At 40.7% G+C, this 144179-nt stretch overlaps 1 protein-coding gene and 1 long non-coding RNA gene across 2 annotated transcripts; both read right to left on the bottom strand.

The window, feature by feature from the left end:
• Window positions 1-79112: 79112 nt before the first annotated feature.
• RAB18 (RAB18, member RAS oncogene family) lies at window positions 79113-115748 on the bottom strand. The gene is made up of 7 exons (XM_032847119.1): window positions 115525-115748; window positions 109671-109726; window positions 90480-90541; window positions 87041-87113; window positions 85309-85427; window positions 85170-85236; window positions 79113-81082 (listed from the first exon to the last, which is right to left on the bottom strand). The coding sequence occupies exons 1-7, from the start codon at window positions 115590-115592 to the stop codon at window positions 80907-80909; spliced, it is 621 nt and encodes a 206-aa protein (XP_032703010.1). The 5' UTR covers window positions 115593-115748; the 3' UTR covers window positions 79113-80906.
• Window positions 115749-116813: 1065 nt separating this feature from the next.
• LOC116860857 lies at window positions 116814-136362 on the bottom strand. The gene is made up of 3 exons (XR_004381355.1): window positions 136347-136362; window positions 131750-131757; window positions 116814-116968 (listed from the first exon to the last, which is right to left on the bottom strand). It is a non-coding gene; the product is annotated as an uncharacterized LOC116860857 (long non-coding RNA).
• Between the last annotated feature and the right edge of the window lie 7817 nt (window positions 136363-144179).

Here is a 144179-nt window from a genome sequence, read left to right as displayed (position 1 = left end):
TGAAAACCTGCTAGACTTCTGCCCCTCCTGCGGAGGCATCAGGGGTGGGTCATTCGAGCCTCACAACGGAGCACATCAAAATGAACCAGCTTGCTAATTGCCTAGGTGCAAGTTCACTTTTGCTAAGTTATGCTTTCATTTTTGCTAATTGTGCATGTGTTTCCAATGAACATTCCAAGTGTGTGTTTGAGCTCCCCGCCCTTGAGGGGATGCTCACAGACATGCCCCAGTGTGCCCTGTGTCCGTCCGTTAACATTCAATTTGCACTCCACACTGGCCAGACATGCATATTTATGGCTGCGCCCCCTCTCCAGGCTGCCTGGGCCCCCCTCTCCACAGCCCCATGCCCCCTATTTCCATTCTTGTTTTCCTGGCAGCCAACACCCGTCTAGGGCCGCCTGGGATTTTCACGGACCCATCCCCGTGGTCATAAAATGACACCGGCTGCTGACATCCAGTGGCTGCTTGGCTTCATTACAGATGTATATTCCATCTGGTTATGCTGGTCCCCGTCCCTTCTGGAAGGAGTCCTGCCCAGAGCTGCAGAAATGACCCTACCGCAGACAGAAGAGTAGGATAGCGAGCGGCCTCTTTGTCCTGAGCTGAGGTTGGGCCATGCCTCGATGATTCCATGCTGTCAGACTCCGAGGAACCCGTGAAGGGCCTGCCGCCCCGGTCCAGCCCAAGCCAGCCCGACTCGGGGCGGAGGACCGAACAGACCCTTTCCATCCTGCCTTCTCCGCCTGCCCTCCCCCTTCCTCCACCTTAAAAGCCTTAATGGCTAATCATTTCCCGACAGAAAACTCAACTTGAATTGTGAAACAGAAGCCATTTTAAAAGCAACCGGCTCCACGTTTTATTATTTTTCCAGGGAAAACAGGTTTGGCCCTGGTAGGATATGAGTTGTGACAGCACTGAACACGTTCAGAACAGTGAACGTGAGCACCGGCTGCGGCGCCCTAATTTAAACCGGGCAGCCCGGGCGGGCGGGGTTGACCACGGCCCCGTGAGCACCAGTGGCTTTCTTTCCGAGGAAATCATTCCTTCTGAGTCTGGGGCTGAGAGAGAAGGAACTAAGAAGGAAAAAAGTTTGGTTTCAATATGTGAAATGGGGTCTCCCCGGGGGAAGCTTTAATTCTTGTCAAATGTTTAGGGAGAAGGCAACAGGGAAATTTTCCACGTTTGCAGAGGCGGTCCGGCGCGCTCCAGCTCCAAGTTGCTGTGCAAAGCCTCCGCAAAGCCTCTGACTCCCGTTCAAGGGGCTTCTGGAGGGAAGGAGCCCTGGCATGGCCTGGGACGGGGGAATGAAGGGACACCCCGCAGGAAGACAGAGGGGCTGTGCCAGCAATGCACCTTGTGCAGGGAGAGGAAGGGTTGGAGGCAGGGGCAGGACAGGGCTGAGGCTGGTCCTCAGGAGTGCAGCCCCCCTGCCCAAGACAGACAAGGCTGAGAACACGCTGCTCATTGTACTGCTTTTCACCTTCCTTTCTTCTGGCTGTGCAGGCTCTGCAGGTCCCAGAGGCCCATGTGCCAGGAGGCCAGCCAGACCCAGACCCCTCGCCACCCGCAGAAAACAGGGTTGGAAGGCGGTCCTGCTGGGCATTGGGAATGGAGCTTTGCTTATAGAGGTCAGAAGCACATTTTCCGGCCCTAGTTTCTCAAATCCAAAGCCCCTGGGATAGAACAACCAGGAATTCTAATTCCAACAGGCATCTTTGGGGGCACTTGTAGGCATAGCTGGTGTTTTGAAGAGGAAGGGGAGACTTGGGGGCGGGAAGGGGGGAACCTGGCAATTGCAGCAATGAGAGAAACGCTTTCCACACAGTCCCATACAGAGAAAACCACCCCACAGGGAGGTGAATATTCTGTAGATAAACAGAGGCCGTGACAGCCCCGGGGCTTAAAATGAGATGGGGATGCAAGGAGATCCGATTAGATTCCTTTCCCAAAATACAGACAGGACCCCCAACTTTGGAGAAATTTGGAAGTGTTTTGAGGGACATAACTCTGGGCAGGTTCCCAAGGGACGGCTGTCTTCTCTTGGGCTTTGAAATGCACACAGGTCATCACCATCCTGTTCTGGCCCACATCACTGCCCTGACCTCTAGACTGAGAGGTGGCCCTCGCCTTCCCATAACCCATCTCACACGGTTCCTTCCTGGTAGGACTGGTGACTCCCCATGGGCAGGGTTCACTGTGCACAGCCCCCTCTGAATCCCCAGTGCCTACCTCAGACTGGCGCATAGTAGGGGCTTAACAACTCTGATTGATTGAATGAATGAATGAATGAATGAACAACCCCTCTGCTTGCCGCTAAGAAAGAAGAGTGTTGGAAAAGATAAGGAAAAAAAGAGGGGGAGATTTTTAAAACCCTGCTGGCCTAACTTGGCTTAGCATGATTTAGAAAAGAACTGAGAGGAGAGGAAATAATCCCTTGAGGCCATTTTCAGTACTGGCTAAAAGAAACCTGTCTTGAGCCTCATGGAAGATTCCCATTGTGTGGCCAGCGTGCCTGTTGGCCATGTTGAGATGCGAGGTTTGGTTGTACAGGGAGAGTTGCCAGAGGCACAAAGAGATTGTGATGTGAAGGCCAGCTTTACAGAGTCAGCAGACTCCAGGTATGATCACACCAGTCCTGGGTGTCACCATAAAATTTCCTTTTCCTCTCTTGGGTTGAGGCACAGAGGGCTGCCCTTGAAATGCAGATGTTTTCCTGGAAGGCAACCCCACTGTGGATTTAGGGTATGGGTTAGGTGAATCCTTTTGATGGTCCATAAAAGGCATCTTGGTGCTCTCAATGCAGAAGAAAGGGGTCCCCAAAAGGAATTCAAGGAGGAGAGCAGCAGCAAAGGTAGCTAAGCAGACAGTCTCACAAGAAGGGCGTGTAGAAGGGAAAGCTTCTACGGCATTGATGGGACAGGTTCCTGGGCTAGATTTAGTTCCATTTTTGACAGTGTCTCTGGGCTGATAGAGGAGGAAACTGCAGTGGACATGCTGTGTGGTTTCAGTAAAACATGTGACAAAACACCCAGCAAGATTTGTATAGAAAATATGGTGAAGGGGTGCCTGGGTGGCGCAGTCAATCAAACGTCTGACTCTTGGTTTCAGCTCAGGTCAGGATCTCAAGGTCCTGAGATCGAGCCCCTTGACATGCTCCCCACTCACTGAGGGATCTGCTTGAGTTTCTCTCTCTCCCTCTCCCTTGGCCCCTCCAACTTCTGTGTTTTCTTTCAAATAAATAAATAAAACCTTTAAAAAAATGAAAGAAGAAAAGACAAGACAGTGAGATGGAGGCCGGATGAGGACCTGAAACTGGTGAACAATTGAATCTGAAGAGTGAGTCACAGCCGGACAGCATCTAGAGAGTTCACTCTTCATCAGCGACTTTATGAAGAAAGACAGTTTCAGCGTTGCTCGTGGAAACCAATCAGGAGAGACAGCCAGCGCCGTAGACAACGGACGCAGGGTTCAACACGCCATCAAACATCTTGAATATTGGCCTGAAACTGGTGGCATGAACCTTACTTAACACAGGGGAGGTAAAGAAGGTAAAGCCGTAGATTTGGTCTCCAAAGATAAACCACAGAAGAACAGAATGCAGGAGATTTGTGCTGGCGTGATTTCCTATGGAAAGAGATGAGAGAATTAAGAATGACTAGAAGGTAAGCAGAGATGGAAGACTGAGCAGAGTTCTGAAGAAAATGAGGAATGGCTGCAAAAGTAGGACATATTGCTTGGAAGATAAAGCCGGAGAACTGTGATGCTCTCTTCAAATGCTGAAGGGGCCATTTGTCAAAAAGGAGGAGGACGTGCTGCAGAAGGAAGTCCAAGGGACAGGGAGACAGCCTTGTTCAACAGAGAACGAAGCACTTCTCTTCATTGCCTGTCATTCTCTTCTGCCTTCGTTCTCTGTCATTGCCCTTTAGCAATGACACCGGCTGTCTTGTGGGGTAGCGAGCTCCCTGTGGGGACGAGACCCTGTCACAGTCATCTGCAGACAGATACTTTGCGGAAAGAAACCCTGCAGTGTGTGGTAAATGAGCTAGTTGATTCCTCGAGTGTCCTCCATCTGGTCCATGCCCTTCGATTCTAGGATCGAGAGGACCCTTAATTTCTAGCCCTCAAGAGCTCAACAGACCATCTTGATGAGAGCACACACGGCTAGGAAATGGTGAGCAAACCACACAAACAAGGCCCAAGTGGACCGGAGGTCTTGTGCATGGAATTCGGGGGCAGGTGTGTCATACCGCGGACGAGGATCCCTCTAGAACGGGTGTGAAATGACAAGCAGCCAGTGGGGCGGCTGCACAGCCCACAGTGGGAATCTCAGTGGAAAGGTGGCCTCGTATCCTCAGTGACTTCCAAAATACCTCTCAGCCTTTTGATTCTGAGCCACTTTTTTTTTTTAATTTTTTTTTTTTATCCCCTTCCCTGTCTGGGTCTTGGCGAGGACACACATCATTAGGTCGCTGAGTTTTCTTTGTGAATCACTCATAGAACAAGCAGCTGTTCTGCCATGTCATAAAATATTTTTCCACTTAAGGACACAAAAGAATTTGTGGTGAACACAGAGAACCCTGACATGCTGTCCTCTTGCCAGCCATTCCAGAAATTATCTGAAAGAGAGAGTCCGAGGACGGAGGAAAGAGGAGAGAAAGGGGTGTTTCCATAGCCTTCACGCACAGGGCTCCTCTGGGCAGGTTTCATTCGAACTGTCTGGCCAGTCTCATGAAACATTCTATTTTGTACCTTCTGGGGCCGTCGAAGAGGCAGAGTGGAGATTTATAACAACAGTTTTTCATTCCAGCCCAACTGGTTTGGCACAGGGAGGAGCTGTGTTTTTCAGAACAGCTTCTCGACATTCCTACATGAGTTGAAATGCATAAAAATTTCAGTTTGGAAACAACCAGATGTTTTTGTCGGGGAATAAATAGATGACCTAAAGGAGACTGGGAGGGTAAGCTCGGGGCTGGGCGGAAAATGGTACTGCTGGGAGCTCATGTCTTTCTCCCAGCTCCTACCGGCCACTCGCCGTGATTAGCCTACTTGTACCAAGGCCAGACCCCACTCAGAATTTTCCTTCCTTGGGATCCCACTTGACCTGCAATGCCGCTAAGAGTCTGGGAGTTGAGGAAGAAGCTCACTGTCTTCGCATCACAGACAGAAATGGGAGAGGATGGACGGCCGGGAGCAGAACCCCTCCAGTCAGATTGGGCCCCATAAAGCGCATATACAATGGGCAGCAGAAGGTGGTTGAGATAACACCAAGCTTAGAAATGGGGGGCCCTGAGTTTCTCAGCCCCCGATGTTGTCATCTCCAGTCTCGCCCATCTGCAAAACGAGGGGCTTGGAACAGATGACCCCCAATCATCTTTTTCAGCCCCTGATTCAATAAACCTCCATTTCCTCTCTCCCTTAAAAACACTGAAACTGATCACGAGGAACTAACTTTGCCATTCCTGGTTACTGGATTAAAAAATAGGACAGGCCTTTTTTCAAATTAAAACTTCCCGATTTGATAGGCATAATGACTTCAGTAGATTCATTGAATGGGATCTGTATTACAGTAACCATAGTCACAGTTTTTCTTCAAAATTGTCTCGATTTCAGATGTTCCCACCTGCTGCCTTACTACGAGTTCTGATTTTCGGTGAGGAAGCTGTGGTCAGGTACTTACAAATGCTGGTGGGGGAATGGAGAGGGGTAGGAAGGCGCAGAATTCTTCCTGTGACTTTTTATCTAGAGCATAAAAATTTTTTGTCAGTTCTTCATGTCTTTCTGATAAGTCCTTTTGGGGTTCTTGAGCAGGAGAAGCCCAAGAGTCATATGCCTCCTCCTCCCCATCTCCAGGAGTTCAGAGTTCTCAGCAATGTGTCTAAGAACTGAGTTACACCATGGATCTAGCTGCTGCTACAGCCAAGGACCGAGAGTTCCGGGCATCCTAACTGATACTCCTTGGTGGTCTGGCACCTGCTACCATTTTCCACTCTTTCTACCACTTTCGTCTGTTTTACAAAATCTTGCTTGGGTATAAGAGGAAAACGGACTTTGGGAGGTGGAAGCACCTGAGAACAAATTGGACAGAGTGCTCTGAAGGTGCCTGTCTTCATTTGTACCTGCCATATGCCACACCAGTTTGACTGCTAGAACCACCCGTCAGACTCCAGCGCTGTTCTCCGCCGGATGAGCCCCGCTTCCCAGGCAGCTCCCTGTGCTTTCCAAGTGCTACTAGCACCTGGGTGATTTGTTTAACATAACTCTTGTAAAGTTGCTGCCTCTCCGACAGCCGCGTCAGCATGCCTCCCTCTTCTTTGGAGAGAGCCAAGAGAAACTATTAAAAATGTGTTTGAAATTACACATTCCCTGCTCTCCTTGACAGAGGAGCTTTGCAAAGCTCGTTAAGAGAGCTGGAGAAAATTCCACAGCACATTTCTGGGTTTATGGTTATTATTTTGCATGTGCTGCTGAGCTAATAGAATGTGACTTTGGACATCCATGATCCAAGGGAAAATGGCCGCCTAAGTCCAGAGGCTTTGCTACCAGAAGAGCAGAGATGGCTACCATTTTGGCTACTCACCCCCCTTTGCTCTACTTACAGACTTCATGGTGAAAGAGATGAGAGCCAAGGAGACAACGACGAAGAGGGAAGGAATAAATTAAGCGGATTTTGGAAGAGTCCTCTTTCTTCCCTCCCCCTTTGTTCCTTCTCCCTTCCCCCGTCCCTTGCCCTTTCAAATGTTGGATGGGCTGATTTAAGCTTATTTTACAGCTTTTCTCTAACTCTGTGAAACTGAGCTCTACCAGAGCTGGACTCTGAGGCTTGTAAATAATCTCCTAGAGGAGGCTCACTAAGTGGAAGCAGCCTGTTCAGTTCAATTTTCTCCTCTGGTTACCACCGATGACCTCCAGACATCTCAATTTCTTACATAATTCTCGAGCGAGCAAAGCCACCGCTCCATTGCCTCTGTTGGAAAGAATGTTGCATTTGACCTTCTCCTTGCTGGTGTGTGAGCCTGACAACGTGCGAACCAGCCCCACACGGATCAAGAACCACCACACTGAAACTCCGGATCCAGACCTCATTGTTTTATATCTTCTCCAGAAGATTCGAATGCCTGGGGAAGGTACCGCTAAACAGACACGTTCAAAGTGAAGTTCTCCACCACCTCATTGAAACTGATCTTTCCCTGTAAAGACAACAGAGTCCCGTGCCATTTCCGCCAAGCAAAATGTGAAACAACACCGTTTGACCTTAGGCCGTGTAAATAACTTTCACAAGCAAAAGCTGAAACATACTGAGTCCATCTAACAAGAAACACAGAGTGAAGGACCTAGTAGTGTGAGGGAGGAGTTCAACAGAATTTTTAAAATCCATTGAAAATGGCCACTGCACTGCTCAGAGATACCGGACTGCTGGGCTGATTAATTTCTGAAGCAAAGAATGGAGGACTGATTCCTAGGGCAAGGAATGTAACTTCATCCTGAACCTAGAGTTTAAAGAACGTTTGTCATCCCTTTCTTCCTACTTACCTGTGTGCTCAATTCTTAATTTGAGGTGCAGGCTTCCCCCCACCATGTGAAGGCCACGTGTTCCTAGGAATGGCATAAAGCAAAGAAACAATTACCATTCATTTACACAGAAAAGTTGTTGAGCGTTCTCAGACCCCCAAGATAACCTCTTTTGGACTTAACTGGTACCTTAGGAGAAATCTTGCTAGCAGATGCACAAAATAAATCAAGGTAAAAGCACAGATGCTCATGAACACAGGTCAGAGCAGTGGCCACTTGGGCCTGAGGTGTGGAGTGGGGTTCCTGGGGAAGGAGATCAGTGGGACCCAAGTGGCTGCTATTTTCATTTTTTCTCTTTTTTTTCTAAAAGCAAAAATCCTCTTTAGATTTCTGTGGTTTCTCAGAAACAGATACTATTGTAGGTCCTCCCTAAGAGCAAAGTGGCCTAACGCACACTTTCCAAAATCGGGAGAAACCACTAGCATCGTTAAATAAGGCTGCTCTCCCCGCAAGGGTGAACACCACAGTTTTCTTTCATTTCAACTGAATCCAGCTTCTCCCAGTGTGAAGAAACTGTAAGAAAAGGAAATATTCTTATCTTCTTAGATCAAATAGATCTCTTGACAAAATAAAGACTGAATTCTTCTCAGGACACGATACAACTGACACCCAAAGGATTCAGCCCTCTGCAGAATTTCAAGCAGAATTTCAGGTCAGTGAGTTAAAAAACAATTTTCAAAACACAATTCCAAAACTACATCCATCTGTCTAAAAAGACCTCACTTCCAAAACCCTGTTGTAAGCTTTTTTGTTCCCCTGGATAGGTTTTTCTTTCCATCTGAACTTTTACCTAAAGCAAGGACCAATTTTTACTCACAAGACCATCTCAGGAAAAAATTTGAGCCCAGAATGTTTCCTCTTCTCGATTTCCAAACACCCTTACCCACAAAGCGGGATCTTTTTGTTTGTAATAATCACTGCCTGCAGACATCTAACCATTTTACCTGGAAATGTGTGTTTCTCAGATTAACATCAACTTTATATTCAATTAATTGTTCAAAGTTCACAGGCTTTTAAACAGTCATCATCCTTTCCTGGGGCCGTGGAGGGGTTTGCGATCAGCATGCTTCCCCATAAGCTCCTAGAAGGGACTTTTGCTCTTTGTATTTAAGAGGCACATGGGGACCTAGGTGTCCTGAGAGCACGGGACCATCTGGTATGTGGCTCTCGGCACCTTCGTCAGACGCGGGCAGAGCTCCAGGGCTCTGTCCTCCATGCACCTGGAGGGCGGCCGTGGGCTCTAACTGGCCATAAGGGAAAACTCTCTGATGGAGGACAGGAAGTCCCTTCCTTGACTTGTGCGGGGACTGGGTCATCTCCCTGCTTCCTTCACTTTGAGGTGGAAACGTCTGAAAGGAAGACTCAACCCCAGGAGCAGCGCCCTGAGCGGGAAGTAAAGAACAGCTCGGTTCCCCCGCCCCAGGTGGGAGCATCTGAAACCTCATGCGGCTCCGAAGTCTCTAGACTCCACTGGGGAAGGTGAAAGGGGCAGAGACTTGCTGAGCTTGCAGTGGCTCTAAGAACCACCACTTTCAGGAGCTGATTCAAATAAAGGGGGAAGCAGCAGAAGAAATTTCCTTCGGAGCGCGCACAGAATTTCAGGAGAAACGAGAAGGTGCCCAGCAGAGCCTGGTTACGTTCTGATTTATTATACTTTTTAAAAGCCTGTGGCCCTCTTGCTCCAGCCTGCTCCTGAGTGACAAGGGACATTGGGACACTCGGTGCTGGGACCAGCTTTGGAAGAAGGAGGAGCAGCTCCAGGCCAATCACACACGCAGGAAATCATTGCTGTCTGACAGAAAAGATCAAAATGCGTAAGAAAAGACATTTGCAAGGCCACTGAGTTGGAATCATAAACAACTAAGGGGTGGGGGTCGAGGGGAAGCAACTGTAGGTGGAAAAAAATCAGTGTATTTTGTGAAGAGACTTTAACACTTCTCAAAAAACGAAAGGGAGAGAGAGAGGAAAAGGAAAGGGAGAGCGTCAGCGGATTCAGGTGTAAAAAGATGTGAACTGAATCCCCTGGCCTTGCAGAGGCCCTGATGCTTATCTCTTACTCTGATGTCTTCTGGGAGCCAGGCTAATTACCAAATTAACACCAAATTATCAAGTGGAAAACTCTTCTCGTGCTTCAGCTCCTATCACCTCCCTGGGGAGGCCCCCTGATCTCTCCCACCCAAGTCTGTCCTTGGCACTGAGACTTACCCTCGCGGCACTTCCCGTGGGACAGCCCGGGGGTCACTTTCCATTTCTCGTCTCCTCCACTGGCCTGCAAGCCCCATGGAGGTGGGGGGGGTCAGCTCTCATTCACTGTTTCCCCTCCACCACCAGCGGCGTGCCTGACACATTGATTCATTCATTCACTTCATTCACTCAACAAACATTCACCAGGTTCCTCTCATGGGACAGGATCCATGCCAGCACTGGGGATCCCATGTCACACGGAGCAGAAAAAGGCTTCTTTGTTCCTGCGGTGTTTAAACTCCCTGCTGCGGTTAGTAGAGGGTCTTCAAAATAGCTCTTCATGGCGACTGCTTCATGTGGAGGGATCTTTGGGGCCAGGTGGGCAGAAATCCCGCTGGGCGGGGCAAGCCTTCAGGAACCGGGGGTCCGGACTGAATGACTGTGGCCCAGGCAGTTGGGAGAACCCCCACTGTGGCCCCACAGCAACTCAGGACAGAAAATGTGAGGAGAGGAGGAAGAAGAAGAAAGTGGTTTCTTTAGTTGGGGTTGTTGAATATGTTCCCTTCCTACAAGGCTAAATTTACCAACAAAATTTAGTTATTTTTGTCAACTCTGGGAGGAAGGAGATTTATTTCAACTCTCTTCATGCCACAGGGTTGGGAGAACAGCCATAGACCATGCCTCCTCCACGTTACCCGCAAAAGGCTCTAACTCAGGGGTGAGTGGGGGCCCCGGGGAAAGGAGCCTCTTCTCGGGAGGCTAAGACCGTATCAAGGGTTATGTCAATTTAACTTCCCATTCAGTAATATACCTGGGTTTGTTCTCAGATTTAGAGATTATGATGTTTTAAAACAGCTTATCAGTTAATTTCTTTGGCTTCTCCCTCGCCATTTTCCGGAAGATAAAGAAAAAATTCCCAACCCCTCAGGATGTCTCGGGCAACCCCACACATTGCTGCCATCCCCCTGGAGAGCCTGCTGTCCAGCAGGAGAGGAGAGGTTCCCGGCCCATCACCACCCCAGCTGCCGCCCCACACCCTAAGCATCAGGTCCACACACGAGAAGAGTAGTTGATGGGGTCTGGGCTGAAGGAAGGGAGCCAGGAAAGGAAGAGCTAAGAATCCTGCCCAGGTTCCAGAAGGTGCCTGGATTTTCAGATGCTGTTGAAACCCTTCGTTACACACCTGCCGCCGGGGTGAACCCCTGTACCTCCCTCAGGCCACTTGGGGCCTGGGCTGATTCCAGGTCTCATAACTACTGCTCCGCCCATCAGATCGACCTCTTTTCTTGCCTGCTTCTGAGGAAATGCCCAGAGCTGCGCATTAGCTGAAGAGACCAAAGGCTCCTCCCCATCCTCCGAGGGCCCTTGGGATGAATTGTCTGTAAAGTTCGAGTCAATTTTTCTGTTTTGCATAATCAATGCAGTTTTTCACTTGCTGGGCCAACAAGACAGTCCCAGCCAAATCGACCATCAACTATAACCTTTTCAGAATAAACTTCAAATAATGAAGTACTCATGCTTTTCTGAAATGGCTTGAAAAGCTTACTTCCAGGGGGAGACTGGGTGGCTCAGTCGTTAAACGTGTCTGCCTTCGGCTCAGGTTGTGATCTCAGGGTCCTGGGATCGAGCCCCACATCGGGCTCCCTGCTCGGCAGGAAGCCTGCTTCTCCCTGTCCCACTCCCCCTGCTCGTGTTCCTTCTCTCACTGCGTCTCTCCCTGTCAAATAAATAAATGAAATCACAGAAAGGAAGAAAAGAGGGAAGAAAAAAGGTTCTTTCTAGGCCAACACTCTGCTTGCTGGCTTTTATTTAGAAACACATTTTTTATACATTCACTTCAATTCTCCAGAAGAGACAGGGGCCAAGAAAGAGTAAATAAAGCAGCGGCCGAGGTTACTGCCCATCCATCAATCCCGGAGCCCTGATGAAACCCCAGCCACGCAAACACAGCCTTTGTAGGCAGTGGCACTGGCCAGACCCTCTTTCAAAAGGGACCCTTGTTGCCCCTGAGGGTTGAGAGTTGAAAAGGAAGGCTTTTGAAAGCCATCAGAAAGTGAAAAGCAGCGTAAGTGCATCCATGTAGCGCAAGAGTGTCAGAATTCATAATTAGGGGTCATAAATCTTTTTGCAATGGAGCAAAAATAAATAAGCTCTCGCGAGCGCAAATCTAAAGGCAGCAAGCGTACACACGCTCCAAGTGTCAGCTTTAATTTATTTCTCCACTTGGAAAGGGGAGACTCTGGAAGCTGGCTTCCAATCTGAAGGGAGCCTCCTCGGCTCTTCTTCTGGCCCAGACAAAGGCTTGAATGTTATAGGGAGAGATCCAAAGAATAACACAGGAAGCTTTGGACTTCTTACGTTAAAAGGAGTTCTTTGCGGTGGCAGATTTGGGGGAGAGAAGAGGAGGAGAACAGACCTCTTCTAGAGTCATCTCTTTTGTATAATACGAAATGCTTGGCACGTTCAAACCATACCAACCAACAAACAGAAGAGAAGTCTGACTTTACTGTATGCTGCTTGACACATCTGGAGGGGGGTTAGGAAAGATATTCACAAACCATTTGACTGCATTGAGATCTTTATAGAGCAGCAAAGATATGTAGATAAATACATCGAATGCATTCGCACAACTCAGAGTGTCCATAATCATTTCCCTTGTGAATGGAAACAGCGTCATTAGAGCATGACAATTGGAGGGGATCAATAGTAATGGGATTTCCTGAGAGCACCTTGTGGAAAAAGGTCAATGAAAAAGGTGCCTGTGGAACTGATTCCTTGTCTTAGACTCAGCAGCATGAAAATACACTTTCCCCCTCTTTCTGCAGTCACTCACTTTAAGGCCTTGGCACAGAAAGCTTCCAATTAGCAAAATTAGCAAAGTAAAAGAGCTGCTCCAGGAAGGTTCTGGTGCTCTGGGAAGATGTCAGCCGCTGCCATCTCCTGACAGCAGGGCCAAGAAATTTAGGATCTGAGTCCGTGTAGCACGGACAAGATGTCTGTCAGTCGGTCATGCAGGAATCCGGCTGGGTGTTAGTCACCAGACTCCTGCGGTCACCCCTGAGCTCTTGTGTTTCCCCAGTCTATAAAGGAGGAAAAGACCTTTGTTTCCCTAGTGAATCATCTCAACATTTAAGATAAAACAAGTTAAGAAATGAAGGCACGAAGAGTAGTTTAGGGCAAGAAGTGCCTTAAGCATATAAGAAATGTCTTGTTCCCAGACTATGAGAGGCAGCCCAAGGCGGAGGGTGGGCGGGAGTGTGGAGGGCGCAGGAGAGCAGGCTTCTCCAAGTTTCTCTTGAAGGCCAGTATGGGACGGAAGGCCACACATGAAGAGAGGGGCTGATGTGCATTTGCGCGTAGCTAGCTGCTCTGGCGGGTCGGGAACTTGGGGTGGGGGGGTACAGGGGCGTCAGGGGTCTTCCCCTGTAGCAGCCTGCCTCTTCCACAGACGACACTCCGAAAAAGCCTAACTTGCTAGAATGGCAGCCAGACCCATGAATCTTCCGTTGTCAAGAAAAGCTAGAGAAGTTGACTCGCCTTTGGAATAATTCTTTGGGGAAGAAAACACCCGATCTCTTGCCACTGTCCATCATTTCTGGAGCCAGATCCCATCACCATATTGGAGACAGGTGCCCATAAAGAAGGAGGCACTCGTGGCCTCCCATGACCGTGCTAAGGTGTGGCGCCCCCGTGAAGAGTCTCCCAGGTGCCAAGAGTCAGTCGAAAGAACCCTCTCGGCCTCTCATGACACACCTGTTGGAGATGGGAGAGGGAATCTGCAGCGGGGCTTAGGTGTGAGCCAAAGCTCCCCTCCCCACCACATCACCACCCTTCCCACCTGCGGCCTGTCGGGAAACCAGCACATTGGCTCCCACCTGCTTGAGTTTTCTTTCATCTGAGAATGCCAACACCACAATATTTGTCCAACACCTTGGAATAAATAGTCCCCTGTTCCGGCAGTGTATTGTTCTTAGCCAGCTGGAGGGGCATGATCAAACGGACGAATTCACTTCCTCTCCACTGCCGTCCTCCTTTGCAGGCTAGTCCCCAATGTCACCCAATCCCCCCAGGGAGTGGAGATGACTCCCTGGGTTCAGCAGGCTCGTGTCTTCCTGAGCTCCCCCACCCCTGCCATATCCCTTCATCATTACACGAAACCACAACGGCAGAACAGCGGGCGCCTTGCTGCTGAGTTCTGTGGGTTCCCCCCGGGCAGTTTTGCTGACCCGGGCAGGCTCGGCTGATTTTAGCCAGATCTCGTGGTCGGCCAGCAAGGCAGCTGGGGGCCAGCTGGGAGGAGCCACCTCTGCCCCGCCCACTAACCCCCAGCAGGTGCACCAGGTTTGGTAACGTGGCCGCCAGCGGGGTTTAAAATGAGGGCCGAAGCCCGAGAAGCCTCGTTTGGCTTAGATTCACGCACGGTGCGGTATTCTTCTAGGGCATGCTGTTGGCCGAAACAAATCACATGGTTGGCCCAGCTTTGAGAGGTAGAGAAACGGGCTCCACCCCTTGGTGGGAGGAAATTCTAAATTGCACTATAAAGGGTGTGGGTCCAGGGGGGAGGTGGTGAGTCCCGATCATTTTTGCTTTCAACCTAAGTTTTCCCCTAAAGGCACAGGACGAACAAGCCTCATGTTCCGTGTTAGAAGAGAACGCCCTTTCTACACTTTGAGCCCAGAGGCTCGTCCTGTCCTTACTCAAAGGTAAGAATTTATCAGGTGAGGAATCCTGGAACAGCAAGGCACCTAAGGAAAATCACCTTTTTTTTTTTTTTTTTTTCCCTTTTTGAGGAGGGTTTTCTGAGGGGGGTTAGCTTAGCTTCCTGGTGACTAAAAATCTTTTCATTAACTGGGAAAGATTGTAGAACCAAAAAAATTATAAATATACCTTTCACTTTAATTTCAGGTTTAAAGTTTGGGGCCTTTTCCAAATCTGGCTTTACAGGAAAACCACGTTACCAGAGGAGAGTGGTTTTCTCTCACAATGTCCCTTAACAGAGGGTAAGTTTTCAAGTTTCTTGGTACGTGGAAGCTGGTTTGTCCCAACTTCATGAGTTCCTGACAGACCTGGTGGGGTTTCACCTATATCAGTGTAAATATGAATAATAAAAATAAAAATATAAATATAAAAAAAATAATAAATATAACGTCCTACTAATATGTCTGTTTATCCCTTAGATGTCTGGATCCAATTTGACAGCCTTTGGGATTTCACGTAGTAGAACCGTCTCATCCCTGACGTAATAATTTTAGGAGATTGGAGAGCCAGGGCTGGAAATAGTCCCACCCAAACTGGGCGAAATCTGGACTGGGGATGTTACCGATCGCGGCCTGGATCCCGGCCAAAAAAACCAAGCGGCGTCAGAGACCTTGGAGGATGGGAGGTGGACTTCACGCCAGCGGACCCAGGAGAGCGTAATCTCTCCCGGGCTGAGACCCAGCACAGACGAAGGGGTCGTTTGTACACTTGTACTTCGTCTCTGCGCCCCTCTTGCGGCTGCGGCCGGCGGGGCAGGGGAAAGCGGGAACGGCCCTGGGCCCGGGACTGGGATTCCCCTGCGGGATTGTCAGCCACCTCACAGCACAGGTTTTCCTTATCATCCTCCCCCTTGCTGCCTCCTTAAACACCTGGTTGAGAGCCTCGTGTTTATTATAGCGAGGGAGGAGCGACCCGACTCTGGCCTTGGCACTTCGTGCAGTGATGCAGCTGGTGAGGACGTTAAAATACAAGGACCAAATGCTACTGTGAGGAGGAGCTTAAGGAGGGGGCCGGTGAGGGGGCGAGCCAAGGGAGCTGTCGTGGGAGGGAATCTCGCAGAGGGGCCCGCTGGAGGGCCTCCCCGCGGGCGTTTACTTGCCCCTGCAATTGGGTGAGGGTTTCTTGGATGCCCCCAACTTACTAGTACAGAAACAACAGTCCGTGAGAAGAGGCAGAGACCCCCTTGTGTGGCTGGGAGTCCGTGGAGTCCGCGCTTGTTCTGGGGGACCCCGAGGCCAGCCAGCTGGACTGGCGCTGTGGGTCGGGGGCTGAGCAAGGGCAGGAAAATGCGCCGTGAGCTGCTGAGCTGCCCCTGGTGCTGAACCTGTGACCTCCCCACGCCCGTGGTGCCCAGGGCAGCTCCCGCCGCAGCCAGCAGGTTCACGAGGAGGGGAGTGGCCGTGGGGGAGCGTCGGGGTGGCTGGCTTTTCATGTAAGTGGAGCGTCACTCCCGGGGAGGACTAAATGATCCAGTAAGGGACTGACAGGCGGTGTGATCATGTGGGGTGTCTGCCCCCCCCCCCCGCTGTCCGGTCGGGCAAGCTGGAGGCAGGGAGGAGGGTAGCAGAAGACCAGGACTGACTGGGGTCGGGAAAACCGTAGGCAAAGGCCCTTAGGAGTAGACGGCAGAGGGCTGCCAAAAGTGGGGTCCACAACTGTAGTTAGAGGGCGCCATCGTGGCTAGGCCGACAGCAGATAAAGCCTGTGGACAAGTAAGGGCAGGAAAACACCCTAGGGTCACCCGATGAACAACAGCAATGGCAAGTCTCTGGGGGAAAGCCCAATCAGAAGGGGCAATGTGTCCCACCTCCAGGATGAGGGCTATCGTGCCAGTGAGAACCAGGGACCACGGGGACAGGTGTCCATCCGTGGGTGGGGTCTCGGCAGAGGCGAAGCCAGAGCGGGTCTGCGGGTTTGGCTGGGCTTTCCAGTGGCCTGGCTTCTTGTCCAGGTCTGGGCTTTTTTGCTCTGGAGTGGTGGGCCCATGGGGTGACACCAGAGACCTTAAGGGCAGGAGAGGTGGTTGGGACAACAGAGGGAGGACCTGTCTACTGTGGTTTGAAAAGTGGTTTCAAAACCACTTTTCCCAATTTTTGAGCCAGACTGGGTTTCCTGCCTGGAAGGAGTGCACCTGGGAGCCTAAGGAGATTGGGGTCCTCTTAATGGTGTGCCTTTGTCATTTATGTAGGGTGGCCCCCAGGGTCTGAAGTCCTCTTTCTATCTCTCTATCCCCCGTCTGATATAAGTTTCCTGGAAGGCTCCCCAGGCACGGGGGAGGTTGTCCTTACACTAATTTGGAGTAACCAAGAGTCCCGGGGGTGCAGCGGGCCCGCAGGAGGCCAGGGCAACGGATCTGACCGTGGGATCTGACCGTGGGATCTGACCGTGGGATCTGACCGTGGGATCTGACCGTGGGATCTGACCGTGGGATCTGACCGTGGGAGGCGAGTCTCCTGACACACTGTGCTGAGGCTCCCTTGAGGGTGCGGTTCCTTCACTTTACTTTCCCTGAGTGTCGGGGCCTGGGGGGGGAGGCAGTGTGGAGCCTCCAGGTGATGCTGGGAGACTTGGTCAAGACAGCACAGGGTCCGCTACAAATGCAGGCTCATCGTCACTCTGGAGCGTTGATGGCGGGCCGAACCGAGGCACGGGATCCCACAAGAGGACTTTGGCTGCTTCCCAGCTTCACTCTGTCATGGTGGGGAAGGCCTGGACCCATCCAGAGAATGGGTGGATCCGCGCTGGGAGCCATCTGAACCCCTGCCTGACTGCGCATCTGCGAAGTCTATTTCTAGATCACCGAGGGGGCTACTCCCTTCTTTTTAGTGTCACTGGGCAGAGGGACTTCTTCTGGGGGTGTCAGGGCCATGGTGAGGGAACGGGCTCTGTCCGTGTCCTCACTGACTGCGGTCTTGGCAGCCTCCTCTGCGCTATGGGTTCGTCTCCTTTCTGGTGTCCCTTCTCTGCAGGATTGCTATGACCTCTGGAAGTCAGACCTTCTGATAGGCTTTTCTGCAGCGGTGAGGAGGCCTCTCTCTTTGTAGATGGCCCCCTGGATAGACACAGGAGCAAAGGCGTCCTGGGCGTCAGTGTGGAAGCTGACCCACTTGGCCTTCACTGAGGGTGAGGGCTCGGACTAAGGCGTATAGTTCAGCCCGTTTTGCTCACCATCCTCCTGGTGATGCCTTAGCTTCTAGGACTTTAGTGGTCGTGGTCACTGCGTAACCTGCTTTTCAAACACCTTCTTGTAGGTAACTGCTGCAATCACTGAGCAGTGTGAGTTCTGAATTTCTTATGGCTAGATCCGTAAGTCTGGGCGGCCCGCATAGACTATCCGTTACTTTGGAGCAGTCATGGTCTAGTTTCCCCCTCTTCCGTGGGGAGGAAGGTTGTTGGGTTTAATGTCCTGTTTCAAGGGTGACCCATGGATTCTGGCAGAAAAGCCCTTGGTACTGTGCTAGCTGAGAGCTGGACAGGAAGCGGTGTCCCTGTGTGTTCATGAGGGACGTTGACGTTAAGTTCTTGTCCCAGGGTGAGCTTGTCTCCCTCCCTGCCAGCGCCCTGAGGCACAGGGGCCATCCTGCTGCCACGGAGTCCAGTCCCTCTTACAGATCTGTAACTGGCCGTTGTATGGGCCCAGCAGTCGCGGTGAGTACCCCGGGCACTATTTTTTCACATGCAAAGAGATTGGAAGATTTTTCTGTGTTTGGTAGGCCCAGGGCTAGAGCCCACCTCAGGGCAGCCTTTATCTCTGTGAAGGTGGCTTCTGCTTTTTCAGTCCAGGCAGGGGGTTCCCGGTTTGGTTCCCCCCCAAGGGATTATAGAGGGGTCTTGCTGTTGCCGAAAACCCAGGAATCCGGATGCAACAGAATCCTGTAGCCCCCAGGAATGCTTGTAGGCCCCTTTTTGTCTGGGGCTGTGGCAAGGGGATAATTGCTTTTTTCCCCCCTCTGGTCCTAGTTCTCTTCTCCCTTGGGTAAGGAGGAAACGGAGATAACAGACCCGTTGTTGGTAGATACATGCCTTTTTCCATGAGACTTGGTATCCCGAATCTAACAGGAGCTGTCGGAGGGCCTTTGTGCCTTTTGTGCAGTCGTCTTGTGTGTCCCTGGCGAGGAGGAGGTCATCCACATCCTGGAGGAGGGTGCATGGATTTAGGACCACTGGGTGGAGGGAGACGGCTACCTTGTTGATGGCCCACAGGTCTTGGACTGGTCGATATCCTCCTCCTGTCTTCTTAACTGGAGGAGTGGGGATATTTCAAGTGGACTAGCACTCAATTAGGATACCTGCTTTTTTAAGTCTGGCCGGATGTTCTTGAATGTAATCTTAGCTTCTTGGGGGAGGGGGGATTGCTTTGCCTCTGGGCTTGGGCTCCCGGGATCAGTTTAATGATGATTGGGGCCCAAGTCTGGGCTAGTGCAGGTGGGTTATCTTTAGCCCATACTGAACATGAGCCTGAACTCTGGTGGCCGGTTCAGCTGGGCCTGGGTGCAGAATGGCTTCCATTTCTTTCTTGGTGTGGTAATTGCTAAAGACCCTGTCTCCTTTTGCCTTGGGTTTAATCGGAGGCTGGTGTGCCGGGTAGGCTCAAATGTTATCTGAGCGCCAAGCTTAGAGAGTATATCTCAGCCCGAGGGGGATGGAGCTATCAGGTAGATAAAGGAATTCCTGTCGGACCCTGTAATCCCCGAGTTTACACTGATGGGCCTGGCAAAAGGGTTGTTGTATTTGCCCATGTCCTGGTAGCCCCAAGGGTAGTCACAGTCCTTTTGCTGAAAGGGGCCACTGGGGAGGTGACAACAGAGTGCTCGGCCCCAGTATGAACCATGAAATCACTGGTCCCCTATTTTTATTTTGACCACAGGCTCCTGGGGGCCAAAAAGAAGAGAGCCCGGTTCCCTTCAGTCTGAGTCTGTTTCCAAAAGGCCTATAGGGTCCCCTTTCCAGGGTTTTTCCTTGTAGAAGCTGGGGTTTTGAGCCTTTCTCCAGCTGGGACATACCTTTTTTTTTTTTTTTTTTTTTTTTTTTTTTTTTTTTTTTTTTAAATGCCCCTTTTCTTTGCAGTAGGCACATTGATCACTGACCAAGGGGGTTCTGGGTCCACCCCCTTTCCATGCTTGGGGGCTCTCTGTCTTATAGACCGCCCACAGGGCCACTTTGAAAACTTCCCCAGCATGAACACGTGGGTGGGCTCCTGTGTCCAGTCGAGGGGGTCGGCAGTGGAGGAATGTTGATAATACAGCATGGGACGGCCAGGCCAGACTACTGTCTTTACTGTGCCTCTCGGTTCTCGCTGCTCTTGTACCAGCATTTGGAGGGCGCTTGGCCTGGCCTGGGGCACAGCCTGGCTGCTGGTCCTGGAGAAAGTGGATCCTCTGGGCTTGGGTTCTGGGGAGACAAATGGCGGTGGAGCGTCTGGAACTGGAGGGGGTGAGGTGAGGACGGGCCTTGGGGGTGCAGACTGAGGGAGCAGGATCGGTTTAGCCTCGGGGTCTCCGGCTAGGATCTGTGGAGGCGGGGGCTTCTGTGGTGTTTTGGGGCCACGCGGATGAGGCAGTTAAGACCCTGGCCTGTCCCTGCCTATTGCAAGTGAATTGCACTCAAGGTTGGGAGGGGGGTTGGTCTGGGCAATTCCAAGCCAGGAGTCCATGTATGGAAACTAGTTGGGGTGTTCTGGCTCCCCTGTTACAACAACTTGTCACACTTGATGAACGGCTGAGACAGCGTCCCTTCTGAAGGAACACATTAAACATTAAACGTGGGCCACTGTAACTCACACAGGGTTCTCAGTTTGTCGGGATGCTTCTTAACTCCATAGTCTTCTGAAAACCCCTTCCTAAAACTGCTCAGACCATCTAGGACCCTAGGTTTGCTCTGCCTTGTGTGGTGGCGCAGAGACCGACAAGGTGGGCGCCCCTCCTGAGGAAAGACCAGGCAGATGCCCGCTGTCCACCTTCCCAGAGGAGACTTGGGGACCTCTTAGCCATAGGGAGTCCGTATAAACCCTGGACTGGCGTGCCAAGGGCTCATATTAGACCCTACAAGGTCACGATGGAAACGGGTTGGAGCCCACTCAGACTCCATGGTCTCAAGACCGGGAACCCACAGAATCAGTCCACCTGACAAGCCAGGTCCAAGTGCACGTTCACTCAAGTAGTCACACCGAAGTTATTACAGCCCACCCCCAAGAGGCCCTGAGCTGTGGAATTCCTTTAGGAAGTTCCTTTCTGATCCCCTTTTCGCGGGGGTTTCTTACCTGAGTGATCTCCCTCTGGGAAGTCCTACCTGTGAGACCTTGCAGGTCTCCTGCTTCCACCCTGACACGTGGGTCTGACTGGTCCTGGGGCCCCAGGCCGCACCGGAATCCGACGTCGGAACCAGATCCACACCTGCCAAGTCTCCTTTGAGTCGGGTGGGAACAGTGGACGGAGGCCGGTCCCAGGCAACCGGGTGGGAAACTGCCAAAGATTAGGCAGGACACACCTTCTCCCTCTGACCCCTCATTTGGTCACCGCCCCGCCGTTGACCCCAAACCGGTGAGCGCAATGGGCCAGCGTGGTTAGGTTTCCTGGTCAGATAACCAGATGTTACAGATCTCGGACTGGATCCTGGCCAAAAAGTGCAAGCGGCCTCAGAGACCTTGGTGGATCGGAGGATTATTTCATGCCAGGGGGCCCGGGAGAGCGTAATCTCTCTGGGTCTGAGCCCTGAGCACAGACTAAGGGGTAGTTTGTACACTTGTACTTTGTCTTTGCGCCCCTCTTGCGGCTGCGGCTGACGGGGCAGGGGAAAGCGCAATGGCCCTGAGGCCAGGACTGGGATTCCCCTGCGGGATTGGTCAGCCACCTCACAACACAGACTTATTTTCCTCATCAGGGAGACCATTTCCCATAGGCCCCTCCGCGGGGAGACCAGCCTGGGTGACAGAGGCCTGGCTCACTTTAGATACCCAGGGGAAATGACCGTTCTCTTTACTGGAGGTGGAAAATCCAGTGGACTAGCCGGATGGGGAAGAGATTACTGACCATCCCCTCTCCTGCCACTGTGACAGGGGACTGGGGACTTTGTAACTCTTCCCTCTGCTGCTGTGTTGTTCTCCTCCCCTTGACTTTGTGTTTTACTAGGTGTCTTACTTTGTCTGACAGGGTATTAGCCACATAATGCAAGGAGGGCCTTGCCCTTTTCAGCCTCTCTGGAGGAGCGTGCCTTGGGGAGATGAACAAGCCCAGGAAAATGAGGAGCACTTAGCACATGCTGGAACATGCGGGAGTCATCAGAGCTGCCCCGGTCAGCCTCTCGCTCAGAGCCAGTCTGCCCCAGCTGACCAGCAGAAATGTGAGATGTGAGCCCAGATAATTTTTTTTTTTTTTTAATGCTACCACGTTTGGGGATGGTGTGTTATGCAGCAATTTGTGGCAAGAGCTGACTGATAGGAGTCCCCACGGAAAATAGAACAGATGATAAATTACAAGGGAAAGCCTGGCATTTGGTGTATAATAGGGAATTTTTTTTATAGCTGCAAAATTTGGGGAATGTTTTTGTTGTTTTTAAAGATTTTATTTACGTGACAGAGATCACAAGTAGGCAGAGAGGCAGGCAGAGAGAGATGGAGAAGCAGGTTCCCTGCTGAGCAGAGAGCCTGATGTGGGGCTCGATCCCAGGACCCTGGGATCATGACCTGATTCAAAGGCAGAGACTTTAACCCACTGAGCCACCCAGGCACCCCTGGGGAATGTTTTTCATCAGTGTGACTTCATTGGTCCCCACCGATATTCCACTGGCATCCCAGATTCCCTCGGTAACAGAGACAACCAGATGTAAATGAATAGAAGAGAACTTGATATTTCAATCTGTTTCCATTTTCTGTTACAGAGTTTCATACCCTGAAGAAAGCATATTAATGCACCCTGCTACAACTCTCACCCAACTTTATTCTCAGCCCCTTGCAAAATTTGCTGTTCTCCACTTTTCTTGAAAAATTAGACACTTTATATTCCAGATCCCCCAGAATATACCTCTGGGGAGTTCTTGGAGTCAATTAAAGTAGAATAGATGTTCTCTGTCTCTAGCGGGGGTTTTTTAGTTCAGAGAGTCCATGTGTTTTCAGAAATTTCTGCGCAAGTTTGTGTAAGTGTTTCTGTGGAGGAGGGGCACAGGGTCCCCTAGATTCAGAAAAGACCTACAGTCCCACGGAAAGAACGTCAGCCCTTCTGGCCTGTTCTTTCCTAGCTTTGCCAGATGTCAGCATCTCGTACCTTCCACAAGCCAAAGGAAGCACTTTAGGAAGTAGGAAGGATTGAATCCCCTGCACCCAAGGAACACCACTAACTCTCCAGATGGCCACAGTCACTGACTGGCTTTTGCCAGCACAGAAACAAGACAAAGTGTCAGCTTTAATTAGCAGTATTAGAAGTTACAATATTAGGGGCATCTGGGTGGCTCAGTCGGTCGAGCATCTGCCTTTGGCTCAGGTCATGATTCCAGGGTCCTGGGATTGAGCCCCAGATCAGGCTCCCTGCTGAGCAGGGAGCCTGCTTCTCCCTCTTCCTCTGCTTGCTTCTCCCCCTGCTTGTGTTCTCCATCAAATAAATAAAATCTTAAAAAAACAAAACCCACACACGAAGTTACGGTACTGTAACATCCTATATTAGCAGTATTAGAAATCCTCATCCTTTCAGTGATCCGGAAGGACAAGCTCTGTCTTTCAGTGAGATTGTCTTGGGGGCTTACAGGCTCGATTTTTAAATCGGGGCTGTCTTACCATTTCGGGTGCACCTGGCCGCCTGCCTTCTCAGCAGAAACGGCCTGCCCCAGGTAGGTAGACTGAGTGTAGTGCACTGGTTCTTATGTCCTAGAGAATGCACAAATTTGCTGGGAAGACTTTAAAATCCAGATTTCTAGGTCCCCTTCTAGAACTATTGAATTGGAATCTCAGTGAATTCTGCATTTTTTAGAAGAGTATTTTTTATTTATTTGCAGAAAGAGAGCGCCCATACGAGCAGGGGAGAGGGCCAGAGAGAGAGGGAGAAGCTGGCTCCCCACTGAGCAGGGAGCCCGATGCCGGACTCGATCCCAGACCCTGGGATGGGATCATGACCTGAGCTGAAGGCAGACCCTTAACCGACTTAGCCACCCGGGCGCCCGAAATCTCCATTTTTAATGAGCTCCCAGGTGATTTGGAGCAACTTGTCCACAGACCACACTCCGAGAAGAACTAGTTGAGGGACACCCAGGTCCAGAGCAACTCTCTGAAGCTTTTGAAGTCTTCCTTTCTTGAAATTCTATTTCCTTTCAGTCTGTAAATGGGGGCGGATTTAAACACACACACTTCTAAAGTTTCTACCAGCCTAGAAATAATGTAATTTCTAAGATTCCCCATTTCCTTCAGGCCCTGTGCCCCTCTGCTAATTGTAGGACTGCTGTTCTCCTGGGCAGACTTTAAAGGTTTAGGCGCCAAGGGGGTGCTCATCAAAAACTGAGGAGAGCAGGCCAGGGCCCACCGCCCCAGAGTTATTCAGGCTATGCAGCTGGCAGTGTCAGGCATGGGACATAGAGTCAAGCATTGCTTGAATTTCTAAACCAGTTCTTCCCAGGAGAAATGTCGCAGAGGCCATGGGCACCCCAGAAGTTATCTTCAAGAATAAAAAGGAATAAGGCTGTAATGAGGAGTACAGAGCCAGAGGACAGGGAATGCCATGGCCCGCCCCCGCCGTGTGCAACATCAAGGCCACTGGTGCAATGTGGGTCTCATTAATGGCTCAAAGACAATATTTCACAGAGTTATAAGTTCAAGATGTTACTGAAAAACCCATATTGTGTTTTTTATCCCCACCTACCCCATCCCCAGGGTTTTCTGAAATCATTTTTTTTTAAACTTTTTTTAATGTGGTTCCACCCAAAGGGTCATATTTCTAACGGTCTGGGACAGATCGCACCGGGCCAGTGAAACCCGAATCGGTTTGGTAGAAGGATGATGCGATTTCCTCTGCGTCTTGCGGGGAGAGGGGAGAAAGCTGTGAACCTGTTAAGTACAAAAGCAGGATCATGTGGGTGGCCCCAGAGAGGGACACCTGTTTTGCTGCTCAATGCAAGATCACAAACACAAATTTTTCTGTAACACTATCTTACCTGAAGCTCGGCCAGCGCTGTGAAGCCTAGAGAATGTCTAGAGAAATTTAGAGCAAGATCTCACACGGTCGTAAAGACATTGTCTTGGGGGGAAAAAAGCCACCACACGAACAGGAAAACTCTATAACCTCCATTTTCACAGATGCGGACTATTCCATGATCTGGCTACACTTGTTGATGGTCGACACTCAGAATGTTTCCTTTTTTTTTTTTTTTTTCTTCTGTTACAAACAATGCTGCAGTCAATGAATATATGTGAATAAGTGTTAAAATGGTGCTTTGATTTCTGGAGGATAGTTTCCTACACATACTGTCGATGGGTTGAGTATTTACAGGCATGGACATTTAAGTATATTGGCATATTTTCAAAAATTATGCTAATGAGTCTTATGCTAATGAGTCTTGTATCTAGAAGTAGATACAAATGTTGGTTTTCCCACACTTTTGTGAGCACAGGTTGCTTTCCCTCCTTCTCCCCAAACTCTATCAGCATCAGAGGATTTTATTATTATTTCTGTTTGCATGTCCATGTTTCATGCTGAGTTTTACCTGAGTGTGTTTATTGGGGCCTCTTCTCTCCTGAGAATGCCTGATCACAGCCTTTGTCACATAGGGTCTGTTTCTTAGGAATCTGTAGAAGCTGAATTACATTAACACTTGGTCTTTCACATGTGTTAATAAGTTTTTTCCCCAGACTTGTTTGTCTTTTAGCTTTGTTCTTAATCTTGTCCTTTGACACACAGAGATTCTTAATTGTTAGGTAGTCAACTCTTCATGGATTCTAGGCTTCCTAAAGGCTGATGCCACCCAAGGTGATAAAACCTGCGTTTTAAATTTTCTTTAAAATTCCTACAGTTAAAAAGGTCAAGAACGTTCACTCACCCATTTTTGAAAGGCATTTTTGTGTATATCCTGTGAGGTTCGGGTCTCGGTGTTCTCTTCCAACACTTAAATACAGGCATACACCCTATCCTCTGCTGAACTGAAACAATGTGTGGTCATAGAAGACATTCTTTCATAGTAAATTTTATATTCTCTATTTTTTCTAAAAATATTTGGGCAACTCTTACATAGCTATTTTTTACACAAAAACTTTAAAATGATTTGTCTTAAAAAAAAAAAAAATTGATGCCTGGGTGGCTCATTTGGTTAAGCGACTAACTCTTGGTATCAGCTCAGGTCATGATCTCAGGGTCATGAGATTGAAGTCTGCGTTAGGCTCTGCACTTGGGATGGAGTCTGCTTAAGATTCTCTTTTCCCCTCTCCCTCTGCTCCTTTACCCCCCAATTCATGCACCCTCTTTCTCTCAAAAAAAAAAAAATTATGTATAAAACTATCCACTGTAATTTTGACTACATCTTATATGATTGAGTCTTCCCATCCAGAAACAGTGGGTCTTTCCATCTACTCAGGTCTTATCTAATGCCCTTTAATGCTATTTTACCATTGCCGTCGTTTGGGTTCATAGTCCACAGTTAGAACCGTGTTGCTGCTGTGAATGCAATTTTGCCAGGCAGGCAATGCTCATCATTCACAGATTCTATATTTGCAAATTCGCCTTGTGGTGGAAACACATTTGTAACCCCAAATCCATACCTTCCGTGCTTTCACTGTCATTCACGCGCCTGGGCAGAGAGGGAGACACATCTGAGTCAGCTCATGTGCGTGTCACCAGCTGAGACAATTCTTTGCCTTTTCGTTTCAATTTTCATATTGTAAGCAAGTGTCCAGCTCATGGTATATTTAGGGCTATGTTTTTTCCATTTTTGTGCTTTGTGTTAGCGATTACAATGGGTGAAATGGCCCATAGCCACAGTGCTGACGTATTGTCCAGTGTGCCTATGTGTAAAAAGACTGTGATGTGCCTTTGGGAGAAAATATGTGTCTTAGGAAAGCTTCATTGAAGCATGGCTTATAGGCATGGCTTGGCCATGTGCTCAATGTTCCTGAAGAGCTATATACAACAAACAAGTGTCTTTAAACAGAAACACACATGAAACAAAGGTTATGCAGTAGTTGGTTGATGAGAATACTATGACCAAAAGCTTGCGGGAACCTGTGTATTTCCCCTAGGAGCGATGCATCAGTATTCACAAATTCAGGGTCAGTGGCAGTTGTATGGAACAGAACTCCCACGAGTAACATGAACTGGCTGTACAATAGTCCCCCTTATTCATGGTTTCACTGTCCCCAGTTTCAGTGACCCATGGTCAGCCATGGTCCAGAAGCAGATGGCCCTCATTCTGAGCACTGAGCTTGCTTGGCTGGGAGCCTGGTTCTCCCTCTGCCTGCTGCTGCTCCCCTCTGCTTGTGCTCTCTTTCTGACAAATAAATAAAATCTTAAAAAAAAAAAAAAAAAAGATTGACAGCAGCCTAACACTACATCACACGCCAACATCGCTTACCTCACCTCCTCTTAACACCCAGACATTTCATCATCTCACATCATCACAATTAGAAGGATGAATGAGTACAGTAGAATTAAGGTATCTTGAGAGAGACCACATTCACATAAGTTGGATTGCAGTACATTGTTATAATTGCTCTATTTTATTGTTGTTAATCTCTGTGCCTAATTTATAAATTAAACTTTATCATAGGTATGTATGTATAGGAAAAAACATAATATATTTAGGGTTAAGCACTATGCAGTTTCAGGTGTCCACTGGGGGTCTCAGTGTATCCCCCTGGATAAAGGAGGACCGCTGTATGTTTTTATCTGTTATCTTTATATCAGATTTTGATATTAAGATAATGCTATCTTCATAAAATTAATTAGCAAGTTTTGCATCCTTTAATATGGTCTGGAATCATGCAAACACATTAATTTCTTTCCTTGAGCCAATCTGTTATCAAGGCTAAACCCTCCCTATTCTATTTTCCAACCTGATTACATCCGGCCATATTGTCAGAGTTTCTTCATGGTAATGAGCTAATCCAATAACTGTTTATATCAAATCTTTGTGTTATTTAAGTTAATAAAATTCCAACAACATGAAGTTACTTCACATTTGAATGAAAACCCCTTCCCATTATGAATTTCTTCCTGAGAAATTAAAATTTGAAGATTAACTTTTAAAGAGATCAAAATCCAATTCCTCAAAAAGTTAAAAATAGAACTACTCTACAATCCAACAATTGCACTACTAGGTATTTACACAAAAGATGCAAAAATATAGATTCGAAGGGGTATGTGCATCCTCATATTTATAGTAGCGTTATCAACAATAGCCAAAGGATGGAAGAGCCCAAATGTCCATTCACTGAGGAATGGATAAAGATAATGTGGTGTATATATACAATGGAATATTACTCAACCATCAAAAAAATGAAGTCCTGCCATTTGCAACAATGTGGGTGGAGCTAGAGTGTATCATGCTAAATGAGAGACAGAGAAAGACAGAGAAAGACAGAGAAAGACAAATACCATATATGATTTCACTCATGTGGAATTTAAGAAAGAAAACAGATGAATATATGGGAAGGGCGAAGAGAGAGGGAAACAAAGCATAAGAGACTCTTAATTATAGAGAACACACTGAGGGTTGATGGAGGGAAGAAGATAGAGGATGACTAGATGGGTGATGGGCATTAAAGAGGGCATTTGTGATGAGCACTGGAGATTACTGGAATTCTACTCAAGAAACCAGTATCACACCAATATGTTAACTAAAATTTAAATTAAAAAATAAGTACTTAAAAATTTAAAGATACAGAACTATTCCAATAACACAGCAAATCAATCAGTCAAAATCCAGAATTCTTTTTTTATTAACATATAATGTATTATTTGTTTCACATGTACAGGTCTGTGATTCATCAGCCTTACATAATTCACAACACTCACCATAGCACATACCCTCCCCAATGTCCATCACCCAACCACCCTCTCCCTATCCTCCCACCGACCTTCCATTCCAGCAACCCTCAGTTTGTTTCCTGAGATTGAGTTTCTCATGGTTTGTCTCCCTCTCTGGTTTCATCTTGCCCCTCCCTTCCCCTATGATCTTCTGTCTTGTTTCTCAAATTTCTCTTATCAGTTAGATCATATGACAATTGTCTTTCTCTGATTGACTTATTTTGCTTATAATAATACCCTCTAGTTCCATCCATGTTGTTGGAAATGGCAGGATTTCAATTTTTGATGGCTGTATAATATTCCATTGTGTATATATACCACATCTTCTTTATCCATTCATCTGTTGATGGACATCTAGGTTCATTCCATCATTTGGCTATTGTGGACATTGCTGCTATAAACATTCAGGTGCACATGTCCCTTTGGATCACTACATTTTTATCTTTGGGGTAAATACCCAATAGAGCAATTGCTGGGCCCTAGGTTAATTCTATTTTCAACTTTTTGAGGAACCTCCATACTGTTTTCCAGAGTGGCTGCACCAGCTTGCATTCTCACCAACAGTATAAGAAGATTCCCCTTTCTCTGCATCCTCACCAACATTTGGTTCCTGTGTTGTTAATTTTAGCCATTCTGACTGGTGTGAGGTGGTATCTCACTGTGGTTTTGATTTGTATTTCCCTGATGCCAGGTGATGTGGAACACTTTGTCATGTGTCTGTTGGCCATTTGGATGTGTTTGCAGAAATGTCTGTTCATGTCTTCTGCCCATTTCTTGATTGGATTATTTGTCCTGTGGGTGTTGAGTTTGATAAGTTCTTTATAGATTTTGGATACGAGCCCTTTATCTGATATGTCATTTGCAAATATCTTCTCCTATTCTGTCATTTGTCTTTGGTGTTGTTGACTGTTTCCTTTGCTGTGCAAAAGCTTTTAATCTTGATGAAGTTCTAATAGTTCATTTTTGCCCTTGCTTCTCTTGCCTTTGGCGATGTTTCTAGGAAGAAGTTGCTGCAGCTAAGGTTAAAGAGGTTGCTGCCTGTGTTTTCCTCAAGGATTTGGATGGATTCCTTTCTCACATTGAGGTCCTTCATCCATTTTGAGTCTATTTTCGTGTGTGGTGTAAGGAAATGGTCCAATTTCATTCTTCTGCATGTAGCTGTCCAATTTTCCCAACACCGTTTGTTGAAGAGACTCTCTTTTTTCCATTGGACATTCTTTCTTGCTTTGTTGCAGATTAGTTGGCCATAGAGTTAAGGGTCTGTTTCTGGGCTCTCTATTCTGTTCTATTGATTATGTGTCTGTTTTTTTGCCACTACCATACTGTCTTGATGATGACAGCTTTGTCATAGAGCTTGAAGTCTGGTATTCTGATGCCACCAGCTTTGGCTTTCTTTTTCACCATTCCTCTGGCTATTTGGGGTCTTTTCTGTTTCCATACAAATTTTAAGATTACAAAATCCAAAATTCTTTTTTTTTAATTTTAATGCTTTTATTCCTTATTTTTATTTTTTTCAGGGTTCCAAGATTCATTGTTTGTGTATTACACCCAGTGCTCCATGTAATATATGCCCTCCTTAATACCTACCCCAGGCTTACCCATCCTGCCACCCCCTTCCTCCAAAAACCTCAGTTTGTTTGTCAGAGTCCACAGTCTCTCATGCTTCATCTCCCCCTCCAATTTCAAAATCCAAAATTCTTAAACTACAATCTAAAAGATATAACATCCAAAAGCTTCTGCCCTGGTGAGTTAAAAACCCAAAGAAATTGAGGTTTAATATTCCTCCTCCTCTGTCATGTTTGATTTTGCTCTGATTTTGCTCATGATCTCTAGACCTCCCTCGATGCTTGGGTGGAGAGAGCATTACTCATCAGCAGTAGATGGGTTGCTCTCTGGAAAGGTGTAATTCCTTCTGGACCAGAGAAGTTGAACTTCCAGCCTCCCATACACCTTGGCTTTAACAAGTCCAATGTGTTCAAAGAAAGGTAAGAATATCCTAACATCGGCTTTATGGCTACCAAATTTAGGAAGCAAGCCAATTTGCAGACCCTATATGCAATTATCCCAGATAAAATTATGTTTTCAGATAGTTTAAGACAGTTGTGAAGTACAAGGCAAGAAGTCATGGGTGTCTGAAGGAAAGAATGGAGAAGATCTTGATTCAAGATCTTGGATCTTGATCCAAGATACTGGTTAATCTCCATCAGTTGTCCAGAGTCCACAATTTAGGAATTTAAACTCCATTTGAAGAGATCTTCCACCAAGAAGTTAAACTGGGCACTATGCATTAATACACAGGGGAGAAAGTTTCCTGTACGTACTGGATCCCCCTTCAAAAGTGGCATTCTTAAACATGCTCTGTTCTTGCTAATTACCTCTACAGTGATACAGTTCCAGGCACTAAGCCTTCATTTTCCATTCGCCATATTCAGTCAGCTGAATTACTGTTTTTCTTTGGGTCTCACGTTTCTGGCAACTCGATGCTGTGGTGAGTGTGGTTCTACCCTGGGAAATACGGAACTCTCTTGTGTGAACTGGCATTTTTGATGCTGGATACCCCGTGGCTTCTCTGCGGAAGCCTGTGAAACTTACCAGGAGAATGCCAGGTATGCGCTCTCTTTCATCCCCCAAGTCTGCTTCTGCTGGAAGATCAAAGCTGCTCTTGCTAATTGTGAAGTTTGGGCTCCTAGAGCCCTTCTACCGTGGGGCCGGTCCTTAATACAATACGCTGTACAATTTGGATCCTGGGCACCCGGAGCTATCTTCAAGGTAACTCATCAATCTAGAAAAGGGTATCCAGCTACAACACCGCATACTCCGTGAAATATCAGTTACACATAAAAAACAAATACTTTTTTAAAAAAGATTTTATTTGACAGAGACAGCAAGAGCGAGAACATAAGCAGGGGGAGTGGGAGAGGGAGAAGCAGGCTCCTGCCGAGCAGGGAGCCTGACATGGGGCTTGATCCCAGGACCCTGAGATCATGACCTGAGCTGAAGGCAGAGGCTTAACAATTGAGCAACCCAGGCGCCCCACCACAAATGCTTTTTAGTATATCCCAAATATTGCATAAAATATACTTCAGTACTGAAATTTGTTTTGTGGGGGCGCCTGGGTGACTCAGTTGAGAGTGTGCCTTCAGCTCAGGTCATGATCCCAAAGTGCCCAGATGGAGCCCGCATCAGGCTCCCTGCTCAGTGGGGAGTCTCTCCCTCCCTCTACTCTTCCCCTTGCGCATGCTCTCTCTCTCTCAAATAAAATCTTTCAAAAAATTTGTTTATCTAAAATTCAAACTTAACTGGACATCCGATTTATTTATTTGCCAGTCTGGAAGCCCTTCTCTGGAGCTAACTGGAAGCCACATGGTGGGTATGACTCTTGAGCCTGAGGGCAGCCACTTAAATTCAAGATTGGCCCCTGCCCCCATGCTTTCTTCCTTGCCCTGAACGGAAAATGACATTTGGGGCTGACTGATCTGGGCTGCCTATCCAGGCCTGGCGGCCACCTTAGCCAAGACCCTTAGTAGGGCTCTCTTGAGCAGTCTGAACTCAGCTTACTTGAGTTCAAGAGCAGTAAACACTATTCCCACCACCAATGGCCGAAGAGGTCTAATCCCACCCCAGTCTTGAGGACTGTGAAAATCAAGGTCATGCGGCAACAACCTTAGTCTTAAACCCTTCCCCGCACTGCAGCCTGCCCACCTGCTGTCTGGGTCAAGCCCACGGCCCACACACCAGCTGCACTAAGTAATCTCAGCCCCGAGGAACACTGTGCAACTGCTTATCTATAGAAAAGGTGTCCCTTGTCAGTGGATAGCTCCACACTAAGTACAGTTACCTGCCCCCGGGGTAATGCCACGACAAGCTCTTGAAAAACTTGATATTTAACATCCCGTGCAGTAGGTATTAACATGGACCTAATGGGCATCCAGAGTCAAAACTAAAGAATATAAAGTATTAATTCGCTATAGAAGAAATTAAATAAGTTAAAAGGTGAATATACATAGGTAAAGATGTTCAACTTCATTTGTAATCTATTTTTTCAAACTGAAGGGAGGGGATAAGAAGTTTGGAGCCTCTACATTTGACAAAAATGAAGATTTATAGCATCTGTCCTTCTCAGGGGTGGATGGGTATTGTCGCGCAGTCCCAGTGAGTGCTTGTATGACCTTTCTGGACAGTAACATTACATAAAAGTATGTTTATAATAAAAATTAGAATAATCTAGGGGCGCCTGGGTGGCTCAGTGGGTTAAGCCTCTGCCTTCGGCTCAGGTCATGATCCCAGAGTCCTGGGATCGAGCCCCGCATCGGGCTCTCTGCTCAGCTGGGAGCCCGCTTCCTCCTCTCTCTCTGCCTGCCTTTCTGCCTACTTGTGATCTCTGTCTGTCAAATAAGTAAATAAAATCTTTAAAAAAAATTAGAATAATCTAAATGTCAGTAGGGATTAAAAATTATCATGCACTCTGATGGTAAGCGGAATGAGATAGATTTATACAGAGAGAGAGACAAGGAAATGCCTGTAATGTGTTAAATAAGAAAATTGAAGAATTACATGTATGCTCTCACTTCATTTTTTAAAGTGTCTGTGTTGATAGACTAGATAGATCAACAGATATGTGTTCCACTGACCCTGGAGTCACCTCGAATAATGAGGGCAAAACACGCTTCCCCAGATTTTAACTTAATGTATGGCCCAATCAAATGGAGCCCTGAAAGCCAGTTTCTAACCAAACTGGCAGGTCGGGCGGGCTGCCTGTCCCATTTTATTCTCCCACCCTTGATGTCCCTTGAATTGTCAGGGAGGACAATCACTTAGTCTGAGCAATTTCCCTCAGGAGGTGGAGTAACCAGGTTTTGTGAGACTTCGGTATATGCAATTGGAAGGCTCCCTTTAAAAAAAAAAATTTATTACCTGTGCAAATGCTGAAACTCAGATGATCCGGTAAAACCACGGCACAGGTGCCTCCCCAGGCCTGGATGGAGAACGGGTTGGTGCTTAGTCAAAGGGGAAGGGTGGGGGGTGCACCCTCGGGGGGTGCAGAATTGGGACACACCCTCCCCGTGCAGCCCTGCAGCTGGGGAAGGTGGGCAGTAATGTCGCCAAAGCAGGTGAAGGCGGCTCCATGGAGAAACACTCAAAGAGATGGGGGCGCCGGCTTCCCAGCTGGAAGATCCTGAAGCCACCCACAGGGTCCTGGAGGCCAAAGGCTGCAGGGTGCAGGCGTCCAGCCGGCTGTACTTGCCCCATTTGAGGAGGAGCGGGCACGGAAGCACGAGTTGCATGGGCTAAGGGTTCTGTGGCAGGTGACTGAGCATGAGCGAGCTTCCACAGGCCCCCACCCCGGCCACCAAGGGGGCTCCCAGTCAGGATGAAGAGACTTTGAAGAAAGCCGGTGGGGGTGGGCAGTTGAGACAGGCAAGCAGGAAACGAAGTAAGGTGAAGGTGGGAGGGGTCGGGAGATTGCAGGGCAGAGCTCCCCATTGGGCTTCTCTGAGGATCTGCTAATATGCCTCCCACGAGCCAGCACTGGGGGGTCCAACTCACAGAGGGCGATGTGGCGCTGCCCGGAGAAGGAGGAACATTGTCCCTTTTCTGTCTCCCCTTCTTCCCATTCCTTGTCCCACCCCACCTAGGAAAACAGTAGTTAATGGAGAAGTGTGAGATCAGAGTGGAGCATTCAGGAAAGTGCTGCACTGTGGGAGGAGGTCATCGAGAAGCTGTGACCATGTCCATCCTGGGCATACTGTCTGGAACACTGTGTTCACTTTGTAAGGTGACAGACACTGCAGTGACCGTCTGGTAATGTACACAAATGTCAAATCATGTTGTAGAACACCTGAAACTAATATAATGCTGTATGTCAATTATATCTCAAGTTAACAACAACAAAAAGAAGAAAACATTCTATAATATACCTGTCCCCGCCAGGTGACCCTTGAGCAGGACCCAGGCAATTGGGGACTCCCCAGCCTCTCCCCCGTCCGCTCGGAATGTTCCCAGAGCTGCTCCAAGGATACAGCATTGCGACAGAAATGTGGTGTTGAGACAGAACCCTCGACTGGACACCTGACTGGACCCAGTCATAGACGCCACATAAACTTAAGATTCTGCCAGGCAGGTGCAGAGATCTGCTCCTCTTGTTGCCGCCGAGACAAGCCTCCTAAGTAAGTTTCCTTGCTTATGAATATGGGGTGACTTGCCTCTTTCTTCCGTCTCTGTCTGCCTTCCCTGCCTCCCGTGTCCAGCGGCCAGTTTCAGGTTACACTGGGGATGGTCGCAGAGAGTGCGAACTCACCTGACCCACCGCAGATTCCTGAACCACAGCTTCCAGGCAGGAGGGGAAGGAGACGAGTGGCTGGTATTGGAGCCAAGGGGCAGTTTTGGGTTACACTGGACTGGACGTCCGACTCCTGACAGCTCCCCGCTGAAAGTGCATACGCCAGCTGCCAGTGGGGACCAGGGAAAGGGACGCCAGGAAGAGCTTGTCTAAAGGCAGCGCGAGAGAAAAATAGTGCGTTTCCTGATCGCACCCTGACTCTGTTCAGCCCACTCGATAAGTCAGGATATATTTCTCACCTGATTTTTTTTTTTCCAAAACTTTGTGAGACTGCTCCCAGGAGAGGACTGCCTGTTTTATCATAGCAACGCACTGCGGTGAGACATGGTGATTTGCCATGGAATGCGCAGGTCACAGGCGTGACGCACAAGCCTCTCGGCTCACATCCACGGTGCCCACAGCCTGCGGCAATGCTTTCTCTACAACTGAGATTTGTAGTCATGACCGACACTGTTCTCTTTGCAGTTTGCTTTCAGCTGAATGACATGGTCAACACGGACGATCTCCGGGGCAATAGAACCATATGATTGGAGATTCCAGCCCTGGCCAAAGCTGCGGGGTAAGAGTCCCATTTTTCTTTATCAACGTACATGATTTCCAAATATCTACAAGTGATATTTAAAATTCATGGATCGATTATCCCTGCTTTTTAGAAGAATTTATATAAACTTCCCTTTGAGTAATAATATGCTTTGACTCCTAAAAATTCTCTTCCCTTTTATTTTTTGCAACAACCAGACAAGTTTCACCACTCACCCAAGGAGACACTGGTTTCTTGAGCTGACATATGTGTCCCCTTCAGTACCACCCGAGAATACATAAATGCATCAGGCTTCCCCCAAGGAGATACTTTCACTCAGCAAATATCATCTGTATGATTTTTAAGGGCCCATCTGGCCACCAGGGTTATAAAATCAAATGAAACAAAGCCCTTGCCTTTATGGAACTTTCATAATAGTGGGGAGTTTGTCAATAATAAATTGAGAAATATAGTTGGCAGGATTCTCCAGAAAAATCAAACCAGTGGGACAGATAGATGACAGACTGATAAATCTGATGAGAGAGAGAGAAAGGAGAGAAAGAGAAAGAGATGATAGATTTGTTATAAGGAACTGATTCACATAATTAAGTCCAAAATCTGCAGGACCCATGTCCCACTTTGAGTCTGAAGACTGGTAGGCTACCAGAGAACCAAGGAGAGCCAGTGGTACAGTTGAAGGGTATCAGACAGGAGAAGGTTGGGGAAGGTTCAGGCCTTCAACTGATTAGATGGGGCCCACCCACAGTATAGAGCGCAATCTTCTTTACTCAATGTACCAATTCAAATGTAAATCTCATTCAAAAATATCCTCACAGAGATATCCACAGTCATGTCTGACCAAATATCTGGGCATGTCATGGCTCAACCTGACATAAAACTAACCACTAACAAGAGATTTTTTAAAAGCTGAAGAATAAATATTTTAGGACTGTTAGGCTATAGAAAAAATAAGCCTGATGGTCTTATGACAAGGTGATATGAGAAAAAGTGACCAGGGGAGGGAAGAGGTTGAGACAAATATCTGTTTAAGTCACAATACTGTCCCAAACTTTAAATTCATCAGTATTCAAATGCCATCTTGTGGCTGATTATTTACATTTGGTTTCATTTATCCGGTGCCATTCATCGCACATCTGTTAAAATCTGCTAAATTATTTTTTAGAGCTGATAGCATTGCCTTCTTAAGGCTCCGGGTTTTATGCACCTATTTCCTTGTATTATTTATCGCAATTTCATGCCTCCTGGGTTCAGGATATGGCAGCCATGCCAGCTTCACTCCAGGTTCAAATGCCTTTGATTGTAATGGATTTAATTCAAGCACACCACAAAATAAAATATTCATGGTCAGTGTACATTCGGATACCATAACAGAAATATTTACACATTTAGACCAACATACAGAATCACTTTACAACCCCTATGTTTAGTTCAACAATAACATCATTACATAGAATAAATAGGCCTGAATCGTTTCCCAAATTCTAGGCCTCCATAAATAGTAGTCAGCATTCTTGGCCCAGCGTTGTAATCTTTGCTTGGTAACTCTATGCAGTCTACTAAAAGACTTATCATAAAAAAAGGGCCCATGACCCCATGATTTGTCTGGAAGCCATATTGTCATTATCGCAAGGGTCAGATTTTTACATTCTTTTTACAGATGCCTCCCTCCCCCCTCCCCCGTCACATCTACATTGTTGAAGGCACACTGAAGTCAATAGAATTCATTGCTGATTTTCTCTTTAACCTACAAATGTATCCAGTCAACACACTGTACACTTCCAACTTACACAATGTTATTCGTCAATTACATCTCATTAAAAATAAATTTCGAAAAATATTCCGCAAACAACAAAAAGGCTTATTAAATGAGGAAATCACACCAAAGAATATTGATAGCATATGTAAAAGGTACAGCTACAACAATATAAATACCCATGTGTATCCATTTCCATTGTTTCTGTAACACATCGCTGCTTAAGACGACACCCATTCACAGCTCAGGGCTCTGTGTGTAGGAAGTCCAGCAGGGTGGGATGGGGTAAAGTCCAAGTCGAAATGATGAAGTCGAAATGATGGCCAGCTTGGGGCGTCTGGGTGGCTCAGTTGGCTAAGCGTCTGCCTTCAGCTCAGGTCATAATCCCAGAGTCCTGGCATCAAGTCCCAAACGGGGAAATCCCTGCTCAGCAGGGAGCCTGCTTTTCCCTCTCCCTCTGCCCTGCCCCGCCCCCCCCCCCCCCCCCGCCCCGCTCATGCTCTCTGTCTCTCTCTCAAATAAAATCTTTAAAAAAAGAAGAAAAAGCTGATGGCCAGCTTGAATTCTCATTGGAAGTTCTAGGGAAGAAAGAGCATCCAGTTAGTCTTACTGGCAGAACTCAGTTCCTTGCAGTTGAAGAATTTAAGTCCTGAGGTTTTGACCTATGGCACCCCTATCTTCAAGCCAACAATGGCATGCCAGTCACATCCTTCTCCCACTTTGAATCTCTGGCTTCCTATTCTGCAACTAGCTGGAAGAAAGTCTGCTTTTGAAGCATTTCTCTGATCAAGTTAAACCCACCCAATCTCCCTTTGGATTAACTGAAAATCAACTGATAAATTACCTTGATTGTATCTGTAAAATCCCTTTTGCTATATTAAGTGACATCATTGCAGGTGTAAGAGTAGGGAACAGGGATCACTGAGTCCATCGTAGAATTCTACTGTACCCTATAGCCAGCCTGCCCCGAGGTAAAAAGATGGAAACAGAGATGCCTGGGTGGCTCAGTCAGTAAAGCATCTGTTTTCAGCTCAGGTCCTGATCCCAGGGTCCTGGGTTCAAGCCCCTCTTCAGGCTCCCTGCTTAGTGGGGAGCCTGCTTCTCCCTCTCCCTCTGCTGCTCCCCCTGCTTGTGCTCGCTCTGTCAAATAAATAGATAAAATCTTAAGAATAAAAAAAAAGATGGAAACATGATTACTCCTCTGACCTCATCCCCTTCCTACAACCCCGAATTCTGGGGCTAGCCCACCCGGCTTTTCTTGACCCCTTCCCACACTGAAATGCGAAGCAGTATATTATTCCATAGTACATAATTTCAGACTAGTCTAGATGAAATAACATCAAAATTAACCTTTTGGGATTTTCATCTATATTGATGCCTATAAGTATAGATTATAAATACTTCTTGCTGGTTATAAGAACAGCTCACAATTGTTTTTAACCTAATTTTTGTAGGCAGACTTCTGTTTCCAGACAAACTGTTTCCAACCATTTTTTAATAGACGTCGTTTCTTTGACTTTCTTGTACATATTCCCCCGTTCACACATGCCAGGTTTTTTCCGAGGATAGAAATCCAAAAGTGTAATTGCAAAGTTATGGGAGAGTCACAACTTTAGCTTTACTGAAGGATGAAAAAATTAAAAAAAAAATTTAGCTTTGATTTCTAACTTCATGGCACTGTGGTCAGAAATCGTAGTCCATGTGATATTTACCCTGAGATTTCTTCAGAGCCCGTCCTGTCTTCAGTTTTTCACAAATGTTTTGCACCTGACCGAAAACAATGTTGTCTATGTGCCCATCGGAGGAACATTGTGTGTGGTGTTGGTCAAACCTTCTGTATCCTTACCAATTGGGGGATTCTTTGATCTAATCTTGGAATCACAGTTCCTTGAGCTTAGGGGATTTCTGCCTCTTCTGTTCACTGTTGGATTCTCGTAAGACACGTGGTACATAGTAGGTGCTTGATAAATATTTGCTGGAGGAATGAATCAGTTACTTAGAAATGAGGGCCAGATCCTCCACTCCCATGTTGGAAGAATTCCTATTGTACTTCTCAATACATGTTTCACATGTCGGAGACGATGGTACCAAGTGCCTAAGACCATAGGGAGGGTTCTGTTTTCCTAGTTAACTGTTCTGTAGTTTCACGCTGAACCCTCCTTATCACTAGTAATGCATCTTGCCTTAACATATTTTGTATCTGGTACGAACACAGCTTGGTTGGTGTAGCTTTTTCTCCCAAATGTAGGTTGTTATCCACAGCCCACTCAGCCATCTGAGGCGCATGGGAGGGAAGTGGGAAGTTCCAGCACGGGAACCTCGCCATCGGCAACTTGATTTCTGTTTTTGACCTTATTATTTGTTTGTTACTTCAGTATAGGGTTTTTTTTTTTTCCCTAAGATTTTATTTATTTCTTTGAGGGAGAGAGTGAGAGCACAAGCAAGTGGAGCAGCAGAAGGAGAAGCAGACTCCCTGCTGAGCAGGGAGCTGGACACGGGACTCGATCCCAGGACCCTGAGACCACGACCAGAGGGGAAGGCAGAGCTGAACCCACTGAGCCACCCAGGTGCCCCTGTTAGTTCCATGTAGTTGACATACAATAATTTCAGGTGTTGATGTTACTCTTTGTTCTCATTTGTTTGGTTTCTTTTTTTTTTTTTTTTTAAAGATTTTAATTTATTTGACAGACAGAGGTCACAAGCAGGCAGAGAGGCAGGCGGAGAGAGAGGAAGGAGGAAGCAGGCTCCCCGCTGAGCAGAGAGCCCGATGTGGGGCTCGATCCCAGGACCCTGGGATCATGACCTGAGCCGAAGGCAGAGGCTTAACCCACTGAGCCACCCAGGCTCCCCATTTGTTTGGTTTCTTATAACCACATTCCTGGTGGAGGACTGGCATCCTGGTGGGGTACAGTGGCCTTACCAGGGGCTGTGACTTCAATTTGTTTCCCTGCAATGGTGTTAGCCAGCCACATTGCCAAGAACTTTAAGATTGAATCAAAACAAAACCCTTCAGGTATTCATAGTTTTCTTCCTTCTCTTCCTTTCACTGCTGTTGGCCCAAAGCTATGGAAATAACCCCAAGTGAATATGACTGTTTCTTCTCTGGTCTATTTTTTAAAAAAATTTTTAGTACTTATTACATGGTATAATGATATTACTTTTGATATGTTAGATTACATACAACATACGAAACTTAAATTCATCTCATTCTTTCTACTTTTGTTTATATGGTTACAAGAATTTTTTTTTCTTTTTTTAAATTATTAACACATAATGTATTATTTGCTTCAGGGGTACTTGTCTATGAACCATCAGTCTTATACAATTCATAGCACTCACCGTAGCACCTACCCTCCCCAATGTCCATCCCATCCCTCCCCCCACCTCCCCTCCAGCAACCCTCAGTTTGTTTCCTGAGATTGAGTCTCTTATGTTTGTCTCCCCCGATCCCATCTTATTTCATTTTTTGCCCTCACTACCTGCCACAATCCCCCCGCCCTGCCTCTCAAATTCCTCATTTCAGAGCGATCGTATGATACTTGTCTTTCTCTGACTGACTTATTTTGCAGAGCATAATACCCTCTACTTCCATCCACGTTATTGCAAATGGCAGGATTTCATTTCTTTTGATGGCTCCATGGTATTCCATTTTGTGTGTGTGTGTGTGTGTGTGTGTGTGTGTGTGTGTGTGTATACACACATACATACATACATACCACATCTTCTTTATCCATTCGTCTGTTGATGGACATCTAGGTTCTTTCCATAGTTTGGCTATTGTGGACATTGCTGCTATAAACATTCGGGTGCACGTGCCCCTTTGGATAACTACATTCGTATCTTTAGGGTATATACCCAGCAGTGCGATTGCTGGGTCATAGGGTAGCTCTATTTTCAACTTCTTGAGGACCCTCCATCCTGTTTTCCAGAGTGGTTACACCAACTTGCATTCCCACCAACAGTGTAAGAGGGTTCCCCTTTCTCCACATCCTTGCCAACATCTGTCATTTCCTCACTTGTTAATTTTAGCCATTCTGACTGGTGTGAGGTGGTATCTCATTGTGCTTTTGATTTGTATTTCCCTGATGTCAAGTGATGTTGAGTACTTTTCCATGTGTCTATTGGCCATCTGGATGTCTTCTTTGCAGAAATGTCTGTTCATGTCCTCTGCCAATTTCCTGATTGGATTATTTGTTCTTTGGGTGTTGAGTTTGATAAGTTCTTTATAGATTTTGGATACTACCCCTTTATCTGATATGTCATTTGCAAGTGTCTTCTCCCATTCTGTCGGTTGTCTTTTGGTTGTGTTGACTCTTTCCTTTGCTGTGCAAAAGCTTTTGATCTTGATGAAGTTCTAGTAGTTCATTTTTGCCCTTGCTTCCCTTGCCTTTGGTGATGTTTCTAAGAAGTTGCTGTGGCTGAGGTCGAAGAGGTTGCTGCCCATGTTTTCCTCAAGGATTTTGATGGATCCCTTTCCCACACTGAGGTCTTTCATCCAATTTGAGTGTTTTTTGTGTGTGGTGTAAGGGAATGGTCCAATTTCATTCTTCTGCATGTGTCTGTTCAATTTTCCCAAGACCATTTGTTGAAGAGACGATCTTTTTTCCATTGGACATTCCTTCCTGCTTTGTCAAAGATTAGTTGACCGTAGAGTTGAGGGTCTATTTCTGGCCTCTCTATTTTGTTCCATTGATCTGTGTGTCTATTTTTTGTGCCAATACCATACTGTCTTGATGATGACAGTTTTGTAATAGAGCTTGAAGCCTGGAATTGTGATGCCACCAACTTTTCTTTTTCAACCTTCCTCCAGCTATTTGAGGTCTTTTCTGGTTCCATATAAATTTTAGAATTATTTGTTCCATTTCTTTGAAAAAAATTGATAGTATTTTGATAGGGATTGCATTAAATGTGTAGATTGCTTAGGTAGCATAGACATTTTCACAATATTTGTTCTTCCAATCCATGAACATGGAATGTTTTTCCATTTCTTTTTGTGTCTTCCTCAATTTCTTTCATGAGTACTTTATAGTTTTCTGAGTACAGATTCTTTGCCTCTTTGGTTAGGTTTATTCCTAGGTATCTTATGGTTTGGGGTGCAATTGTAGTGGGATTGACTCCTTAATATCTCTTTCTTCTGTCTTGTTGTTGGTGTATAGAAATGCAACTGATTTCTGTGTATTGATTTTATATCCTGACACTTTACTAAATTCCTGTATGAGTTCTAGCAGTTTTGCAGTGGAGTCTTTCGGGTTTTCCACATAAAGTATCATATCATCTGCAAAGAGCAAGAGTTTGATGACTTCTTGCTGATTTGGATGCCTTTAATTTCTTTTTGTTGTCTGATTGCTGAGGCTGGGACTTCTAGTACTATGTTGAATAGCAGTGGTGATAATGGACATCCGTGCCGTGTTCCTGACCGTAGTGGAAAAGCTCTCAGTTTTTCTCCATTGAGAATGATATTTGCTGGGGGTTTTTCATAGGTGGCTTTGATGATACTGATGTATATACCCTCTATGCCTACACTTTACAGAGTTTTGATCAAGAGAGGATGCTGTACTTTGTCAAATGCTTTTTCAGTATCTATTGAGAGTATCACATGGTTCTTGTTCTTTTTTTTATTACTGTATTGTGTTGCATTGTTTGATCTGGTGTTTGCAAATTCTTTAGCTTCTATTTGTCCTTGAAGCTTTTTATCTCTCCTCCTATTTTCAATGACAGCTTAGCTGGATATAGTATTCTTTGCTGCATATTTTTCTCATGTAGTGCTCTAAATATATCATGCCAGTTCTTTCTGTCCCTCCAGGTGTCTGTGGATAGGTCTGCTAGCAATGTAATATTTCTGCCGTTGTATGTTACAAACCTCTTGTCCCAAGCTGGTTTCAGGATTTTCTCTTTGTCATTGAGGCGTGTACATTTTACTATTAGATGATGAGGTGTGGACCTATTTTTATTGATTTTGAGGGGAGTTCTTGCCTCCTGGATTTTGATGATTGTTTCCTTCACCAAATTAGGGAAATTCTCTGCTATAATTTGCTCCAAATATATCTTCTGTCCATCTTTTTCTTCTTCTGGAATCCCAATTATTCTAACATTGTTCATCTTATTGTACCACTTTATCTCTCGAATTCTCCCCTCATGGTCCAGTAGTTTGTCTTTTTCACAGCTTCTTTATTCTCCACTATTGGGTCTTCTATATCACTAATTCTCTCTTATGCCTCATTTATCCTAGTGGTAAGAGCCTCCATTTTTTTATTGCATCTCATTAATAGCTTTTTTTATTTCAACTTGGTTAGATTTTGGTTCTTTTATCTCTCCAGAGAGATTTATTTCTCCAGAAAGGGATTCTCTAACATCTTCCATGCTTTTTTTGAGCCCAGCTAGCACCTTGATAATTATCACTCTGAGCTCTGGATCTGACATCTTACTAATGTCTGTATTTATTAGGTCCCTAGCCGTCGGTTCTGCTTTTTGTTCTTTTTTTTTTTTTTTTAGGTGAGTTTTTCTGCCTTGTCATTTTATCCAGATAATGAATGAGAGAACAAAATATTAAAAGGGTAGCAATGACCCCAGAAAAATATACACTAACCAAATTGGAAGAGACCTGAAACCAGGAGAAGAAAGGAGGGGAAAAAGAAATTTATATATATTAAAAATATTATATATAATACTTATGACATACTATATATTATATATTATATATAATTATATATATTTACATAAATATAAATTATATAGTATATATTTATATTTACACACACACACACACATACATACATATATATATTAGACTGGTGAATAGAACAGAGCCACAGACTTGATTCTTGATTTTGGGTGTATTTTGGTCTGTTCCCAAAATTTTAAAGAAAGAAAAACATATATATATACAAAAATAAGGGTAAAAACGATGAAGGGATAGAAAATGACTGTAATGACGAAAATTTTAAAAGATTCTTAAAAAAGGAATTGATAAAAAGTAGGTTGAAAAAAGAAAAAAAAGAGAAAGAATGTGATCATGCTGCAGACTAAAACAAAGCCGTGCACTAGATTAAGGGTATATTTTGATCTGTTAGACAAAACTGTATCCCAAAATTTTAAAGAAAGAAAAACATATGTATACAGAAAATAAGGCTAAATACAATGAAGGGATAGACTAGGACTTCCAGAAAGTGCCACTTTTCTGTTCGCAGAATTGCTGCGCTTCTTCTCTTCAATCTCCTGTTGAGTATGTAGGTGTTCAGAATGGTTTGATAACTATCTAGCTGAACTCCTGGGACCTGATGCAATTGGGTCTCCTACTCCTCTGCCATCTTGCTCTTCCTCCTACTATTCTTTTTTATCTTAAAAACTCATCCCCTAAAGATTAGGGACATCCCCACGTCATAAGGAGCCTGTATCCTTTGAAGAAATCACCAGATCATAGGAAAATAGTAAGGACGAGCCTCTTGCTTCCTGGCCATCAGCCTCATTTATAGACTCTTAACTTCTCCATGATCTGCAGCAGGGAGATGGGGCCATAGCGTGCCAGGCACTCCTGATCCCCCAGTGCTTTCAGACTTGGCCCTTCCAGTGTTGTCCCCACCCCCCTATCAGAATGTCCTTTTCTTGCCTCCAGAAATGCTGCACTGCTCTCTCAGATAAAGAAGACCCCCATAACTCATAATTCCATGGCTTCCTTCACTGAGTCCAACCTGTAATGTATGTGGCAGGAATTCCATGATGTTCATACAAGGTAGTTGGCATTTTTCCTAAATTCAAGATTTGTCTTATTTTTTATTTTATGTCATTAGTCTTTCCTTTGAGAGCAGTTTGTGGTCAAGAATGGGAATCAGTAATACGTAAGCCTGTACTTATATATCCATATTCCTCAGTATCTAAACTTTCTAATGTTCCTAAAATCATATTGTTTGTATAATTCAAAAATATTTTTCACCTACATTTATTTTAAAATAAATGTCATTACATTTCATCCTAGTATATATTCCAAGCAAGCAGTTCTTGCAGCAAACATTTGAGCTTATCTAATGTTCTAGAATAAGATGAGCTAAGTTGGAATTGTTGGTTTAAATAGAGCCTCTTATGGTGAGTGCTGTGAAGTGTGAAGTGATTCACAGACCTGTACCCCTGGGGCTAATAATAGATTATATGTTTATTAAAATTTTTTTTAAATTATAAAAATAAATAAATAGAGCCTCTTACACTCCTTTACTATGAAGATGACAAGTATATGAGCCAAACAGGATGTACCTCTGCTCAGGGAGGATATAGGTGAAAATAATACCACCAGTAAGTTTTATTCTATCCTAAAGCATTCTCTTCGAGTCTTCTCAATCCAAAGCTATTGGAAACAGAATAAAAACACCATCAATGTAGATTAACAGCTGGATTTTGTTTAAAATATTTCCTTAATTATAATCTATTTAATTTTTCACAGCTTAAGGGATTTTTGTTGTTATTGTTACTGGTTTCCAGAGAAAATCTCTTACTTGTGTCTCTTATATGACAATCTTGTGTTTCTGGGTTGCAGAGCTGAAAAATATGGTGGCAGTTGCTCTGAAAAGCTCATATTCTTACTTTGCTCTTCTGAATTTTGCACTCCACCAATAGTAGGTCTTCCCAACAAAGTCAAATCTCACTAAATCATGCAGAAATAGAAGTTGCCAGAAGTGCAAGAGGCTCAGTGAAATTTGGGGGAAAGTTTCAAAAAGCAAGGCAAGTAAATATTCACGGGGTGTTTACTTCCTCTCAACACTTAGACCTGAGCATTGTAAGAGCTACATGAACCCAAGATGCTGGTTTTTCTCACTTTTCTGCTTTTTGAGAGATGGGAGACAGAGCCCACCTACTGCCACACAGTAGCAGGAGTCAGGGAACTGGGTGAAGCTTTATGATTTCACTAGAGACCAGTTTTGATATTTGACTTGTGGGACTGAGCCCTGTGAGTCCTGTTGCTAACTCCAGATGGGACTAACTCCGAACTAGAGGATAGGACGCCCCACTGGAATCACTGAATTGCTTGATGTGGGAAGATCACACTGGAATCTATCAAGTCACAGAAATGTTGAGCGTGAGTAGACTTGAGAGGAGACACAGGAGCTTTCCACACACAAAGGGCAAGGACAAGATTGATATACTTTTTTAAAAATAGGCAAAAATAGAAATTAATAAACTAGAAAGCAAACATACAAAAAACCACAAAAACAAGAAAGGTTGCAGCCCCCCCTTTTATGAAATAAAAAACGGTAGAAACAATTTCTGTACCTGTTGATAAGAGACAAATAAAATGTGGTGTGTTAATACAGTGGGACAGAATGACACTGTTTAAATGCAGTTACTGGAGCCACAGGTGTCTTTGGGAATCAATCTCAAAAGTGATGTTGAGGGACAAAATCAAGTTGCAAAATGATGTGTGCTATGATACCACTTATATGAAGTTCCAAACACATCAAACAAAAATGTGTATTTTGTGACTACACAGAAATTTTGGAAGAACAAAAGACTGGATGAGAAATATATTTACCAACTTGAGGAGTGGCTAGCTCCATGGAGGCGGGAGGAGGAGAGGGAGAATGAGGTCAGGGAAAGAACTGAAATGGGGCTTTGACTATATCTGTTCTATATTTTTAAAAAATACTTACTTATTGGGGCACCTGGGTGGCTTAGCCAGTTAAGTGTCTGCTTTCGGATCAGGTCATAATCCTAGCTAGGGTCCTGGGATCGAGCCCTGTGTTGGGCTCCCGGCCTGCTTCTCCCTCTCTCTCTGCCTGCTGCTCCTCTGCTTGTGCTCTCTCTACCAAATAAATAAAATCTAAAAAAAATTGATTGATTGATTAAAATTTTATTTATTTGAGAGCCAGAGAGAGCACAAGCAGGAGGAGGAGGCTGGGGAGAAGCAGACTCCCCATTGGTCAGAGAACCTGACTCAGGGCTAGATCCAGGGACTTCTGGATCACGATCTGAGCTGAAGGCAGATGCTTAACCGACTGAGCGACCCACGCACCCCTGTATTTTTTTTTCAATATTTAAAGTAAACAAAGTGAGTGTTAACATTTGTTAAATCTGGATCTTAAATGCATAGATGTTCTGTTCTCTGTTTTCTGTGTGTCTGAAGTATTTCATAATTTGAAAAATAGTTGTAAGAGAAAAATGTGTTTCAACCAGAAGCTTTTATGAAATAATGTTTATTCTATTAAATTGTTTATTATATACTATCTTATTAAGAATCACAAAATTAAACTTTAGATGGCCTCCAGGCCCTCATTAATTGTGATTAATGAATTTGCCAGGTCTTGACCCCACTCCCTACTACTCCATGCTTTATCTGTTATTTTGCTTGTCTGCCCTTTCTTGGGGGCACAGTGTTCAACAAGAACAACAATAACAAGTACTCTGTTTCAGACAAAGGGAAAGAACCATATCCTCAGCTGAAATGTGTTTAATTCTCTCAACAGCTCAGGTCCAATATATTAAATATGGGCTCTATGATCAGATTTCACTGTTTCAGAAAGATGCGTCTGTGACATTCGCAGAAGAGTGGGTCATCCATCAAACACGAGAGCTACACAGGATGCATTGTGTGGGCAGAGCACCTACCCCACACTACAGCTCAGCGGGAAAGCTCCTCCATGTGGTTCTCATCAAAGACCTCAGAAGTTCATTTCACATAATAATCTAAAGAGACGACCCAAGATTAAACGCAGGCCCAACACATATACATTTCAGGATTCGGTAGAGGTATTTTGACTATATAACATATGTAGTCATTTCTGGTACATAAATTGGATTTTTAAAGGCCTTTACAGAATCTGTAAAGAATCCTTCCCTACTTTTTATACCTTTTCTGACAATATTGTGTATAAATGTTGACATTTATCCTTTGAATTGTGTTAATTGGGTGGAATGGCTTCTGCATCCCTGTAGGTGACTTTGAGTTATCTGTGTTAAGGAGTGGGAAGGAGTAGGAAAAGGAGGAGATGGTTTCAGTAGGGAGTGGGGGACCAACAGGGAAAGGGCAGAAGGACTATTAAGGAATCTACTCCAAACCACGGATGCCTTCTCCTTATCTTCTCTGAGACCACCCACTGCTATGCCTCACTAAAGAGAGGCACAAAACTCTTAGCTTCCTAAGGAAGACAGAATAATGGCCCCTTTCCAAAGATGTCCATATTCTAATTTCCAGAATCATGAATATGTCATCTTACATGGCAAAGAGGACTTTGCAAAATTGACTCATTTAAGAATCTTGGGATGAAAAGATAATCTTAGATGATGCAAATGGACCCAATGTAATCACAGGGTTCTTTATACGAGAGGCAAGAGGGTCAGACTCACAGAAGGAGATGTAACGACAGAAGCAGGGTCAGAGAGATATTTGAAGACAAGGGACTGTTGGCTCTACACATGGAAGAGGGGCCATGAGCCAAGGGATGCAGCCAGCCTCTAGAAGCCAGCAAAGAGCAAGGAAATGGATTCCTCTTACAGCCTCCAGAAGGAACACAGCCCTGTTGATAACTTGATTTCAGGACTTCTGGCCTCTAAAACTCTAACAAATCCGGGTTGTTTTAAGCCACTAAATTTGTGGTAATTTGTTATGGCAATAATAAAAAATCAGTACGCCTCACTACCCTAGTGAAAACTTACTGATGGATAACTCCGCTCATTCCAATCTTGATAGCCCTTCCAGTGTTGAAGGCTTGTGTTTCATAGATGACTATGAGGAAAGTTTGTGCATGTTTGTAATATCATGAGAGTACACTGCTCTAAATAAATTATGAGTTCTGATATGAAAGACTCTCAGAGCACCACAGAAATGGAGTAATAGCCCACACACATGGCAGCTGATAAGGATGGGAGCCCTGCACCTACAAGACAAGGTAACCCCTTACAGTAAGAAAAACCCTCTTTCATGTACATCCTCCTTGTCTTTCCTGTACAACCTTGGGAATCTGTATTCACTTCCAGGACAATAAGAATGCTCAACTCGCTGAAGGAATACCTTTCATCTAAAAGCACTGAAATAAAAATCTCTCCTCATAAATTTAAACATATCTCTAAGAACAACCCGATACCTGAGGGAAAAAATCAACAATGTGAAAAGAACGAACATGAGAAAACAGAATTTGTAAAGATCAGAGGAAACTGCAAAATAGCCTCTCATCTCTCTGAGGGTTCTAATGGCTATCATAAGCCAAAGTTTGTAGAAAAAAGTGATCAGAGTAGTTGAAACAACTGTCATCCCTCAACTCCACAAATAAATTTCAGTATGTGAGCTGGAATTAATAGAAATAATTAAACTGGTAACCTGGAAATGCAAGCTGGGGATTCTTCTGGAATAGAGTGCAAAATAAGTAATGAATTATGGGGAGGAGGAGTCTAGGAGGAGTTGTGGGGGTGGATAGCATACTAGATATAGCTAGTTGAAATTTTTGATGAGGATAAAGTTACTTAGGTGTGAAGGAAAAGAGAAGGAAGGGAGGAAGGAAGAAAGGGGAGGGGAGAAAGGGAGGGAGAGCAAACAAAGTGCAAAGTAAGTTACTTATTAAGGTATAGAAGTACACTTGCCTAAGATATATCTACAAGGAATCAGAGTAATATCTCTGTAGTAAAATAATTTTAAATTTAGAATCAAATATAAAACCATCATATAATTTTAAAGGCCAAAGAAAAAGATATTTTCAAATTACAAAGATTCTGAAAGTTTACTTCTCATGGAACACATTCCTAAGGAATTACTAGATGCCATACTTCACTAAAATTTAACCAAAAAAGTTGGAAAAAAGCCATCATGGCTTTTTTTATATAATAATGGAAATAATGGAAAGTAAGAAACCAGTAAAATTTTTTATGACATTTCATTCTATACTATATATACTTAAGAAACCATTTCCCTAAAAGTAGAGAAATCATGGTTTTAAATAATAAAACTCTGCAACTACAATTTCACGGAAAGTAAATTCAGTGGGTGGGCAAAGAGGGGTATTGAACTACACTAAGATCCCTGACTTTCCAGGCTATAAAAGAGGCAGGTAAAAAAGATGGATTCACAATAGTGATAGAAAAATATAAGGTTACCAATTTAAAGAAGAAGATATATAACTCTCAAATCACAAAAGTATTTTAAAAGGAAGGACAAGAGTGGTGAAGGGATGGGGGAGAGGGAAAAAGGAGACAGGATAAGAAATGAGTACTTGATTGATAGGTTAAAAAGAAAGTACAATAAATGGGAAACCTACACCAAGGTCAGAGCTATAAGACTACATCAATTACCGCAGTAAAAATGAATGGGTTAAATCCAGCAAAAAAAAAATTCTTAGACTGACCTAAAAAATAGAAACAAATTAAATTCAGCTGTATGCTGTTTACAGAAAATGCGCCATAAATCAAAATGACACAAAACCAGAAGATAACAGAGTTGAAATTGATAAACGAAGTGACTGCTCACACTCTGGCACTATTAATGTCAGCCTAAACATAATCAAAGCAGAAAACACATTTTGTTTAAAAGATACAAATAAGAGAAGTGCCTTCTGTGTAACACAGAAAGTCATAAAGTAAAAAGAGCAGGAAGTTCTGTGAAACAAGTTACCAGTGGGCAAATGAGGACAAAAAAGTGAGGAGTTATCCACACACCAGTGGCACATTAGGAGGGTTCCCACTGCAGGGGGAGGCGGCTGAAAGGATGTAGGCAGATAATTACAGCCTATGTCCTACTAAGGAATTTAGGCTGAGCAGTTTTATGTGAGAAAAGAGATCACTTTTTTAATGCGGTCTTACTGATTTGTGTTTTTCTTCTACTGAGATCACTGAAAACATAATCTGTAAGATTTCATTCTCTTGAAATCCACTGAGATTTATTTCATGGCTCAGGATATGATCCATTTTTGGTGACTATTCCATCTGGGTTTCTTTTTTAAAGATTGTATTTTGAAAGAGAGTGCACGTGTGAGTGGGGGGAGGGGCAGAGGGAGAGAGAGAGAGAGAGAGACTCTCAAGCAGAATCCACTCTAAGTGCACAGCCTGGTGCAGGGCTCAATCTCATGACCCTGAGATCATGACCTGAGCTGAAACTGCTATAGAATAGAGACAAATGTAAATGAAAACAGAACATACCAAAATCTGACACAGTGAGAGAGCATTAAGGGGGAAATTTATAGTTATAAATGCTAACATTAAAATATACAGGAGGGGCACCTGGGTGGCTCAGTCGTTAAGCCTCTGCCTTCAGCTCAGGTCATGATCTCAGGGTCCTGGGATCAAGCCCTGCATCAGGCTCCCTGCTCAGCAGGAAGCCTGCTTCTCCCTCTCCCACTCCCTCTGCCTGTGTTACCTCTCTCACTGTCTCTCTGTCAAATAAATAAATAAAAATCTAAAAAAAAAAAAACCCTGAAAAAAAAAAACCAAACCATACGAGAAAGATCTCAAATCAACAATCTAATTTAGAAGGCACCTTTCTTTGGAGAATTGGCATTATTTAAATACTGTAATTGTGTATATTTACTCAGATGCCACTTTTTCAAGAGCTGGAGCTCAAAGTTGCTGCTGGTGCTGCAGAAATAAACTTACATAGAACTTCTCTACTAGATGTTCTCTAATAGAACTACCATTTAAGAAACTAAAAAAAGAAGAAAAAACTAAACACTGAGCTAGCAGAAGGAAATAATAAATACTGGATAATAAATATAAGAAAATATATAGAAAAAATATAATAAATACATAAAATCTTAAAAAAAATATAATAAATATAAATAATAAATACTGCTCAGAGAACAATAAAATAGAGAATAGAAAAAAAATAGAGAAAGTCAACCTAACAAAAAATCAGTTCTTTGAAAAAAATCAACAAAATTAACAAACCTTTGGCTAGATGGGCTAAGAAAAAAAGAGGGAAGACTCAAATTATTAAGATCAGAAATGAAAGTGGGAACATCACTACCAATTCTACAGAGTACTATGAACAACTATACGACAAACTGGATAACCTAAATGAAATAGACAAATTCCTAGAAACATAAAACCTACCAAGTCTACCTTATGAGACATAGAAAATCTGAATAGACTTATTACTAGTAAAAAGATTGACTCAGTAATCCAAAATCTGCGAAGGAAAAGCCCAGGAACAGATGGCTTCACTGGTGAATTCTACCAACATTTAAAGAACAACATCAGTACTTCTCAAACTTCTCCAAAAAAGTGAAGACACTTCCAAGCTCATTCTGTAAAGCCAGCATTACTCTGACACCAAAGTCAGTAATGACACTACAAGAAAACTACAGACCCATATCCTTTATGAACATTGGTGTGCCTATCCCCCCCCCCAAAATACTAGCAAACCAAATTCAGCAGTAGACTAAAAGGATTATACACCATGACCAAGTGGTATTTATTCTTGGGTGTAAAGATGTTCAGAATACAAAAATTGATCAATATAATACACCACATTAACAACATGAAAGACAAAACTCATATGATCATCTCAATTGATGTGGCAAAAGCTTTCGAAAAAATTCAGTACCCTTTCATGAGAAAACACACACTCAACAAACTAGGAATAGAAGGAAACTATCTCAACATAATCAAAGCCATCTGTGAAAAATCCACAGTGAACATCATACCCTTGAACAGGAGCAAGGCAGAGATGCCCATTTTTACCACTTTTGCTCTACATAGTACTGTAAGTTCTAGCCAGAGCAATTAGGCAAAAGTAAATAAGTAAATAAATAGTGTTCAAATTGAAAGGAAAAAGTAAAAGTATTTCTGTTCACAGATGATATGATCTTCTATGTAGAAAACCCTGAAGATTTTACACATGCACTCACACACCAAGCTATTAAAATAAATGAATTCAGTAAGGAGCTGAATAAATCTATAGAGTTAACACAGAAAGCAGTTGTATTCTACATATAAGCAATGAAAAATTGAAATGGAAATTATAAAAACTATTCCATTTTCAAACATCAAGAAGAATAAAATTCTTAGGAATTAACCAAGAAGATGAAAGACTTTTACAATGAAAACTATAAAATATTGTTGAAAGAAGATAAAGATATAAATAAATGGAGATATATTCCATATTCATGGATAACAAAACCTAATATTGTTAAGATGACAATACCACCCAAAGCAATAGACAGATTCAGTGCAATCCCCATCAAAATCCTGAAGTCATTTTTTGTAGAAAAAGAAAAACTTATCCTAAAATTCCTAGAACCACTCAAGGGACCTCACATAGCCAAAACAATCATTTAAAAGAACAAAGCTATAGGACTCACACTTCCTGATTTCAAAGCTTACTACAAAGTTACGGTAATCAAAGCAGCCTGGTACTGGCATAAAAACAGACATGTAGAATAGAGAGCCCAAAAATAAACCCTTGCATATACGAGCAAATGATTTTTGACAGAGCTGCCAAGAACATTCAATGGGGAATAAAAGTCTTTTTTTTTTTTTTTTTTAAGATTTTATGTATTTATTTGAGAAAGAGAGAGAGAGACCATGGGCACAAGCAGGGAGAGAAGCAGAGGGGAAGGGAGGAGGTTGGGGAGAGAATCTCAAGCAGAATCCCTGCTGAGCAGAGCCCAAGGTGGGCTCAATCTCACCACAAGCCTGAGATCATGACCTGAGGCAAAACCGAGTCAGAGGCTTAACTGACTGAGCCACCAGGTGTCTCAAGACAGTCTTTTTTTTTTTTTTTTTAAGATTTTATTTATTTATTTGAGAGAGAGAGAATGAGAGGGGGAGAAGGTCGGGGGAAGAAGCAGACTCCCCAGGAGCTGGGAGCCCGATGTGGGACTCGATCCCGGGACTCCAGGATCACGACCTGAGCCAAAGGCAGTCGCTTAACCAACTGAGCCACCCAGGTGCCCCCCAAAACAGTCTTTTTAATAAATGATGCTGGGAGGGATGCCTCAGTGGCTCAATCAATTAAGTGGCTGTTTTCGGCTTGGGTGGTGATCCCTAGGACCTGGGATCAAGTCCCACATCGGGCTCCTTGCTAACTAGGGAGCCTGCTTCTCTGTCTGCCTGCCGTTCCCCCTTTCTTGTGCTCTAACAAATTAAAAAAAAAATGGTGCTGGGAAAATTGAATATCCACATGCAAAAGAATAGTTGGACCCTTACCTAACATCATATACAAAAATAAACTCAAAATGGATCAAAAGCCTAAATGAAGATCTAACACTATAAAACTGAGAAAAAACCTTATCAACACTGGATTTGGCAATGATTTCTTGAATATAACACCAAAGGCACAGGCAACAAAAGAAAATATGTAAATTGAACTTTGTGAAAAATTTAAAAATTTATGGATCAAAAGACATTATCGATAGAGTAAAAAGACAGCTAACAGAATGAGAGGAAATATCTGCAAGTCAAAAATCTGATAAGGAATTAATATCCAGAATATATTCTGAACTCCTAAAATTCAACAATATAAAAAGAAACAACATGATTCAACAATGGGCAAAAGACTTGAATTGACATTTCTCTGAAGACAGACAAATAACCAATAAACACATGAAAATATGCTCACCATCACTAATCATCAGGGAAATACAAATCAAAACTAAAATGAGATGCCACTTAACACCCATTAAGATGTCTAGTATTCATAAAACAGGAATTAAGTGTTGACAATGATGTGGAGACATTGAAACCCTTGTGCATGGATAATGGGGAACAGCCATTGTAGAAAACAATATGGTGGTTCCTCAAAAATTAAAAATAGAATTACCATATTTTCTAGCAATTCCAGTTCTCAGTATATACCAAGAAGAATTGAAAGTAGGGTATTAAAGAGACATTTGTAGATTCATGTTAATAGCAACATTACTTACAATAAGCTAAAACTTGGAAACAACCAATGTGTTCACTGGCAAATAAATGGATAAATATAATGCGGTATACCTACATAATGGAATATTATTCAGACTTAACAAGGTAGGAAATTCTGTAATGTGCTCTAACATGAATGAACCTTGAGGACATTTTGCTAAGTAAAATATGCCAGTCAAAAAAAGACAAATACTGTATGATTTCACTTATGTTAATTAAAATAGTCAAAATCATAGAGACAGAAATTAGAATGGTGATTGCTAGGACTGGGGAAAGTGGGTTGTCAGGAATGAGGAGTTACTATTTAATGGATATAGGACTTCAGTATTATAAGATGGAAAGTGTTGTGGAGATGAATGGTAATTATGTTACACAACATTATAAATGTAATTAATACTACTAAACTCTATACTTAAAAAGGGTTAAGTTGGTAAATTTTATGTTATGTATATTTTACCACAATGAAATTGAAAAAGAAATTTAAAAAAATGCTCCATTTCCTTTATAATTAAATATAACAAAAACAAAAAAAGCTGAAGATCAAAAACACCGTAACAGAAATAATGCCTTTGATGTGTTCATTAGTAGACTAGACACTGAGACTAAATTCAGAGAAAAGAATCACTGAGCTTGAGGATATGTCAATAGAAAGTTCCAAAACACAAAAACAAAGAGAAAAAATAATGAAATAAACTGTGGGACAAATAAGTATAACACACACATAGTGGAAATACTGTAGGAGAAGAGAGAGAGGTACAGAAGAAATATCTGAAATAATAATGACCAAAACTTTTCCCAAATTAAAGTCGGACACCAAACCACAGATCAGGAAACTCAACAATAGCAGGCAGAATAAATGCAAAAATAAAACAACAATCACAAAAGCTAACTATACCTAGCTGTATCATTTTCAAACTGCAGAAAATAAAAAAGATAAAATCTTGAAAGAAATCAGAAGGAAAAACCTTACCTATAAAGGAGCAAAGGTAAGAATTAAATCAACTTCTCCTCAGAAACCATGCAAACATGAAGATAACAGAGTGAAATATTTACAGTGTTGAAAGAAAAAAACACCACTCACAATTGTGTATCTTGTAAAATTATCCTTTAAAAGTGCTGGGAAAACAGAACTTTTTCAAACAGAAATTGAGAGAATCTGTTGCCAGTAGACCTGCCTGCCAGAAATGAAAGAAGTTCTTTAGAAAGAAAGAAAAAATATTATGGGTTGCAAACAGATCTACAGGGATGCCTGGCTGGCTCAGTCAGCACAGCATGCCACTCTTGATCTTGGGGTTGTGAGTTCAAGCCCCATGTTGAGCATAGGGCTTAAATTAAAAAAAAAACAAGTAAGTAAGTAAGATCTACATAAAGAAAGGAAGAAATCAGAGAATGAATATGTGCAGGTAAAATAAAAACTTTCATTTTTTTATTCTAATAGGAACATTTGTTCAAAATCATAATAGCAATAATGTATTTATTTGATTATGTATGCTTCTGTGTATACTTGTGTTTAAGTGAAATGAATGACAGCAGTGACACAGGGATGAGAGCAAAGAATTGGGAATATTTTGTTTTTATAAAATACTTGTGGGGCACCTGGGTGGCTCAGTGGGTTAAGCCCCAGCCTTCGGCTCAGGTCATGATCTCAGGGTCCTGGGATTGAGCCCCACATTGGGCTCTCTGCTGAGCAGGGAGCCTGTTTCCCCATCTTTCTCTGCCTGCCTCTCTGCCTACTTGTGATCTCTGTCTGTTGAATAAATAAATAAAATATTAAAAAAATTAAGTAAAATACTTGTACTACTCATAAGTGGTACAATATTATTCAAAGGTGGACTTGGATTAGTTGTAAGTGTATATTACAAACTCTAGGGCAAACACTAAAAAGATTTTTTTACAAAAGCATAATTAGGGCAGATGGCTCAGTTGGTAGAGCATGTGACTCTTGATCTCAGGGTTATGAATTTGAGCCTAGTGTTGGGCATAGAGCTCACCTAAAAACAGTAACAACAACAACAAAAAGAGTACACTTATGAGGAGCACTGAGTAATGTACAGCACTGCGGAATCACTATATTGTACACCTGAAACTAACATGACACTGTATATTAATTAGACTGGAATTTAAAATAAAATAATCTTTTAATAAAGTATAATTGAGAGGCTAAGAAACGAGAGAAAATGGAATCATATAAAATGTTCAATTAAGCCCACAAAAGGCAGAAAAAGAGTGAAAGGAAAGTAAGAACAAAGAGCCAGGGCAACAAATAGAAAACAGTACAAATATAAAGACATGAAACTGTATCAATAATTGCTTTAAATGCCAATAATCTAAATGTACTACTACACAGAGTTGTCAGAGGGGATCAAAAACAAAACCCAACTTTGTGTTGTCTGCAAGTGACCCTCTTTAAAGGTAAAGACACAGGGCTGCCTGCTGACTTAGTAGAACATATGACTCTTGATCTTGGGGTTGAATTTCAGCCTCATGTTAGGTGTAAGGATTACTTAAAAATAAAATCTTTAAAAAAGAGAGACATAGCTAACACTAATTTAAAAAATGGGAGTAGTTTTATTAATTTCAGACAGATCAGTCTTCCCAGAGTAAGAAAAGTTATTAAGGATAAATAGGGATATTAAATAATAACAGGGGAGTCAGTTCTTTAAGAAGACATAACAATTCTTAATGTGTATGTACCTGACAACACAATATTGAAATGCATAAGCCAAAAACTGGTAGATTTGCAAGGAGAAATAGATGAATTCTCAATCATAGCGGAGCTCTCAGCATCCCTGCATCAGAAATAGATCAGCAGGTAGAACACAAAAAACACAGCTGAACTCAACAGAACCATCAATCAACTGGTTATAACTGACTGTAGACCATTTCGCCCAACAACGAAATACATATATTCTCCTCAAACTTATGTGGAACATTCATCAACTTAGATATTCTGAGCCACAAAAAGAGACCATAACAAATCTGAGAGAATAGAAATATATATGCTCTCAGATGACAACGGTATTAATCTGGAAATCAATAATAGGAAGGGCGCCTGGGTGGCTCAGTCAGTTAAGCATCTGCCTTCAGCTCAGGTCGTAATCCCAGGGTCCTGGGACCGAGCCCCATGTCCTCTCTGCTCAGCCAGGAGCCCACTTCTCCTTCTCCTTCTCCCTCTGCTGCTCCTCCTGCTTTTGTCAAATAAATAAATAAAATCTTTTAAAAAAAAATCAATAATGGAAAAACAGCTGGTGTGGGATGTTGATAGTGGGGGAGGCTGTGTATATGTAGGACAGGGCCTGTATGGGAACCCTGTTCTTTGACTCAATTTTGCTCTGAACTTACGAGTGCTAAAAAAACAAAGTCTACTTCTTAACAGTAGAGGGAAGAGTTAATATAGAAGCAAAAATTAAGTAGAAATGTTATTGATAAAAATGTAGATGTTATCAATAAAACCAACACCTTGAAAGTGGCAAGTTGATCAAGAACATTAATGGAAAAAAAGACTTCTAAAGCATCTAAAAATGACTCTACCATTATGAACGCATATTTATATCAAGCACGTCTGTCATGACTCAGGCCAGAAATAGTGTCATTTAAGCAAAGTAAGCAGAGAAAGAGAGATAGTGCCAGATTCTGATGAAAAATACAATGACAGAATTGTCTCATAATTTGAAACATTTGGGGAAGGAAGTCTATTAGAATTAAATGTATTCAATATACTGTAGTCAAAATCATCGAACAATTTAGTTTTAAAAGTTTGGTGGAAAATGAAGTGCAATTTTAAATCCTTTATTTTAACTGAGTATTTCCAGAAAACAGTTCTTTCCTCACAAAAAGACTAATATAATCTAAATTTTCATCTCTGAAATGATTTTAAAGCAAAAAATATAAAAGTAAATAAATCATTTTAAAGCCTTAAGTTAACTGTTTAACAAAACATCGCTGGCATCCACATTTTATCTGTAATGCCTCTATCTAATCCTCAGAAACTTCTCTTTAAAAAGATAAACGCATATCCCCGGAAGGAAGCAATCCTCTCCTCTAAAATGCAAGATCAATTATGTTTCCATTTTCTGTCTCCAGCCAAGTCAACCTCTGTGGAAGCTGAACTGTATGTAATTTGGCCCTGAGGACTGTTGTGAAGCCTGCCTGTTGACTTCCCCATAACTGGGCCATTTCAGAAGAGGAAGGCTCAGAGCTAATAAAAAGGTGATCCATGGCTGAACTTTGCCCAAAAAAAAAAGCAAGAATGAGAAAGAGAGACAGAGTAAAGAAAGGACAAGAAAAGAAATCTGGCAACAACAAAAAAGCGCAACCTGAAAAATTCTCAGTTGGACAGTTACAGCCTCCTGAGGGTTTGAATGTGACCAGGTGGCGGGATTTCTCAGATAACTGAAGGGCTGCTGCCACCTCATGGCCAACTGGAAGATCTCATTTAGAGATCTTGATGCTGCCGTCACACATTTACATATCGCCTCTTCTCTTTTAATGAGCTCTTTCCTTAATAAGCAACCGCACAAACATTTCTTATAGAAAATGCCCATTCTTCTTGATAAATAATTTTCCTTTAAAAGCAACTGGTTCCGGGCACCTGGGTGGTTCAGGTTGGTTAAGAGTCTGACCAGCTCAGGTCATGGTCTTGGGGTCCTGGGATCCAGCCCCATTGATGGGCTCCCTGCTCAGCGGGGAATCTGCTTGTCCCTTTCCCTCTATCTCTCTCTGACCCTCCTCCCACTCCTACTCTCTCAAATAAATAAAACTTTAAAAATTTTTTTTAAAATAAAATAACTGGTTCAAATTTTGATGGCCATAGTTACATAGTGTATACATATGAAAGGAATAAAATACTGAGTCTCACTTTAAGTTATCGTTACTTGGATTTAGATGTATCATCAAATTCTGTTCTTCAAACATGACTATGCAGAGAAATTGACATGGCAGGCTACAATTTTGTCCTGAACACACACTTTACAAATCTTAATAGCTCAGTTTCAAAATTGAGAGAACAGCAAAGTCAAAATTATCTTGGTGCTCCATGTCTACCCTCCCTGCAACATCCTCACTGAAAATCTGCTATCTTTTCTTATTTTTTTGTATTCTGTCTCTCCAATTTTGGGTTTTATCTCAAGCCATGCAATCCTAGCCATAGAAATGGTCAGGCTCAAGAGTTAACATACAACAATAAATTCATTTCCAAGAAACTTTCACGTTTTAGTGGCATGTGGCAAACAGTGTGCCCTTTTTTGCAGGAGAACATGCAATGGTGTGGATTTTGATAAAGAAAAAAGTAATGTCAAAGCCCAAATGTACTTTTTTAATCATTTATCTTGTCCCATAAGAATATAAATTCCATGAATGTAAGGAACTTGTCTGTCTTGTCCTGGGTTATAGGCAATTAAAAATATTTCTTAAAAATTTTTTAAATAAAAAATTTAAAATATTTGTGAGTGAGAAAATTAAAACTGGTTTACACAAGAACTGCCATTTTTTTTTTAATCCAGCAACTGCTGGATTAAAATTTCCAAAATTTCCTCACATCCCCATGTTTACCAAAACATTTGATGCTATGTGGATAGAAATTTCTCTACCCATCCAAAATATAAGATTGGCTTTCTTTTAAAATCAAAAAGAATCTAGAATTCAATATAGCTTTCGAAGCTACTGCATTTATTTCAACTCTGTTTTCAAATACTAACCTAGGAACAGTAATATTTATCCTTTATAAGTCAAGACCCATTCTTGAAAAAAAGAAAAGTTTTTTACTCCATTTTATTGAGGTATAATTGGCTAATAAAGATATTTAAAGCATACATCATGATGAGTTGGTATACATATACATTGTGAAAGTATTCCTATTTGACACATCTAAGATATAATTTATAGAAATTACATTAATCTGTAGAGACTGAAATGGTATTTCCAATAGTTGCATCTTAATTATTTGGAACTAAGTAACTTTCAGTATTTTTATGTCTTTCCCTTTGAGTGTTTTAACCACTTCCTTTTCTCCATTAAATTTGTATATAAAAGTAAGATTTTTATAATATTGTTCACCTATCTTTGGCCTCGCTCCTAATCCCGTACACTTTTGAGCTCATTTAGACATGAAACCTGTTTGAAAACAAATCTGAATTTCTGTATTTTGCATGTTCTTCAAGTTTTTCCAAACTTGGAAGCAAAAATCTAAAGGTAAATTCTTGCTTCTGATTTTATCACCAAGGCTGATGTATACAAAAATTGGAATTTCCAAAATTAAATTATACTCCCACACACACAACTAGTAGGACTTGAACATGCATTCATATTATTCTTTATAACATAACTACATTATCTAGATTCTTTATTATGAAGATGGAAAAAAAAGTAATGAACTAAACATATAAGAATCAAATCAAATTTGCCAAAACTCAAGATCTCAACCAACTAAACAGGACAAAAAGGGAGTAATACACAAGGATAAAAGAATCATAAAGATTATATATGCTGTGTTTCCTTATGAACTGAGCATAAAGCTAAAACTTCTAGAGTTAGTTATAGGAACTTGCTAAAACCATCCATCATAATAATATACGTAATACCACTCTTTTAGAATTTGACAGCTCAAATAGACAAAATAACAGCAATGCCATAGAAGATGTGAGTGATACACACCTTACGTAATAGAAGCATATGTATAAAACTTTGTTTTCTACAAATTATTCTGAATATCTTATATCCATGAAATATTTAAAAAAATCAATTAAAATCCCAACTCTCTTTATTAGCTTTGTGACCCTGGAAGTTACTTAATCTGAGTTTCCATTCCCTTCTCTGTAAAATAAAAATTTTCACACCTACTCACTGAATTTTAAGAGTGTAATGATTTATTTTTCTAGTGCTCCTATAAACATCTTTAATACACGTGTTTTAACATAATGTATTCCAGACAGTACAGCGTGGTGAATACAATTAAAGGCCTAATGATTAGTACAACCGAAAGCCAAGCACGGGAGTTAGCATCTATGAGACAGTAAATAGTAGTGTTTTTTCTCTCTGTAATTATGTTTCTTCTTGGTCTCCATCTTCCCTGATTTGAGTACTAAGCACCTTTTGGTCCCTCTTCCTAGGACAGGTCTTACTTATCTACTTAGAAAAACTTCAGATGCCCCAAACCGAACAACCCAACAGAGTGCATCGTTGCTGCATGCCCGATGACCTAACTGCTCTTGCCCTTGGCTGCCCTGGTCTATCCAACTGCAAGTTTAAAATAGTAATGATAAAATATAAACCAACCAGAAAAAATGAGTCAGATTCTTGGTCATCAAGAAAACCCTAATGAATTCCAAAAAGTAAGAGAGATTTGTATATTCTATATTTAGATATAGAGAATATTTCTATATTCTCTAACCATAATTGAATTGTAAACTAGAAGTTTAGAAGAAGATGAAAAAATAACCTCCAGGGAAAGAAAGAAAAGAGTCCTTAAATATGAAATCAAGTCACACTCCTTGAACTAGCTCTTACCCAAAGACATAATTAAAACTAATATTACAAATAAAAAGAATACTTGATATCAAAATAAACCATCCACAGGAGAAAAGAGCTTACATGTTTCTATCACTTAGAGATTGCCAATAAAATAAGTATGCAACTAAAGAACAGTTTTAAATATTATAACAAAACAGAGTCACAGAGAATTATGAATTAAGGACGACAAAGCACCCACACTCTTTGACACTTCCGTCCACACAGAGTGTAAACAATTGTTCACGGCAGCATAGCCTGAAACTGCAAATGATTAAAATGCCCTACAAAAGGTTAATAGATAAACTGTGTACATGCATACTATTACTACTCAGCAAGAAAATGAAAGAACTGCTGATACCTACAATAACTCACATAGATGAAGGGCCTATGCAGAATGAAAAAAAAAAAGCTAATCTTAAAAGGTCACATACGATATGAGTCCATTTATATAACATTCTTGTAATGACAAAATTCTGTAGATGGAGAACAAAGAACTGGTTGCAAGGGGTCAGGGGTGGTGGGGGAAAGCGGGCAACTATGACATAACGGGATAGAACAAGAGAGATCTTTGTAGGATAGAATTGTCCACATCTTTGATATGGTGGGTACATCAATTCCCACATGATAATGTAGCATAGAAATATATACAAATGCATTTAACTGATGTAAATCTTCTGCTTTTGATATTGTACCATAGTTACATGAGATATAACCACTGGGGGGAAACTAAGTGAAGGGTACAAGGGACCCGTCTTCACTATCTTCACAACTACTTGCAAATCTATAATTATTCTAAAACAAAAAGTGTAAGAAGAAAAAAGAATGAAATTTTAAAATAAAAAATAAAAATAAATTCTTGTTCTTTGAAAATACAAATAAAATAAATACCTGTCTGACCAAGAGGAAAAAAGGAAGTAAATAAAAATATACAGTTAAGAATAAGAAATAAGAATAAGAAATAAGGTATATTCCCAAATACAGAAGGAATTAAGAGATATTAATTAGCAATTAACTTGAAAATTAGAGTAAAATGATCTACTATGAGTCACTTTTCTATAGAGTGTTTCCCTGGATGGCCATGGAGTTGTGCTCCCTGAATCCATTTCCATAAAACACAATGGAATACCTAGAGGTCTACAGAGCAGAGGAGAGAAGCTTAATTGAATGTATGAACTGCCCTTTTCAATTTTCTAAAGACAGATAAATTCACAAGCATTGTCCATGTCTTCATGTCACTTACAGATGCAAAAGTTATAAGTAAACATATAAGTTGAATCCAGTAGAATATTTTTTAACAAAACACTTCTAACAAGTAATACATATTCCAAGACTATAAAGATGGTTTTGCAATAGGAAATCTTCAACGTAATTCATTATATTAAACCAAGCAACAACAACAACAAAAATTTACTTAAATTATTAGGTGGTTAAAAAAATTTTTTTGAAAAAAAATTCAGCTGCCATTCCAAATAAGATTGAAGTAAAATATTAAAAGAATGAAGCCACATCAACATTCTAAAATAGAAAGACTGTTTCTTGAAGTAAAAAAGCAAATAGTACATTAAAAGGCAAAACAGTAAAGCTATTGCCATAAAATCAGTAACAAAGTTATCTTTACTCACACATATAATTATGAATCTAGAAATACACTAAAGAGATGAGTATTAATAGCAAATTTGGTAAGATGCTATTTATAAGAAATATATGCACTGATTTTTATTCATTACTGAGAACAATTAATGAAAAATGAAAAATATTAAAAACACTTGGTATACTGTAGTAACAATAAAAATGATGAAATGCCCAGGAATATATTTTTTTAAACTTTTTTGAAGATTGCCTTTATTTATTTGACAGAAAGCACAAACAGGGGGAGTAGCAGAGGCAGAGGGAGAAGCAGACTCCCTGATTAGCAGGAAGCCTGATGTGGGGCTCAATCCCAGGACCCTGGGATCATGACCCAAGCCAAAGGCAGCCACTTAACCAACTGATCTACCCAGACACCCCTGCCCAGCAATAACATTAACAAATGTAGCTAAAGGATATATATGAAGCAGATTCTAAAATTATACTGAAGGATGTAAAATAAGAACTGAAACAATGGAAAGATACACCATGTATCTGGGTAGGAAAACTTTTTAAAATGCGAGTTTATAAATTAATACATATATTTAATACAGCTCACATCAGAATTCCAAAAGATTTTATTTTGTACCTGGATAAAATGATTGGCAAAATAAGTTGTTAAAAAAAGCAGTGAGGGGGAGAACTTGATTTACATTCTGTAAATCTAAATGGTTTACTTTGGCATAGCACTACATCATGGGAACAGAATCAAATCTAGAAATAGATTAAACTTTATCTATTGACTGAAAAAAATCCACGATCCATCTAGCATTGTGGCTTCCCCACCTCCAACTATCTATTCTTCCACTCCCTTAGGTGCCCACACATGGTTATAATCTTGATTTACTCCCCAAATCTCAAAGTCAAGCATTTCTCTGACATTGCCTATCTTTCTAGCTCACTTACCTTCATAGGCCCACCTCTTGATTCTACCTTTTTATTTTCCTGTCAACAATTTCTTGTTGACCTCCCTAGTTAAAGGACCAATGACTGCTCTAGCTTAGAAGATACACATACAAGCACATGTTTCTGTGCCCTCTCAAGAACATCTTAAAAATAAAGGAATTAAAGAATAAATCTTAATACTGAAGGCAGGGAAGTACATTATCATATTTCTGCAGATCTATGCAAAATGGAGAAAAGCTGGATGCCTTTAATGGATAAAAGGAGAGGAAAAGGAAGTCTAGAATATCCAGGTATAGACTTTAAGAGAGGCCAGAGCCCATCCGCCTGGGGTCCACAGAGAAAGCCCCAAGCAGCACTGGGTATGGTGGAAGTGGGAAGAAGGGAACCAGACGTTATATACAAGAAGACCTTTTGGTAATACGCATGTTCCATATCTTTATCGTGATAGTGATTATACAAGCGTATGTATCCATTAAAACTCATCAAAATGTGATCCTAAAATGAGTGCTTTTCATATTATGTAAAATATACTTCAATAAACATTTTAAAAATTGACGTAGGAAGCTACCCAGAGAAATGAAACGCATAGTTATTCACTGTTCATTCATGGGCCACAGGTTGAACAAGCTGTGCAATCTGTAACAGAGTACTGGCAACCATTAAAAAGAGAGAGAGAGAGAGAATGAGGAAGAGCTCCATGGATCAATGATATGTAGAAAGATTTCTTCAGGTTACAATTTTAGGTTAAAAAGGAAGATTCAAAAGAGTGTATGTTGTATGCTACCTTTTCTCTAAGAAATGGTGGGGGGGTGTGCCTGGGTGGCTCAATGGGTTAAGCATCTGCCTTCAGCTCAGTTCATGATCTTGGGGTCCTGGGGTCGAGCCCCACATCAGGCTCTCTGCTCAGCAGGGGGCCTGCTACCCCCCCCCACCCCGCCTGCCTCTCTGCCTACTTGTGATTTCTCTGTCAGATAAATAAATAAAATCGTTAAAAAAGGAAGAAGAAGAAATGGGGGAAAAGAATACTGCATAGAGTATTAAAGAAACACTGGAGGAATAAATCAGAACTTAGTAATAATGACTGCATATGGTGAGGGCATGAGATCAAGATGGCATCCATAAGAATAGGAAAAAATCAAAAGAAGGTTGAAAAAGAAAGCCCTAAAATTGAATATAAATAGGAGCAAAGGAACTTGTATCAAATAGATAATAAACCTAATCCCTAATAAACCATAGAGGAAAGTATTCAAGTAATGTGAACACTTGATTGTATGTCCATGGCAAAATTACACCGAAGGACAAAAAGAATGCTAATGAAGCTCTACTCTCTCTTAGCCGGTTTCTGACTGGTAATTCTATTGGTATTGTAACTCCAACCATTTCGTAAGAGTGATTTAATCGTATTTCCATTACTGTGAAGTGAGCTGTGCAAGAGGTAAGTGTCAACAGACAAGTTTATGAATGTACATGGTTAAGTTATCTGGTACAAGATTTATTAGTGTTGCGTTACAGAAAACTGGGATGTCAGTTGTGTTTAACCTAAAATAGGTGGTATGAGTGTGACATGTGGGAATATTTAACCAGCTTAAAATTCCTAGTGAGGAAATTATGGCTAAAGGAACATGAAGCTAAAAAGAACAAATGTCTTGTGGCAGGAGGCATGGCAAGTTGAATGCTTGGAGCTCCTGTGGTGGGTGTAGACACAGGCGATGTCGTGTAGCCTGAGGGGAGGCCTGTCAATAGAAGGCCTCCATAGGCGTTGTCAATAGAAGAACCTGGCAGTGTTCCAAGTAAGTACCTTATCTGGATTTATCTACTCTACCTAGAAATAATTATATCATTTATTTCCCATTCACTGCTGTAGACTACTGTTTTGCCTGTTTTAAAAGACCACAGAGGGGCACCTGGGTGGCTCAGTGAGTTACGTGTCTGCCTTTAGCTCAGGTCATAATCCCAGGGTTCTGGGATGGAGCCCTGCATCAGGCTTTCTGCTCAGCGGTGAGCCGGCTTCTCCCTCTCCCTCTGTGATCTTGCTCCCTATTGCTCTCTCTCAAATAAATAAATGAAATTTAAAAATAAACAAACAAACAAAACACAAAAAAAACAGAGACAAAATGCTTGCAAAACAAAAAAGGAAAATACACATGAATGAGAAACTGTAATTTCAGAAAAATAATTTTCACATGAGTATGTCCAATTTTGTTCCAAAAATGTTTTAACCCTCAAAAGAAAAAAATGTATTATTTTCTCTCTGGGAAACACAAAAATTGATTTAAGGAACAACAGAAAAACTGAGGCAGCTAACAACTAGGATATGCTATAGTAAGAGCTAACACTTCTTGAACCACACTGTGTCAAGCTTTATACTTCCAAGGGGAGGAGCAAGATGGCGGCGGCGGAGGAGCCCTCATATCATCTGTCCCAGGAGCTGGATGGTTATCAAACCATTCTGAGCACCTATACACTCAACAGGAGATCAAAGAGAAGAGCAGCAATTCTAGGAACAGAAAAGCGACCACTTTCTGGAACATAGGACATGCAGAGAAGAGAATCTGAGACATGGGGAAGAGAGACTGTGGGGGGAGGGGCTGGCTCCCGGGAAGCGGAGGAGCAGTGGGGCACATCGGAACTTTTACAGTCGGCTCCACTGAGGGACTTCGCTCTGGAGGCTAAGCAGGGGGTGGAGCCCTCACAGGGACAGTGTGGTCTCAGGTCCCGCGGGGTCACAGAAAGACCAGGGGTGTCTGAGTGTGGCAGAGCTCCCAGGTATCGGAGCGGGGAAGCTGGCTGCAGAGACAGAGTCGAGGCGGGGCTCTCAGCTTGGCCTTACCTTAAACTGTGATCTGAGGCACAGATCTCTGGAAGAGCAGAGGCCACATAAGTGGTAGATCCTGGGGAGACTCACCTTCCTTCCTCTTCCGGGAGGACAGCTCGAGCATGCGGCAGGAATGGGCTGGATTTGGAGACTCCAAATGGGGCCGGGCTGGAGACAGAAATGCTTGGTCACAGGCTGGGGGAGCTCGGAGTGTGGCCGGAGACCAGGGAGCTGGGAAGGACTGACTGCTTATCTCTGAGGGCGCACTGAGGAGTGGGGCCCCAAGCTCTTGGCTCCTCCAGGGCCGGAGATTGGGAAGCCGCCATCTTCCTTCCCATCCTCCAAAGCTCTACGGAAAGTGTTCAGGGAACAAAAGCTACAAGACCAAAACCGAGCAGATTACTTAGCTTGGCCCCTGGCAAAGGCGGGTCAATTCCGCCTCAGGCAAAGACATTTGACAATCAGGGCAATAGGCCCCTTCCTGAGAACATCAGCAAGAACATCCAGCTGAGCCCAAATTCACCAATCAAGGAGAGTTAAGGGAAAGCAACACAAAGAATTCATAGCTTTCCCCCCCATGACTCTTTAGTCTTTCAAAGTTAAATTTAAAAAATTTTTTTTCTTACTCATTTTTTTTATTTTCCCTCATTCCTATTTTAACCTTTTCTTAACTATTTTATCTTATCAATACCTTTAAAAAAAAATCTTTTTAAATTGGCATGGTTATAGTCATATTCTACCTTCATTGTATTTAACGTTATTTTTTGTATACATAGGGTTTTTCTTTAAAATTTTGATATACAGTTTCTTCTAATACATCAAAATATACCTGAAGTCTAGTGCATGGCTTTGTTCTAGTTTCCAGCCTGATCACATTCTTTCCTTTTTTTTTTTCTTCTTTTTTCAACCAACTTATCATTCCTTTTAATCTTTTTAAATTTTAATCTTTAGTCATATTCCATCCCTTCATCCTGTTTACCCTTATTTGTGTGTGTGTGTGTGTGTGTATGTATGTGTATATATATATTTTTTTTTTCTTTCTTTAAAATTTTGGGAAGTAGTTTCTTCTAAGAGACTAAAATACACCCAAAATCAAGGGTGTGGCTCTGTTCTATTCGCCAGTCACATATGTGTGTGTGTATTTTATTTTTTTTTAAAGATTTTATTTATTTATTTGACAGAGAGAGATCACAAGTAGATAGAGAGACAGGCAGAGAGAGAGAGGGAAGCAGGCTCCCTGCTGAGCAGAGAGCCTGATGCAGGACTCGATCCCACGACCCTGAGATCATGACCTGAGCCGAAGGCAGCGGCTTAATCCACTGAGCCACCCAGGCGTCCCGTGTGTGTATTTTATAATATAAATGTTATTTTTTTTTCCTTCTTTCTTCTCCGCCCAGTTTCAGGTCTCTTCCAGGTTGGATAGTGTGTATACTTCTGTGGTTGTTGCTACCCTTTTAGTATTTTGTTCTCTCATTCATCTTTCCTTTTTTTTTTTTTTTTAAAGATTTTATTTCTTTGACAGAGAGAGAGATCACAAGGAGAGAGAGAGAGAGAGAGAGAGGAGGAGGCAGGCTCCCTGCCCAACAGAGAGCCTGATGTGGGACTTGATCCCAGAACGCTGAGATCAGGACCTGAGCTGAAGGCAGAGGCTTAACCCACTAAGCCACCCAGGCAGCCCCCATTCATCTTTCTTATCTGGAAAAAATAAGAAGGCAGAAACACTCAATCACCTAAAAAAAAAAAAAACAAAAAACAAAAAAACAAAAACAAAAACAAGAGGCAGGACCAACGGGTAGGGACCTAATCAATACAAATATTAATAAGATGTCAGATCTAGAGTTCAGAATGATGGTTATCAAGGTGCTAGCTGGGCTCAAAAAAAGCATGGAAGATACTAGAGAATCCCTTTCTGGAGAAATAAATCCAACTCTGGAGAAACAAAACAAAACAAAAAAAATCTAACCAGGCTGAAATCAAAAAAGCTATTAATGAGGTACAATAAAAAATGGAGGCTGGGGTGGCAATCCTTACATCAGATAAATTAGGTTTTTAGCCAAAGACTATAATAAGAGATGAGGGAGGGCACTCTATCATACTTAAAGGGTCTGTCCAACAAGAAGATCTAACAATTGTAAATATCTATGCCCCTAACAAGGGAGCACCCAGTTATATAAACCAATTGATAACAAAATCAAAGAAACATATCAACAATAATACAATAATAGTAGGGGACTTTAACAACCCCCCCTCACTGAAATGGACAGATCATCTAAGAAAAGAACAACAAGGAAATAAAGGCTTTAAATGACACACTGGACCAAATGGACATCACAGATCTATTCAGAACATTTCATCCCAAAGGAACAGAATATACATTCTTCTCTAGTGCACATGGAACATTCTCCAGAAAAGATCACATCCTGGGTCACAAATTAGGTCTCAAGTGGAACCAAAAGAATGGGATCATTCCCTGCGTATTTTCAGACCACAATGTCTTGAAACTAGAACTCAACCACAAGAGGAGGGTTTGAAAGAACTCAAATATGGAGGCTAAAGAGCATCCTACTAAAGAATAAATGGGTCAACCAGGAAATTTAAAAAATCCATAGAAACAAATGAAAATGAAAGCACAACTGTTCAAAATCTTTGGGACACAGCAAAGGCGGTCCTGAGAGGAAATATATAGCTATACAAGCCTTTCTCAAGAAACAAGAAGATCTCTAGTACACAACCTAACCCTACACCTAAAGGAGCTGGAGAAAGGACAGCAAAGGAAGCCTAAACCCAGCAGGAGGAGAGAAATAATAAAGATCAGAGTAGAAATCAATGAGATAGAAACCTAAAGAATGCTAGAACAAAACAATGAAACTAGGAGCTAGTTCTTTGAAAGAATTAATAGGATTGATAAAGCCCTGACCAGAGTTATAAAAAAGAAGAGAAAGGACCCAGATTAATAAAATCATGAATGAAAGGGGAGAGATCACAACACCAGAGACATACAAACAACTATAAGAACATATTATGAGCAACTATACACCAGCAAATTTGACAATCAGGAAGAAATGGATGCATTCCTAGAGACAGATAAACTACCAAAACTGAACCAGGAAGAAACAGAAAACCTGAACAGACCCATAACCACTAAGGACATTGAAGTTGTCATCAAAAATCTCCCAACAAACAAGAGCCCAGGGCCAGATGGCTTCTCAGGGGAATTCTACTAAAACATTTAAAGAAGAATTAATTCCTATTCTCCTGAAACTGTTCCAAAAAACAGAAATGGAAGGAAAACTTCCAAACTCATTTTATGAGGCCAGCATTACCTGGATCCCAAAACCAGACAAAGACCCCATCAAATAGGAGAATTACAGACCAATATCCTTGATGAACACCAATGTGAAAATTCTCACCAAAATACTAGCCAATAGGATCCAATAGTACATTAAAATGATTATTCACCACGACCAAGTGGGATTTATTCCTGGGCTGCAAGGGTGGTTCAACATCCGCAAATCAATCAGTGTGACACAATACATTAATAGAAGAAAGGACAAGAATCATATGATACTCTCAACAAATGCAGAAAAACCATTTGACAAAGTACAGCATCCTTTCTTGATCAAAATTCTTCACAGTGTAGGGTTAGAGGGTACATATGTCAGTATCATAAAAGCCATCTACAAATATCATTCTCAATGGGGAAAAACTGAGAGATTTTCCCCCTAAGGTCAGGAACACGGCAGGGCTGTCCACTACCACCACTGCTATTCAACATAGTACTAGAAGTCTTAGCCTCATCAATCAGACAACAAAAAGAAATAAAAGGAATCCAAACTGGCAAAGAAGAAGTCAAACTCTAATTCTTTGCAGATGATATGATACTTCATGTGGAAAACCCAAAAGACTCCACTGCAAAACTGTTAGAACTCATACAGGAATTTAGTAAAGTGTCAGGATATAAAATCAATGCACAGAAATCAGTTGCATTTCTATACACCAACAACAAGACAGAAGAAAGAGAAATTAAGGAGTCAATCCCAGTTACACTTGCACCCAAAACCATAAGATACCTAGGAATAAACCTAACCAAAGAGGCAAAAAATCTGTACTCAGAAAATTATAAAGTACCCGTGAAGAAAATTGAGGAAGACACAAAGAAATGGAAAAATATTTCATGCTCATGGATTGGAATAGCAAATACTGTGAAAATGTCTGCTACCTAAAGCAATCTACATATTTAATGCAATTCTTATCAAAACATCATCAATTTATTTTTCAAAGAAATGGAACAAATAATCCTAAAATTTATATGGAACCAGAAAAGACCCTGAATAGGCAGAGAAATGTTGAAGAAGAAAACCAAACTTGGCAGCATCACAATTCCAGACTTCAAGCTCTATGACAAAGCTATTATCACCAAGATAGTGCGGTACTGGCATAAAAACTGACACATAGATCAATGGAACAGAACAGAGAGTCCAGAAATGGACCCTTGACTCTCTGGTCAACTATTTTTTGACAAAGCAGGAAAGAATGTCCAATGGAAAAAAGAGAGTCTCTTCAACAAATGGTGTTGGGAAAATTGGACAGCCACATGCAGAAGAATGAAACTGGACCATGTTCTTACACCACACACAAAAATAGCCTCCAAATGGATGAAAGACCTCAATGTGAGACAGGAATCCATCAAAATCCTTTAAAGAGAACACAGGTAGCAACCTCTTTGACCTCAGCTACAGCAACTTCTTCCTAGAAATATCACCAAAGGCAAGGGGAGCAAGGGCAAAAATGAACTATTGGGACTTCATCAAGATCAAAAGCTTTTGCACAGCAAAGGAAACAGTCAACAAAACCAAAAGACAACTGACAGAATGGGAGAAGACATTTGCAAATGCATATCAGATAAAGGGGTAGTATCCAAAATCTATAAAGAACTTATCAAACTCAACACCCAAAGAACAAATAATCCAATCAGGGAATGGGCAGAAGACATCGACAGATATTTCTGCAAAGACATTCAGATGGCCAAAAGAGACATGACAAAGTACTCAACATCACTTGGCATCAGGGAAATACAAGTCAAAACCACAGTGAGATACCACCTCACACCTGTCAGAATGGCTAAAATTAACAAGTCAGGAAACGACAAGTGTTGGCGAGGATGTGGAGAAGGGGAACCCTCCTACACTGTTGATGGGAATGCAAGCTGGTGCAACCACTTGGGAAGACAGCATGGAGGTTCCTCACAAAGTTGAAAATAGAGCTATCCTATGACCCAGCAATTGCACTACTGGGTATTTGCCCTAAAGATACAAATGTAGTGATCCGAAGGGGCACGTGCACCTGAACATTTATATCAGCAATGCCCACAATAGCCAAACTATGGAAAGAACCTAGATGTCCATCAACAGATGAATGGATAAAGATGTGGCACACACATACACACACACACACACACACACACACACACACACACACAGGAGTACTATGCAGCCACCAAAATACACGAAATCTTGCCATTTGCAACGACGTGGATGGAACTAGAGGGTATTATGCTAAGCGAAATAAGTCAATTAGAGCAAGACAATTATCATATGATCTCTTTTATGAGGAATTTGAGAGGCAGGGCATGGGTTCATAGGGCGTAAGGAGGGAAAAAATGAAACAAGATGTGACCGGGGAGGGAGACAGACATAAGAGACTCTTATTCTCAGTAAAGAAACTGAGAGTTGTTGCGGGGGAGGGGGGGCGGGTGGTGGTGGTGGATAGGATGGTTGGGTTATAGACATTGGGGAGGATATGTGCTATGGGGAGTGTTGTGAATTGTGTAGGACTGATGAATCACAGACCTGTACCCTTGAAGCAAATAATACATTATATGTTAATAAAAAAGTTTTAAAAAGGCTTTATACTCCCTTGTTCATTTAATGCTTACAACCCAACATAGTTGTGGAGACTATTACCCCCATTTTCTTCTTCTTCTTCTTTTTTTTGAGAGCCCACACACACTGGGGGAGGGGCAAAGAGAGAACGAATCCCAGCAGACTCTACACCCAGTGCAGCCCAATGTGAAGGTTGACCTCACAACTCTAAGATCATAACCTAAGCATAAATCAAGAGTCGAATGCTTAACCAGCTGAGCCACCCAGGTGCCCCTATCCCAATTTCAGTATGAAGAAAATGAGACCCAAAAAGGTTAAGTAATTGGCCCAAGATCATTCAGCAGTAAAATAACTGAGCTGGAATATGAACATACTCTGATGCCAAGTGGCCACACCCTTAACCAGTTTGCTATACTGACTTCTAGGAATCCTGCAATGAACAGGAAATACCCCTTTTTAAAATTAAGTATTTCAGCATGTAGAAAAACATAGGAAAATCTTCCCAATTTTATGAATTTCACAAAACACAAAGTTATCAACAACAGAAAGGACAGCCCAGTCTCACTATTACTACATTAGAAAAAGTCAAAATGGTGGATCCCAGGGAGAGCTTGGGCCAGGGAAATCCAAGAAAAGCTATGGCCTGGAGACAGCTGGGAGATCTGGGCAGTGCTGGCCAAGGAGCAGCACAGGAGTGGCCTCTACAGAAGGTTGGGGTATGCAAACCTTAACAGCTGGTGTGAAATGGGAGGTTTTCTCTACCCACTTTGTCAGGGCACAGACTCAAAGTATCAAAACAAGATGCCTGCAGCTTCCTCTAGATAATACACATTTTAAAATAAATTATGTAATTGTTAGTCTACCTACAAAAAAGAAAAAAATAGAAGCTCTAGTTTAAACCGAAGGAGCAAGCTGATTTGGCACCTGGATAGACAGAAAAGCAACTACACAGATTCTGAAATGAGAAAACCAATTCTATTCACACTAATGAAAAAAAGAATTCCTGAGAATAACTTTTAAGAAAGTTCAGGACCTATACAAAGAAAACTATCAGTTTTTAAAACGGTAAAAAATCTGGACAGACATAAAGATATCCTTGTGTTTCCTAATGGCAAGTAAAAATGTCATTCCAATTAGATTCCCAGTTTTTAAAACATTGATGAAAACGACTAAATTCCTGGTTTAAAATATTTTAATTATGCAATATTTCAAACAAATCCAAAAGAGAAATCATGACTTGAGAGAAGACTTCAGCAATATATATTAATGGTAAAGGATTAGTATCTATATCATATTTTAGAAAAAAAAAAACAAAACTCCATTATTTTAAAAAAAAACTACAAAAAGGAAAAATGGGCAAAAGATAAAGTGATCTTTAAGACTCGTATGTAAAAAACAAATTGAAAAAGAATGAGGAAAGGCTCACCCTACTAGCCAAAAACACATTAAAGAGCCCTGTTTCACCAGACCCCTGAGACAGTCTGATGAAAGGGGCAGAGCCCTTCTAAAAATGTTTTTTAAAGCATGAAACAATATGCACAGGATTAAAGAAAACCAATAACACCGAAATGCATTAACCTCTAAGGTTAAGAGACCCTAGAATAGGCCAAAGAAGATTCCAGTACTTAAGGGAATTTAATCTAGGACAAAACTGGTATTTCAGCTCAGTGGGGAAAATAAAATGTATTTAATGTGTAGTGCAGACACACTGGATATCCATATGGAGAATACGACGGCTCCCTATCTTATGACATAAGCAAAAGTAATTCCAAGTTTTTAGTGTTTCAGAAAGAAAAAAGAAAACCATGATCTCAGAAGAGGCTAAGGAGACTGCATGTACAATCTGAGAGCTGGAGAACCCAGAAGGTGTAAAATACAAAAATAATAATAATAATAATAATAATAATAATAACTTGTATGAAAAACCACAGCATCATTAGAGCGAAAAAACAAACACAGGAGAGAAAAAAAAATGCTTAAAACATACACATATGGGTTAATAGCTATGCTACACAAAGAGCTTATGGAAGATAAAACCCCCAAAACTGACAGAAAAACTGGCAAATATGAATAATCATTTCAAAAAAGAGCAAATCCAAATGGCCCACAGACACGAAAACATGCTCTACAGAAAATGTGAACTAAAGTAAGTTACACCTTGCAAATACTAGGTAACAAAAATTAAAATTTGAGAACACCTCCTGTGGCTGATGGGGAATGCTGGTGGAAATGTTCTTTGTTACACATTTTCGGAAAGCCATCTATAGAATGTATCAAAACAAAAAAATACAATTTTGTTTGACCCATGGATCCAACTCTTAGATACATATCCCACAGAAACAAAAAGATCTGTGCACAGAATATTTATTGCAGTACCATCTGCAAAAGCGATAAATGGAAACAATATGAACGCCCATCACTACAGCAGTAGTTACACCCTTGTAATCCATACCCCAACCATGGAATATTAATATTGCACAATCACTGAAATAGATGTTAGATGCATATCAACTGGTCTGCAGGGATTTTCACAATCTATGGTAAAGTAAGAAAGGAAACGGGGTAAATACACAGATGATGCCAATTGTTGTATAACAATGTATATATACATATTGCATATGATTTTGGAGGCAACTATGGAGGCATGGAGAAATGCAAAAGGGGATACACGCCAGGTTCTAACAGATTAGCTCAGGGAGGAGAGGTAAGAGCTGAGTATTCATGTGACAAAGGAAACTAAACCAAAAAACACGAGACCCTATAAACCAAGAGGTCCTTAAAATCACATGTATGAATAGAATTCATTTATATGAATGTCTATAAAGAAATATATGAAAGTAACCTCACTAAAATATTGTTATTTAAGAGTAATAGCTTTTCAAGTGATAGCGTTACTTTTTTCTTCCCTATGCAAATAAGTAGCAACATACTGAACTCAGTGCACGGAGAGCCCTTACAAAGTTAAGAACATATATACTCATGTGGCATACATTTGGTTGCAAGAAAAAAGAAAATCCAACTCACACTGGCTTAAACAAAAATGGAATTTATTGGCTCACATCAGTGAAAGGTCCATAAGTAGGGCTGATTTCAGGTCCAACTTGATCCAAACGTTCCAGATTGCATCAGGGCTGCAATTTAGACTCCCTCTCAACAGCCCTGAGGCTGGCTCCTTTTGTATTAGAAAAACTAGTTGCAGCAAGTTCAAATGTGAATCTTCACACCACACTATCTTCCAAGAAGGTGTCTTCTTTCAGCCATTCCTAAGGAAGCCTCTTGTATCTAAGCAGTCTGAGCTGGGTCAGGTGCCTATCCTTGAATCACTTATTTTGGGGGGTGGGGGAAGAGGGACAGTTAGTAGCAATGGTTAAAGGTAACCAGGCCAGCCCTACCTAGAGCTGGGGGTGTGGCAAGCCCATTATCCAAAGAAAACGTGGGTGGAAGTGAATGCTAGATGGGCAACCACAACATATAGGAGCAAGGAATTGAAGAAAATACAAACATCCAATAAAATACAGAAAGTGCCAATCTCACTAGTAATCAAAGAAATACAAATAAATTACATACTTTGTCTCTTATCACAGGTTAATTAAAAAAAAAAGAATTAAGTGTGAGAGATGTGAGGGGGGTACAAGACTGAGAACAGGTGTGCACACAGTTGGAAATGTATGTGTAACACAACAGCTCTACAACTTTATACCACAATCAGAAACAACATGGATTCCTAAATATGAAACAAAAAGCTAATAACAAATAGTAAAATTTAATGTCCCAACAGAAGTTGACTCCTTTTTTGTTGTTGTTGCTGTTCAAACTGGATGCTCCCATTTGGGGGGAAAAAATCAGAGATCCTTGGGCAAATCTGTATTTATATTCCTTAGCTCCAAGTCTTGACTTAGCCTGTTTCTTCCTATTTACTTCTTTCAACATTCTTAGACAAAACCCAAGATAGAGTCTCTATAGTTAATTACCAAAGGAATAGCTGGGGTCAGAACTAGGGTAATGTCTTCCGGAAACGGATTAAAGGCTTTTTCCCTCTATCTTAATAGACAAAAAACTTTCAAAGTATGACTAATGAAATGGAACCCAAGATAAAGAAGCATAATATTTAAGAAGAACTACAATCCAGAGTACCTAGAGGACTATCCCAGTTTGCTTGAAAATACAAAAACTATACACTAAATTGTGTTTAAAGATATTATGGAAATGAGGTAGGTCCGTGCCATCCCACAGAGAGAAAAGGTAGTGATATAAGGATTCTTTTTATGAACTATGGGGTCACAGTTCCAAACTTGCGCAGAATCACATATATTTCTTTGAGTATGCTAAGTGCAATGAATCAAAATCAAGTTCAGTTCCACTGTGTTCAATTATAAAGTCAACTCCAAGTGTGAATCTGTAGATATGGCGATTAAGTACTTCAAACGAAAACTTCCCCCAGCCCCCCTGATTTCAATTTTGAGCAAAAGACTATTCTAAACAAACAAAAAAAGAGAGACTATTCCCAGATTTAATTTTTCTCAGGTCCAATTACAAAGTTAAGGTCCCATACATCTCCTGATTTTGTATCTTTCCGAAGTCAGGGATTTTTCTTTCCATTCCAAGAAGGAAAAGGACTAAGAGACCAGTCTCTCTCCCTTAACTTTTAGATAAAATGACTTACCTGGTTAGTTTACATCAGTGGAATTTACTTTATAACCAAAAAATCTGACCTACTCTTATTACACGTAACAAAAAAATGACTAAAAAAACATGACAGAATGTGTTTAATCCTGTTGTGTTTACACAAAAGGGCTAGTAGGCAGCCTTAGCAAAAGGAACGGTGGTTGAGACCATGGACATATGAAAAATGCCTTCACTGGAATCCAGCTCCATCACTGATGAAGCTTTGTGATCTCTGGGGAGTTACCTAGCAAACCTAAGTGTCATTATCCTCATCTTTAAAATGAGCATAGTAGGTGTACAAAGCAATCTCTTAAGGTTGCTGTGAGGCTTAATGAAATAAAAATAATCCAGCTCTTGGACCAACACCTGCACTAAGGAAGCTTCCAATAAATGTTAACTATTAATCTACTATAAACTGAGTATTTATTTGTTCGTTTAGGTCTGTGTCAGTACCCCTACAGTTCAAAACACGACACTCCAATTGTTCCAATTTGCACCATCTGCAAAAGGCACTTTTAAACTACTTCAAATAATTTGGAAATGAAGAATTAACAAAATCCTCAGCTATCCAAGTGACTAACTCAGATATCATAACTACTTCAGTTAGGAAACCTCCACTAGGAAATAAGCTTGCAACAAAACAGTAGAGTGAAAGCCATATAATAGATGAGAATCTGAGTAACACTATACTCAGATGTTCCTCAGCCCATGAGAGTAACAGGGAAACGTAGAATACCTCCTGCACAAATGCATCTAGGGAAAGCAGGCTATATTTATTTCGAAAACTATAAAAGGTTACAATATAAATCTATCAAACAAAATTAGTTTTTTAAAAGTGACTCATATGTATCCAAATTTTGACCAAATCAACACAACAATCCAATGCACAAAAAGATTATTATATAGCTCAAGGAGCAAAAAGCAATAAACAGAAATAAATGTCTTGTCAATACAGACACAACATAAATATACAAATCTACAGATTTAATGTCACACAAATCGTAAGTACATGTGTTAGCTACCTTTCTCCAACAGTAAAGGAGTAAATGCTTTATATTTAGTGAATACATAGGTAATGTATAAAACCTTTAATCACATGTAGTCTCACAAGCGTGAACCAAGTAGAATGCAAGGTTTTCTTACGTGGGAGATGTACAGTTCATAAAGGACCCAACTTGAAGTAAACCCACTACCACAAGTTATTGCAAAGGTGACCCAGAAAAAGTCTATCATTTGCAACGTATACAAAGAACGAACTGCCCAGAAATTAGTATCAGAAATCTTACTGAAGGCTATCATGGTAACCTGCCTGAAAGGACAAATAACTTACTTGGGGGCTTCATATAGCCAGTATCAATGTAAATTAAGTAACATACGAGTGAAAAAAAATATGTAATGTATAATAGCCAAGAGGTTAGAAAAGTGAATACTGTGGAAAAGATTTATTAGTCTGTACAAGTTGGTTTTGATAAACTACTGGCTACTTGTTACAGTAAATTACCAAGATTTTCAATGCAACAGTATTTTCCCACACACATAAAGATCTGGAAGCAATACGTCTTTCTCATATTGTCATTTAGTGTTCTATTTTTCCCAACCCTCAAAACACAGATATAGGTTTCTGAATATCAACTAGCCATTTAGGGAAGTCATAAGATACAGATGTTCATAAACATTACACAAGCTACAACAGACATACCCGGACAAACGCCACCAACATTTATGGAAAAAGGTGTTGGTTTTTAAAGTGGTAAGTACTACATGGGTTACATAAACACACTATTCTTGTCCTTTCAAAACCAAAATGGGGGAAACCTTATTGCCATTCTGCCAAACACCACATAACTAAAAATGCTGCGCAAAGGGTCAGAGTCCAATGTACATGTCACAGAGTTAAAACTCCAGTTAACAACTGAACTACTCATTGAAGAAAATTCAAAAGTAAGACCAAACTTCTTAACACATCAATGCTGTTTTAGAAGCAGCCTCAGAACAGAGATTTAATTATAAATTGGCCTGAACTGCACCCTGTAGAGAATTTTGCTTAGTACTAAAAGAGAATCTGTCAGCAAACATCCTACAAAAGCTGTGGAATCATGCTCTGTGTTATTCCTGAAAGGAAATCTGCCAGGTTTGATGATACCTGAATATCTCCCAGTGGATCTGGGAGTTCTACATACCAATTAATTCAGTAATTGATAGGAGTGTTAAGCAAAGAGGAGACCAAAAGTAGACCTTGTATCAACATAGACTAGATAGGTGGATTTTTTAATCACATGATAAATGTAAATCATAAAATCAAATGTACTTTAAAAAGTACACCTATTTTATGTTACATAAAAAACTGTGGACTGCAAACTGCGCATGCTTACCATAACATTGTACCTGGGAAAGCTGATGAGTGGGATTTCTTGCAAATATTTACTGCCATGATACAAAACAAATATGTGCAAACTGCAAGGTCCCTAAAATAGCAGTTAGAGTTTATATACAGAAAGATGTCACTATCTGATCAAATATGCAAGAGATGGAGTTTCCCAGAGTTTATAACATAGAGCAGTAACCACCACAGGCTCCTCCTCCAGGGCCTTCTTCCCTGTGTGTCAGTTTGACTCCTTTATTCTGGTTCTCACTTTCCCACAGTCCAGGCGTCTGAATGATCTTTTCAACAAGTTCCTCAAAGGCACACTGTACACCATCACAGGTTTTTGCACTTGCCTCTGAAAGTCAAGAAAAAAATGTGAGAGTCTGTTCTTTTACGGTCCTACTCCTATGCTTTTCTGGAAAATTATTATGGCATAAATATCAGTCGGTAGTATATACAGAGGCAAATCAGCAGTTTCTTCCCACAGGTTTAATATTCGTGAACCTCCCCCAACTCTCAAAGTTGAGCTATTCAATTCTATCTACAAGAATAGTGGTATATAAGCCCGGAATTTTGTGAGATGCCAAAGTTCCTTCTTAATTTTTCAGTTAGTTCTTAAAGTCAACCCCCAAAAAACAGATTATTATTCCCATTTCAGAATAAGGAAATTCAGGCTCCCAGCTGAACAGTCTGGCTGTTCTGTGCTGGCAATGAGACACAGATCTCCTTAAAAGAGCATTTATGGCCCCCATGAAACTCATGTGGGACAGTGAGCCCTGCCCCCCAAGCCTACCTTTCCCTCGTCATTACCTTTTTGACTATCTGAGATGACCCTCTTACTCCTCTATCGTAAAACTCCTCTATCTCAGCTCTTCACCTAACTTTATGTTGAGAAAAACAGAAACGATCTGACAGGAGCTACTGATCTTCCTTCCAAGAGGTTCACCAATCTGCCTGCACTTGTAACCTTAAGCTCTGTCTTCGCTCCTGTGACAGCGGATGAACTGTCCCCTGCTGCGGTCTAGCCGCATCCCCTTTCCTAGCTCCTCGGATCCCACCCCTTCTCGGTCACTGAAGAATCATGGGCCCTCACTCCTGGATCGTATCAGTCAGCCCAAAAGCCCGCCGAAATTACTGTCTATCTTACTAACCAACCAAGCAACCAACCACCCTGCATTCCAGCCCACACACCCGACTAGCAGCCACCCCGGCTCTCTAATCTCTTTCAAAGCAAAACTGTCATCAAGAGTTAACCTACAAGTGGGTGCAGCCACTTTGGAGAGCAGTGTGGAGATTCCTTAAGAAATTAAAAATAGAGCTTCCCTATGACCCTGCAATTGCACTACTGGGTATTTACCCCAAAGATACAGATGTAGTGAAAAGAAGGGCCATCTGTACCCCAATGTTCATAGCAGCAATGGCCACGGTCGCCAAACTGTGGAAAGAACCAAGATGCCCTTCAATGGACGAATGGATAAGGAAGATGTGGTCCATATACACTATGGAGTATTATGCCTCCATCAGAAAGGATGAATACCCAACTTTTGTAGCAACATGGACGGGACTGGAAGAGATTATGCTGAGTGAAATAAGTCAAGCAGAGAGAGTCAATTATCATATGGTTTCACTTAATTGTGGAGCATAACAAATAGCATGGTGGATAAGGGGAGATGGAGAGGAGAAGGGAGTTGGGGGAAATTGGAAGGGGAGGTGAACCATGAGAGACTATGGACTCTGAAAAACAACCTGAAGGTCTTGAAGGGGCAGGGGGTGGGAGGTTGGGGGAGCCAGGTGGTGGGTATTACGGAGGGCACATATTGCATGGAGCACTGGGTGTGGTGCATAAACAATGAATTCTGTTACACTGAAAAGAAATAATAATAATAATAAAAGAGTCACCTACGTAAGCTATTTTCCCTTTCTTTTCCCACATTTTTTCTTCAAACTCTAAACAACCTTGAACAACACCAGTTTGAACTGTGCTGTTCCACTTACACGTGGATTTTTTTCAATAAATACAGTACAGTACTGTAAAGGTATTTTCTCCTCCTCATGATTTTAATAACATTTTCTCTAGCTTACTTTACTTTAAGAATACAGTATGTAAGACACAGAACATACGGAGCAGGCGTTAACTGTTTATCAGTAAGGCTTCAGATCAGCAGGAGGCTATTAGCAGCTCAGTTTTGGGGAAGGCAGAAAAGTCATATGCAGATTTTCGAGGTCAGGACCCCTAACCCCTCATTGTTCAAAGGTCAACTGTACTCTAACTAGGTTTTTGTTCTCACCACTCCATTGACATTTTCTTTTAAAAAATACCAACGTTCTCCATCTCGTCAAATCTACTGTCCTCCTCCTATTCAATGTCTTCTAGCAGTTGATACAGCTGATCACTTTCCTCCTTTAAATACTTTGTTCACTTGACTTTCAGGAAGGACACTGAACACTCCTCGGATTCCTCCTCTCACCGACATGTCATTCACAGCCTTGTTGGCTGACTCCTCCTCTTCCTGCTGACCTCTAACTGTCGGAGCACCCCAGGCTTCAATCTTCAGCTGTTTTCCTCCCAGTTACTCCTATGACCACTTTAATTCCATGACTTAAAATACCACCTAAATGCCAATGACCAGCATGTCCACGGGTTCTCCAAAAAATGGTTCATCCTTATGCTAAGCAGAATTCCTGATTCCCCACTCCCTTACCCAAACCTGTTCTTACCTCACGCTCTCACACACAGCTAATGGCAGCATAGTTCACCTAGTTTGCTCATGCCAGAGACTCAGAGTTATCCCTGATTGCTTTCTCTCCTCATCCTCAATACCCAGTCTATCAGCAGAGCCTGTCACCTTTACCATCCAAATATCTCCTTGATCTGCCAACCTTCCAGAAGCTACCCACAACCACTCCCACAGTCAAAGGCACCAGCATTATTCATCTGGGCTACTATAAGAGAATGACAAGCCTCTTGCTTCTGCTTCTCAGGGGCCATTTTCTGTACAAACAGGTCTTTTTAAAAGAATATCAGATCACAGCACCACTCCCCTGCTTTCCACACTTAGAATAAAATTCATTTCTTTACCATAGCCTATAAGGCCCAACATGACCTTTTAAACTTCATCTCCTGTTATCACCACCTTTCCCCCCAACATACACTATACTCCAGCCCATAAGCTTTCTTCCTGTCCCTTAAACACACTAAACTCATTCCCAACTCAGGAAGTATTTGCTATTCTCTCAACCTGAGATGTCCTCCCTCTAGATCTTCATATTATGGATTCTAGTTCAAATGGCACACCTCAAAGAACTTTCCCCAATTACCTCCCACCCCCCGTCATACTCTCTCTCCTTCACAGCACTACTTACTCAAGTCTGTTTCCTCTACTAGAATGTAAGCTTCATGAGGTCAGGGACTTTGTCCATTTTGCTCATCTGTTTGTTATATTCTCAGAGTCCAAGAAGTGTTTTCTGAACTAATGTATCAAAATGAAGGACAACCAGCAAGTAAGCAGAAGAGGTAGTACTCAATTCCTTTCTAAAATTCCCTATTACCTTCCACTTACAGCACCCAGCTTCTATCTATAGATGATGTTTTTTTATTTCCATTTCTTAATTCCTAGAAGATTCTAACAGTGGAATAGCTCAATCAGTAATTCCTAAAGCTGGCTTCACATTAGAATCAACTAGGGTGTCTTTAGAAACTGTCTTCCAGGCCCCGTTTCAGACCTGTGAAAAGGTTCCAGGGAACCTGTAATGTTAAAAAAGTTCCAAAGTGATATAGTCTGTCCACTTTTCTAGACAGGGGGTCAAACAAACTTTTCCTGTAAAGAGCCAGATGGTAAATATTTTAGGCTTTGAATGCCTTATGGTTTCTGCCATAACTACTGAACTCTGCCAGGAAGCACAAAAGCAGCCACAGACAGCGTGTAGATGACTAGGTAGGTAAGGCTGTCCTCTCCAATACAAATGACGGAACCAGATTTGGCCCCGTGCTGTAGTTTGCTGAACCCTACACTTCACCGTGCTTCTCAAGTATTAATGTGCATACAAACCACATGAAGATCTTGTCAAAATAGAGGTTCTAATTCAGAAAAGCTGAGTTGGGCTGAAATGAAGCATTTCTAACAAACTTCCAGGTGGTATCACTGCTGCCAGCACAAGGACCACACGGTACAACTACAGGGCTGGGTGCCTGCCTTTACTGAATGCCATCATATCTGGAGAGGAAGGATCTGTGTCCTATGCAACTTCACATAATGAGACCTGTTTTTTTTTTTTTTTTAACAGAAGGAAAAATGAACCTGACTCTATAGTTAGACTTCATAGCACAAGAAAATGATGAAGTAAGTACATACATTTCACAGTTCATAAAGAGAAAAATGTAGCAAAAACTCCATTTTAAAATTCCTCTTTAATAATGAAAGGATAAATGTTCACACACCTACCTATAAATAACATGGAATGCTTTCGTGCAAATTTCAGGCCTTCGTTTCTATCAACTTCACGATTTTCCTGAAAGGTAAATATAAAGATTAAGAAAAGCTACCAAAATACAGTCAAGATGCCAAGTGTCTGACTTCTTACCTTATCAATTTTATTTCCAACTAGCATGTTTACTATGTCATTTCTCGTGCAGTATGTTTCCAATTCATTTAACCAATTATCCAATTTAACAAAGGTATCTCTTCTTGTGACATCATAAACTGAAATAAAAAGGGTCACTTATTAAATAAGCATTAAAAACAAGAAGCAATGACATTATATTTCTGATATGTGACTAAGAGCTAATATTTCTATGTAGGTAAGTCTGTTTCTAAGCCTTCAAATGTTTATCAGTATCTACTCACCCAGATGGAAGAAACAAGTGTGTTAAAAAATAGTAATAAACATACACATACACACATTTCAATTTTATTAAGACACACTCTGAGAGAAATTAAATTATATCCTGTGCAATAACTGAAAATTAACTTAAGCAAAACAACAGTTGTTCCCATTGGTAACTAAAAGACACTGATCCAAAAACCAAATCATTCAGATCCAAATCTGTGGCAAAATACCAAATTTTTTCCATGGATTTAAACATCTATGACCCTGGGACTCCTGGGTGGCTCAGTTGGTTAAGCGGCTGCCTTCGGCTCAGGTCATGATCCCAGCATCCTGGGATCGAGTCCCACACTGGGCTCCCTGCTCAGCAGGGAGCCTGCTTCTCCCTCTGCCTCTGCCTGCCCCTCTGTCTGCCTGTGCTCACTCTCTCTGACAAATAAATAAATAAATAAAATCTTTAAAAAAAAAAAAATCTATAACCCTGTTAACTTGTTTCTTATAAGAACCAGAATTTGCAACCTCTGAAAAAATATGAGAACTCAATGGACAGGATCCTGATTGTCTCCCTGTTACCACTTTCATCTTATATCCCACTGCATTTTAATATGTAAAGAGCTTATTAATATAAAGACCTTATTAATTTAAAGTGTTTTCTAGGGGCGCCTGGGTGACTCAGTTGTTTAAGTGACTGCCTTCAGCTAAGGTCATGATCCCAGGGTTCTGGGATTGAGTCCTGGATCTGGCTCCCTGCTCAGCCTGCTTTTCCCTCTCCCTCTGCCACTTCCCCAGTCTGTGCTCTCCTACTCTCTCTGTCAAATAAATAAATAAAATCTTCAAAAAAAAAAAAAAAGTGTTTTCTAAACTTAAAGATGCTGAACCAAAATAAGAGTTGCTGTTAAACTGATAAAATGAACCTAAAACCTCACAATTAATGACATAATATATAAAGATAATTTTCCCTAAAATTGATCAATATTTATTTTTAAGAAGTTTCCCAGGAATATTAGCACCAAGTACTTTTCAACAACTTACAGTGAGAATCCATATTTGGAATTTAAATTCTGTATGATTATGGACCAACAATGTTAAGTGCTTTGTGATACTCTTTAGGACTAATAAAAGAGATTCAACTAAGCAACTAGCACACTTCTTCCTTTATAAATGCACAGCAAATGTTAATACACTGCTGACTGAAGATCAGTTCCTGGTAACACTCTTAAGACAGACAATTATTTGTGGATTAATCCTCAATTATATCCTCATCAACATGTGCTTTTAAAACCAAATAAATTAATCTGATCTTTATCTTTCAATCACTAGACAACTAAAAAGAAATTTTGAAAGTTTAAGTATTCATTAATATTAAATGAAGTTAATATAACTTCAAGTTAATAAAGGGACCCTGAAGAAAAATAAAAACTTATTGAAATCAGAAATTGCAATAATAAAACAACAATATTTAAAGCAGTATCATAAAGTAAAACCTTACCTAATATAACACCCTGTGCACCTCTGTAATAGCTGGGAGTTAATGTTCTGAACCTCTCTTGACCAGCAGTATCCTAAAAGTGACAATTATTATTAAATTCAAGAAGTATAAAAGTATAAAGTAAGAAGTATTAAAAAAAAAGATAGTCAACATATCAAGAGTAGAACGTCAAACTGCATTATTAAAAATATCCATGTACAAGCTCATTTAAAACTTGAAATTAGCGGCACCTGGGTGGCTTAGTCATTAAGCATCTGCCTTCAGCTCAGGTCATGATCCCAGGGTCCTGGGATTGAGCCCCGCATTGGGCTAGAAGTCTGCTTTTCCCTCTCCCATTCCCCCTGCTTGTGTTCCCTCTCTCGCTCTGTCTCTATCAAATAAATACATAAAATCTTTTTTAAAAAATTGTAAAACTTGAAATTTAAAATAGATGTGTTTGTTCTCTTACTGACAAGTGTTACATAAAATAAAGAAATACTGACTCATCTCTAGAAAAACACATGTCAATAAAGGGGTATTTTTTAAGATTTTTATTACACATGAAACCTGTTTATTACACATGAAATCCATGGTTCTCAACTTCAGAAGCACAGTGAAATTTCCTGGAAATGAAAAATTCCAACCCCCAGTGATTCTGGTTTCACTGGTCTATGATAAAGACAAAAATTTTCAAAGTCTCCCCAGGTGATTCTACTGTATATCAAGGTTAAAAACCACTTAACTTTTTTTTAAAAAGAGAATTACAGGAGTATCTTATTTTAGGTAAACAATTTTTAGATTGGAAAGTATTTTCGGTGTATCTTCTTTTAGGAAAATGCATAAAACCAAACCACTTGCTATCACATATTTCTGACTCATACTGGGGGAGAGGAACATAAGATGTACACCAGCCAGGAAGTGCAGGGTCCTGGGATCGAGTCCCATGTCAGGCTCCATGCTCAGTGGTGAGTCTGTTTCTCCATCACCTTTACCCCTCCCCGTTCATGCTTTCTTGCTCGCTCTCTCTCATAAATAAAATCTTAAAAAAAAAAAAAAAAAGACTAGAGCAAAAAAAGTTTTAATGTTAAAATAAAAATACTGCACAATTCACACTTTACACACAAATATCTAAATCAGTCCAGTTATGCAGAGTCTTGATTTTTTTTTTTGATCCACTTATAAAATGTTTGAGTAGGTATGATAATTTGGGCAAAAACCCTGTGCCACAATACTGGATCAGGATTTATAACACCTATAAAATTTATATGCTTAAATAGTCAAAAGTTAACATTTGCTCATGTTTGTTTTCAAGATAGGAATTTGCAGTAACTGTAAAAGCATCCCTGGTAGGTAAGAAAAGTGAGCTTATTATCTGTGGTTTTCTTCTCTGACAGGAAAGGAGGAAAGAAATTATTAAAGATAGAAATGAATAAAAGACTAGGAAGGATCTGGAAAGGCTAAATATTAAAATGTGGGAGTGGAAGTGAGGGCAGGATACAGAGAAAGCTTTAGAGGAGCCAAGTAGGTCATGATATGTGTGCAGCACTTTCTAGTGGGGTACTGTACTCGGGCTGTACTCGACTACTCTATTTGACTGATCCTAGGAGGAGTGCGCAAGCTGGAGAGGAACTGATTTTACAAAAATATTAAAAAAAACGTACCAGAGGAAGCAATGGTTTCATGTATTTCTATTAACGAGTGAGGAGGTCTTCCTAAATATGACCTAACACCCAAATTCATGGGGAAAAAAGGGTTTGACCACATAAATATTAGAGCTTTGGTATAGCAAGAACATCCTTCTTGACCCCATCCATACCCCATATACACTCTCATCCTAAACAAGCTTTGAAGGCAAATGACAAACAGGAAAAAAACATTTGCAGCACACGACAGAGTTGGTATCGCGCGCATGCGTGCACACAAACATTAACCTCTGAAGCACCTGCATGGCTCAGCTGGTTGAGCGTCTGACTCTCGATTTCAGCTCGGGTCATGATCTCGGGGTTGTGAGATTGAGCCTCTTACTTAAAAAATACTTATATGCCTATGATAAAGATGTCACTTCGGTAATACCTGCCAACCTTTTTATTACACAGGAACTAAAAAGTAAATTTTAAAAACCTCTTGCATAAAAGAAAGATCTCATGGAAACCAACAAGCCTTAGATCCAACTCTAACACGCGTATCTCACAAAACAGTAGCAAAGGCAGAAAGAAGTGATAAATTCAACCATGAAAAGTATATGGAAAATCAGGTCCCCACTTTTGTACAGGAAGAAGCCAACATTCTTAAATTGTTCAATATATTTTATTACGGCCTAGTCCAACACTTTCCAAACTGCTTTCTGTTAGACATTACTATTCTGATTGATATCATAATTATATTTTGGGGAGGGGGCAAATAGGCTACCAATCATATGAAGTACTCTATGTTAGAAAAAAATTAACAGAAAAACATGAGACACATTTACACAGTTCCATGTTATTTGGGATAAAATGTGTATTAGAAATAATATGCTGTTCAGAGAATGCCAGGAGGATGAATCAGACCATACAGTGCATGAACAGTTGCTGTTTCAATCTGTAACTGATGCCCAAACATTTACTATTTAATCACCATGTTGAAGTACATCTCAACATTCTGATATTTATTAGAACCAGTTCTAGTATTATCACAGGTAATAAAAACATATTTATATATTTAATTATCATAGTACAGGTGGGAATCAGATATATAAGAGCGTATTTTTATAAACTATATATGTAATATAATATATCAGCAATCCTTTAGATATATAGAGAGAGGTAGGCAGGTAGACAGGTAAGAGTTGGGGAGAGACAGGCAGACAGAGAGAGACACTGAGCATCGTGGATGTTTTTGACAATTCATGCTACTTTATTCAGTCAGCACTATCATGAAAAGGTCTAGTTAGGAAAGCAACATGCATCCGAATGTTTGGGTTCTCAGGCAAATGAAAAGGAAGTAAGTAAAGACTGGGCACTGATATTAGGAAAGAAATCCAAAGTTGACAAAACCAAATTTCAAAAATATTTACACTAACAAACAGGAAAGATACTTTTTGTCCTGAGCATCACTTCATCTTCTTCTTCCCAACAACTGCCATCGGTCTGAGCTGAGTACACACTGTCTTCTTCAACACTTTAAAGCAACATATTCAATAACAATAATCCTCTCTGGCAGACAAGATGATTTTTCTACATTCTGGTTTTAAATATTCTTGAGGGCTTACACGCTTTAAAATCTGGGGTAAGTAAAACAAGTCTCTGCCTCATTACCCAATTACAAGACATAACCATTTATTGTTTTTCCCTTAACCAACAGATTGTCCAAGTTATTTAGTATAAATTATTTACCTCTAGAACTCTATACACATCAATTTCGGCTTCTTTAAAAAATACAAGCTGAATATTTATACAAAACACGTTTTTAAAACTCTTACCCAGATTGCAAGTTTAGCCTTATTTCCATCCACTGAAATTGTTTTCACCTTAAAGTCAACACCTTGAAAAAAATGAAAACGTTGATAAGCATCCCAGTAAAATAACACTTTTAAAATCAATTACCAAGAAAACAGAAAAGCCACTTTATCAAACACTCAAATTCATACCCCAAATTCTTGGAGTTATGGATGTGAAAATTTAAAGAAAAGTGTGCCTAAAGTTCAGCAGCTTAGGATTTAATCAGGATAAATGAAAACCAAATGCTTGCAGAATTCAAACACTTACCTACCCATACTTGCTTGAAAAAAAAAATAAAACACTTTAATGGAAAAATAAACCTCAATATAAGGTGATTAACGATGCATATTAAAAGCCAAGTGCTGGAATTCACAGAGTGCACGCAGAGAAGACTATCCAGGCTGACCCTGGATCAGGGCCATTTTCTAAGGGGCTCCAAACGCCATCTACACTCCGTCATTAAGGTGCTGTCCACAGCCAGCCCATCCCCTAACTCAGATTCTGACTGTAAGCAGCTTGGTAAAAAGACAAAAAGGCCACTTACTCCTTGTCTTATTTTTTTTTGTTGTTTTTATCCTAAAAAAAAAAGTATTCGTACTATAGAACTTTATCAATGATCCCTTGCTACTGCACAACTGCAAAAGAATTTACACACAAAAACATCTGTGCCCAATCCTCTAAGAATCTTCATAAGTGAAAAGGAGGAGTGCTCAAAGTGTTATGAAAATCTGCTGTAAATACTAATTTATGTAAAGAGAAGAGTTCCATAAGAAGACACATAAGGTCTTACTACAGTGCCCCCACCTCCAAAAAAAAAAAAAAAAAACACAAAACCCCTTTCCAGGAAAAGGAGTTGACAAGCCATTTGGCTTAAATGAACAGTAACTACCCACATGTCTTTAAAGAGTACCAAAATTAATGTGCAGGCTACCCCACTGGCCAGAGGGAAAGCATTAGCTCAAGAAGCTTGGAAAGAAACTTTGAAAAGATCTTATTAGCTTGTCACAATTAATTCAGAACAGCCACAACTAAGATGAACAGCACCCTCATATACTAAATGCTTACGAGAACACCTGTCACCAATATGGAAATACATCAGTAATTCTTGGATGATTTCAGGTGATCCATTACAAACACAAAGTAGGTAATAAAAAATGCAATTCAAATATGCACTATATCAGGTCCTCCTGTATGCCAAAGATTAAGAAAAAAAAAAAAAAGTCTGGTGTTTTGGGCTAGGGTGATAAAGCAGCTGATAAAGCCACACCCAGAATCATGGGCCATTGTTCGTTAGAGGACAGTGCTAATAACATAGTCCAAGGAAAACCTGAAGTTTCTTTGCAGCTAAACATATAAAAAAATCTCCTATTAAATAATCTTGTATCATTAGATCTAGATAATGAAATACTATGCCACACCACTTATATAAAAAGTATGAAGGGCGCCTGGATGGCTCAGTCAGTTAAGCATCTGCCTTCGGCTCAGGTCATGTTCCCACGGTCCAGGGATCGAGTCCCACATCGGGCTCCCTGCCCTGTGGGGAGCCTGCATCTTCCTCTGCCCTCTCTCTTTGTCTCTCATGAATAAAATAAAAATAAAATCTTTCTTTAAAAAGTAGGAAATTATTTACATTTTATTTGTAATACTTTAAAAACAAAACCAAACCTGAGAAAATTCAGATGAGGGAAATGGTTCTGACTTGGTACAGGTACTAAATTAAGGCCACTGTAGACAATACATAGAGATAATCCATCAAACATACTCTCCAGTTAAATTCTCCAAGTTTTTCAGAGAATAAAAAACCTTTTTTCCCCTAATTACTCCAGACAACATGCTCAAGGGCAAACTGGCTTTTTGCCAGCTACCAGCTAGTGCACCCAAGAAAAGAAACTCACTGTTTCCAAAATGTTTGTGTTTACCTCCCCTCTCCCAATCTCCTTCTTCTCTTTCATAATTTCCTGTTTTTCATGTTTCTTGACAGTCTAATGACAGTCTCTGTCATATGTATCATTTATGTGTTGTTAACTGTTTCCAAGTTACTCTCCTGGGATATTAAATCTGAAAGTTACAGATAACATCCTTAGGAAACAATGCCCACTGATGTCCTATCATCAAAGTCAATACACACAGGTAGCCTGAAAGGGGCACCTCATCTGGACCCAGGCCCTGCAAGTCCCCCATTTCATCTTTCCATCGTCCCTCTGGGGAATCTCCTACGCAAACTTTAGCTTTCATCTGCTCAAACTGCTTCTTCTTGGTTCTTCTGTTTTGCAAGTGGCTCTTAATTTCCTTTTAATGATAGCCACACTGGGAGTCTTTTTAATAAATCTGATTTTGCCAACTTCTTACTAGATTTGATTATCTTTTCAACTTCTTCATGTGGATGACAAGCAGCTTGTAACAGAAGCTGAATGCCTAGGGAAAAAAAAAAAAACAACAACACACTCCTGTGTATTTCTTCTACTCTCCTACAACACTGAACACTTGTGTGACCATATTGTGAGAGGTTTTCCCACAAGCAATTCTCAACTCTCTGGGGACATCGGTGTCTTATAATTCAATTCAGTCTGATAGAGTCAGATCTCACAGGGGAAGGGCTAATTAATAATAAGTCCTATAAGACTACTGCCCTCCCATTTCAGATGCCATCCCAAATCCAGGTTGTTACCTGTGCTTCTGACCACTTGGCTATTAATCAAAGCTTCCCACAATCCCCTCCTTTGACTGGATTAATTTGTGGCTCACAGAATTCAGGAAAAGCTCCTTATTAGAGTATCATTTTATTACAAAAGGATATAACCCAGGAATAGCCAGATGGAAGAGACAAATAAAAACTATGGGGAAGGCACAAAGCTTCCATGCCCTCTCCAAGTATGCCATCTTTCCAGAACTTCCATGTGTTTGCCAAAACAGAATTCTCAGAACCCGTAAATTTAGCATTTTTATGAAGGTTTCATTATTTAGGCAAGACTGATTAAGTCATCGTCCTCCAGTGACTGAATAAAATCTCCCAGCCCTCATCCCTCTCCCCTCCCCTGAAGTAGGAGAGGAAAGAGGGGGACTAAAAATCCCAACCCCCTAATCACATGGTTGATTCTTCAGGCAACCAGCCTCCACCCTTAGAGGCTTTCCAGAAGTCACAGCACCAACATAAACTCAGGAATCATTGAAAGGGGCTAGTTATGAAAAACAAAAGACATCTTTACTGCTTTGATCAGTTAAGAAAATCAAAGGGTTTTAAAAACTCTGTGCCAAGAACCAAATATATATTTCTTATAAATCAAAATATCCACAGAAGAATTGTAATTTTGGCTTTTTCTTGTTGTTCATTTGGGCTTGCACTTTTAATAGTTAATTCAGGTTTTTTACAGTAATCTTTTTAAGGCAGATGAGTATTTCAGTTAAAACTAGACATTACAGTCAATAAAACCTTTAAAACAAGCAGTAAATGGAACATGAAAGTTTACCAAAGATAATATCAACTGTATTATACAGAGACACTCATCAGTGAGACATCAGAACACATCAATGGAATCATATGCCATGTCAGAATTAAAAAGCAATCAAAAGAAATTAACTCAAAACTAACAAAAATGGGGCGCCTAGGTGGCTCAGTGGGTTAAGCCTCTGCCTTCGGCTCAGGTAGTGATCTCAGGGTCCTGGGATTGACCCCCCCAGCAAAGATGCTTCCCCCTCTCTCTCTGCCTGCCTCTCTGCCTACTTGTGATCGATCTCTCTCTCTCCCTCTGTCAAATAAATAAAATCTTAAAAAAAAAAAAACCAAAGATGCTAGAATTAGCAAACAAGAAATTAAAAACTAGTTTAAATGGATAGCCCGTGTTGAAAAAGTGAAGTAGACATGAGATTGAAAAGACCCAAATCAAACATCTAGAGATGAAATGACAATGTCTGAGATGTAAATTACATGGGATGAGATTAACAAAAATCAGACATCACAGAAGAAAACATAAGTGAATATGAAGACACAGCAATGAGTGCCTGGATGGCTCAGTCAGTTTAGCAGCGGCCTTCGGCTCAAGTTATGATCCTGGGGTTTGGGATCAAGCCCCATGTCAGGCTCCCTACTCAGTGGGGATCGTGCTTCTCCCTCACTCTCTGCCTCTCCCCCCAGCTTGTACTCTCTCACTCTCAAATAAATACATAACATATTTTAAAATAAATGAGTAAAAATCAAAATCAATGAAACAAAAATAATTGGTTCTATAAGGAAAAAATCAATACACTGATAAATTCTAGCCAAAGTGATCAGGAGAAACAAAAAAACCAAAAACTGCCATTATAAAGAATTTGAGAAAGATCACATCACTACAGATTGCACAGAGGTTAAAAAGCTACCAAGGAAATGTTATAAACAAGTTCATACCAAAAAATTTGACAATCCAGATGAAATGTCAATTTCCTTCAAAGATTAAAAACTATCAGAACTGACTCAAAAAGAAACAGACCACAAACAAAATACCTAAAGAATATAAACAAAAGGAAATCAAAACATGTCACTATAAAAAATCAGCTAAACCCAAAAGGCAGCAGTAATGGAGGAAACAAGGGAAAAAAGTGTGTAAGACACACAGAAAACAAACAGCAAAAGTTCAGAAGTAAATCCTTCCTAATCGTAATTATATTACAGGCAGAGATTAGCAGACTATATATAAATATAATATATAAATATATACATAAATATATATAAAAGATCCAACTGTACGCTGTCTATAAGAGACTCACACACCAAAGGAAAGATCCTAATAAATATGAAGCAAACACTTACATAACTGAAAGGAGAAATGCAGTATTAGTTTTAGATTTTAATATACCACTTTTAGTAATAGATAAAACAACCAGAGAGATAAGACAGAAATAGGATTTTTGAACAACAATACAAACCAGTAAGACCCAATAGAACATTCTACCCAACAACATCAGAATAAAGTTTTCTCAAGCGCACATGAAAACATTCTCCAGGACAGACCACATGTTGTCTACAAAACAAGTATTAATAAATTTTAAAAAAGGGGCGCCTGGGTGGCTCAGTGAGTTAAAGCCTCTGCCTTCGGCTCAGGTCATGATCCCAGGGTCCTGGGATGGAGCCCCGCATCAGGCTCTCTGCTCGGCAGGGAGCCTGTTTCCTCCCTCTCTCTCTGCCTGCCTCTCTACCTACTTGTGATCTCTACCTGTCAAATAAATAAAATCTTTAAAAAAACAAAAAATAAATAAATTTTAAAAGACTAAACTCATATGAAGTATTTTTTATCATCATGTAATGAAACTAGAAACTGGTAAGAGAAAGAAAAATGGGAAATTCACAAACATGCACAAATTAAATAACACTCTTTTAAACAACAACTAATAGACTAAAGAAGAAATCGTAAGAAAAATTAGAGACTACTTTGAGACAAATGAAAACACAGTACACCAAAACTTGAGATGTAGCAAAAGCAGTGCTAAGAGGGAAACTTATAGCTATAAGCACATACATTATAAGAGAAGAAATATCTCAAATCAATAACCTAAGTTTATACCTTAAGGAACTAGAAAAGAAGAGCAAACTAAGTGCTATAAAAGGAAGGAAATAATAAAGATCAGAACCAAGATAAAGGACAACGGGAACTGATACACAATAGAGAAAAATCCATGACCAAGGGCTGGGGTTTTTTTGGTTTGTTTTTACGAAAAGATCAACAAAACTGACAAGCTTTTAACTAGACTAAGGAAAAGAAGAAGATTCCAATTACAAAACTCAGATATGAAAATGGGGGCATTACTACTAATTCTACAGACAAAAAAGATTATAAGAGAATATCATGGACAATTATATACCAATAAGCTGGATAAACTAGATGAACAAATTCCTGAAAACACAAAATTGACAAAATTGACTTATCAAGGAAAAGAAAATCTGAAGAGACCATTAGTAATCAAAAACATCCCAACAAAGTAAAGCCCAGGACCGCAAAGTTTCACTGACAAATTCCACCAAATATTTAAAGAGTTAACACCAATTCTCGCTTTTCAAAAAACAGAAGGGAAAGGAACACTTTCAAGCTCATTCTAAGAGGCTAGAACTATTCTGATACCAGAACCAGACAAAGATGTTACAAATAAAGAAAACTACAGACCAATATCCCAGAGGAATACTGATGCAAAAATCCCCAGTAAAATACTAGCAAACTTAATTGAGCAGCCTATTAAAAGGATTACACACCATGATAAAGTGAGTTGTACTTTTGTAACTTAAGACTGGTAGATTACGAGCAAATCAATCAAAATAATATATCCCATTAAAGAATGGATGGGGGGAAAAATACATGATCATCTCAATTCATGCAGAAAAAGCATCTGACAGAACTCAACATCCTTTTATATGATTAAAAAAAAAAATCAACAAACTAAGAACAGAACAAAATTTCCCTAACATGATAAAGGCTATATAAAACTCATAACTAACATATTCACTGGTGAAGGACTGACAGCTTTCCCCATAGATCAGAACAAGACAAGGACATCTACTCTCACCTCTTCTATTTTACAGAGTACTGGAAGTTCTCGTCAGAGCAATCAGGCAAGAAAAGGAAATAAAAGGCATCCGTATTGGAAAGGAAAAAAATAAAATGACTTCTGTTCAAAAACATGATCTTATATACAGAAAATCCTAATTCTCATACATACATACATACACACACAAACACACACCCCAAACAAAAAACGTGTTAGAACAAATGAATTTAGCAAAGTTGCAGGATATAAAATCAACATGCAAAAATCAATTGCATTTCTATATACTAGCAATGAACAATCCAAAAAAGAAAAATTTAAAAACACATTCCATTTACAGTAGCATCAATAAAAAATTAATTGGGAATAAATTTAACCAAGGACTTTTAGGCCTGTACACTGAAAACTACAAAACACTGCTGAAAGAAATAAAAGAAGACATAAGTGGAAAAAGTGTATTTATGAGTTGGAAGACTAAATATTGTTAAGATGACAATACTACCCAAAGCAATCTACAGTTTCAACACAATACCTATAAAAATTCCAATAACTTTTTTTTTTAAAGATTTTATTTATTTATTTGACAGAGAGAGATCAAAAGTAGACAGAGAGGCAGGCAGAGAGAGAGAGGGAAGCAGGCTCCCCACCGAGCAGAGAGCCCAATGTGGGACTCGGTCCCAGGACCCTGAGATCATGACCTGAGCCAAAGGCAGCGGCTTAACCCACTGAGCCACCCAGGCGCCCCTCCAACAACTTTTCTTGCAGAGAAGAAAAAACATATTCAAATTTATATAAAACAAACAGTACTAAATGGCAAAACAATACTGAAAAAGAAGAATGAAGTCTAAAGACTCACACGTTCCAACCTCAAAACTTACTACACATCTAAAATAATTAAAGCAGATGGTACTAGCATAAGGACAGACATTTAAACCAACGTAACAGAAGAGATAGCCTAGAAATAAACCCTAACATAGAAAGCCAATTGATTTCCAGCAAAGGAGCCAAGACCATTCAATGGGGAAAGGACGGTCTTTTCAACAAATGGTCCTGGCAACAGTGAATATCCATATATAAAAGAATGAAGTTGGACCCTTACCTTCTACCACACACAAAAGTTTACACAAAATTAACAAAGACATGAACGTAAGAACTAAATCTTTAAAATTCTTAAAAGAAATTATTGGGAAAATTTTTCATGACACAGGATGCAGAACTGATTTTTTGGGTATGACAACAAAAGCACAGGCAACAACATCAACAACAAAAAACAGATAAACTGGACTTCATCAAATTTACAAACTTATGTGCATCAGAAGACACTATCAAGAGGACAAGACAAACCACAGAGTAGGAACTATTTGCTAATCATATAGCTGATAAGGGATTAGTATCACTAATATATGAAGAACTATAATTCAAAAACAATAACAAAATAACCTAATTCAAAAATGGGGAAAGGATTTGAATAGACATATATACAAATGGCCAATAAGCACATGAAAAGATGCTAAACATCATTATCCATTAGGAAAATGCAAATCAAAAATCAAACCTACATGAGATACCATTCTTCATACCCATTAAGATAGCTATTAAAAAAAAAAAATAAAAGGTGACAAGGATATAGAGAAACTGGAACCCCCGTGCCTTGCTTGTTGGAATGTAAAATGGTAGAGTCACTGTGAAAAATAGTTTGATGCTTCCTCAAAAAGCTAAAAATACAATTACCATATCATGCAGTAATTCCACTCTTAGGTATATACCCAAAAGAAGTAACAGCAGAAACTCAAACAGATACTTGCGTAACAATATTGATAACAAAACAGATACTTCACACCACAAGGCTGAAGCAACTCAAGTGCTCATGAACAGATGAAGATAAACGAATGTGGTTTTTACATATCATGGAACATTATTCAGTCATAAAATGGAATGAAATTCTGATATATGCTACAACATAGATGAACCTTGAAAACATTAAACTAAGTGAAATTAGCTACTCATAAAAGGACAAATACTGTATAATTCTAGAATAGGCAAATTCATAAAAGCAGAAGACAGAATAAAGGTTACCACAGGCTGAGGGGGAAGTGGAATGAAAGCTATTGTTTAATTGGTGCAGAGTTCCTGTCTGAGGTGATGAAAAAGTTCTGAAAATGGATAGTCGTGATGGTTGCAAAACAAAGCAAATATACTTACTGCCACTGAACTGTAAACTTAAAAATGGTTAAAATGGTAAATTTTATGTTTATTTTACCACAATAAAAAATAAATAGGTAACTGGAGAGTCCTGCATCTATTAAAGAAATTGATCTATGATTAAAAACCTTTCCATGAAAAAAACTTCAGGCCCAGAGTGAATTCTACTGAACATTTAAACAATAATCCATTCTAAACAAACTCCTCCAGAAACGTGAAGAAGAGTGAATACTTTCTTAGCCATTCTATCAATTGTACATTACCCTGATACCAACACCAAAGACATTATAATTAAAAGCTATATAGACTAATATTCTTCATGACTCAGATGAAAATCCTAAACAAAATTTTATCATAACTAATCCAAATATGTATTAGAGAACAACACATCACAACCAAGTGGGTGTTATCCTAGGAACAAAAGGTTGACTTAACACTGAAAAAAATCAATAGGAACTTTACTACATTAAAAAAACAAATTTCATATGATCCTCATCAAATGCAGGAAATGCACTTAACAAAATCTAACATGCATTCCTGATAACACCTCTCAGCAAACTAGAAACAGAAGGGAAATTTCTCAACCTGATAAAGGCATCTATGAAAAACATACAGATAACATCACACTTAATGGTAAAAGACTGAATATTTTTCCTCTTCATACCAGGAACAAAAGACAAATACCAGCCCTCTTCACTTTTTTAAGGAAAAAAAAAATAAAGCCAGGGCAGTAAGACAAGAAATAAAAAGAACCCAGATTGGAAAGAAAAAAAATGTTAAAATTCAATGGAACCTACAGGATTAAAAAAAAATAAATAAAAAAACTCCTAGAACTAATAAGTTTAGCAAGGTTGGAGGATACAAACTAAATGTCTAAAAAAAATCTACTGTATTTCTATATATCATCAGTGGACAAAGGATTTTTTAAAATTTTAACATTTTTAATAAAACTCTATTAAATATTTAGGGCTAAATCTGACAAAAGATGTAAAAGACATATAACTACTCTGAAAGAAATTTTTAAAGACCCAAATGACTGGAGACACATAATTTGTTCTGTGATTGTAAGACTCAATGTTGTTAAAAGGTCAATTCTCCCCCAAATTGATCTATATAGAGTCAATGCAACCCCTATAAAAATCCTAGAAGGCTTTTATTTTTAAATCAACAAACTGATTCTAAAAGTCATTGGGAAATACAGATACTAGAATCAAAATATCTCTGAAAAAAGTAACAGAATTGGTAAACTAAGAATACACGACTTCTAGGCCTACTATAAAGCTACAGAAATCAGGACAATGAGGCACTGACATAGACAAATAGATTAATGGGATAGAATAGAGTCCAGAAATAGATTCACCATATATAAACAACCAAGTTTTTAGAAAGACGCAAAAGCTATGCAGTGCAGAAAGGACAGTCTTTTCAATGAATAGTTTTAGAACATATAAGGGGGAAAAAAAAAAGGAAAAGAACAGAACTTCGATTCATATGCTTTACACTGTATACAAAAATTAATTCAAAGTGAATCACAGACCTAATGTAACACATGAAACTATACAACTTCTAGAGGAAAACATAGAGAAAAATCACTGCAATGCTCTGTTAAGCAGAAAATATAACACTGAAAACATTAGAAAAAATTGACAAATGGGATTCATCAAAATAATAAACTTCTGCTTTTAGAAATAAACTGTTAAAGAGAATGACAAGAAGAGCCACAGTCCAAGAAAATATCAGCAAAGCATATATCATGTAATAAGGGGTTCATATGCATAATAAACTCTCAAAACTCAACAATAAGAAAAAATAAAAAATGAACAAAAGAATTATTCACATCACACACACTCAAAATATAGCTCAATAGATAGCAAATAAGAACTTTTTAAAAAGACTTTTATTTTTATTTTTACTTATTTACTTGTTTGACAGAGAGAGACAGAATACAAGCAGGCAGAGCAGCAGACAGAGGGAGAGGGACAAGCAGGCTCCCTATGAGCAGGGAGCCCGATGCAGGGCTTGATCCCAGAACCCTGGGATCATGACCTGAGCTGAAGACAGACTCTTTAACGGACTGAGCCAACCAGGCACCCCAGCAAATAAGAACTTTAAAGACACTCAACATCACTGGTCATTAGACAATGCAAATTAAACCACAATGAGACTAGCAACACATACATACCTATAAGAATGGTTAAATTTTTAAAGTCTAATCATGCTAGGTGTAACAGGTGAGGATGTGGAAACAGGAACTTTTATATACTGCTAGTGGATATGTAAAATGACACAATCACTTTATTAAGAAATGGATGAACTATTTTCCAAACTTAAACATGCATTTACCGTATGATCCAGCAATCCTATTATTGGGTATTTACTCTAAAGAAATAAAAATTTATATTCATATAAAATTCTGTACCTAAATGTTTACTACAGGTCTATTCATAACCACCAAAAACTGGAAACAATCCAATGTCCTATAAAAAGTGGATGTGAAACATCCACAAAATGGAATATAACCCAGCAGTAAAAAGAAACAAACTACTGGCATGCAAGAGCATGGATACAGCTCAATGGCAATATGCTAAGTGAAAAAAAGTCTGAAAAGTTTACATTAAATATTCCATTATAGGACATTCTCAAAAAGATAAAGTTATAGTGATGAAGACTCGCCAGTGGTTGCCAGAGGCTAGAGGCAGGGGAAAAGTATGACTAAAAAGACACTCGTTTTTTAAAATTATGGAACTGCTTCATATCCTGACTGTAGTAATGATTAAATAACTATATACATTTGTATAACACATGTTAAAATTCAAAAAACTATATAACAGAAAGGGGTCAATTGTACTGTATGGTAATTAAAAAAACAAAAGCACTGTCTACTCTTATGCTAGGAATATAAAATATAAAAAATATTTTGTAAAAGAATAAATTACCAGAGAACATGTATTACAAAATTTCTGCTTCTTTTTGATTTACGATTTACTTTGCTACTAAGTCCAAGACTGATTCTGTAAAACTGTTCCATGCGCTTTTGAAGTAATGAGTTCTTCACTCAAAAGATTTAATTGGGGCACCTTGATGGCCCAGTTGGTTAAGTGACCAACTCTTGGTTTCCGCTCAGGTCATGATCTCAGGGTCATGAGATTTGAGCCTTGTGTCAGACTCCACATTTAGCACAGAGTCTGCTTAAGACCCTCTCCCTCTCCTTCTGCCTCTTCCACCCCCATCCTATCCACCTACCCCAGCCAGGATCTCTATCTCGATTAAATAAATAAATCTTAAAAAAAAAAAAAAATGTGTTGACTAAGGGGTGTCTGGCTGGCTCTGTCAATAGAGCATGCAACTCCTGACCTTGGAATGGCAAGTTAAAGCCCCATGGTCAATGTAGGGATTTTTAAAATCTTAAAAAAAAAAAAAAAGAAAAGTTTATCAATTGTGTTCTTCTATTTTCCTATGGTCTCATTTTTATCTTTTGGATCTATTTAATTATGAAAGAGATTTAACAAGTCTCCTAATATAACTGTATTTTCATCAAACTCTCATGTTTTGAACAGGTTTTGCTCTTATACATAACATCTATGTTTGGTGCCTACTTGTTATGATTGTTACAGCTACTTTGTTAATAAACTGGGCCTCTCATTATTACATACTATCTTATTTCATTATATCCAGTGCATTAACCTTAAATTCTACTCTAAATTACATTATATTACCACCTCTGTTTTTATATTGTTTGCATTTGCCTAGCTCATCCCTTTATTTTCAACCTTTCATTATTTAAGTACTCTTCAAGTCCATCTGACAATGTGAGTTACTAGAATTGGACCTATTCACATGTAATTAACTGATATATTTTAATTCTGTTGCTTCCTTCTTCTGTTCAACATTTTTGACATTCTGTTCAAATCTGTGTTTGATCCTTTTTATTTCTGTATTACTATGTCGTGATTAAAAGAATACCAAGTTAGAAGTTAGGAGGCTGGGTTTAGTATCTGCTCTCTTACTGAGGTCTAGATAGGCAGAAGCCTAACCTCCTTAACTCAGTTTCCTCATTCTCATCAAGGAATATAAAAATTCCTGCTTTACCTGCTAGTTACTTTGGAAGGAGGGAGGGTGAGAACATCAGGGTAAGATGACATCAAGAGGGGTACTATAAAAGCTTTAAGGATCCCATGGAGAAATGATTATGAGGACCTAGATCCCCAAAACTGAGTTTACAAACTTTAAAAGTATCAACAATAAAATGAGGTAAGAGCTCTGCTACCCCAGAGGACAGAGTAAATATATTTTAATAGTTGAGAAGGAGGGAAAGCTGGGCATGAGAAAAGATGTATAAAACCTTATGAAGATTAAAGTTTTTGAGATGAAGAATAATGTGGGAAGCCAGGGCTTTTTTTCATGACTACTTAAAGGGAGATATACAGTATGATGGTTTTTTTGGCAAAAAGTAACAGCGGAAAAAAAAAAAAGTAATAGCGAGATAAAATATGTTTAGGGAGGAGTGCCTGGGTAGCTCAGTTGTTAAGCATCTGCCTTTGGCTCAGGTCATGATCCTGGGGTCCTCGGATTGAGCCCCCCATCGAGCTCCCTGCTCAGCGGGAAGCCTGCTTCTCCCTCTCCCACTCCCCCTGCTTGTGTTCTCTCTCTCTCTCTGTGTCAAATAAATAAATAAATAATCTTAAAAAAAAAAAAAAACCAAAAGTAGAAAGGAGAGAAAGAAAAAAATGAAGCAATTTATCAAACAATTAAATAAATATATGCCTCAGGGTGCCAGGGTGGCTCAGTCAGTTAATGTCCAACTCTTGATTTCAGCTCAGGTCATGATATCAGGGTTGTGAGATCAAGCCCTGTATCAGGCTCTGCACTGAGTGTGGAGCCTGCCTAAGATTTTCTCCCTCTCCCTCTGCTCCTCCCCCCACTTCAATGTGCTCTCTCTTCTCTCGCTCTCAAATAAATAAAAAAAATATTTAAAGAAAAAATAAAGAACTTGTTTCAAATTTTAATTTAAAGAAATAAATTTTCTAATTTTTTTTATTTGAAAAATGTTTTACTCAAGGCACTTTTTATTCTGAGTCACCTAAAACAAGGTACATTAAAAAATAAAAAACTTTTAAAAAATAAAAAATAAAAACTTTAACATGAAGCAAATGTTGCCAATTTAATAAGCTTATATAAAATCAGTGTAACTAATTTCCATAAGCAGAAAAAGAAACCTGATGCCTTTTGTTTTTCCAAACACCCCTTGAAGTAAAAACAAAAAACCCAGTCAAAATATTCTTATAATTGTGTGTGTCTGTGTGTGTTGTGTATGTGTGTATTTATTTTTGTCAGAAATAGTATCTTGGATTATACGTTTAAATATTTGTTGTCTCACTCTATTTCTTCTTCTGAGATTCAAATATACATATGCTGAATTTCCCTTTCTAATTTCCATATCATTTTTTCTCTCCAATATGTTTTAACATTTTCATTCATTTTGGTAAATTCTACCCACTTTTTCCATTTTTACCTTCTATTGTCTTTTATTTTGTTTTTCACAGTCTCTACTATCCCTTGTGATTCTTCTAATTTCACCTTTATTTCAGTGATGGTTTTATTTTCTTACCTTATTTTTCCTTCCTCTCCATCAGCCTACATTGCATTTTCTCATGCAGTCTCACTATCTTTTCCTGAACTCTTGTACAACTGCTTTGTGCTTCCAGTGGTAAATACTTCCAAAAACTGTTTTACGTTCATAGCAAAACAGCTAGGCATGATTTTCATCTTCTCTACAGAAATATTTTTTCTGCTGAGTATTCATCTGTCTGTTGTTTTTCTGTTTCTTTCTTTTTGATTCTTGAGTGGTCGGGGTGGCCTAAAGCTGAAATCCTTTTCATAATTCATCTTTAAAGGAGGTGAAGTTTTTCTGGACAAGCTATTTGTAAGAGATTCATGCAGAAGGCTACTGTGGTTCTAGTTCTTGACCATCAAAACTATGTTTTGGTTCAAGGTTTCATATGAGAATCATTTAAGTTTTTCTATTTGTTTGCTTTTTTTACTTTTCAACAACCAATGGACATAGGCAGCCTTGAGGTTTTCACAATGAAAAGCCATTACTTCCCCTACTGCTTCAGAGACAGACAAATTAAAAATGTCTTGTTTGTGTGATTCTTTGTTTGGTTTCATCTCCCCAACTTCTTAGAATCAAGCCAGGTGCAGAAAAACTCCTGCCATTAGCTTAAAAAAACAAAACAAAACAAAACAAACAAACAAGAAAACCCATTCTGCTTTTGCAAACAAGGGATTTAGGCTTTGCATCTCAGGGTGGGCCTTTCAGGTTCCTGAAGCTTCTCTTGCTGGTTCCACGCTCTGCAGTTGTGGTATCCTCACTCTACTTCTTCCCACATACAGCCTGCTTAGCCTCACTGCCTTTGGCAGCCATTCCACCTATTTTGTGGCCTAGGATTTTTAGCTTTCTTCTATTTTAGTGGAATATGGGGTTTGTGTTTTAGTTTGTCCCTCTCTTTGTTGTTATTCTAGTTAACCACCAGAAAGCAAAAGAAGAAAATGCCAACTTTACTGTACTGTCCTCGGATTCAAAATCCAACAATTATGTTAAAAGAATATTTTATACAACATTGAAACTTGAATGTCTCACTATATTACTGAAAGATAAAGGTGTGCTTTCCTATTGGACAGCTCTGTATAGAAGAATGAAGCTTGACCATTCTCTTACACCATACACAAAGATAAACTTGAAATGGATAAAAGACCTCAATGTGAGGCAGGAATCTATCAAAATCCTAGAGAAGAACGCAGGCAGTAACCTCTTCGACATAGGCCACAGCAACTTCCTTTAAGACATATCTCCAAAGGCAAAGGAAACAAAAGCAAAAATGAACTTAAGACATATCTCCAAAGGCAAAGGAAACAAAAGCAAAAATGAACTTTTAGGACTTGATCAAGATAAAAAGCTTCTGCACAGCAAAGGAAACAGTCAATAAAACAAAGAGGCAACCCATGGAATGGGAGAGGATATTCGCAAGTGACACTACAAAGGGCTGGTATCCAAGATATATAAAGAACTCCTCAAACTCAACACCCCAAAAACAGATAATAATATGAAAAAATGGCCAGAAGACATGAACAGACACTTTTCCAAAGAAGATACACAAATGGCTATCAGACATTGTGTATGAAAAATGTTCATCACCATTAGCCATTAGGGAGACTGAAATCAAAACCACATTGAGATACCACCTTACACCAAGTTAGAAAGGCCAAAATCAACAAGACAGTAAACAACAAGCATTGGAGAAGATGTGGAGAAAGGGGAACCCTGTTATACTGTTGGTGGGAATGCAAGTTGGTGTAGTCACTTTGGAAAACAGTGTGGAAATACCTTAAGGATTAAAAATAAAGCTACCCTAGGACCCTGCAATTGCACTACTGGGTATTTACCCCAAAGATACAGATATAGTGAAAAGAACGGCCATCTGTACCCCAATGTTCATAGCAGCAATGGCCACAATCGCTGAACTGTGGAAAGAGCCAAGAAGCCCTTCAACAGACGAATGGATAAAGAAGATATGGTCCATATATACAATGGAATATTACGCCTCCATCAAAAAGGATGAATACCCAACGTTTGTATCAACATGGACAGGACTGGAGGAGATTAAGATGAGTGAAATAAGTCAGGCAGAGAGAGTCAATTATCATATGGTTTCACTTACTTGTGGAGCTTAAGGAATAACACGGAGGACATGGGGAGAAGGAAAGGAGAAGGGAGTTGGGGGAAATCAGGAGGGGGAGACGAACCATGAGAGACTGTGGACTCTGAGAAACAAACTGAGAGTTTTGGAGGGGAGGGGGGTGGAGGGTTGGCTGAGCCTGGTGGTGGGTATTAAGGAGGGCACATATTGCATGGAGCACTGGGTGTGGTGCATAAACAATGAATTTTGTTACACTGAAAAAATAAAATAAAATTTAAAAATATAATAAAAAAAAGAAAGAAAAAAAAAAGGTGTGCTTTCCTTACTATTTTACCAGTAAAATACTAATTTTCCACAAAACACTAACTTTTACAAGGCCAACAGCAACTGAACTAATTGTTTAAGAGTTCATGTGTATATTAGTTATAACCTCAGGCAGAAAATAATCTGATGCCTAAATGTAAAAGATACCTTCCAAGACCCAGAGCCCATTCGGGGAACAAATTATGTACATCATTAGTAAGCCACTATCTTCGTATTTATTTTTAAAGCAGACAAAAAAGCCTTTTTAATAATGAGGACAATACATAATTTGTCATCGTCCAACTCTCCAGATTTCATTTGGGTTTGAAATGAAGAGAGATAACTTTATATCATATATTGATCATTCCCTTAGTAAAATTTTAACTCTAGGCAAATTCATTTTCCTGCCAGTTACTACTCTTCTACTCCTTGCTATCCATTGTTAGGCATGTACAGAGTGAAATGAAGATTTATTACTAATTGTTTAAAGAACAAATAATAGGGCTCCCTGCTCAGCAGGGAGCCTGCTTCCTCCTCTCTCTCTTTCTGCTTGCCTCTCTGCCTGCTTATGATCTCTGTCAAATAAAAAAAAAAAAAAATCTTAAAGAACAAATAATATAGCAAAGCCAAATTAAAATAGATTTTAAATTACTTGTGCTTTAAATGATTCCTTTTCACACACATAAATGTAAATCTGTAAAAGTTAATATGCCACACAAAAGCTAAATAATGCCTGGTATAACCTATTAAACATTTAGAAGCACTTTGAATTCATATTGATAAAAAGAAACAAAAAAGACCTCTTCCTTGCAGAATTTTAAATAAGAAATATAGACAGAATGATGGAATCTAAAAAATCACTGTTTGACAACCACCACAGTTAGAATGACAGGGTGACACTTTAAAGAAATTTGGCATATATCACCTTAAGTAACCAAAGTCCCATCACCAATCATGGTACAAATATATGGTACAAATACACATCATGCTCTGAGAAGCACTTTGTGGAATTCCCACCAAAAATCCATAAACTGAATTTAACCACAAGGACATATTTGACAGATGCAACTGAAGGATGCTCTACACAACTGAGCTGGTGTGTACTCAAAAAATGTCAAGGCCAGGAAAGACAAAGAAAGATCAAAGAACTGCCCAGATTAAGACACTGAAGAGAAATAACAACTATACTCAGTTGTGATCATGGACTGGATCCTGGACCAGAAACAATTTTTTTTCTTTTGCTAAATAAGACATTAGGAGGACAATTAATGAAATCTGTCTGTATACCGCAGAATTATATCCATGTTCATTCAGGAAATACACATTAAAGTATTTAGAGGTTAACCTTGTCTGCAATTTTACTCTCAATTCAAAAAAACCAAGAACACTGTGTGTGTGTGTACTTAGAGCATGATAAAGCATATGTGATAAATATTAACATTTGGGGACATATAAGAATTCTTGTACTATTTTTACAACTTTTCTCTAGTATGAAATTACCTAACATTTGAAAAAAAAGAAAAAAATACAAATCCCCACACTCAATAAATGAAAACAAAGCCAGTTAAGAGAAACTCTTTATTTTCCCTAATAATAATGCTAGGATCACATTTATTACATTCCACTCAACAGATCACGAAATTTTAGAGCTGTAAGAAAAACACATTGTCTCTCACCAAAACTCTTCCATTTATCGGTGAAAACAGCGAGGTTAAAGGACTTCCTCAAGATCTAGACAACTGGTTTAAGGCAGAGCCAAGACCACTCCCCTACTCTGACTCAGCTCTTCCACAATGCAAGCTGTCTCTTCATGCCTTTATATTGTCATCTACTCCCTGAACATGGGTACACACACTAAATAGCTCAATCTTCTCATATATTCTAGTGAGCTAATGGGGCAAACCACTTTCTAGCAATCTAAATTTCATTTTAAAAAGGCATTTAGGTATTATTGCTCCTAATGATATTTAATAACTAATGTCAGTAAACATGTGAGTTCACAATATACGCAGGATATAGTAGCAAATGCTAAAAACGCAGAATTTAGACACTCTACTATTAGGTGATACTGGTAGGTCCGTGATGATAGACACCAAGTCCATATTATTCATCATTATAACCCCACCCTTAGGAGAGTGCCTGACAGACAATAAATACTCAGATAACTGCATGTTGCTAAGTGAAAGGCAATCCACAGTACAAGAAAAAATGTATGTACAGACAATCGTAATATCCGCGGTGTTAACCAAGTGCCATGAAACAACAAATGAGTTATTTTTGCTTGATGAGATCTACAAAGACTCCAGAAATGTAATGAAACTAGTTAAGCCTCAAAAGACAAAGAATTCAAAAGACATGGAAGCAATGGGGTGGCAGATGGAGGGTAGAAAAATTTAAATAAAACATACTGAAGGCAAGAAAATACCTAGCATTTCTACTGAACTTTAGACATAGGCTTACCTATCGTTGCGGCAAGTTCTGGATCAAAAGTATCATCTGTGAACCTCAAGAGCAGGCTAAAAAAGATGTTAAAAAGAGAGATTAGAAATTTGTCTTTTCTCCTAACCATTTCGCAAATGTTCATGATTATTACATTTTGTCACAAATTAGACACAGATAATGGGCGCCTGAGTGGCTTAGTCGTGATCCCAGAGTTCTGGGATCAACCCCCACGTTGGGCTCCCTGCTCAGCAGGGAGTCTGCTTCTCCCTCTGCCCCTCACCCCATTCGTGCTTGCTCTCGCTCAAATAAATAAAATCTAAAGAAAAAAGAGCCTCCTTTAAAAAATAAATTAGACACAGATAAGAAGAGCTAATGTAGGTCTGCTCCCACAAACACTGCCTCACCACAGGTACATAAAGAGGGTTTAAATTATTGGAAAGGCAATGAAAGCATCCCAAGAGCAAAGCAGTTTACTCACTGTATTCCCCATGCTCTCCTACACAATTCCCAAGTGTGAAAAGATTTGGGTTTGGGTTTGGTTTTGATTTTTGATTGTTATGGTTTATCCTTGTGAGAAAATAGAATCAGCAACATGTCATACTGCAACATGGAGAGAAGAGGTGAAAATCAGTCTCTTGGAACGCAACAAATTAATTTTTTGTTTAAATCTGATGCGCACTACACTCTGAACTCAAGTGAAACAGAAAGCTGTGAAAATCTATCATCTGATAACAAGTAGTAGTAGGACTACTACCTAAGCGGGAAGAAAACATACAGTTAAAAGTGAAGGTAGATCACACGAGAGCCAGAGGAGGTAACTCTAGCAAATGCTAGGTAGGGTGTATGAACTCAAGTACGAACAGGGAGTTCTGAAAGCTTTTATTAAAAAAAAAAAAAAAAAAAGAATGGAAAGAACTGCTCCACATTTTGAAAAGTTAATGCCAGCAAAAAAAATGCAAGAAAATTAATCGAAGACAACTGCCATGGTTATGGTGACAGTAAGAAGGACTAAACCTAGGAAATAGTAAACTAGAAAGAAAGAGATGAAATAATAGCAAAAGACACCATATGAGCAGGAATTTAAGAAATGAGACAGAGGATCACAGGGGAAGAGAGGAAAAAATGAAACAAGAAGAAACCAGAGAGGGAGACAAACCATAAGAGACTCTTAATCTGAGCCTCACTGGGCAGAAGGGGAATGGGGAGATGGGTAACTGGGGGAAGGGCACTGTGGAAGGTATGTGCTGTAATGAGCACATACAATAAGACTGATGAATCCTGTATGGATACAGACCTGTATCCCTTAAACAAATAATACATTATATGTTACTTCATTTAATTTAAATTTTTTTTTAAAAGACACCATATGAGTATTCAAAGAACTTATATATTCCAGAATTATTTATTTAATATAAGATGCAAGTGTCAATTATTAGAAGCTCTTCAAAAATGCAGTTTAAGCTTTTGTTAAAGCCCTAGATTTATAAAATTAATCTTCATTCTCATTATCTCCTTCAATAGGACAAGACTGTTCTATCGAACTGCATGCATTAACAAAATCAAGGATATAGCTATCAGATGTCTGAAATGCAAAAAAAAATTTATGCATATTTCTGTAGGTTGTAATTATTACTGCTAGAGATTTTTTTTTTCCCCAGAGTATAATGCAACACATAATGGCCTTTTGGCCATTCAAAATCCAGTGCCATTAATTGTATTTAAAAGATTAACTCTCCCTTTTTTGGTTTTGCTTTCTTGTGTCTATCATGAAACCAGCACCACAAAAGTGAAATAACAGATTTTCCACTTAACATTGTACCCTCTTGACTATAACTTTGTTTATTCCAATGTGAGTCAGGTGACAACACTAACAAGAATCTTAAAAGACGGCACTTGTAAAAAATTTTCTTCTCTTCCCAACAGTAAGTTTTTAAATTAACAAAAGTAAAAATTTCACTAAAAATTTAGTTACTCATACTTAAGAATGGAAAAGGTAAGTATCCATTCTTAGTCACCACACTAAATAGTATTACATAAAAGAAACTTGCAGAGTAGCAGTGGCAGTAGTAATAATAATACCAGAATAATACAAATAATAACAATGGTATTGGCCATTATTTATTGAACATGAACAATGTGCCAGACACTTGAGCCAGTGTTTCTTCTTACATAATTGCTAATCCTTATGATAATCCTCGTCATTAAAGGTCCTTTGTCAGGAAAGGCAGGGAACTGATACGGTACAAAGCAACAAATTTTAATACTGGCTTTAAATGTAAGATCTTAGCCAGGGGTATACTGTTAGCTGGAAATGTATTAAAAACTCTATGTGATGCTATTTTCTAGGCAGAGAGTCTATTTCCCTGTTAAACATTTTAAAGACTCCACAACCAGAAAATGGTTAAGAACCATGCTTTAAAGGATATATAGTTAAGCATTCGTATTTTCAAAGTCAAAGGAACAAAACACTCTCCACACAGAGCTACAGGTAGAAGGAGTAACTACCTCCATATCATTTAGAGGGAACCAAATTTATAATAAACAGTGTGATCATAAATAGTATGCATTTCTTAATTTACACCTGAAATTGGCCAAAAAGGATGTGGACACACAAGAAGGACAGCAATTTAATTAACAGAAGGTCTCTATAATCCCTCCCAGATTCTGAAACACTTTGCTACTTCTTTACTTCACCACGGCTAGCCACAGAATCAAAGCATCTTACACATTTAATGTTAGATAAGGTTTGAGGGATTTCTATTCCAACCTCATTTTTCAAACAAAAAAGACCTAGAATGTTCAAGTATCACACACAAGGTCACACAAGTGGCAACACCAGTTTAATAATCTTGATCTCCTGGCTGCTACCACACATGCTCATCACACTCCAAAAGTCTGAAATAAACTGGAAAAATAACACACTAATTTGAATTACTTAAGATGTCCTTTCTCGTGCAACAATACAAATGGTATTTCACTTCCCTTAACTCTAGATCTGTAAAGAAACAAACTTACTGGTCAGAACAACCCTTAGAGATTATATCCTGGACAAATGTTTGTGTACTTAGTCACCTTAAAAGGAACAGGCTTCTATGTTAGTAGAGTCATTTATTCTCATCATACCCAGAAGAATAAGTGTTCAAGGTTGTTTTCCATAGCAGAGCACATGCACCAATAATGGTCATCTAGCTAGGAAAATAAGCCAACTTTCTCCCTTAACATAATCCTTTCTTGAAAGAGGTAAAGGTTAAAATTTTGCAGTGAGCAGCTGAAAATTCACCATTAAGTACTGAGAAAAGTTTGGAGCAGATTAGATCCAAACAAGTTTGTCTGAAGGGAGGGAACTAAGGAAACGGATAAATCCGCCTAACTGATTTAACACTAAAGGAAGAACCTCAATTACGTAAACACTCTAAACTTCCAGAAAATTTTAACACAGTTAACTGGTCACTCATCCAATACCTTTAGGAAAATGCTGCCAACCAAACTTGGAGTGGGCTGAACCACATGAAATGACATTCAACCATTCCTGACCTCAAAATCAGCCATTTCCTATGCCTTAACCTAAATGAGGGTCACATCTCAAGAAAGAAAGATCACGAGGCTGTAGAAGTCCTACTAAGGCAATGCTCAAAATATTAACTTTTTAACCCTCAAACAGTGATCATGAAAAGTACTTTATTTAGTCCTTTATTTTTTTAAAGATTTTATTTATTTCTCTGAGAGAGAAAGAGAGAGAGCGCGAGCGCATGAGCCAGGGGAGGGGCAGAGAAGCAGACTCCCCTCTGAACAGGAAGCCTAAGGCAAGGCCAATCCCACAACTCTGGGATCATGAACTCTAGGATCATGGACTGAGCCCAAGGCAGACGCTTAACCAACTAAGCCACCCAGGTGCCCTATTCAGTCCTTTAAATAATGCATACATACACACACATACACACTCCCCATACTATTTTGCTACCCCACAGTATCTCTTTAATTCATTCCTTGTTATGTACAAGTCCCTCACTCCAATATACACTGAGGTAAATGAGAAAAATTAGAAAATTATTAAATGAGAAAAATTAGAAAGCATACTGTCACACTTTTAAAGTATAAAAAATTGCAGAACATATTACAGAACAAAATTCAAATTAAAGAAGTACAACTTGGGGGCATCTGGGTGACTCAGTCGCTAAGCGTCTTCCTTCGGATCCGGTCATGATCCCAGGGTTCTAGGATTGAGCCCCGTATAGGGCTCCCTGCTCAACGGGAAGCCTGCTTCTCCCTCTCCCACTCCCCCCTGCTTGTGCTCCCTCTCTTGCTGTGTCTCTATCAAATAAAGAAACAAAATCTTTTTTTTTTTAAACTATTAACTTCATTTTATTCCCACTTTAAAGGTTTTGATCCTATCTTTTTTTCTGTTTTTATAAACATATAATGTAATTTTATCCCCAGGGGTACAGGTCTGTGAATCGCCAGGTTTACACACTTCACAGCACTCACCATAGCACATACCCTCCCCAATGTCCATAATCCCACCCCCCTCTCCCATCCCCCTACCCCCAGCAACCCTCAGTTTGTTTTGTGAGATTAAGAGTCACTTATGGTTTGTCTCCCTCCTGATCCCATCTTGAGAAACAAAGTCTTTTTTTTTTTTAAACATTTTATTCATTTATTTGACAGAGAGAGAGTTCAGATGTAGGCAAAGAGGCAGGCAGAGAGAGAGAGAGAGAATGAAACAGGCTCCCTGCTGAGCAGAGAGCCCCAAGTGGGACTCGATCTCAGGACCCTGAGATCATGACCTGAGCTGAAGGCAGAGGCTTAACCCACAGAGCCACCCAGGCGCCCCAACCAAGTCTTTTTGAAAAAAAGGTACAACTTGATGAAGCGACCTGAAAGATAAGTTTAGCAGCAGATGTAGCTAAAATATGAAATTAAAGCTCCTGGAATTGGAATATTGTTTAACAATCAAGACAGCCAAGAATATAACCTAGTAATCATCATCATCATCATCATCATCATCATCATCATCATAAGATGGCAAGGAGAACTTCACCTGGAGAACTTTGTTCTAAGGCTTGGATGAAATCACAACCCGCTTGCAACACTCACTGGGCGTCATTGTTCTTACCTGATACTCCACTACTGTCCATTATTCTTTTCCCTCCAGAAAAAGTCAAGAAAGAATACACAAAACACTAATTCGCTCTTTCACCTCTCAACGATGCGGCAGAATGCGAAGGAACAATGACACTTTATTCTCCAAGGCGGTCCGGAGCTTAACCTCTAGCATCTCCGACTAAAGCGAATTACTCAAGGAGTCAGAAGACCCAAGAGTTCCTTCACAGCTGACTCAGAGGCAGAGAGAGAAGCGGCAATGGGCGGCACCGAAACAGGCCAGGAATGCGACCCACGGCGTCGCGGAACTTCCTGAGTGGAATACTACGTAGTCAGAGAAAGCCGGACAGAAGAACCAAAGTGCTGAAGTTACAACTCAACTCGCGGGGTGACCGTGAACCTGAACCCCAGGGCCGAGTCCGAGCTCCGCTCGCTGCCACACTCGGGCCCGAAGCCGCCCGCCACGCCCTGAGCTCCTCGGCCGCGAAGCCGCCGACCGAGAGGCGGCCCTCGGAATTGTTTTTGTCTTTGGTACGACAGGACGGGAACGTATCCAGACAAGTCGGGCCAGCCAGGGGCCGACAACCAGGCGACAACCATCCGCGCTGCAGAACCGCGCGGCGGAGAGGCCCGGGAGAACCAGCAGAGCCCGCCCACAGCCCGGCCCGCACCGGCCGCCGCCTTTACCGTTCCCGACGCGGCCCAGCAGACAGCGGCCACGGAGGCACAGAGAGCCCCGCCGCCCTCGTTATCGCCCGCAGACCCGCCTCACCTAGACTTGCCCACGCCACTCTCGCCGATGATGAGGATCTTCAGGGTGGTCAGCACGTCCTCGTCCATCCTGACGCCGCTCCGCTCTGAGCCCAGCCGGCCACCCCGTTCCGGTTCTCAACCCTTCACCGGAGAGAGGTGCCCGCGCATGCGCAGCGCTGCACGTCTGCCACCTTCCTTTCTCCCCGGGTGTTTAGGTTGCAGAAGTCCCGGTCGCCCCAGTTCCGCCTCGGGGAAGCTCTGCGTCTGCGCAAACTCAGTGTCCCAGGCGTCTTTCCGGAGAGCTTATTCATCCTCTACGCAAGCGCAGAAGGGAAGGGTCGCGTGTGATTTCGCCCTTTTGTAGGCGGTTACGCCTCCCCTGCCCTAAACTAACCCTCCTTCAGTGGTGTACTTGGAAAGGACCGAGCTGGCAGAGCATAACGCTCTTTTATTTCAGCAGCTGCTCGTAACAGGTGCAATGCAATAGGAAAAGCTTGTGCTTGAAGGCAGATGTCTTAAATTTAGGTCCCAATGCTACCTGATGAGGGATCGGAGCAGGAAAATATTCACCCTCAGACCAAAAGGCTGACCTGCGGCCTGCATAGTTGTTGTTTTTTTTTTTTTTAATATTTTATTTATTTATTTGAGAGAGAGAGAGACAGTGAAAGAGAGCATGAGCGAGGAGAAGGTCAGAGGAAGAAGCAGACTCCCCGTGGAGCTCGATCCCGGGACTCCAGGATCATGACCTGAGCTGAAGGCAGTTGGCAACTGAGCCACCCAGGCGCCCGCCTGCATAGTTTTGATAGGGTTCAGATATGTGCTGCTTGCTATAGTCTCACGACTACCTGTATGTCTTACTGGTGGCTAATACTGAACTGAATGATAAGCACCAGAGAAATCTTATAATAGTAGTTCCAGGAATAGAAACAGGAAGAAAACATTTATGATCTAGTATTCTCTGCTCGTCTCTCCTCCCCCTGGAGCACTAAGCATATAACCACCAGCATCATACAGCAAAGAGTACAGCCCTTTCTGCTCACGGGTCCTGTCCCCATGCTACTTAAATAAACTCCTTGCGCTGCACCATACAACTCCTCAAGAATTCTCTCTTGACTGTTGTGCTCAGAAACGCCACACCATACCATACAACCATGTTACATTATCTAGGCTTCTGAGCCTATTTCCTGTCTCACAAAGCCAATAATACTTCTTAGAATAATAGTGACTTAAAATTGTTACGAAGATTAAATGAGATAATTAGTGAACACACTTTGTAAACTCAAGTGCTCTGTAAAAGGTGCGATCGGGTGTTATTAACCTCCTGGCTTAGCTTCTGTTAGGTTAAAGACTAGTACCTGTCACATGTCAGTTCACTGTGGAAGGGAGATGTAAATGTCAGATCAGGTGCATACAAACCTCTGTTGGTGCAACTTCAAGCCAACTACTGCTCCTCATTAGAACTGCTGCCCCTATAACTGCAGGAATTGTAGGTACGTGCTTTGTCTTCTTCACTAATCTGCAAATCTTCGTGAAAGTACCAACCCTCACATATGTTAGCAAAGTGCCTGGTACATGGGACACTAAATGAACATTAGCTCTCAAATCTTATTTTCTTTTTTTTTTTAAGATTTTATTTATTTGACAGACAGAGATCACAAGTAGGCAGAGAGGCAGGCAGAGAGAGAGGAAGGGAAGCAGGCTCCCTGCTGAGCAGAAAGCCGGATGTGGGGCTCGATCCCAGGACCCTAGGATCATGACCCAAATCGAAGGCAGAGGCTTTAACCCACTGAGCTACCCAGGCACCCCCAAATCTTGTTTTCTTAATACTTGCAGCTAATGCCAGATACAATAGATATCTCATTAGAGAATATATAAATAGAATTTAGAATAAATTTAAAAACTAATTTTTTCAAATACCTAGAAAAGCTTTTCTGCCAGACAACCAAATGGATCCCTCGCTTCCTTCAGGTCGTTGCTGGAATGTTGCCTTTGCTCAAATGAGTCCTTCTCTGTCCCTACTACTGAAATGTGCAAATCCTTCCAACAATCCCTATACCTCTTTGCATTATTCTGCAGAGTCCTTACCATGCTCCTGTGCCCTATATATTTTACTATTTTGTTGACTACATAGTCTTACCCAATAGAAAGGAAGCTTCATGAAGGCGATTTTTGTCTGTTTATTGTTATATCTTTTGCATCTGAAAGTTACTGGCATAGAATATGTGCTAAATAAATATTTGGGTTTATTTAAAAGATTTATTTATTTGTGAGAGAAGAGTATGTGCATGAGTGGGGGGAGGGGGATACAGAGGGAGAGGAGGGTGTGGGAGAGAGAATCCCAGATTCCATGCTGAGCACCGAGTCCAACATAGGACTTGATCTCAGGACCCCACAACCATGACCTGAGCCAAAACCAAGAGTCCCACACTCAACCGACTGAGCCACCCAGGCACCCCTAAATAAATATTTGTTGAATGAATTCACTGAATGAACATTCTTGAATCCATTCCTAACTTTGGAAGGTAGTATCAACCCGGTAACCTCAACCTCTCACAAAATAGCCCTTGAAAACTCAGTCGACTCTATCTGCCTTAATTTTGACTATAGTATCAAGAGTTTATTTGTGAAGCTCACAGTATTGTCAAGCTTTCCACTCTGGGGCAGTTAAATATAATCCTCAGAGCCCTAGAGGTCCCTCTCAAGGAGTCTGCGAAGCAGTCAAACTATTTTCATAATTATTTAGGATGTTATTTACTTATTTAGTTGGTTGAGCCTTTGCCTTCGGACTCAGGTCATGATCTCAGGGTCCTGGGATGGAGCCCTGCCATTGCCATCGGGCTTTCTGCTCAACGGGGAGCCTGCTTCCCCCTCTCAGCCTGCTTCCCCACCTCCCTGCCTACTTGTGATCTCTATCTGTCAAATAAACAAATAAAATCTTAAAAAAAAAAAAAAGATGTTACTTACTTTTCTCGCTCTTGCTCTCTCATGATAATACAATAGAATTTTCCAGAGGCTACACAAAACGTGTGACAGCAAAACAGACTGAAGACAGACCAGATAGGAGAATCCAGCTGTTTTCTATTAAGCCAGACATTAAAGAGATTTGCCAAAATGTAAAATAATGCCACTGTCCTAAGTTTTTTGTTTTAAAATAGTTATTTTTATAAACACATTAACTAGTAATCAATCGGTTTATTATTTGTTAATTAATATGTTTAAAGTTTTGTTTTAATTTCTAGTGGAGTAAATATTAATAGATATAGCCACAAAATCAGCTCTGAGTGCTCAATAACTTGTAAGAGTGTGCAATCATTTGTACAACCAAAAAGTTTGAGAACTGTTGCACTATAGTATTCACACCAAGGTAAAAACCAAAAACCTTCTCATAAATAACAGGCCTGGATTAATTGATATTGTATGTAACATCGTTGACCTACTGAGGCAACACCATGTTTTCTTAGATATCCTCCGACCTCTGGGCCAGTTTTCAGGTTTGTTTGTTGTTTTTTTTAATGACATCCTCTTGCTTGTCTTTTAAACATTTTTGTCCCCTGGGTTTTAGGATTTGGGTCTGGTTTTATCTATTTACTTTACACACACTTCTTACTCTACGCTACTCTACACATACACTGTCTTCTGGGACTTAGACAGCTTCCTTATCCCACTTGCTTGGAGTAGTCCCGAAGTTACATCTCTGGCCGAGATTTCTGTCCTGAGATTTAGGCCAGTGTACACAGCTGCCACGACATATCCACATGGGTCTACCCAGGTGCAGAATACCAAGCTAAACACGCCTGACACCAAATGCATTATCTTCTCCTCCAGACTAGCTTTTTCTCCTGATTTTCTTCTTCTTCTTCTTCTTTTTTTAAAGATTTTATATATTTATTTGACAAATACAGGTCACAAATAGGCAGAGAGGCAGGCAGAGAGAGAGAGAGAGAGAGAGAGAGAGAGGAGGAAGCAGGCTCCCTGCTGAGCAGAGAGTCCGATGTGGGCCTCGATCCCAGGACCCTGGAATCATGACCCAAGCCGAAGGTAGAGGCTTTAACCCACTGAGCCACCCAGGCGCTTCACTCCTGATTTTCTTCTTATGACATCTGTTTAGCTAGCATCTGTTTAACTCTCTCTCTCTCTTTCCCTCACTCCCTACACCCACTTAGTCCTCGCAGTTCTACCATAAGCATCCTTGAAATTTATCCACTTTTTCATCTCCACCACTGCTCTGATTAGGTCATCCTCAACTTTTTGCTGGATTACCTACCATTATCAGCAGCCCAGCTGGCCTGCCTGCCTCTGCTCTCCTGTCCCCTCAGGCTCTCCTCCTGCAAGCAATGTGGTATTCCCCAAATATGAATCTAATGTAGTCACTCAGCCTTCAGTCCACTCCTCACTGCCCTCACAAGTGTTTATTATCTTATCATAAGCCCTGATTGTCCCTCCAACCTCATCTCTTGCTTTCCCATGCCTTGTACTTTGTGTTCCAGCCAAATTAAACGCCCTTCGTATTTTCAACAAACCAAATTTTGCTTGTCTCCAGGACCCTGCACGTGTTGTTCCTTCTGCCTGGAAGTAATCTCCTGTCCCCCATTCCCCACCCCATCACTGCACATGCACTCATGCGCACTTTCACATGGGCAACTTCTACTCATTCCCCATGTTCCTGTTTTGGGATCCCTTTCTCTGGGACAACTTCTGTGGCCTCCCAGGTTGGCATTACATGTTCCTCTTATGTGTTCTGATAGTGCCTACACATCTATTGTGATGTGCACTCCACGGTGTTATAATTGTGTTGAATTGTTTGTTCCCTGGTCAGAACGTGCGTTACTGGAAAGCACTGACTGCTGTCCTTCATTGTTCCATCTTCAACATCTAGTATAATGTCTAGCATAGAGGCATAGAGTAGTTGCTCCAGAAAAATTATCAATAGAAAAACCCCAATTCAACCTTAGGAAATTGGAATGATGTAAATCTGCTTGTTAGTTTCTTTTTATGTAAATTGGGATGTCTCTTAACTATCTTGAATATGAGGGAGAAACCTCAGTAACTCTTAATGCACAACGACTACCAAGTAGTCCTAGAAAGGAAGCCAGCATTCATGCACAGATAAGCCAAAGTAGCATTGTGTGTGTGTGTGTGTGTGTGTGTGTGTGTGTGCGCGCGCGCGCACGCGGGCTAAATGACCGATACGGACAATACATGTTCTGGAAAGTCAGATCAGAGCAACTGGACACTGAAACTTAGAACAGAAAAGGCTTCAGGAAGAAAGCAGACCATGACAAAATGTAGAATTTAGATCAGTACAAGTAAGGGAGCAACATTTCAGGCATAATGAATTCAGTATAAACAGAGGCATTGGGATGGTAGGTAAATAGAATCTTGTAGACGGATAAATCTAGCAATGTATAGGAAGTATTCAGTAAAGGATGAGAATATGGTGGTGGCAGGAGGCCTGGAAAAGGAAGGCTGTCTACAAAAGACACAAGGGATAATTGCAAGAGGCAATTGGTGAAGGGCAAGGAGAAGAAAGGGAAGAGAAAAATATCAAGCATTTGTCTAATATTTGAAGTTTTAGTACTTACCCATAAGAAGGAAAAGGCAGAAAGAGGGAGGAAAATGAATTAGGTTTCAACCATGGTGAATTTCATATGAAGGTGGGCCTTGACACCAAAGTTTTCTGAACCCTTTTAGAGCTGTGGTTCTGAAATTCAGGGCAGATTCCAAGACCCCAAAACAGAACAATCAGGTCAATGACATTCTCAACCAACGATTTGGCCTGGGTGCCCTATTCCGCATATACACTATTATGCTTAAATCTCTGGAAAAAGAATCATTCTTGCTTAGGCTTCAGACATACCTTATTATGGTTTCACACTAATATTAATTCTTTCTGCCATATTCAAAAAATATGATCAGCTCAATCAAAGGCAAGATGCTTAAGACCTTGAGATGACCTATGAGGAAGCTCAGTATGGAGGGGAAGGGGTTGTAAGTATGAAACCACTTGGAAGTGTGAATGGGAAGGCCTTCTGAGTCTGTGCTGACCACAACATGCCCCCAGCATGTCGCCAGAAAGGGACAACAGAGTAGGAAAAAGATCACATTCGGGCCGTTGACTTTTCTGCAACTTTTTGCTATGACTCTCAGCATCGAGGTGGAGAGAAGAGAAATGCCGCTTGCAAAACGTGCACACTCCAACAGGCACCAACACGAGCACTGTGAGTCATGGTTTGCACAGGGCTGCTATGTCCAAGTACAATAGGCCTTTGTGGCTGGAGTTCAGGTGCTACTGGTGCAGTCACACATCATCCCTTTCCACTCTCCCTCCTCCCCCAAACTCCATTTGTCCCTGGCTGAGCAGAGTTTCTCAAATCAGCTGCACCCTCTGGGTATTTCCTTGTCTCCATCGATGCACAGGAACTTTGGTCTGTAGCCCTATACTGAGAGGGGTCAGGGTCAAGAGCTGGAGTAGCCATATTAGGCTTCCCCCCTCCATTCTTTCCTTTTTCATTTTATTTATTTTTATTTAAATTCAATTAATCAACATATAATGTATTATTTGTTTCAGGGGTACAGGTCTGTGATTTGTCAGTCTTACCTAGCACCCAATGTTCATTATAACACCTACCCTCCCAATGTCCATCACCCAGTCACCCCATCCACCTATCTCCCCCCCCCCCCCCCCCCCCCCCCCCCCCCCCCCCCCCCAGCAACCCTCAGTTTGTTTCCTATGATTAAGGGTCTCTTATGGTTTGTCTCCTTCTCTGGTTTCTTCTTGTTTCATTTTTTCCCCTCTCTTCCCCTGTGATCCTTTGCCTTGTTTCTTAAATTCCAGTATCAGGGAGATCATATGATAATCATCTGTCTCTGATGGACTTATTTCGCTTAGCCTAATACCCTCTAGTTCCATTCATGTCATTGCATATTCGGCTGTGTAGCTAGACACAAGCAGGGCTGTCTCAGGGCCCAGGGGACAGGGTAGCTGAGGCTGAGAAGAGGACTACTGCGCGGTTTCTCCATTTGACCCCAAGCCCATTATAACCCATGCAATACCACTCCCTACCAAGGAATTCATTTTTGCAGCAAAAGCAATGTGGCAGAGGGCTCATGCAGGCCCTTGGACTTGAATGATGTTATCATCATATGCTCCACCCAGAAGCAGCAGGTCTGACAGACTGTGAATAGCTGAAGGCAGGCTCAGTTTAGATGGCAGCATAAGGACAATACCCTGTAAGGTGTGCTGTCCTTTAGGATGCAGTAAAAGCTTGAAACTTGCAACTATAAATGATGCTGCTTTTCTCACAGAATTCGTAATCTGTAGGGAGCATCTGTCTGACTTCCCAGGTCTAGATGACCTGCTCTAGTCCCAGCTCTCACTGGGCTCTGGTACCATCACTGCCTGCCTCTTCCCCTTTAGGTCTAGAGTGGAAAAGTCCTCTCACTACATTAATCTCTGAGTTCCTCCCTTGTTGGTTGTTCTAATGTGACCGTGCTACTGTACATAGTCCCTTGATGATAGTTTCTTGAGACAGCTGAGTTAGATTCTGTTCCTTGCTGGGACCTTGACCGATGCAGCCATTCTCTTCACCAATTCACTGAAGTAAGCACTTAATGTTGCTCCCATTTTTTAGTTAAAGAAATTGAGTCACGGGTGCCTTGGTGGCCCTGTGGATTGGGCTTGGGCTCAGGTCATGATCCCAGGGTCCTGGGATTGAGCCCAGAATCAGGCTTCCTGCTCAACGGGGAGTCTGCTTCTCTCTCTCTCTCTCTCTGTCCTTCCCCCTGTTCATGCTCTCTAGTCTCTCCCTCTCTCCCACACATTCTCTCTCTCTCAAATAACTAAAATCAAGAAAGAAAGAAAGAAAGAAAGAAAGAAAGAAAGAAAGAAAGAAAGGAAGAAGAAACTGAGTCACAAAGCTGAAGTGATTTGCCCTAGGTTATACACCAGGTATGAAAATTGAATCAGGATTATATCTCCTGATAACTTCCATTATTTACATCATAACATTACCATAAACATGTACACTTTAGCTAAACTTGGAAAGGTTTATTTCCTCAAATTCCAGTACCCAGTGGTATAGGAAATTTACTTCTGGGAACACTGACTAAATGGATAGGAGTTCTCTGCTATTCAAGTATTTGCATGAAGCTCATTTTTTGCTACTAACTAGAACATTTTAGATATTTCACATTGATGATGATATTTTCAGTTCAAAACTCCAAGTGAGCATTCTGATATTTGAAAATGGAATAGACCATAGATTTTCATGAAGACATATTAAGTGAATCGGTAATACTTACAGTGAATGATAAGACCATGATGTCAATAGACAACAAACTTAAATTCCCAAAATCCAGGAAGAGATAAGTCAACAAAGGACCTCAAGAGAAAATATAGTGTTAGAGGTATAAAGTTAGCTCTGAGTTATTAATCAATGTAGTCTGAAAATCTAAAACCTAGGTGAACCAGGTATGGATATACCTGAAAGCCTATAGTTTTGTCTGTACTATCTTTGTCAAGTCTGGGTTTGCTGGCTTCAAAAAAATGAGTTAGGAATGGTCTGTATTCTATTATCTAGAAGGGTGTGGATAATTTAACTAACTTCAATTTCATTAAGATTTTATTTATTTATTTGAGAAAGAGAGAGAGAGCATGAGGGGGGAGGCAGAGGAGAAGTAGACTTCCTGCCTACATCATGAACTGAGCTGAAGGCAGCCACTTAACTAACTGAGCCACACAGGCACCCCAAATTAAATTCAGTTTAAACTTAAGTCTTCCTAATCAGACAACAGAAAGAAATAAAAAGTATTCAAACAGCAAAGAAGAAGTCAAACTCTCTCTCTTCACAGATGACATGATACTTTATGTGGAAAGCCCAAAAGACTTCACCCTCTAATTGCTAGAACTCATACAGCAATTCAGTAATGTGGGAGGATACAAAATCAATGCACAGAAATGAGATCTTTTCTTATACTCAACAGGGGAGTCTATAGTCAACGGGGGAGTTTCTTATAGTCAACGGGGGAGTTGCTTTCTTGTACACTAACAATGAAAATATAGAAAGGAAAATGAGAGAATCAATTCCATTTACAATAACACCAATAGCCTTGACACACCTTGGAATAAACCTAATCAAAGAGGTAAAGGATCTGTACTCTAGAAACTACAGAACACTTATGGAAGAAATTGAAGACAAAAAAAGATGGAAAAACATTCCATGTTTATGGATTGGATGAATAAACATTATTAAAATGTCTATGCTGCCCAGAACAATCTATACTTTCAATGCCATCCCGATCAAAATACCAATGGCATTTTTCAAAGAGCTGGAACAAACAATCCTAAAATTTGTATGGGACCAGAAATGACCCTGAATTGCCAAGGAAATGTTGAAAAAGAAAAACAAAGCTGGGGGCATCATGTTGCCTGATTTCATGCTATATTACAAAGCTGTGATCACCTACACAGCATGGTACTGTCATAAAAACAGACAATGGAATAGAATAGAGAGCCCAGATATGGACCCTCAACTCTATGGTCAACTAATCTTCAACAAAGGTAGGAGAAAATATCCAATGGAAAAAAGATAAGCTCTTCAATAAATGGTGCTGGGAAAATTGGACAGTTATATATAGGAGAATGAGACTCAACCATTCTCTTATGCCATACCCAAAGACAAACTCAAAATGGTTGAAAGACCTCAATGTGAGACAGGAATCCATCAAAATCCCAGAGGAGAACATGGCCGTAACCTCTTCCATATCAACCACAGCAACTTCTTTCAGGACCCGGATGGGTCCTGAAAGGCAAGGGAAATAAAAGCAAAAATGAACTTTGGGATTTCATCAAGATAAAACACTTCTGCACAACAAAGGAAACAATCAACAAAACCAAGAGGCAACCCACGGGATGAGAGAAGATACTTGCTAATGACATTACAGAGAGAGGGCTGGTATCCAAGATCTATAAAGAACTTCTCAAACTCAACACGCAAAAAACAAATAATCCAGTCAAAAAATAGGCAGAAGACATGAACAGACACTTCTGCAAAGAAGATATACAAATGGCTAACAGACAGATGAAAAAGTGTTCAACATCATTAGCCATCAGGGAAATTCAAATCAAAACCACACTGAGATGCCACCTTACACCAGTTAGAATGGTAAAAAACTGACAAGGCAAGAAACAACAAATGTTGGAGAGGTTGTAGAAAAAGGGGAACCCTCTTACACTGATGGTGGTAATGCAAGTTGGTACAGCCACTTTGGAAAACAGTGTGGAGGTTCCTCAAAAAGTTAAAAATAGAGCTACCCTATGACTCTGCAATTGCACTACTGGGTATTTATCCCAAAGATACAGAGTCATGAAAAGAAGGGGCACATGTACCCCAGTGTTCATAGCAGCAATGTGCACAATAGCCAAACTGGAAGGAGGAGAGATGCCCTTCAACAGACGAATGGTTAAAGAAGATGTGGTTCACATATACAATAGAATATTACACAACCATCAGAAAGGATGAATACCCACCATTTGCATCAACGTGGGTGGAACTGGAGGGGATTATGCTAAGTTAAATAAGTCAAGTAAAGAAAGACAATTATTATATGGTGTCACTTACATGTGGAACATAAGGAGTAGCACGGAGGTCATTAGGAGAAGGAAGGGAAAAATAAAGGAGGGGGGGAATCAGAGGGGAAGACAAACCATGAGAGACTATGGACTCTGGGAAACAAACTGACGGTTTGAGAGGCATGGAGTGTGGGCGATGGGTTAGCCCGGTGATGAGTATTAAGGAGGCATGTATTGCAAGGAGCACTGGATGTTATATGCAAACAATGAATCATGGAACACTACATCAAAAACTAATGAAGTACTGTATGGTGACTAACATAACATAATAAAAAATAATAAAAATAAAAGGCAAAATATAATAAATAAATAATAAACTTAAGTCTTCCTTAAATATTTGATAGAATTCACCAGTGAAACCATCTAAGCCTGGTGCTTTATTTTTGAGGTTATTTAATTTAAATATGAGGTAGAGGGGCGCCTGGATGCCTCAGTGGGTTAATGCCTCTGCCTTCGGCTCAGGTCATGATCCCAGGGTCCTGGGATCGAGCCCCACATCAGGCTCTCTGCTCAGCGGGGAGCCTGCTTCCCTTCCTCTCTCTCTGCCTGCCTCTCTGCCTACTTGTGATCTCTCTCTGTCAAATAAATAAAATCTTAAAAAAAATTTAAATATGAGGTAGAGTTAGTGTTACTTCTTCTTGACTTATTTGGTAGAATTTACCAATAAAACTATTTGAGGTTGGAGATTTTCAAAAGAATCTTAACTGAGAATTAATTATTTTAAATACACACACACACACAGTTTTATATATATAGTAGTATATATAATATAAATAAAAATCATATATATAGATAACTTGAATATAGTATATGTGTGTATATATACATATATATTTATATATTCAGGTTATATATTTCATCTTTAGTCAGTTTAGGAGGTTTGTGTTTTTTGAGGAATTAAATAGGTCTATTTCACCTAAGCTGTTGAATTTATGTGAAGAGTTACTACCTTTTTAATATATCCAGTATATGTAGTGTTTTCCCCCTTTTTTTCGCCTGAAAAGAGGACAAAGGGGCTAAGTTCCATACTCTCTCTGAGCTTAGAAATTGTGTTTTCCACTCAAGTCACCACCAGAGGACCTTTCCTAGAATTCTCTTTCGGGGCCCCATTGCCCATTTCCAGTACATTGAGCTGAGGCCAGGAAATTTCGAAAAGAAAAAGAATGCTAAACACTGCTGGTTTCGTGGTATTTCAGATTCTAGTCTTCCTTCCCAAGCCATATGCTATTTACTTTTCGGAGTCCTTAAATAGTTGCTCCACACATTTTTTTTTTTTTTTAGATTTTATTTATTTAACAGACAGATCACAAGTAGGCAGAAAGGCAGGCAGAGAGAGAGAAGGGAGGAAGCAGGCTCCCCGCTGAGCAGAGAGCCCGATGCGGGGCTCGATCCCAGGACCCTGGGACCATGACCTGAGCTGAAGGCAGAGGCTTTAACCCACTGAGCCACCCAGGTGCCCCGCTCCACACATTTTTTACCAGGTTGTAGAGCTTCATTCAGTGGGAGAGAAGAAGGGAAGTATGCTCATTCCCTCTTAACTGAAAGCAGACACTTTGACCAGTGCCTTTTGAGTTTTGGAATTTCTGGCCCTCTAGTCTACTCAGAGGGTCAGATCTATTGAGTAACAAAGGCTAATCTACCATGTCAAAATTCAAACTTCAACAGACATCTTTCATTAGTATATTTAAAACATAATGATATATTTTATGATATGCCATTCACAACCCTTGATACACCCAGAGCATTGTCAGGGCTTGTCCCAATGATTCTCAGCCAAGTATTTTTGTCTGCTAAAGAAGTATCCATTTAGGAATAGGCTGTCTGCCCTCACCCACCAATGATGAGCCAACCCAGCACCACTTCAAAATCTCTTGCCCTGCTGCTCTCACCTAAGCATGCTTATGTTAAGTATGTCTATAATTCCAGAATACCAAGAGGTATAGACAGATACACAAAATGGCAAGTCTGGGACTCAGACTGACTCTCTTCCCCCTAGAGGACTCGGGGCTCCCCTAGTTTTGGTGCTACGGTATCAGTGCCATATCAGTACCAAGCCAGCTGGCTGGAACCTACTTCCGGACTCATTCCTGCCAGCCTCATTTCCTGGGGGCTGGATCTTGTTCTTTTTCTCTAGTTCTAAGATAATTCTTAGAACAACCTGGCTCTCTAGCTACTACTCCCACTGTCCCCAATTTCAAAGCAAACTTGTGCCCTCGTCCTTTAGATCAGGTTCTCTTTGTTCATAAACTGGACCGAATCTGTCTACTTTTGTTAGTTTTGGTCTTTTATGGGTAAGAACATTTCCCCCACCTTCTACCTATAATACTTTTTATATCTGCTTTCTCCCTTACTGCATTAACTAGCATTTCATTAAAAAAAATTAAGTAATAGTGATAACGAGGACCATTTTTTCTTGTTCCTAAATTTAATGGGAATGCCTATAGAGTTTCACCTATTGTTTGTTATTTCTCATAACTTATCAATTCAATGTATTATATTAATTAATTTTATTATATCATTCTATGCTAAGATAAAGCTTGATTGATTTTGGCAAATTATTCCTTTATATGCTATTCAGTTATATTTTCTGGCATTTTATTTATGAGTTTGCATATATAAATATATTCCTCAGTGAGACTGAGATATATTTCCCATCAATCACTTTCACTTAGACATGGGCAAGCAGAGCAGGGATCATTCTAAGATAATTATAGATATACCATTCTTTGTGGAAGGGTTTATTATGGTATATATGTTTCTTTTTACCCTAAATCTATCTCCTCCTCTTCTTGTTAGGCACTCTCCTAACTTCCTTGGGAAACTCCTCCTTTAATGTCATTTGAGAAAAGTTGATCTCTTGTCTCATCAATCTTAGGGGGTGGCTCATAACTGAGGCCTAGTTCCCTAGCTCATTCCCATAATCAAAATGATTTAATTCATGGATGGGCACATGATTCAAATTCTAGGACTCTTACTAAAACTGTCAAGAGAGAGAAGTCAATTTTACAAGGGATAATGAAAAGTTAGGATATGGCCCTGAAGGTACTGGGAGGCCTTCCACTATCATGAATAAGAATTTGAACAGAGCCCAGACAAACCATAAGTGACTCTTAATCTCACAAAACAAACTGAGGGTTGCTGGGGGGAGGGGGGTTGGGAGAGGGGGGTGGGGTTATGGACATTGGGGAGGGTGTGTGCTATGGGGAATGCTGTGAAGTGTGTAAACCTGGCGATTCACATACCTGTACCCCTGGGGATAAAAATACAATTTATGTTTATATAAAAATTTAAAAAAATAAAAAATTAATTAAAAAAAAAAGAATCTGAACAGAGCCCAAAGGGAAGAAGGTAAAGCCAAAAAGTAGGGACACAGAGCTCCTACCACCACCAGTTGATCCTCTGCATTGAGTCAGACTTATAGCCAATGGTCACAGATCTTTCTCTTACACGAGCCAGTAGGTTCCTTTTTTAAAGAAAATTATGAATTATTTTATTTTCATTAATTTTTTTTTGAGAGAGAGAGTGAACACAGCAGAGGGGGATAGAGGAAGAGGGAGAGAGATAGAATCTCAAGCAGGTTCCACACCCAGCACAGAGCCCGATGTGAGGGTTGATCTCATGACCCTGAGATCATGACCTGGGCCAGAAATCAAGAGTCAGACACTTAACTGACTGAGCCACACAGGTGTCCCAATTATGAATTATTTTAAACATGCAGATGAGAGTAGAAAATAATATAATGAACATCCAGTTTTATCAAATACATTAAGCATCATAATTTAGGTGTTCTGCATGTAAGGCATTTAACATTGCAGATTTGAGACAATCTGTATGCTCCTACTAGATCCCAATTCCGACCTACAGATAATAACTGTCAAAAATTTAGTGTTTATCATGCCTAACATGACATTATATATTTACTACATAGTTATATATCCCTAAACCTGTTTTATAGATTTTTTAACTTTATAATTTTATCAAATTACAAAGGTACTCAATGAAACTTGACACTTTCATTCAGTGTTGTTTTAGAGACTTACCTATGTTTTGAGGCATAGCTAAAGTCCATTTAAAGTGCTGTATTCTAAATTCCATAAAACTATGTATTCACCATTCTCTCTCCGATATTTCCAGTATTTGACTAGAATGCCGTTTTTTCCCTCAAGCTACGCTGAGTTTGCATTTTCTTTGCTTGCCAACCAAAGGGTCCTAACTGACCCATTCAAGAAACCTCTAAAATTCCCCCAGATACAGCTCTTTTCTGAAGGTGCCTAAAATCCCAACTATCAGCGTCAATCTTGGTTAAGGGATTGCTTTTGGAAGGCTCTCATAAACTAGAGGTATTTTCCAAGAAGAACCAAAAATGAACTCATGACATTTTGCATAGAACATGGAACTATTCATACTTTGGTAGCTATTTCTTTTTTAAAAAGAACCTTAAGTGGAGAACAGTACATAGCTGTCTTCATGGGACTATGAAGGAGGACAGCATGCCTGAAATGGGTCATAACTGGGGGAAATTCTGAATTCAGATTTAGCCTAAGAGCACCAGGCACCCGAGAGGGCTTAGCAGCTTCGTCTTACAGGGGGAAATGGGGAAGATCAGTGTTGTCTGTGAAAGGCCACAAGGGTCTAATCAGCCAGACCTGGTTTCAAAGCTTCATCCGGTCACTTACTGTCTGTGCGATCAGAGGTAAGTCATTCAAGTTTTTAAGCCCTGATTTCTTCATTTGTAAAATGACATGAGTTATACCTGCCTTTAAGGGTTAATCATGTAACATGATGAATATACAGTGACTGGTGAACAACAGATCCTCAATAAGGATGATGACGATGATGATGATGATGATTATCATTAATCCAGCCGGTCTCATCAGTTAGGACCGCCATTAGAGTTGGCGACTCCCCAGGGGTTTTACTGTGGAAGGATGAGTTGAGGACTATTTGCCTGGGGCCCAGTTTCAAAACTGGCGTTTTAAGTTTATTAAGGGGTACGCTTTGTTCTCCAGCAAAGACATCTCTTAGAAGTCTGGAATTTGGACCAAACTCTTCAGGATAACCTCCATCCTCCTACCCTTCAAATATTAGGTTTGAAGAAAGATAAAGAGAAAGCTTATTCTGCTCACAGGCCCCATCCCCGTGCTTTAATAAAACCACTTTTTAACAGCCCTCCTTCCCTACCCCCCCAAAAGAAGGAATATGAAGAACTACTGAAAAGGGGGAATAAATTTAAAAAAAAAATATTTTTAGGTCAGTATGAAGAGAAGGGAGCAAAAAGAAAAGGTGGAATTTCCAATTACTTGAAACTCAGGGAGAAGGTTATAATAGGAGTCAGAGATGTTTGGGGCTAATTTCATATCTGAGTGTGCCCCTCCTGCCAACAAGGCTCAGTGACAAGTCACCTCTGGGATGTCTTCTCCAATCACTGAGCATCCTTTAATTATTGCAGCATTCAGGTGGTGGAGGCCAGGTGTGGTTCCAAGGAAGATCTTCTAGACACAATACTTCCTAGGGGAGGAGAAAAAGTCAGAAAAAGCAGGCACATGAGGACGTGAAAGGACACAGGGACTGATTTATTTCCTGTAAGAGAAATCCTCTACAGCCCGGCCAACACCTACCCCTCTCCTCCCCACCAGACTTTTGCCGAACTGAATTTCTGTAATACTTGCCCCTTCCCACCAGCTTGGACCCCCTCACATCACCAGTGCGACTCACAAAAGCCATCAGAAGGTAGCTGGTGAGTGACTGGTGAGTAGTGACAGTAAAACTGCCCTCGGAGACTCGGGAGTCACTTATACACGTGGTCTGTGAAGGGAGACCTTGTGTCCCCAACTGAAAACGACGGACGAAGGCACCTCCCACGCTAGAGTAGACTCCGCTTCCTCTGGCAAGGGCTTCTAGCCGTCAGATCTTCATCACAGAGATCCCAGTGGATCTGGCCAATGGAAGGAAACTGGGAGGTAGTGGAGGTGTTTTGCCAGTTTCCAATAACTTAAGTCCGTTGGTTGAAAAAAAAAAAAAAAAGAAAGAAAAAATGCCCTACCCTATGTTTGAAAGGTAGTTAGGCAATCAAGTCTGAGGTAAATCTTCAATCACCTTGAGAAGGTAATTAGAGTTGCTGATAGGCCTAAAAGTGAAATAGAGGCGTGCTACAAGGAGCGGTTGAAAAGTTCAACCCTTCAGAAACATCTGGAAGATGAGAAGTGTCAGTGCTGGACCCTACCCCTCAAGAGATTCTGATCTAATTGGTGCATGTGAGTTGGGGTGGGGGTTGTAGTTTTGGCTGGTTGGTGGGAGTTTTTTTGGTTAGTTTTGGGTTGGGTTTGGTTTGGTTTGAATTCTTCTATATCAATGTGCTGCCGGAGAATTCTATGACTTCAGGTACTGACACATTACAGTAGCAAGTGGCAGTGCTGGTGATTCTAAGAGTAATATTTTCACCTGCAGTAGTGTGAACTCTGCTAGGAGAGCTGTAATCACTTATCAGAATAGGTAATATCTGTAGAACCCAAAGAAGATTGGGGTTTCTTGGGTGTCTAGGAGAGAACTCCATCTAGGAAAGGGAAAGGCCCTGAAAAAGCCCAGGAATGGGATATGAGGGGTTTCTCCCCCTTCTTGAACCCCTGAACCATGATATTAACACCATCAGTACATTCTCAATGACTTGTGTACCAATAACATAGGCAATCGTGGTTCATGTGGTGACTTCTTCTGATTGTATGCCAACACAGTAATAAAACTCAGTTACTCACCGCAATGCTCTTGGTTACAGAGCACATGCTACCAGGCACAGACTTTGTTATTAGAAAATCCTACACTGGTTCGTAGAGGGAACAAAGAGGCTTCTGGAATGCTTGTTATGTTCTGTGTCTTGTGCTGGACGCTGGTTACACGGGTGTGGTCAGATTATAAAAATTAATAGAGATGTACACGTAGGAATTGTGTACTTTTCAATAGAAAGCATTTTAAAATATTAAAAAACAGACTACTGCTTCCTTCCAAGATGTGCATGGGGGTGGCTAGACAGTTCTTATCAATGGGAAAATAAACGTTATATTGACCTCTTCTGCTCACAGAGCTTGGGAGGAGGAGAATGGGGGTGGGGTGGAGACTAAGGAAAGGCAGAAATTGTAAAGCCTGCCAGTCCTTAAGTGCTGCACAAAGGTGAGCATTTGAGGAGATGGCCTTTTGTTCAGCAGAGGGATGAATGCATCTTCTCATAGGTGGGGGAGGACCCCAACCTGAGGACGGGGTGGAGAGCTAATCACTCTGCCCTATAAGGGAAGGGAATCTAATTTAGGGGAGAGCTAAAGAGGAAGGTATCTAGAGGGAAAAGGCTGATGAAGCTGTGTGTGATGGCAGATTGGAGCCAGGGCAAAAGCCGGAAAGAATGGGGTGCATTCTGGAAATGTAGTGACTGATGGACTTTTAAGAAGAGGGGTATCTACTAGGAATAAACCTAACCAAGGAGGCAAAGAATCTGTACTCAGAAAACTACAAAGGACTCATGAAAGAAATTGAGGAAGATACAAAAAAATGGAAAAATGTTCCATTGCTCATGGATTGGAACAAATATTGTGAAAATGTATTTATAGCAGTGTTTATAGCAGCAATGTCCATAATAGCCAAACTATGGAAAGAACCTAGATGTTCATCAAAGGATAAATGGATAAAGAAGATGTGGTATATATATATATATATATATATATATATATATATATATATACACACACAAACAATAGAACACTATGCAGCCATCAAAAGAAATGGAATCTTGCCATTTGCAATGATGTGGATGGAACTAGAGGGTATTACACTGAGCTAAATAAGTCAATCAGAGAAAGACAATTATGATATGATCTCTCTGATATGAGGAATTTGAGAGGCAGGGCAGAGGGTTGTGGAGGGTAAGGAAGGAAAAAAATGAAACAAGATGGGACTGGAGAGGGAGACAAACCATAAGAGACTCTTAATCTCAGGAAACAAACTGAGGGTTGCTGGGGAGTCAGGGGGTGGGGAAAGGGTGGCTGGGTTATGGACATTGGGGAGGGTATATGCTATGGTGAGTGCTGTGAAGTGTGTAAGCCTGATGATTCACAGACCTGTACCCCTGGGGCAAATAATACATTATATGTGAAAGAAAGAAAGAAAAGAGAGAGAGAGAGAGAGAAAGAAAGAAAGTATCTAATACTTAATTCCAAATTGTTTATCAACTGCAAGGAAATCACCCTCCTTTGCCCCAATCCTCAGTAATGTCTGTTACCCTACTTATCCTGCTACCCACATGCCCTGTTATAAAACCAAACCAGCCAGATGGAGAGCTAGTGTAACTGACTGACCCAGAGAGAGCGTGAGTGATTTGGTTATTTTAACTAGCCCAGTGCAAAACACAGAACTGAATTTTCTTTGAATGGTGATACTTGGCAGATTTGGGGCTGTCAAACTCCAAATAGAAAAGTGTGACACAATGGGCGCCTGGTGGCTCAGTGGGTTAAAGCCTCTGCCTTCGGCTCAGGTCATGATCTCAGGGTCCTGGGATCGAGGCCCGCATCGGGCTCTCTGCTCAGTGGGGAGCCTGCTTTCTCCTCTCTCTCTCTATGCCTGCCTCTCTGCCTACTTGTGATCTCTCTCTCTCTGTTTCAAATAAATGAATAAAATCTTAAAAAAAAAAAAAAGAAAAGTGTGACACTCCTATAAAGAAGGACTTGGGCCCCTTATGAGATAGCTAATTCTGACACATAGATCATAATTGCTATTTCACCTTGGGATGTAAAAGATCAGTGCCTCCTTAGCAGCTGTGATGTGGGATAAAGAGTAGTAAAACTTGAAGTCAGAAGACTGACTACATTTCTTGGGAAAGCCACTTACCACCTCTAAGCTTGTTGATCATCTATAAAATGGAGGAAATGACTCTCATGTAGAAACATTCCATGATCTAAATGGAAGAACGTATTTGAAGTAAGTCCTTCACCAGATCACATATGGCAAATAATAAATAATGATTCCTTCTTTTAATTCCATAATGTTGTATATAGAAATATTTTGTAAATTATAAAGCCATAAAAATTATTTGTGAAATTATTGAGAACTAAAATGTGTTGATTATCGAAAAGTATGTTCCTTCCCAAGAGCAGATTTCCAGAAGCAAAATAATATTTTTGTGCAGTGAATTTAATTAGTGGTTTTAAGTGCGGTGATTTTCAGCTGGAGTGAATTTGCCCCCATGGGTCATTTGGCAATGCTGGAGAGTGCTATCAACACCTAGTAAGCAGAGGCCAAGGATCCTGCAAAATATCCTTCAAGGCGCAAGACAGCTTCCTGCAACAACTGTCCAGCTCAAAATGTCAAAAGCACCATTGTTGAGAAACTCCATTTTGGTGGTAAGGCAAGTTATTCTGGTTAGTCCTGGTTTCAACTTTATTGATGCCTACGCACGTATTAACATTCTTTAACCTTAAAGTATTCCTTCCTTAGCTTGTGAACCCTCATAAAGAATGAGAAAATTCCCCTCTAAAGTGACCCCTATGATTATATGTTCAGGCATATAACCCATGCACTTGTAATATCAATGCAAAGCTTGTGATCTGCCCCCAGAAAAGCCTAGAAAACACTGTCACTACACACTCTCCCCCATACCCCATTAAAAGATCCATTACATTCTGTCAAGTGCTACCATTTTGAAATTGATACAGTCCCGCCTGTCTCAAGCACCGCTTAGTAAACCAAATTCCAACATATTCAACTCATTTCATGATTCCATGATGTGGATGGAGCTCTTTCTGGCACAGCTGGTGATTGCCCCAGGTAAGAGACCCTCCTCCATACCAACCCTAAATCTTAATTTTAGAGATCAGAGTGAAAGATCCAAGATCACTTGGAGCTAGAAGAAACAATTGTTCAGACACATTTCTGACATTGCACAATACTTTTCAGAAAGAGTGTGTGCCTCCCCCTCCCCCCAGCAGCTAGGTCTCTAACAAAGAGCGTAGCTAATAGCCTGGAGCAACTGAGTGGCTGGGACTGCTCTGTTCGGGTTCCTCCTCTCCCATTGTCTGTGCCTCTACCGCTGCCATCCTATCGTTGGCTCCATGATAGGCTCTGCAGGTTCAACAGAAAAAGGTCAGAGCCAAGCCAAGGGCAAAGGATGCTGGCACAGAGTGGGGGAACAAGCAGCACAGAATTGTTCTAGAGCGCAATAAAGATGATTCTACAGGGACGCTTGGGTGGTTCAGTCGGCTAAGCGACTGCCTTCAGCTCAGGTCAGGATCCCAGGGTCAAAGGATCAAGTCCCATGTCAGGCTCCCTGCTCGGTGGGGAGTCTGTTTCTCCCTCTGCCTGCCACTCCCCTGCTTGTGTCCTCTCTCCCCTAGCAAATAAAGAAATAAAATCTTTAAAAAAAAATGATTCTAGACATAACTTGTAATTTTTCAAAACGTTATTTATTTGATCGTTTTAACAACCCAGTGATGTAAGCAAGATAAGTAATTTCATCCTAGGCTATAGATGAAAAAAAACAAATAACCAAAATAAAGCAAAACAGAACAAAAAAAAAGAAACCCCAAGAAACAAAAAACCAAAAATCCCCAGACCAATGAAGTTTGAGTGCCTTGCTCTAAATTATTCAACTATTAAATGTCTGTGATCCAGATCATCTAGCTCTTAATCCAGAGTTCTGAACCCTGTAAGCACACAAAAATATCAACCCTACCTTAAGGTCCTTTCCTTCCAGTTACCTGGATTTGTCTTAGTTGTACAAGCGCAAAGGAAAACTGGGGGATCCAACCTGGTTGTAGCCAGGCCTGCAGTCTGCAGAAAAAGGGCAGAAATCTTTCTGCAGAACAACATTTGAACTGGCCGGTATTCTCCATACCAAAAAGGACCAGCCCTACAAAAATATTTGGGGAAAGCATTTGTTTCCTAAAAAGTCATTTCCATACCATAATCAATCATCCTGGGAGGATTTTTCAAAATTAGTCTTTAAATAAAATAATAAACAAAATTTTTCTTGCCTAATTTTACCCTGGCACTCTAATTTAAACCATATTACTGCGATGTAATGTGCTTTTCTTCCAGATGATTCTTTTAAAAACATATGAAAACAGCTTGTTCTAAAGGAGCAATGTCATGACCTGAATACATATACTAATTCCCTGCATTGACTCTCTGAACTATTCATTCTCCCTTGAAAGGATCTTTGAGTTCCCTTAACTTCCTGTTACTTGAATACTCACGCAATTGTTTGCATACAGAATGTACAGATCTTTTTTTTTTTTCTTTCTGAGAATGTGGAGCCCTACTTGTTCCACTTAGAGGAAGTCATTTCGATGAGGGTTTTGTGTGTTTTTGTGTACAGAGGTCATTCTGGTTTCATTTTGTTTGTTTACAGGGAAGCTAAAAGTTTTGCAACTAACTCTTGGTACTATTTAAAGGTAGAATTTTTTTTTTATATATATATAGCTACACAATTATAGCTTGTCTTTCTAACTGTGAAGGACAAAACCAAGAATGCAGTGTTCCCCTAGCAGTATATAGGCTCTGAATTAAGAAGATATACACTTAAACTTCTACAAGCACAATTCAGTTATACTGTTACTGCTTTTTACGACTATACTTTGAAAAGTCATAAGTTCAAAGACAGAGTAAAACTCATTCACTTCTTCCAACCCAGAGGGGCTGCAGTTGGACAGAAGTATTCTGCTCTGGTATCATTTACTTCAAGGAGAAAATGGGGAGATGTTTCAGGAGTCCCTATGAACTCACAAAACTTTAGCACAGATCAAGAGAGGCAAGAATGTCATTGGATGAAACCAATTTGTTTTAGCTCACCAACTCTGTAACATTTCAGTCCTATCTTTGAATTATACAATAATGACTTCTCATAACTACATGGTTATTTTTACATCCTCAATCCATTTTTTTTAAGATAGCAAAAATTTTATCGTGGTTGGCAAATGCCTGCTTCAGCGAACAAGAAGTTTATTGGGACCACATTAAATCAAACCAAGAATCCATCAACTCTCCCTCCCTCCATCTCCTCTCTCTCTCTCTCCCTCACTCTCTCCCTCCCTCCCTCTCTCTTGCACACACACTTTATTGTGAAATATTACCACATGTAAAAGGTATGTGCATAGTTGAACGAATAGCAAAAAAACCCGTATGCCAGCGCAGCCATCCTACAGGTCACAAAATAGAAATTTCCAAAACTAGCACCCACCCACCCAGCAGTCCTTCCTACTCTCTAAACCCTGCTTCCCCCAGAGAGAGCTCTGCTCATCTCCACTGTTATGCTAATCACTTCCCACTTGACTTTTAAGCTAATCATTTCCTATTCTCCTTTATATTTTTACCCTGTAAGCCTCCATCCATAAATAAGTGTTTAGTGTTGCCTGTCTTTAAATTTCTTAGGTGGAATGATCTGTGTAGTCCTGCTTTTTTTCTTAATTTGTTTATAACCTGTATCTATATTGTATGTAGCTATAATTCATCCAATTTCATTGCTAGCTAAGATTCTACTTTGTAAAAATACCACACTTCATTAATCCTTTCTGACAATGATGACTCTTTGGGCTGTTTCCAGTTTGGGGTAATTTTTTTTAATGTTATTTATTTATTTGACAGAGAGAGAGAGAGAGCACACGTGAGCGGGAGCACAACCAGGGGCGGGAAGGAGGAGGGGGAGGGTAGCAGCAGGCAGAGGGAGAAGCAGGCTCCCCACTGAGCAAGGAGCCAGATGATGGCCTAGATCCCAGGACACTGGGATCAGGACCTGACCTGAAGGCAGCAGCTTAACTGAGTGAGCCACCCAGGGGCTCCTATTTGGGGTAATTTTATCAACAACACTGTTGTGAACATTCTTGAACATATATCTCAGGTATAACTAGGAGTGGAATCTCTGAGTCATAGGGTAGATATATTGTGAACATTATCCTACAGTGTCAAACCATCTGCCAATGCAGTTCTACCAATTTAGACACTCATTTATGCTACATATGAGTTCTCGTAGTTCCACATCTTTGCCAACTCTTGGTATATTGCGAGACCATAACATTTTTTCAATCATGTAGCAACATACTTGTTGCAACCAAATGGTTCAAGGAAAAAAAATGTTTTGGGGATACCATTCTTTCAAGTTTTCTGGAAATTCAGAATTGTTCATCCAAAAGTCCTCATCCAGACGTCTGGGTGGCCCAGTCGGTTAAGGGTCCAACTGTTGGTTTGGCTCAGGTCCTAATCTCAGAGTCGTAGGATTTGAGCACCAAGTGGCTCTGTGCTCAGCAGGAGTAGGCTTGAGATTCTCATTCTCTCTCTCTCCCCCTGCCCCTGCCTCCCCCAAATAAATAAATCTTTAAAAAAAAGTCTCATCATTTCATCACTTCATCCCAGCTAACATTTCCAACAAGTGGAATTCCACATCCTCGTCTAGATATTTAAAGGGAACAAGTCAACTAATAAACAATGAAAGGGAAAAGCACCAGTTCGACAACACTGAAGTAGTATCTCATGATGTTAATTTACACCCCCCATCACTAGTGAGATTGAGCACCTATTCACATCTATGGGCATTTGGATCTCCCCTTTGGTGAAGTGTCTATTTAGGGTCTTCTGCCTATTTTTAGGGTTCTCGATCGTTTTCACATTGTGTAAGTTCTCAAAATGCTCTGAATACTAGTCCTCTGTCAGTGACGATTGAAATACACGATGGCGGGGCGCCTGGGTGGCTCAGTGGGTTAAAGCCTCTGCCTTGGGCTCAGGTCATGATCTCAGGGTCCTGGGATCGAGCCCGGCATCGGGCTCTCTGCTCAGCGGGGAACCTGCTTCCTCCTCTCTCTCTCTCTCTCTGCCTGCCTCTCTGCCTACTTATGATCCCTGTCTGTCAAATGAATAAATAAATTAATTAATTAATTAATTAAAAAAGAAATACACGATGGCTTGTGCTTTCACTTATTTTATGATGTTTTTAAATGAAATTCTTCATTTTGAGTAATGCAACTTGTGTTTTCTTTTATGGGTTTTTGGAGGGGTCATGTTTAAGAAATTCTTCCCTTTCCTGCAGCAGGGAAGAGATCTTCCCATATTGTTTTCTAAAACTTTATAGTTCTGCCTTTCCATTTTGGCCTTAATCTGATTGGTTTTGACTTTTGTATCTGATACGAGGTTAGAGGTTCAGTTTCGTTCTGTTCCATATGGACATCCCATTACCTGAACACTTTTATTGTAAGAACTTTCCTACTAGTCTGTCTACCACATTTTCCGTATAGCAAGGTCCGTGTATGTGCACAGCCTTCTCTGAGCTCTCTAATTGTCCGTTGCATTACTAATATCAGACAATCTTAACTACTACAGCTTTAGAAATGTCTTGATAGCCAGGAGAGGAAATCTTACCATCTTGTACATCTTCTCCAAGGATATCTGAGCTACTTTCGGCCCTTTAAAATTCCATAAGAATTTTAAGTGTCTTTTTTGCATACATTTTAGAATCCATTCATCACATTTCACAGACAGACATAGACACACAAAGCTTTTGGAACTTTCCTTAAGATTTCACTGAAAAGGGGCGCCTGGGTGGCTCAGTGGGTTAAAGCCTCTTCTGCCTTCGGCTCAGGTCATGATCCCAGGGTCCTGGGATTGCGCCCCACATTGGGCTCTCTGCTCAGCAGGGAGCCTGCTTCCCTTCCTCTCTCTCTCTGCCTGCCTCTCTGCCCACTTGTGATCTCTGTCTGTCAAATAAATAAATAAAATCTTTAAAAAAAAAAAAGATTTCACTGAAAAAAGTTATTGACTTTTTTAAATCTGTAAATCAATCTGTGAAAATTTTAATTTTTGCATTACTGATTTAATCTGTGAACACGGTGTTTTTCATATATTTAAATCTGTGAATATCTCTTAAGTTTGCTATTTTTGCTATACATACACCCTTTCTATAGCTTTAGTCAGATCTATTCCTGGAAAATTGACTTTGTCTGATGTTATTGGAAATCGTATATTTTTAAGAATTTCTTGGTTTGGGGTACCTGTGTGGCTCAGTTGGTTAAGCAACCTCCTTTGGCTCAGGTCATGATCCTCGAGTCCTGTATTGGGCTCCCAGCTCCTTGTCCCCTCTCATGCTCTCTCTTACTCGCTCTCTTTCTAAAATAAATAAATAAAAATCTTTTTAAAAAAGAACACTAGGAGCAACAAAAAAGAATTTCCTGGTTTACGGAAACACAACTGAAACTTGTGTATTGATTTTATATAGCTCTATCTCATTCAACTTCCTTGTTAACTCTAATATTTCATCTGTATATTATATTGTTTTACCAAAAACACAACTCTAATATTTCATCTGTATATTATATTGTTTTACCAAAAATTCATATGTGTCAAATATGAATCATACTAGTTTCATTTCTTCCTTTCCAATCAACAAAACTTGATGTCTCTCACTTGGTTTATTGCTCTGCCTAAGAGCACTATTAAAATGTTAAATTGAAGATGTGGCATGAACATTCTTGTCTCTTCTTTAACTCCAAGGGGAACTTCAATGACTCACCATTACATACAAAGTTTATGGAAGGATTTCTGGTAATCTACAAATAATTTTGCTTTTATTCCACAATAGCTAGAGGGTTCAATCATAAATGATCACGAATTTTGTCAAGTACTTTCTCTGAATCTATTGAGATTATTATAGGATGTATTACCTTTGTCAATCAATTTCCCCCTTTTTTTTTTAAATTGAGGTACAAATAACATGTAACATAATATACAGTTTCAGGTGCACAAAATAATGATCCAATATTTGTATACCTTGTAAAATGATCATCACAATAAGTCCAATTAACGTGTGTCACCCTATATAGTTACAAAATTATTGGTTTTCTAATATTAACTTCACATCTTTCATATAAACCCTACTTGGTAATAATGGTTATCTTTTTTTACAGATTACTCAATTTAGTTTGCCTGTCATTGTCCTTTCCTGTTTTATCCTTTTTGGGCTTTAATGTCAAAGTTATGCTAGTCTCACAAAATAAGTCTTCCCCCTTCTTATTCCTATTATCTGAAAGATTTTATGCAAGAAAGTGTTATTCCTTCCTTTAATGCTTGGTAGACCTTATCAGTCTATGGGCCTGAAGTTTTGGTTTTTATAGCTATTTGATTACTGATAAAATTTCTTTAATTTTTTTTGTTTATTGTTTATTTATTTAATGAGTATTAAAGCTTTCTTTTTTTTTAGTTCATTTTAAGGTTTTGCTTGTTTTTCTTAAGAATTCATCCCCATTATGCTTGTCTTTTGTGTGTGTGTGTGTGTAAAGTGTTTTGTTTTGTTTTGATTATAAACTATTTTATTTCTGTAACATCTGAGGTGTACCTCATTTCCATTCTTGATTATTGAGGTTTTCCTTTTTTTCTTCACTTAGTGTTCCCAGAAATTTACTAAGTTTATAGTTCTTTCTAAAGACTTATTTTGGTCTTTTTCAATCCTCTCTACAATCTGTTCCTTAAACATTTCATTAATTTCTTTATTTCCTTATTTCTCCTTGTTTAGGTTCATTTTCATGTTCTTCTTCTATCTTTTTTAAATGGAGACTTATCATTGATTATCAGCATTTCTTCTTCTCCATTATATTCATTAAGGTTCTGTATTTCCTTATAAGACAACTTCGACTGCGTCCCATAATCTTTTTTTTAAGATTTTATTAATTTATTTGAGATAGAGAGTGAGAGAGAGAAAGAGAGAGAGAAAGAGCATGAGCTGGGGGACAGAGGGAGAGGGAAAAGCAGGCTCCCCACTGAGCAGGGAGCCTGATGTGGGCTCAATCCCAGGACCCCAGGATCATGACCTGAGCTGAAGGCAGATGCTTAACTGACTGAGGCACCCAGGTTCCTCAGTGTCCATCAGTTCTGCACCCTCCCGTCAACTCTATCCCATGGGCTTTCACTGAATACATAGAGGCATCCACGCCAAAGCCTGGGAGTGGGTAAGGAGGACTAAGAGAAACCTCTCTGAATGTTTCACTCAGTATGAGGCATTGACTGGCAGCTTCCTAAAGCTAGGGGAGAGCAGAGTCCTGAGACAAAGACCCCTGGGCTCTACAGGCCTTCAATGAGCCCGCTGCATCGGCCATCAGGATAAAGCATAGAGAGCTCTCCTGAGGCCCTCTGAGCGGGGATCATAATTGAAAAGCAAAGAGAATTTCCCATTGACCCAAAAACTTGGTAGCTAGCCTATAAAGCAGAAAGTGATCTTCCATGGTTTACAAAGCTGCTGACGTGGTTATAAACCATAAAGACATGAACCCTCATGTTTATAGCAGCAACGTCCACAATAGCCAAAACATGGAAAGAGCCCAGATGTACAATGACAGATGAATGGATAAAGGAGATGTGGTAAATACATATAATGGAATATTACTCAACCATCAGAAAGAATGAGGTCTTGCTATTTGCAAGACATGGATGGAACTAGAGATAGGTATGATGCTAAGCAAAATAAGTCAGAGAAAGACAAATACCATGATTTCACTCACATGTGGAATTTAGGAAACAAAACAGATAAACATAGGGGAAGAGAAAAAAAAATAAAATAAGATTAAAAACAAAGAGGGAGGCAACCCATAAGAGACTCTTAGCTCTAGGAAACAGAGGGTTACCGAAGGGGAGGTGGGGGGGAAGATGAGGTAAAAGGGTGGTGGGCATTAAGGAGGGCACATGATATGATGAGCACTGGGTGTTATATGCAACTGATGAATCACTAAAGTCTACCCCTGAAACTAAAAACAACAACAACAACAACAACAAAAACCCCAATAACAACAACAAAACATCTATAGGGACCTACGCCCTGCTAAAGGGAAAGTGCTGGTCCTGCCCGCAAGACACCTGCAGCCAGGGGCACCTGCGTGGCACAGTTGGTTTAGCATCTGACTCTTGGTTTGGGCTCAGGTCATGATCTCTGGGTTGGGGGATTGAGCCCCACATCAGCCTCTCACTCAGTGAGGAGGCTGCCTGACATTCTCTCCTCTCCCCTCCCCACTTTCTCTCTCTCAAATAAACAAGTCTTT

Source organism: Lontra canadensis, unplaced genomic scaffold (assembly GCF_010015895.1).
Source record: "Lontra canadensis isolate GAN:19392208 unplaced genomic scaffold, GSC_riverotter_1.0 scaffold185, whole genome shotgun sequence".
In the NCBI taxonomy this organism is placed as follows: domain Eukaryota; kingdom Metazoa; phylum Chordata; class Mammalia; order Carnivora; family Mustelidae; genus Lontra; species Lontra canadensis.
This window is presented reverse-complemented; position numbering and strand designations above follow the sequence as displayed.

Coding starts and splice junctions, on each gene's coding strand:
- RAB18 (XM_032847119.1), bottom strand. CDS start 115,592: ATGGACGAGGACGTGCTGACCACCCTGAAGATCCTCATCATCGGCGAG. Junction 87,114..90,479: donor AGGCTAAACTTGCAATCTGG/GTAAGAGTTTTA, acceptor TGTCACTTTTAG/GATACTGCTGGTCAAGAGAG. Junction 85,237..85,308: donor TTGGAAATAAAATTGATAAG/GTAAGAAGTCAG, acceptor TTTACCTTTCAG/GAAAATCGTGAAGTTGATAG.